Source organism: Pleuronectes platessa, chromosome 4 (assembly GCF_947347685.1).
Source record: "Pleuronectes platessa chromosome 4, fPlePla1.1, whole genome shotgun sequence".
Taxonomy (NCBI): Eukaryota; Metazoa; Chordata; class Actinopteri; order Pleuronectiformes; family Pleuronectidae; genus Pleuronectes; species Pleuronectes platessa.
This window is the reverse complement of record NC_070629.1, coordinates 24,012,530-24,134,888: the sequence shown is the minus strand read 5'-3', so window position 1 is coordinate 24,134,888 and position 122,359 is coordinate 24,012,530. Positions and strand designations below refer to the sequence as shown.

Sequence of the window (122,359 nt, the reverse complement as noted above, 5' to 3'; positions counted from 1 at the left end):
ATTTCTGATTTGGCATGGTGAGCTAAATGTATGCAATGCCAGTCTGTCTCTTCCACCGAGACGAAGAGACAAAAAAAACTTCTCTAACACGGAGGGGTGCAGCCGTAGACCACAGCAGCGTTCACACAATCAGTTAAAGAGCTGTGATACAGGTGGTGCTGCTTTTAGCTTTGTTCTCGAGTGGTTATTTGGACTCTCTTCTTAACATAGGATATAGCCATCAGTGTGTGAGTAAACAAACAGCCTGTCTCACACGCACGCACACACACACACACACACACACACACACACACACACACATGCATACACAATCAGGATTTTGAGGTGTATTGTTTCCACACTAATTGCTTCTTGCAGGAAAAGTCTGCTTGTTGTTCTCAAGGCTGCTAGAAAACAAACAATATATATATATGTCATTGTGCATGACACCCCAGTGTATTTCAAAGAATGAAAGTCACAGTGCATGTTTCCCATTAAAGAGATTCCTGCATGACTGAGCCAGAGGATGGAGGAAAAGACCCACTCATTACTGTATTTAAGCCCGGCCTCCTCCAGTGTATTCAAACCCAAATGTCCTTTTGAAGTATGTGAAAAAAGGAGCCATGGAAAACATGTTTACTCACAGAATGCTTCATTTTAAATGTCTTTAACTCATCTGCTGCCCGTCACTGATGGTTCATAAGACTACAGTTAAACTTCACGTTTCAGTCGCATCAGTCCGTTTCAAATCCGTGCATTGTTTCCAGTAAATACTAATCTCTTTAGCTTGACAGCACTTTGAAACAATGGAAGAGGAGAGACTCATTCAGGGAGTAACACCCCGAATGTGAGAGGCCGCGAGGGGTTGGAGATCACAGGGGTCAGGGATCATTAAGGGCATCTGTGGGCTGACAGCAGATACCAAGCACAACAGCAAATTAAAACGTGAGGGATGTTCTTGTTTATGATGAGTGTGGATTTTAGAGCAAGTTAAGTTTGTATGAGAGGTTTGTGAGGTTGATCATGTACTTTGCTTGTGTGTGTGTATGTGTGTGTGCGTGTGTTTGCTTCGTGTGTGTGATCATCCCTTCACAGCATGACGGGGACACAGGCAGCCGGCAGGAGCAGTCAGCTGCGGCTCTTTGTCTCTGGCTGTTCAATATAACTAATCCTGTGTGGATTCCGAGATGATTAGAGACAGAGAGGCAAGTCGGGGGAAAACAGCTGAAGAGGGAAGCCAAAAAAGAAGAGGGACATGACTGTGGAATTCAAGAGAGGATGTTGTTATTGTCACTGTGATTGTATAACAGCTTTCAAAAGCTTGAGATAAATATTCTTATAAATGTGCAGTATGTCCGTTCATGGGGAAACAACAATCACCATCTGTACGGAAAGTGGCATCAAGTGAAAAGCTGGAATCTGCAAATCCACGATTCATCCTTAGGATCGAATACGGCTGTGGCTCAGGAGGTAGAGCGAGTTGTCCACTGACCAGAGGGTCATGGTTGGATTCCTGGCTCCTCCAGTCCTAAGTGAATTTTTATACTGTGGTTAAAACTAACAAAACGTGATTTTGTGACCAAACTTTTTTGTATATTGACCAAAATTACTAGATTCGATAAATGACCTCCCTCAGAAATTCAGTGCACCGGGTTAATTTTGCCTGGCTGTTCCAATACTTTGAATTGGGTGGTTGATTATGTGAGTGAAACGTTTTTGAATTCTTCATTAAACATAGAAAAAAAAATATATTTCTTGAAGGTAATTCGTAATTATAAAGACTGCAGAACATATTAGATATGATTTTTCAAATACTGATTCAAAAACTCATGTGATACTGTTTCAGCCTCCATCTCCTCCAACACCCCTCAAAACTCCACTCAGCAGCCGCCTGTGTTGAGGCAACAGGACTTGTTTGAGTGTAAAGTTTTCAAAAATGCTGCTCTGCACATCGGCTGTATGATCCTGCCATGGGGGCATGTTTCCCCTCGGTGTGTCTGTGTGTGTGTGTGTGTGTGTACATTCCTCAGATGCAGAGCACTGGAAAGGGCAGTGGCCCCACTTCACCAGAGGTGCAAGAGGGGGGGATGGAGACCAAAGAGATTGACGGCTGAGGGGAGAAGGCCGATTGATGGGCTGAACAGGTTGATCTGTCACTGGAACAGTAGCAAACAGAGCGATGCTAACACCTGTATCCACTCACTGACCAGGTGAGTGTCAGCTGATTGAAAGCTGCAGTTGGATCCTACGTCCAACTACAAGTGTAAGTGTCGTTGTGGAAAACCTCATGTAAAGTCCCCCTCAAACATGGAGTACAGAAGTTTAGCCTTGACACAAATGTACTCCAATGTCCATTTCATAGCTGTTGCACACTCTCGATCGTCACTATCAGGATTTTGTCAAGTGATCTAATGTTCAAAAGTTCCACCTTTGAAAGATTCATCTTTTATCTCACGTTTCATGTTAAAATCTGATTTCATATACTGAAAAAACATAAACTTTCTGAGCTCAACACCCTCAGAGGTTCTGATGCCACATCTCCACTGGGTCTGGTGTGTAAATATTTTTGTCCTTTTGCTATTTTCAGACTCGTTTAATGTCTATTTCTCCTCCAGTGATTTTTCTGTTAGTCTCATGATATGTGTCAATTTTCCCCTTTTTTTTACAGTTACTATCCTTGGTTCTTGCAGACCATCAGCACCACCCGCCCCTCACCAGAAACCACATTTGACCCATAAACATTTGAAAGAGCTCTGAAAAAACTTATTTTTAAAAGCAACCATTTCATGTCGACTGGACATTTATACAATTACAATCAAAGCTCCAAAACAGTTATTCCACCGACTTTGCAATGAGAAGTAAATCATATTAAAACTTCCAAATAACACGAGGACAGAAAGAGATTAAAGGGAATAACAGAGACATTTCTTCAGCATCCAGTCGCTCTGAGCATTAACTTTGGTTTAATCAGACGTATCGTGAACTATCACTCTGCTGCAGTTTACAGAGATCTTCATCGAACTCATTTCTTCAACAAGGTGTCTTCATCTCACAGCAGCATGCACAGGAGAGACAACCGAACCAGAAGGAAGCAATTTAAAGAGGAGGAGAATTCTATCCCCTGCTGCAGCTCGATGCAGATCAGGTCACGTTTTCAACACTTTCCTGTAAAACAAAAAAGGCCCAAACAAACATCCTTCACTGTGAAAGTCATGATCTCATCCTGATCCAGGAGCGATAAGGATCTTGATTACCCCTCCGAGACCAGCTCAGGCCCCCACCCTCCACTCACCCTTTTGGACCCGGGCAGCAAATCAACACCAGGAGGCCTGGCCTACATTTTCCGATGTGGGCCAGGGTCACAGCCCTCACCTTTGTCCCACATGAGCAATCAGAGCTCATCAGGAGATGATGTTCAGTTGACTAAACCCGACTACTTTTAGTGTACCTCCCAAATACAGTAAGAGCCATTTCGTTTTCTGTTCTGAAGACCAAGTTGTGCGTCAGCAAAACAAAAGATTGGATCAGGATGAAAAGAGTAATCAGTTTGGATCACTCTCTGAGAGTGTTGCCAACAGCAAACACGCTGCCAGAGAAAGTTTCAACTTCCTTTCTCCAAACGGATTCAGTGAAGGTCTCTGTAGCCTCGCTGTGCACGTCAGGTTACAATGCTGCTGCTCCACCTGCGTCACTGGGGCTGGGAGAGATGAAGTGAAAATAAAAACTTGTGTCATTTGTTTTTTTCCAATAGAACACTTTAACTCTGTGTCTAGTGAATTTGTATGAGTACAATGCTCAATAAACTAATTTCTTTTAACAGGTGCGCTCCCCTCACATTTATCCATAGTGCTATCTATGACTGTGGTTTTCTGTCTTTGATTTTTGTGTAAAGATCCGTCCTTCAACTTTTGTGACGGCAGGCAAAGTCCTGCTTGAGTAAAACACAGCAGGGATTTTCTCATTTGAGAAATCTAAGAAGTGAAAGTACAAACAAATAACAGTTGTACATGTCTTCAAATCCCAGTATATCCAAGATCGAGTTTTACACATTACCTTGAGATCAAATCAAGCACTTTATGTCGTTTGGAAGTCAATAATGGACAGTTATGATCAACTTGTAGCGAACTATGCACTTCCTTTCTAGGAAACACTTAAGAAGTTAAAAGATAAATAAGATGAGATCCTACATTTCAAATATAAAAAAAAAATTATCAACACATTTAGGTCATTGAATATGATTTATTAAACATGTTTAAAATGTAATGTGGTGAGAATTACATGTACAGACATGAATAAAACACAGGTATATTAAAAGCAAACAAAATAAAGACTCTAACACATAAAAAGGAGACTGTACAATTTACACACAAACAGGTTAAAACCTTATAAAAACAAGACAACAGATAAAGTTCTTGTGTTGTTGACACTGTGCACGTCTGAAGTTCAGAACTTGGACTCGTACACACGGTTCCTTCGAGTGCTGACGTTGCTCATGACAGGAGGGTGATGAGTGAATCCAGGAACTTGCTTCTGTCCTCCGTCTTCAGTTCGATTACTGTTGAGACAAACACAAGGAAGAAGTGAGAACATTCAGAAGATGAGAGAACTCTCATCTCCCAGCGACAGGTTTTCATTTGGCAGATTTTCCTCAATCATCTGAAAAAAGGCAAACGTCATGTTTCTTGATATCCAGAGCTTCTCACCGCTCGCTGCCATTTGTGCAGAGCTAATGCACAAATATTATTCTACAAATGAAACATGATGAGTGTCATATCTATTTCATGAAGACTGGACCTCAATCACACACCTGACCACAAGTCTGGATGAGTCAAAGCTGGACTGTAAATGACACAAATACAAGGCTGCCCCCTAGAGTCCACAGATATGTAGTCTGCTCTGTATTTAAATAGCAGCAGTAAAGTAACAGTACAGTTTTATTGCCATTGAGACACACACACACATTCATACAGTGCATCTATGGGCAGCACTTTTTCCTATGAGGGGCAATTCAGGGTTCAGTATCTTGCCCATGGACACTTTAAGACTCATTTAATACCACATGGAATTTATTTACATTTATGTCTGTGCTCCCCTGCTGTGTATTAAACCTATTTAATAGTAAAGATAACATAACCTGGACACCTGGAAGAAATTTTTCATCGATGAACCAATTAAATAATCACTGATCAGCAGCAATGATTTTTCAGTTAATCAGTCAACAGAAAATGTCATAGTTAACTATTTTAACTTACTTGATGTGTCGAAATGGTCGTGGAGAGTTCGGGAGCTGGTGCTCTCTGCAGCTTTCTCGAATGCTCGGCCGAAGAAACTTATAGAGAGAAGAGAAAACAACGAGGAACATTAATAACATAAATTAAAGAACATTAATTTTGATTGTTCAAGTATCTTTATTAGCAAAATGGAAAATATTTAGGGGTTCTACTGTCTCAAATATAAAGGTCTTAGGTTTTTCTTTTTTCTCTGAGACAGTAAACTGAATATCTGGGTTCTGGTCAATTTGCATCAATTGTAAGGGATGTCTTTTCAAGTCTAAAATTGGATTACAAATAAAACAGAGAATGCAGAAAAAATCTTTTTATCAAAAATCTACAGAGTCAATACCAAATAAGGAATCAGATATGAAATATTTAACTCAAGAGCTCAAATATTATTTTTCTGAACTGCTTATATGTTGCTTGTTTGTGTTATGAAAGATGTTTTAACATCACAGCTCCTCAGGTTTCAGGTCTTACTTCTTTTTGTCGGACGTCTCAGACTCCGGTGGGATTCCCAGAACAATCATAGTTCCCTTCTCAACATCTTTGGGAGCCGCCATGATGAGCGGGAGCAGTTTGCAGCGTTTATTCCTCGTCTGAGCAGAGAATGAGTGAAGGAGTGAACACACAGCCATGACATCATTATTCACAGTCACAGTACAAAAGCAGTCGGGAACTCACTGAATGAACGAAAGCCTTCAGGAGGTATTTGCAGAGCAGAGTCAGAGCCGCGGGTTTAGAAAAGAGCTTCACGTCAGGAGTTCCCTAGAGATGAAAGAGCAGAAGATTAACCCGAGCTGGATGAGCTGCCTACACACAGAGTGAGAAACAGTCAGACGGACACTCGTACCTCCATGAGGTAGCAGTAGAGGAAGGGCCCCTGGGACATGATGAGGTTGGTGCAGATGCAGCTGGCGACAGTTTGCTGGACGGCTATCAGCTTCTTCTTCGCCAGGTCGATACCAGCATGGAGACGATCAATGTTACTTCTGCACAGAGAAAAACACCTGATGCATACATCTAGAAAATCACTCAGACTTTAAAACACTTAGCTTCAGTATTAGTTAAAGAACATAAATGCATTTCGATTTTAGGCAGTGACCTAAATCTAAAAACTTGTTTACTGCAAGTCACTTTGTCCAAGATGTTTCAAATAAAACATCTGTCTCGATCTGTAAGACTAAACTAAATCAAATGAAGCTCTAGACTTCAAAGAGAAAAACAAAGAGGACTTGAGGCAAATCATCCGCTTGTGTCGTTTATCTGAGCAACTTGTTTGTTTTTAAAATGTAGCTCTGCAAACACTGAACTGCCGCAGTCGCACAAATGGCTGCGTTTCTCAGTGTGATCCAGGAAAACTGTCTTTTATTGACGAACACAGATTTAACGTCTCTAATAACTTGCAAACAAGCCAGAACTTGAGTTTCTTCCACGCACCTGGAGAGGGAGTCGAGAGCAGTGATGAAGTTGTCGCTGTCGTCTTTCTCTGGGCTCTCCAGCAAGGCAGCACAGGCGTGGACCATGTCACTGGCCAGGAAACGGTTCTTAAAGCCAAAGTGGACACCAAACGTCTGGATACGGATATCTTTCATACTGAAGAAGAGGAGGAAACAACAACGAATCATTTCAGGTTTTCATTTGTGTGACACCAATAAAAGGAAACTGAATGACAGCATGCATTTCTGCAAGTCTTTCCTAGATTATTACCCATATTTATTAGACGACTCCTCAATGACTTCCCTCAGGTTCTCTTTGATTGTCATGTCCATGGAATGGAACTTCTGCCGCACTTGTTTCAGGGGCAGCCTGTCACGAGCAACATTAACAAGTTTTAGCACGTAGAAGAAGTCGACTCTCACACGGAGCACTGATTTCCTGGCACTCACCCCATGTCGGCTAAGAACTCCTGGAGTTTCTTTTGTCCATTTAACGTCCAAAGCTTGAAGCTGCACGACGTGTAACATGAATTACAAATGCTCTCATACAGAGACCAGTGCTGATAGAGGGTGAGACGCAGGCTGAGGCAGCAGGTCAAGGAGAACGCAAAGAGACAAAAGCATTGAGTATTTCTGTAGCGATAACACTGCAGGGAAAGAGATGGGTTGTAGATCCAAGAGTGATGGCATATCAAACTAATTAAGGATACTCATATTCAAAGGAAATCCTCATACAGTCAATGGACAGCGAGTTCTCTTCATCCTCATTTCGGTGGTTGTGTCGGGAGACATGTCGCTGCATCGTGGCGATGTCTGTCACGTACTTCATACTTAAAGTAACAAGACAAGATTAATTCAGTACAGGTGAAGACAAACTGATGCAAACACAGTAAATACACATTCTAAAAAATAATAAAACTAAAACATAGCAATGAATTCTCTACAGCAGAAGTCCCCTTGTCGAATTCTAAGAAAATCTATTTAAAGTTTTTGTGAATTAGGGTTTTGAAATACTGAAGAAATTCTTACTGTGTGATTTTATCATGAACCCACTGGTCTGTCAGCCCAATGATGGCCCACCTGCAGAAAGAAGAACCTACGTCTCAAAGGCTGAACATCGCGCTGTGCATCTCCAGCTTGTTCAGGGCATTAAAAAATTTACTTATTTTAATTTTTATTGGAATCTTACCAGAGCATGTCCTTGGTGTCTTTAGTCAACACCCACGCAAGCTCAAAAAACATCATTGCAGCCTGAGAAAAGACAAACATGAAAGTATTTGTGTTAAAGAATAGCAGCAAGGAAAAAGTCAACATGCAAATGTGTATAGAGACGTCTCAAATGTGTGTGTGCATATAAAAATTAGTTATTTCAAAAGTATTTGGATGATTATCAAGTAATCAAAAGGATTTTTCGTCATTTAAAAAAAGGTCTACTCACAGAGGTCCCATGATATTCATACTGCTCATAGTCAAACAATATTTCCCTCCTGAGAAATGAGTGAAACATTTATATTAGTTAAGAATTGCAATGTGATAAAGTCTCAACAGCTCCTTAAAAACACTTCACCTCCGTCCTTCCCACTCCCTCTTCGCTCGCTGCCTTTCGATCCTCCTCTCCACGGCGCCCTGCAGCCACATGATCAACAAACAACAACAACAACTTCAGTCGAGTCCTCACAGCTCTGATTCATTTCAGTCGAGGTCACTGATTCTGTTCAACACGCACCTCATCGTATCTCCTCCGTTTGCCGGACGGCTCCGAGCCTTCGTCGCTCTCATTTCCAGAGTCGCCTCCTTCTTCGTCTTCATCTCGGAAAATATCATCGTACGTGGGCACACCAAGGTCATCGTCCTGTTTGATCAGGAGCTTTATCTGTGGAGGACATGACAGGAGTTATTTTAGGGTAAATTCCAGCAGGTAAATATTCTGGTGTAGCTCATAAACTTCAAACAGGTTAAAGAAAGTAACAAAGATGCCATCTAATGAAATCCAATGGATGCAGCTGATTCAAAAGTGATGTTTTTATGCGCTGAACAAGTTTTCTTCCTTCGTTATCACTCACCTGCGAGTCGTTGTAGACGTTGACCACATCGACAGGCCGGTGAGTGTCACAGATGAAGAAGATGGAGTCGTCGTCTGGCTGCAGCATCTCAAGGAGGTCCACATTCGCTCCACAGTTGATGAGAACAAAGTATCGGAACTACGACACGACACAGTTAAACAAATTTAGCTAGAGTGGCAGTGAGGACATTTATTTACACTTCTGTCATATATTCATGTGAGAGCTGAGGTGGGATCTGACCGTACCTGCTCTTTGTGCTCAAGGAAGGCAGTGCCGAGGTCCTGCCAGCCTGTGACCGGCACCAGTGTGTACTGGACCTGGTCACAGTGGAACAGAGCCTGGTGAAGAGACAGATCATTTTTGTATTAATTCATCATTATCTCCTCAATGCCATATTAGGACACAAGAACATTGCATCTTAAGTCACTGAAGAAGCCTCTAATAAACTTATAGACAAATCAATCCCACGATAAACATTTTATCAGCCTCCATTTGTTTGATCTGAGATGTTTATTTACAAATGCTAATTTAGCATCCTTTACATCGTCCCAGTAAAATGTGTGCTGCATTAAAATACAAGCACCTGACTGTAGGATTCTTTGGGCTCTAGAATCAGATGTTGCTGATGATAAAGATAAGTCCACAATGGGAAATTACCTTTAGTTCTTAACTCAAACAACAGGAGCTCACGTTGGTTGACAGCTGAGTGTGTTATCCTACCTGAAGTATCTTACAGGCACAGAGCGCGTCGATGTCGGATGCCACCAGGAGGGCGACTCTCTGAAAGCAAAGTCGTTTTTAGTGACCTTATAAAATACACACTGTTAGACTGACACTCGCTGAGACTTGAAAATGTGCTAATCTCTTTAAGAAATGGGGATTTTAGAGTTTTTTTTAAATCGATCTAAATTACATTCAACTAGGTCTAGTTAAAAAAAGGAAATCATCCTGATCCCAGACAAACCACACACTCCCCCTTGTAGCTGATGTCAAATCCTTCACCAGATCTAGACCACATCAGACCAGGTCCAGAGACAGGAAAAGAGATCACATTATTCTGGTTTTAGCATCTTTACACTGGCTTCCAGTATCACTGAGGATTTATTTTAAGTCTCTTAATGGTACAGCACCCGTTATTCATTTTTGGTTGTTCCCTGTTCTTGCCAAACATCCCAAATATGAACTATTAAACGTTTGGGGAGCTTTCTCTTGCTAAGCACCAAAGGTTTGGAACAAACGCCCCCCCTTCATCAGAAAAGCTTCTTCTGTTGACAGTGTTAAGAAACAACTCAAGAACTATTTCTAAGATCTTGCTCTAAATTAACTTGATTTGTGTTTTAAACACCATGATAACTTATTTTTATACGTTTTGGTGGTATTATGTTTTTACCTTAAGTCTTTGCTTTATTGCTAACGTGATGATCTATCTTTGATTTTACTATAAAGCACTTTAAGATGCATTTAATCTATGAAAGTTGCTGTTACTGTTTTCATTGCATTCACAAGTAAATGCTAATTTCGTGTTGGAGACTGTTTGGGTGCAGGTGTAACAAGTCCTGGTGTTTATCTCTGATCTTGTCTTGGTGTTTTCTTCTTTAATTGATGATTTCATATAAACATAATAACTTCCTGTGTTGTTCCTGGAAGATCCAAAGCTTTAACTACGCTGTCTGCCTCATTCCCAACAGGAAGAGGAGCAGGGAGCTGAAAAGCGGCGGCTCCGGGTTGTGAGAGTAAACTTCCTGTCACTCCGTCCTGGTTCCTCTCGGGTTTAGCACTGGGAACAAACTGGGAACAAACTGGGAACAAACTCACCTGGTTGGCGACGACTTCGTAGAACTCCTTCCTGATGTCCGTGACGAACATGTTGGCAACTTTTTAAAAACGCAGCTCGAGTGTCATGAGACGATCTGCGGCGGGTTCCGGTTTGTTGTCAGGAGCGCAGCTGCAGAAATGTGGCGCCAAATCCGCAAGCGTCACATCGGACCAATGGGTGTGGAGGAAAGTGGCCTACGTCGTACGTTTAACGCGACGTCATCACGCCGCGTTACGTAGTGGCGCTACGGAAAGAGAAAGCAGCCACAATGCGATCACGTCAACACGCGAGTTCAGTTTCTACTGGTTCCTGTGCAATTAAAGTAAATTAAAGTTACAAATATGATCCCACGAACAATGCAAAGATAAATGAATGAGCTTTAATGTTACTTTGATCTACATTAGTTTTATGTTTGTGTGGAAATGATGGATTGTTTTTTTTAAATGTTCACAACATGGAGAAGTGGCCACATAGTTAATAAATCCAATTTGGTACATGTTATAAGCCAGATTGTGATAATATTTCTATAGATTCAACATTTCTGAACACCACAGCTTTTAGGTAAAGATAATGAAATTTAGGATGATAAGAAGAATGGTTTATCAATAATAAAAGAATATTATTCGTTGATCAATGACAAATTCTACAATCAGTCAATTTGGACTGTAAATTGAAAATGATTGATTCAATGAACTAGGTCCCTGGCAATGTGAAGAGGGATAAAGTTAATTAGAAAATTATAAGGGAAAGAATTGAACAGTTCTTGGTTAAAGTAGGAAAGGATTTCAGCTTTGTCACTAAAGCAATAAGAAGTACATCATAAATGTAGATTGCAGCTTTGAAATAGAAAATGCATTTGAAAACGCAGCACACTCATAATGCTGCAAACCAAACTCAGACCTTAACGATGAACATTTGTGTTAATGTAGCATTTATTGATCACTTTTCAATGTATCCTCTAAAATGCATATTCTATAAACAGGTGCCCGCTATTAACAGAAAAGAACCAGAGGACATTTTGTGGTGCAGGGTAATTTAGAAACATCATTTTGTGCCATTAAAAGATCCATTTAAAGCATCACATGTACAATCAGGATCAAAATGGTCAGAGAAGCCAAGGCAAATTATGATGGGCATGACATCAATGATGCAAACTGGCAGGTTTTCACATAATCCCTCATCCTGACAGTAGATCTGAAGACCACACCTGATCAACAACCTGATAGAGTATGTGTACTGATAATTACATAAGTTAATGGACTTAGATGTAGATGCAGAGATTTAAAAGAAAATAATGAGGAAAATGTTTATATGTGGCTGTGAAACATATAAACTGGAAAATATAATTTTATTTTTTTATTTTAAACCCGAAAGGTCCTCCAGAATCTTGTGTGCCCACAACAAATATGGTTCTTACTTACGTCATCACATTTAAGGTATAGAAACGAATATTCTAACTTCAAGTAAACTCCCACATGCCCCAAAATAAAACACAAAAAGACCTGTACATCATCTCATAAATACCTTTAAGAAAGACCCAGTAAAGTAAGAGATCATTTCTCTCAAATGTCTGTAAAAGGAAAGGTTCTTCGTCCTCTTCCATCAGTTGTAAATAGTTCACTTCTCACACAGATATCTTCACAAGTACAGTTGAATGTATGGAAATAAATTACATGTGTTATTTTCTGAGGTAAAGGGAGGCCGCAAACCACATTAAAACCTCTTAACAAGTAAATCCTAAAAACTGTAAAACAAAAAAGTAAAGATTTAAAGGAAACTATAAATAACAGAGATCAGACACTGATATATGCAGTTTACAGTTCATTCATGGACAGAGTCATAAAGCAATGCATTAAACAAAAGGCACAAATTCATGATTTTCTTTCTCTGCCAAGTTTGGTCTGAACCACTGTGATCCAGCCACTCGAAGCCGGATTCACAGCAATGAACGAAAGGTGCTGACCCTGCAACATGTTGGCTGTGTTCACAAACAAACAAGAAACATGGAGGTTTGGTCATCTCTCATGTTGCCATCTGCATAAAACATCAAAGTAAAAAATGTGCGTCGTCTATACGTGAAAGCAACAATTTTGCATAATTAAAAGATATAACGGAAAATCACAAATAAGTAAAAATCTAAATACAATTGACTGGAATGAAGTTGATGGAATTGACAGAGGAAAAAAATAAAAAAATAAAAAAATCTTCATTTGCCACTGATGGGATAGGAAACCTGACCAGCAACAGAACTGGGAGGCTAGCACCATCACCGGGAGAGGTTAGGGTCCGACCCCACTCAGGCTCATCACAATGATCAGGTTCCACTGTGATCACAAAAAACCCAACCCCTGTGCACCTTCATCTCTCTTCCTCACGTTAGCTCTGTTGGCAGAGGAGCCAGAGGAGTGTGCAGTGACAAGCAGCAGACCTAAAGTCCCCCTGAGCTCCACTGAGGCAGCAACACTTTTGTCTCACAGGAGCTTTAGGGTCACATGAACATTGATATCAGCAGATGTGATGTGCAGTTAGAACAAGTAAATGATCAAGTGTCATACAATCATTCAAATACTAAGAAGAGTTGAGTGGAACTGCTACACTGGGCTGTTTTACCAGGGATTGGGCTCATGAAGCCTTTTCCAAATGTCACATCACATCTCACTCTCTTGTGTCGTCATGTGACATTAAATGTGAAGGTTTGGTCAAGTCACGACAGGTCGTTAGTATCCATCTCTACAGGTATAAGAGGTGGACTTGGGACTGGACAGTTACAGGCTACAGGAATTAGAGGGTGCCTTTCTCTTCCTCATTCCAGTCACAGAGCTGCCCTTGAGCAAGGCATTGACTGTTCGAATGGAGCCGCTCAGAAGACAAGCCTGGCTCTCGATGAGGGCAGATGTCCATAAACACAGTTTTGGTTTCGTGCAACATCCTTCACCTTTCTCCTGCCATACCATGACTCATGGTTAATGTCAATCGATGCTGCGGCTGCTCTGGTGCTTAGAGAGAAATGATATCATCTGCTCATGACACTCTATTCTTGTTCAGTGTCTCGCGGCGCTGTTTCACATTTAGGTCACGTGATGACACCTCAGCCAGCTCCGACACCAGGAGCCGCTGTTGAAAACATGATATTTGAACTTCCATTACACTCATCCTATACTGTTGCGAGAGGTCAAGAATTAACAGCCATGCAGAGAAATAAAATGATAAAATAAATATACAGGTTTCCCTTTAACCTCAACCCTGCTTGGCTAGAAAGTTGCAAGTTTACAAAAACATCTCCAAATAGTGGCCCTGCAGGAGAGACTGTGTCCCAGCAGCTGAGCCAGAGTTTGATGGGCAGTGGACGAATAGTGCAGTGGTTGTTTCAGTGACTTGCTCAACTGTTGGGAGTATTTAAAGTCATGTCACCCATAGGCACAATATACAGGGTGTGTGCGTCCGTGTGGGTGTGTGTGTGTGTGTGGGGCTGAGCCATATGGAGAACGATGTCAAGACAACCAGAAGACCTCCAGTAAAACATCCAGAAGGTATTGACATCATTATAGGGTTCGGAAACACACACTCCAGGCTGTCCGCATAGTTCATTTTCATCACATGCGACTGTTAAAATTGTGTTGTTATTCTCCGGTACTCATGTGTCCCAGAAAACCCCCGAGAGGAATTCGTTTTTCTAAATTCAGTTTGGAAAACATACTGCGTGTCACCTTACAAAAAGAAAATTGCCACCGTACATGTACAATGATCGACGACTAACAATAAATACTGATTTACTGCCTGGCCTGAAGGGTGTAAAAACCAGAGTAAGAAAGATTACCATGTAACCTAGTATAGATTACACCTGCAAAGAGTAATTCTCCGGCTACAGCTGCTCTACATGGGCAGGATGTAGTTGGAGTTGGCCAGCTTGCGCTCCTGTGCAGCAGGAACCATCTCTCTGTGACGCAGAGGTCTGTGGCAGTCGGGGTCCTGAAGTGGAGGGTAGTGCTGCCGGTAACACAGCCAGGCGAAGACGAGACCAAGCAGAGAACCCACTAACACATCTGCATGAACGAGAGAGAAGAAAAGAGAAGAGACACGATGATGAGGAGTTTAATTGCACAGATTCTTCATTCAGAGGTGGCCGTGGTTTGGTAAAATGTGTCACATCCTTTGCAACTGATTGGTTGGGGGTGAAATCAAAAAACTGTATAAAAAGATGGAAGATGTGTCTTTACTTTCTCCGACTATCCTGTAATGAAACCAAAATATATCTGGTGCCATCTTACACCAAGCAACTTCAATGTTAGGTGGTAGTCGCAGGGTGGAATAGGCCTTTACAGCTATAAGTAGTTGGGCAGGAAAGTATTTGGTCCGGAATAAACCTTTGGAGACTGGCCCGGTCATCAAATTCGTTAGATTGTGCCGCCACAAATACTTAGGGTCCAAAAAATGTGGTCCTAAAACTTTGGTTCTGAAACTACATGCAGGAATGTCACATTGAGGAAAGCGTTCCTGCAGCCACCTGCCAGGAGGCGATACAAATGTTTTGGCTTTACTTTTTGTGTCCTTCATCTTTATATACACTGTCTGGAAATCCTGTTTGATTAACAGACGACTCAAATCAGTCGTGTTGAGCCTCTGTCACTGAAATCCCTCTAAACCAGCCTCTGTTGTGTAATGTAACTCTGACCTTGCCAGTGGTGTTTGTAGTCGCAGGTTCTGGAGAGGGCGATAACAGTCGCCACAAGCAAAGGGGTGAGGAAGGCACACAGCCGCCACGCTCTGCCTTGGCCCACCACGTTGAAGCAGCGCAGCTTTCCTGCGATGTAGAACGCTGTGAAACCCAAACCTGCGAAGGCAACTGAGAGCAGAGAGAAAATAACACACGGGTGGATGAAGAGAACAAAAACAAAAGGATAGAACTACAAAAAGAAGGAGCAGGGATTAGGAGGTGGAGAGACTTGCTTTCTCACATAACAAAATAAAAGCCTAGAGGCCGAATTACATTCATATAGACACATTTGTAACATACGATATTCTCCCTGCCCTACTTTTATTCATAATGTACCAGCTACAGAGACATAATTGCATATTGGAGCCTCTCTTACAGGAGGAATGCCCGCTGGGGAAGCTCTTCCTGCCCTCTATGACCGTATCTGGGTCACCGGTGCAGTGCAGCTCCAGGTTCATCTGACCATCTGGAAAACAGCGGTAGAAGAAATCCGGTCGCGGCCTGAGGACATAGACAGAGGGAGCATGAAGGCTTTAATCCACTGTAACATGGGTAATATCTATGCACGGCTACATTGGGTGCAGTGTTTACCTGCCAACAACCAGTTTGATGACGTTGGTGAAAACTCCATTCAGCACCAGAGTCAGAGTCACAGCTGGATGACAGGGAGAGACAGAAGTGCATCATTAAAAACAAAGACATGTCAACTTAAAAAAAAAAACACTCATTAGCATCTGTCGGTTTCGTACCCAGCGAGGCTTCTTTCAGATCTCCTCGCTCCGACTTCCTCATGAAGGTGAAAACCACGATGACAATCAGTGGGGTGAAAACTGCCACACTCTGATGCAGACAAAACACATGACTCAGCATTGCAATCCCATAATATAATGAGCTTCATCCTGGACAGTAAACAACAGAGCCAGAGATACGGTCTTTTCACTTCAGTACATTTCTTTGATTTATTTTCAACAACAAAAAAGTTTCACTCACAAACACGTAAATGTATTACTTACAAACATGAGCGAGGTGGGAACGTGGTCATTCTCCACACGATGGAATTTATACAACCACATCTCCTCGGGCTGGATCTCACGGAGGAAAGGAGGAAGCTGCTCCGTCACACTAACGGCGACATGATATGTTACATTCAGAAAACAGATCAATAAAGCAACGTTACGGATAAATGCATATATGAGGTGATTCAAACAAGGACACACTTACAGGAACACCACCAACAACGCTATTCGGATGGAAATTTCCGAAAGGAAACCACGAAGCAGCTTCTGCTTCATATTGTTTCTCGGTATGGATTTCAGTCCACAGCAGACATCCTCATTCCACCTTGTGTCCAGTTGATGGGGGCTAAAGTAGAATAGGCAGATGGGAACTTAGTTTGTTGAAGGATAAGTGCAGATGGAAAATCCTGTAACTTTAAAAATACCGATAAAAACATTTTTCTATGATTCCTAAAATGTAATTTTCAAACCCTTGTAATTGACGCTTACAATTTTGTACTAAATAGAGAAAACTAATACAACCAACTATCAACATTTTCATTAAATGGGAACATAAATGTATCTTACTGATATCTTATCTGCGTTTTTTATTCTGGAAAATAAAAGTTTTCGTATCAGCACATATCGGCAAACACTAACCCTGATACAAACACGTCTGTGAGAGAATCATATTGGCCAATTTGATCAGCTGACCGATAAATAAGTTGAGCTCTACTACTTAGTACAAATATAATAAAACTCCAACTGAGAGGCCAGGTTTCATTCTGAATGTATTCAGCCTGATGCTAAAATCTAATATATTTTTGCCTCACTTATAATCCAATAATGACTAAATTAATTTTCAAAGAGTGTAGGAAAATGATGTTGCTATGAAACTTTTTCAGCGGCCTGCTGGGCTCCTCTGTGGGGTCGTAACCACTGCACACCCTGCTCTTTAGTCATCTCTACTGCCAGGACAGGAAATGCACGCAAAACGCACTTCCTGTGTCAATATATTTGCCATTTAAATGTCTCTTCCACTTCACACGCCCTCCTTTAGCCTTACAGACCGGTTTTTCGTGTAAGTCAGAACAGACTTCACTCATTCGACTTCTTACTGGTCATGTTGGGATGGGAGTCGCCTGGATATCACTGGCCCTTTGAGGCCTGTACTAATATTAAGGCTGCCGTGCTTTTTTTTTTTTACAGTAGCACAGACTGGACAAACTAAACATCTTTTGAGTTTTTATGATCAACTGAAGGCTACTACAGGTTCTCTATCATGTTGGGAAAGGGAGGGTGAGGTGAGGGGTATTCAGCTGCAACACACAACCTCACCACTAGATGTCACTAGATTCTACACCCTGAGCCTTTAAACCTCTCTAGGGACCGGACAACAGCAGGTGGAGATGAGGGACCTCATCTTTATTGCTCTGTATTGGCTCCACTTCTTACACAGCACAGCCAGGTGATACACACCTGGAGGCTCGAAGGGGCCTCGGGGATCCGGCTGTCACCGCCTCCCCTCGGCTGTGCTCACTGACCTTTGTCCCTTAGTTTTCAAATCCCTCTTGAAAGAAGGAAAATCCACGACCAACACCAAACAAACGAAGGAGCTGCTCTTCGTACCACAACAAACCCGCACCACTGTCTCTCCGAGGCAAGACACTGTGGAGGATATTAGATATTTCCGGTTTATAAACCCTGATACAAAGGCCAACACGAAGCACCTGTGTCCTCCGCCTCCAGCTGACACAGACATTTAAAAGCTGCTCCTGAACATAAACAACATTAAATACGATTCAAACGACACGAAGAGTAAGTGTAGCAGGTTGTCATCTTCGTTCAGACACAACAAAGATAAGCGAGCTAACACCGAGTGCTGCTCAGACAGGATGATAGCTGGGCTAAGCTAGTTAGCAACATCTGTCAAATAAGACACCTGGGGCATTTCCGCCTTGACGACCACCGGGAAGCTCACGGACCTTACAGAGGCGGATGTTTCCTGGATCGTTGTCTCAACGTTAACGCGAAACAGGCCCAGACATCCTCTGGTTCAGCCGCCGGGAGGAAGTCGCACATCAGTGGGATTCAGGGAGACGAGGAGATGCCACGGAGGAGACGAGCTCTGCGCGATGCTAGCTGTTAGCATCACACCTACTTCTGGTTGAGGAGCTTCAAAATAAAGGCACGTCCTTAAACAAATATCAACTCGTAGTTTACTTACTCACTTGTTCGGGGGATTTGGACTATTTCTCTTTTTTATTACCAGTCCATTACCCTAAACAAATAATAAAATGGTTGACTTAAGACTTAACTTTCTTTCTACATATGACTATAGGCTGAGAAAAATCCAATTCTTCACATCAATATATAATAATTATATTATTAGGGGGCAAACAGAGCCTTGAACACCTTTCTTCATATGTACGAGTAATTATATTAACTATCCTGTTGTTTTCATTGTATTTTCTGATCATAGACTGTGTTTAGTATTTGTACTGTTTATGGTCAAAAACATTTTCTTGTTCTTTAAATATATAGTGTGAGATGATAACACATATTTCTAGTCCTATTTGGTCTGATTAATACATATTTATGTGAACCAGTGTTTCCTCTATTTCAATTGATGAGGATATTTGGAGTTTGAGAACATATTTTGAAGCTTTACACAACCGGAAACGGTCTCTCAGATGATTGTATCTGCCTTGACTAGTGGATGCGAGAAGCCACGTCACATTAGCGAGCGCCTTCTAGAGGTGAAAGAAAGATAAATCAATTGAATGGAGATGGATGATTCAAACTTTGTTTTCCAGATCCTCTAACTAGCCTCATATATTGTTATAGTTTGAATTACTTTATTTCTTAATCACATTTATATTTGAATAAGCTGAGACTTCACAGTATAAAGTATTTTAGTGATGTAGGACTTGTTATTTAGATGAATCCCTCACCACATCCCTTAGTTTTACTTTAAAAACTACATAATCAGGTGTAGGATTGTCCAGCCTTGGAAGAGTTGTCCACTCTATTCTGTGCAAGCTGTAAGTTCAGTTTTACTTATCTGTCACCTGTTTGGTAAAGATCTAGTAAGAAAATCATTACAAACACTAATACAAGAAGGCCAATCTGTATCTGGATCACTGTTTTCACCAAATCCTAATAAATAAATAAATAAAATGACAGTGAGTGTGTTTCACTGAGACCGAGTACAGCTTTATTTAAAGTCAAACTTCAGGCATGTCTGAACTCTTCAAACTCAACTTTAAAATGAAAAAGGACAGAATCAATATTCTCAAATAAAAAGACAGTCATGTACAAAAAGAGTGTCGTCTCAACAGTCACACACACATTTAGAAGCAGAATTGTACAAGCAAAAAGAGCACGCCACAGTAACATGATTCTATGCAAGTTCAATGCAAACTATTTACAGGTTCCTCGACAATATGCAGAAATGCAGTAACACAGGTCGAACAGTTATAAACATGGTAATTTTGTGTTCATCCACGTTTTACTTGAAGCAACACCACGAGATAGATATGACCCCAGTTAGAGTTACCGTAAGCAATTTCACTACGAGAAAAAAGAGATGAGGGCTAATGAAGGTGAATTCACTTATTTTATCTCAACACTAGTTCTCCTCTGACAGCATGTCAATTAGAAACTCATCGACTGTTGGCGACATTGCACGAAAAACTAAAAAAGACGTCACAGTCAACATAAACATACCCTTTGACATACTAAATTTAGTTTTAGATTAAAAAAAATTATAATTAGCAAATCCTGGACACTCCCCCAGACGAATGTAAGGGTCACTTAAATGAGAACAAGCATGCTGTCTTCTCACAAATCAAAATGTGGGCACGATACTGAGAGTAAACCAACAAAACACATACATCAGATAGTATTTTAAGTGAATGAAACGCTGGGGACACTTAAATTAGGCCTTCTGTAATACTGCTGCTGTTCCAGCTGAGAGGGGCAGAAGAGCACGAACTGGCACAAACTAAGATCATCATGCAACCTGCAGGTGCAAAAGAAAACAAAAACATAATAAAAAGTAAGGGCTATTCGGTTTTACAGAATCTCTGTGCAATACTGGAAAACAAAAACAAGTAAGGGACATAAACAGAACATTAGCACTAGAACTAGGCATCGTAAGAATCTCCAAATGATGAGAGAAGAGGATTAAACCAGTGTGTGGTGTTTGGAGCAGGAACTAAGGAAAGGGCTGAAAAATTAAGACCAGTTTTTGTCAACACAACTCATTTAGTCAGACTTTTTCCTCTGAAGCCACAAACACATGTCAAAGAAGTCTACGCCCTGATAATCACAGACTGTATATGAATCCTTTGTTAAAAAATACATCAATAAATTAAAAGAAAAATATATAGAAAATTCAAGTTTTGAGTATGCAAGTGAAAGAGCTCTAAATATGCACCTATCTGGTAAAGAATAATGAATCATTAATAAAAAAAAGTTTGGCAAGATTTGGAAATTGGACTTAGCTGCACAAAGGAAATCAGAAAATCATGATCACAGAGAGAAACAAGGAGAAAAGCTGCAGCAAATACAATGTGCTCAGTTTGTGCACAAATACAGACATGCAGTCATTTTCTTGTATTCTTTCTCCAAATAAATGTCAGTCTTTGTGCATCTATTTGGCAAAATGAGAACCACATTATCTCAAAAACACGTTTGGCTAATTGTCACCTAACTTCAGTGCTCGACGTTCAATGTGCAGAAACAATACACGAGCAGAGTTTGGACACTACAGGGTGTTTTCTAATTCATTTGCTGATGGATCAATTCAAAACATGAACTAGTTTTGACGTCAAATAAACACGTAACATAATTGCGATGGGTTAAGGAGAAACCACCGATGCACATACACTGAAGAGTGGACTGGATTTTCCAATGAGAGCAAAGGAGTAAATGTTTATTATTAGTTTAGTTAAAAATGTCTAATTAATTCAGCTTTTTTTATGTTCTGCTCTCACTGGCTCCACCTCTTTTTTTAAATTGAAAGGCTTCTTGCTTCATGATTAAATTTAGTAAGAAAACTGAGCTGAAACTGATGCAGTCTAATAAAACACTCCTGCAGCAAATGTTTCGTTGTTGAACTGTGTCTCTGTTATAGACACACCTGCCATTATAACACAATGCAGTCACAAACAACCTAATACCTACAAACAAGAACTGAACATTAACCTTATCAAAAGGAAGGATTCAATGCAGGACTGCTGTGATAAACTGCATTAGTTCTGTGCCTAACAAACGGACAACAAAGTGAGTCTACTTCATGCATTCTAAGAGACCGTGAATGAACTGAAATGGTTTGGAAACATTGGCACCGTTTCACCCTGTGGCTTCGGCTTTAAAACACCCACCACTGTGCGAGGCTTGAGAAGAAGAAGAAGGAAAAAAAAAGACTTCAGGGAAGGAGGAGAAACACAAAAGCAGTTGTGTAACCGAGGAGGAATCACAAGCAAAAGGCTGAGGCATGATGACAGGAACGCTTCCTCCTGTGATGATCACTTGAGTCCAGGCTAAAACTGTACAAAAAACCGGCTCTGAACACTTCACATTCCAATATTGAACTGCTTCACGATTACAGTGAGCCACGATACAGGTCGATGAGCAGCTGCTGTCACCAAATGTGGAATCATTACACCAAAGTTTCACCAAAAAAATAAACCTAACGTGTGCAAATGACTGGATACAGATATAATATGTAAAACTCCCCGTGTTTTTTTTTTTAAATAGTCTATTTCACTTACACCGGTGTGGAGAGGAGACAGGTTACTGTACTGGTGTTTGAAAAAGAAACTGGTATAAAATGTGGTGCAATAAATACAAAAGAATTGGATCTGACAGATGACTGATTAAAAACACTGTACAGGAGTTTGTATTTTGTACATCATCATACTGGACTGCTGCTATACTGACATGTCTTTATATAGAGCCCAGCCTTGAGGAGAATCTCCAGGTGGAAAGAAGCGTCTCCCCCGAGGACACTGAACTGAGGACTTCTTCGTTAGAGGCCAGAGTGGCAGTCATTTCTACTTGTGCCCCCAAAAAACAACAAAAAACTGCTTTTAGGCCACTTTCCTCAAAATGAAAAAAACAAAAATCTACGCCCAGCCCTCAACACATTTCTGAGAGAGAGCAAAAAACACAGTTTAAATCCCGACGTTACTACAAGAAGAAGAGGTATCCATTTTGAAACACTTGTCCTATGTTCTTTAAATATACATTTCTGTATATGACCTAGCTAAATTGTGTAGCGACAAGCCGTGTGAAAGTGCTTTTCAGAAAAGTTTGGCAAAACAACCAACGGAAGAAAACAAAACAAAAAAAGGAGAGAAAAAGGAAAACGAGCATTTAAAGCGGTCACAGTACACAGCGTTACTGAAATGGACTCCGTCTGGGCAGTAGTTGCTACAGCCAGAATCAAACTTAAGGCTGGTTAACAATACTTTGAGACAGCACCAGTGATCACAAGCTGGGCTCCTCCATCTACAATACAAATAACAGTAACTGCTCGGAGGAAATGTGAGAACGGAACGTTCTATCCAAAAAGGAAAATAAAAAGGATTTGTCTTGTTGTTTAAAAAAGCGTTTTTTCCTTCTTCCAGGAACAACCGAAGAGGCAAGGCTCCGTCCCTCCTGATCTTTAAGTACTTTACAATATTATGAGCCAAGTATGTACACAATGGCGAGTGAGACTGGCAATATGAAAATCACAAGTACTTCTGTAATGTGATACCATTACACTATATACCATTATATTTCACCTTAATAGGACTATTTTCACAAAGAGGTCTGCGTAATGCTTAACACCTAAACAAACAAACATAATACACCACTCACTGAGATGAAGTGAGAGAATCTGCCTGTAAACATTAACAAACATAGATATTGTATATAATTATATTCATCTATACTCATAAGTATATTAAAACCGTGTTTAAGGAAGGTTGGAATGTAGTGTGGTCCTGAAAAAATTGCACAAAATCGATCATTCCCTCCCCCCGCCCCCAAACCCCACTCCTTTTCTGCCAGTAGAAGAAGAAGAAATACGACGACAGATCACGTCAGGGAGAGATGGACAAAAGGCCGGCTTGTTTTCCGTGAGGCCATCTTGTGTTTGAGATGCCGACCACAGCGTACAGCAGGTAAACGAGGAGATGAGCAGCACGGCGGTGGAGAGGTTCCGCCTCACACCTCCCTCCACTTCACTCGATGAGTTCTTCAAAGTGACGGAAACTGACGACGTGACAACACTTAAAAATTTCATAGGTGTAAAAAAAAAAAGGGAAATGCAACGAGGTGGTGGTCTGGGCCCTCCGATGGACGCAAGCGTGCTGGGAAGAGTGTAATCGGTGGTGCTTTATGGCAAGAGAGAAGGGAAAACGGCGCACAATGATTCCTATGCCGACACTCCAGTCACTCTACAGTGTTGGTCGTGTGTCTCGACGCTGAGCAGCAGCCATCACACTGGTCAAAAAGCACTGTATTCCCTTTTGGAGTGCGTGGCTTCGGTGGACCGGAGCGCAGGAGGCCAACAAGAGGGAATGAGGTATTGAAGGAGGTGTGGCGTCACTCTGCGGACTGTGGGTCCGTCTCTGGCTCTGGTTCCTCTTTGACCCTGATGGGGCTCAAAGCAGAGTGGCGCTGATGGGTAGAGTTGGAGCTGGAGTCCAAGGGACTGAGGGGGTTGTGACTGGAGCAACAGGGGCGGCCTTCCAGGGAGGAGGCGGTGAACGCCCCTGCCTCGTGGTCCCGGCAGAATGAGCGAGGGCAGAAATCACAGAGTGACGAGGCTGACGCGCCACAAACACTGCAGTCATGCCAAGGACATTCCCAGCGTCCTGCAGACAGGAAAAGAGGTGATTATGGAGATATAAAGAGTGAGTGAGTCACTGATGTGTGTGGGAGTTTTGTAGTAACAGATCCTGACTCAGTAATAGGTCAGGACGGGCAGAAATACATTTTATAAACCTGCATCATCTCAGAAGATGAACAAAAATTGTTATCAGCAAGATTTTGATGTTGTGCATCAATAGATTTGGATGAATTTAAACACACACACACACACACACACACGCAGGCGCTCATGTGGTCATACCATATGGCGGCTTGGTGAGGTTGAGACACAGCAGGTGGTACGACTTCGGACAGTCCTTTCTGTCACACATCACCAGCTCTCCTCCTTCTCCACAACAAAAGCAGAAGTACTCGTGTGTGTGTTTTCCCTCCAGCCGCAGCTTCCGCTTCTTCGGCTTCAACTTGGCGTTCCTGGCCTTCTCCTCTTTCTCCATCACCACAGCACTCTGGAGGAAACAATACAAGAAGACGAGGTTGGTTATGAAACGCACCTCATAAAGCCTGGATAGCGCTCACGTTGGAAGTGGAACTGGACTCAGGGCGATGAGATGGAAATGTCCTCACCGTCGGCTGCACCCCCAAGAATCCAGAGCAGTTGTCTGATCCACAGTGACAGGACGTTCTCCTGTTGCCCACACAGTGCAGGTTGTAGTTGAACGTCAGCTCTGTGCCTGCAGGAACACCAGGGACAAGACTCACATCAAATGGATCATCAAGCTTTGTCTGAGCGCCTGTACATATAGAAATGTGAGTATATGTAAACATGTGCGTCGTGTTTCCACATGGACTCACCAGCGTCTACATCACAAAGCGTGAAAAGTCCGATGTGAACGTCCCCGCTCACCGTCCACTTCTGGGTTTCACAGTTCGGGCTGCAGCTGTGGTTCATAAACCGGGCCGAGTTCCCCTTTGGGCCGGCGTCGATCACACGATCCTAGGAGACGATACAGATGTTCCGACATTGAGATTTGAGACAAGCTTGGTGGAGTTCTCGCATCTGAATGTTATGCATCAGTGTCGGTGATTATACCTTGGTGAGGGTGAGCATGTAGAAGTTGCTCACGTGATTTTCATGGGCACGTTTGATTCGCTGCTGGCACTCCTCTGAGTCTATCACCTCCCCCACGTACTCTGTCACTAGGTCACCCTGCAGAACAGACATCCCATTTGTACATGGTTTCAGGCATCACACAGACACTCACATTTAATATGACTTCAGGTATTAACGTCAAGGATGGTTCAACAGGACACGTGGATGTAGGCACCACTGAAACTCTGACCAAGGTCATTTCCAAGTTAAAGTATAATCACACAGGGAGAGAGCTTAGGTAAAGTTTTGACTTTTGACATGTCTGCAAACTGCTGAAATAATGGCACCTTAAATATGTGTCACTTAATTAAAAAATATGATTAAATCTGTAATATAAGGTCTTAGTTTGGATGAACATCTTTCTCATATATATATATATTCCATGTATTTCACAAGCTTAAACCTGAAATCACAATATTAGATTTGATTTGAAAACATTTCTAACACAGAATACAAATCCAGCTTTACAGTGAGATGCTGATGTTGTATATTAAGGTTGACATGCACCTTCCTGAGAGCCTGGTTTGCCCTGAGGCCCCAGCCACGGCCGTCCGTCTTCACCACTTCTGTCTCTGCATACAGCCGCTTCGTGAAACACTGGTTCTCACAGTTGTCTCCTGCAGGACACACCTGACAACCGAAACACGAAGGCAATTGGTTAATAAGTTCAATTCTATTCAAAAGATAGGCAAAAGGAACAGTAACTGATATGCACACAAACCTGTGGGTGACACTCGTACTGCAGCATGCGGTTGAGACACTGGGAATCAAGACTGCAAGGATGCTCATCTGTTGGTCTACAGTTGCATCGTGGGATTTCTGACAGGTCAGCTACGTGCACCTGCACTTTCCCCACTGGTTTGTTGGACTGCCACAAGAAATAAGATCCACAGAGAAGGTCAAATCACCGAAGACTAACTGAATATAATGTCCCTTTTTGTCTTAAGAGAGATTCTAAAGGGACATTACCTTGATACATTTGTATGGTGGAGGTTTGCGAGAGTTGCGTTCTTGCTCTAAAGCCTCCCTGCTCTCCCTCTGTGCCTTGAGCTCCTGAAACCGCCGAGCTGCTTCCTCCAGAGCTAAAACACAACACAATATATTTACAGATATTGATCCCAACAGATTTGACTTAAAGCTCAAGGAAACTTCAAAACAAAATTACCTTTCTTGAAGGTTTTGTTGATGTTGATCTGACCAGAGACAAAGTTCTTGTCATTCTCCACGTAGGGGAAGACGCGGCCCTGGTTGATCCAGTAGTAGTCGTGGGAGCCAAAGAAGAAGACGGGGAAGTCACCAATGTCGTGGCGCAGGCTCTGAATGTTTGATGGCACCAAGCGAGGGTTGCAGATTTCTGCAGGCCACCACCTGCAGAAAGAAAGGGACGAGAGAAAAGTCAAGACATAGGAAAAGAGTATAAAAAAATACTGTAAAAAAACATGTATTGAATGTACTTGGCAAATATTTACTTTACTTTTAATTGTTTTAAATTGAATCTCTTATCTGAAGACGGTTTTAGAAAAAAATACTTAATCTATGGCCACATAATCAATCAATTAGCACATAATCCTTTTTCCTTAATGGAAGAGAAATTGTCTTTGTCTGAACAACCACGTCAGACCCACTTATTACCACCAGACTTATCCTTTAAAAGTAATGAAACCATAAACTGACAGCTGCAGTTTTTCAGCCGTCTAAGATCAGTTGTCTCTGCGTACCTGTAGTTGCCGAGCTTAACCCAGACAATTTGTTTGTAGTGAGGTTTCTTCCCTGCCCTGCAATCACTGCAGGACCACGCTCCCTCCGGCGTCTCGATCTCCAAACACTCCGGGTGGAAGGAAGCTGGGCAAGAGTCGCAGCACAGCAACTTGCCTCCTACATTTGTATAGATGTAAACATGGGGGTGTGTGTGTGTGTGTGTTTGTATATATGTGAGTGTGTGCATGCGTTTTTGGGAAATGGTAATGCAAAGAGAGGAGGAGTGTACGATTAGGTGATGCACCGTAAAACCTGGACAAACTCTGAATCTCATTTGCAGACAAGCCAAAGAAAAGCATAATCTAAACAAAAGCTGAGGAGCAAACCAGACAATACACAGGGCTCTGTGCAAGTCGTGGTTACTCAACATGAAGAGCGATATTAAAAAAAGAGATCTTGTTGGGAACTCTTCAATCTAAAACCTGGCCTGAAATGAAAGACTGAGGCCAGGAGCTTTTTGCTTGAGTGAAGGATCCTGCGACAGTAAAGCAGGAAGAGGAATGAACGCCTGCGTCTGATTCTCAGGACGGTTACTTTCACTGCAGCAGCAACAGCATGTCTGGCAATCAGATTCAGAGCACTGTACCAAGACCAGTCTAAAGGAAATACATGCGGCAGCACAGGGGGTAAAATAAGCCAGCGAGTTAACACAGAATCGGGGTTATACTCGGCTAACAAATTACTGGCAAAAAAGCAGGCATGCCAGTACAGCCAACTTTTCCCATCACACATCCTGCACAGACCAGCTTGCATGGAATCATATACTTTCAAAATGTTGAACTTTAAGGTTTTTCTCTTTCTTAAATGAAATGCAGAACCAACATCAGAACTTGAAAGAGTCATTTAACAAATCTAGTGCGGTTTGGGATAACATTCCATCCAAGGCAGGTCAAAGCTCGAGAAAAGGAGGTAAGCCAGAATTTGATTAAATCTGAAAAAATTCCCAGTCAAAAGTAAAAAAGGATGAGAAAAGAGATGAGGCTGAAGAAGGCCTTTCAAATAAAAGGAAACAAAACAAGCCCAGAGTGCTGAAGCAGAGAAGCAGTGCACCTCCAGCAGCGAGCAGCTCCACAAACCACAGACAGAACCTGAACTGATCCAGAGCATCAGGGAATCATACAGTGGTTTCAGAGCTAGAGGTTTGAGGACCAATTGTATTTTTCCCATTTTGACTGTTCATGCTCGGCACAAAACAATCTCACATTGGGCCTCGTGCAAGAACAACTCGTATGAACAGATTATAAAGTTATTTAACTTGAATATGGTTTCCTTCTAATTAGAATCTTTCTTAAAAAGCTACTCAGATTGGTTGTACAAGCGACGTACAGATAATGTCTTTATTAATAGGAAGAAGAAAACGATTGACTTTCAGAATTATAATGTGAATTAGGAATCAATTAAGTTTAAATATGCCAAAAATAAACTAAAATAATAGCTATTGATGAATAAATTATATATCTTTTTATGCCAATTTAATGAGCAGTCTGACTCTTCTTTCAGATAATCTTGGAGAATATATTGTTCAGATTAAATTATTATTATGATATTATTCAAGTTTAACTATTCCTGTCTGGAATAGTGTTTTACACTAATACTAAAACAGACACTGCTGCATGTTTTCTTCTTTTGTCTGTTGATTTCCAACAGCAGGACCTGAAGCATTTCTTGTCACTCTTGAATAAAAACTGCCCATAAAAGGAGTGGAGCAGATGGACATACACGCCGGTTTGAGGGCCTCAATTATACTAATGATGATGGAGTGAAATTCATCGGTTTGAAATGAGCAACAAGACTCAACTTTTCACGGCAGGAAAAGCCAAGGTGCTCAAGGTAAATTTCAGTCAATTGGATCCATTTTTTCTTAATGTGCATTTTCAAAAATGCAAGACAAAAAAAAACAGAGAGGAAACATTTATTCTAAACCGTCACCTCATGTAATGTCTGCCTCTAGTGATACCAGCACAGTGGACTATTTATAAGTCATGGTGTTCAGCTGAATGCAGAGGTTGGGCCCAATGTGTCCTCACTTAATGCTCCTCAGAGATCTTTTCTCGCTCCTGACTCCTCAGAGCAGAAATAAGAGCTTTGGCCTTGAAGATGAAGGACCAGAACCATTTCTTTCGAGGAGTGAGGAGCAATCATTTAATTTGATCATTTCATCTTATTGTCGCTGTAATCTATGGCAGCAGATACAAAACCAGGACCATGAAACTAAGGCAGCTTCAATGAATTTGTTTTGTTATTTACACCTGAACTTTTCCTGCTGGGAAATGTCAAAAATATTTTTGAAAAAGGACTGTTAGCCTGTTTTGCAAATCCGACTTCTCATATAACCCCAAAAAGAGAAATGTTCTTGCATGAGGCCCATTGTTTTCTGTTGATGTGTTAGGGATCTTGGCTGAGGTTACTTAGCGCCACTCTGCATTTAAATTAACTGCGGGTTTAACCAGTTAATTAACTTTGCACCTCCAGGCTTTGAAATGAAAGATGCTCACAAAAGAGGGGGGGGGGGGACTAAATCAGAACGGTAGCAGGCAGAACACAAACAAAGAGCAGTGGGACAATGGAGAAAGAGAAAAACTGTTCAGTTACCTTTCCCAACATTCTTTTTGGTAGCTGACGAAGGAGAGGGAATCATAGGTAATTTCAACTCAGCACGATTTGACTCAGTCAGAAGGTAGTGGGACTTATAGGCATATGAACTTAATATGGTGTCAGTAAGGTCTTGCACTAACAGCCCTACACGAGACACACAGGAAGAGACGGGGGTGAGCCGCAGTCAAACTCGAAATTACCCAAAATTCAGAAAGAACAAACACGCAGTCTCTCTCTCGCATACACACAAACACACATATGCACACAAACAGACGGTTATAACACAAGAAAGTAACAAGTAAAATAAAGTTTGTCCCAACACAACAAGGCCAAACAGTGCACTCAACTTTTTGTTTAACAGACAAAACATCAGATCAAAACTGTTTCAAGTCTAAATCGTGTGTCCTCCCACTCATCACCATCCAGGGCTTTGTTTAAGTGGAGTGCAGTGTGCCTGGATCGTTGGTAGTGTTAGTATTATGATGGAAAACAAATATTACATTTCACAGCACTGGGGTTCATGATCAACATAACCAAACACGAAACATGTAATATCTAAGATTAAATATCCAAACATATATAACACGTCATATATACACGTCAGTATGTGAGGTTTCAGTTTTCACTCATGAGATGTTACTTCAACTCTGAATGTATCAAAATGGTTATATAACAAAAAACTACAAGCATGGAGGATGATCAGCTCATTCTTATTGTTTAACCACAATACTCAGGTCAAAAGTCAGTTAAAGCTAAATCAGCAAAAGTGCAGGAAATTCTGAACTTCTGCATTTTTGTGCTGCGTCATTTCAGGGTCGCTGCTGGATCCCAGTCGGAGAGGAAGGCCGTGAGCGTGCACACGAGTGAGAGCTTACCTCGGGCACACAGGAAGCACCAGCCCACGTTGACAGGTGAGGTGAGGAGGCCGTTCCTCTTGGCGCTGCCGTGGCTGCTGCAGATCATGATGTGATGGGTGAGGGCGACACTACCCGCCGCCACGCAGCCGTCTCCCGTGTGATAGGCCGACGGACAGCGTATGCAACGCATCAGGCGACCTGGACGGAAAGCAGACCAGAGGGAAACGATAACAACTCAGTGTGTCACTTGACAACAGGTACGGGTTTGTAAACTGCTCATGTAGCTGTGATACAGCTCAACACACACAACAATTTTGGACTGTACCAACAAAAAACACAATCAACAGTATACATAGCACAACAAGCAGCCACAACACTACAACTGATCCTGAAGGGTTTTAAAAAATATTTGAGCCATTTCCTCTCCATCACTATTTTAAAAGGTTTTAGGTTTTACTTGCTTTCCAGCTTTTCTAAACTACTGATATGTCGAGTTTTCCAGTGTGGTCAGAATCAGGCATGAAATCAGCCTGGTGTCACCACATTTTCACCAGATACTCACACTTTGATGTAAAAGCTGCATCTCGTCTCTCGTTTCCAATGCACCATCATCTAAAGTCAACTCACTGTATCTTTCTGCAGTGTACCTTTCAGTCAAAGTGTTCCTCCTAAAGTGGCACCTTTGGGTCGGTCGTCTCCTTCTGAATCTAATTTCCACATGCTGTCTTTTTGCTTCCTCTTGCGTGTCTCTCTTACATATTCTAACAGGAGGGCATAGTCTTGACGCTTTCGCACTTTAATATTTCTGCTCTTTTCTACTGCCACTGGTCAATATAAATCAGCTAGAAGCCGAAGATATAATGAAAAAATAAACTTTTCATATATTTTCGTCACATTTTGCTGATGTAGCTCTAGCTCACTGCCCTAAAGCTTCCAATGCAGACTCAGATAGGACATGAGAGAAGCTGAAAAACAAAGCAGGCGCTCTTTTACCTTTACTAGCTCTTTGCAGGTCTCTCTCCAGGCAGCAGGTAGAGCAGCTATGCTGTGGGCAGCAGAAGCCTCCGCCCGGACTGCTGGTGGTGCCCGGGAGTTTACGGACGCAATCCTCGTGGTAGAAACACCCGCATCCCAACACAGAGCATCGCGTCACCTCCTGGCCCACGGTTTTACAGCTGAAACACGGATGATTGCCTGGAAGGAGAATGAAAGACTCTGATAGTAAAGAGCCAAACAAAGAGGATGTGATGGTGGAGATGCAGTCGACTCGTTCCGATTCACTCACCGTTCCTACATTCCAAACACGTGAATCTGCCTTCGGGAAGGGACGTCAGGCCGAGACACTCCAGGTGAAACTGTCTGCTGCAGTCACCTTCACACACCACCAAACCTTCTCCATACACCTCACAGATCTACTCGCAACACAAAAACATAAAGAGAAAACAAGGATTACAACATAATATAATTCAAAATATATACTCACTATATAATGTAGAAGAAAGAGCCTTTTAACAAAGATGAATCATGAGCAGTTCTGACCTGGCAGACAGTGTCCCTCTTGCCGGTGCTGCTGTCCTGACGAGATAACCCGGAGTCTACAGACTGAGTATCTGAGGCGTCTGCATCTGCTGCTGCCGGACTATCCAGACTCTTCCCGAATAAACCCTGTGATATAAAGAGAGTCAGTGTGTTGATGGGTTTTGTGTGAAGAACAGACACCAAATGAGTTCTCACAAGTGTGAAGATTTCCAAACTAGTACCAGGCACATGTGACAGGTGGTACAACAAATTATTATTAGCAATATATGTATGTATGTAGGTACAATTGTGTATGAGGGTATTTCAATACATGTACCTGTGGATCATTGAGACCTCTGGAGTCGGAATCAGAGGTGTCTCTGTACTGAGATGAAGCCATCTCCACATCTGTCGACGCTCTGCTTCGCTTCTTGAGGGGCTTGCAGGCATCTGAGATCTCACTGGCTCCTGGAGAACGACAAGTAAAATAATAATAATAGTAATATCAGTTTCACTTTCTTAGAAGTAAAGAGAGGTCCCATCCCAGAGGTTAACGGGAAGTATAGGAGAAGGATTGTCCTACCTTTCTGTGAACCTGTCCTAAGTGTGGTTTCAGGAGCCATCTCCGCCTGTGAGGAGGTTAAACATGAAAGTTGAGGCTGTAGTGCTGTTCATTCATTCTTATTCAGGTGATTGCAGGTTAGTTGACTACATTCAGATCAACCACATTACTGCAGATTATAATGAAGCCCCCTCACTCACTGATGGATTACACACACAGAGGGCTACAGCCAAAAAACACTCAAAATGGTCTGGTGGGGAAAAGGAGTGTAGCTGTAACTTTCCAGTGTTGTAATATATTATAATTATCTCATAATATTACAGTGTGGTGTTTTTGTATCTGTCATGTGATTTCACTTGTGTAACTAGTCTAACCAGACATCCTAGGTCATATTTTCTTATTAAGTCCTAATAAAAACGCATGTTATATTCAGGTAAATATTTGATAGAGAACCATTTAGAAAACCATCTGCCTTAAACTGTGTATAACCTGTGAGCTTCTTTTGGTCTGGACACCAGGTGACCTGCAGTGTTACCTGTTCCTTTTTGGTCTTCTTCTTGGGGACGGGATCACCGCCCCTCTCTGACTCAGACCTGCTCCTGACGGACCGGCGCTGCAGCTTCCTCTCCTGAGAACCTGAAAACACAAAAAAATGTTTAGCTGCATCTCCTAGCATATTTATGATGTCATTCTACACGTCCTTCATCGTGTCTGTGTTCTACTAACCATGTGGACTACTGTGGTGGGACCCAGGAGAGGAGGTCTGCTGCATTCCTCCCTCCTCACTCCTCCGACTGGCGGGGGATCCTCTCCTCTCATCTCCTTCTCCCTCTGCCTCTCCTTCGCCTTCACCTTCGCCTTCGCCCTCTCCCTCGCATTCTCCTTCTCCTTCTCCTTCACCCTCACCTTCGCCTTCTCCTTCTTCCTCCCCTTCATCTCCGTCTTCCTCTTCCTCTGGACTTGGCTCAGGTTTAGCTCTGCTGTCCTGCAGAAAGCATGAACATGTATCCCACACCTTACATGACAACACTGTAATTTTATTTTGTCTGAGGAGGTTACACCAACCTCAGGAGAGCAGTATCCCAGGTCAGGCTGCCGGGCCTCCCCCTCCACTCTCTCCTCCTTCTCCTCTTCGTTGTCTCTTTTTGGGGATGGAACTGCTTTTTTCTGCAAGAGAGGCCAGTCACACTTTGTGATCTCCACATTCAGCCTCTTCATGGTGATGGAAAGTGGCAGCAGCTTTCGGGCCGCTGCGGTTTTCCAGGCCCGAACTGGTGGTGGAGATTCCTGCCGTGTTTGTGCATCACCATCAGCGTTCTGTTTCGGGGAGCTGGTCTTACGCTGGTCCCCCCTCTGGTTCTTCTCTTCATTTGAGGCCTGGGAGTTTGTGTTGTCATCCGTATTTGAAACACTACACTGTCTACGCGGCAGCTGCCTTCTCGGTGGCTGCTCTCTGTCTGGTGACTTCACTCCTCCTCCTTCCTTCTTAGTGATTGAGCCGCTCGAGCGCCGATTTCGTTTCTCTGCCCTGACAGTGGGCTTTCTGCTTGACGGGCCTTCACTGGGGTCAGGGTCAACATAGATGAAGGTGTAGGTGTCAATTCGCGCCTGCCGGGTCATCAGGAAGGCATCCTCGGCGTGGCCCACACCTACCTCCCACTGAGAACGCTCCCGCTGAGCAATAGGCTTCAGAAGCTTGAGACGAAAAAACATGGAAAAGACATGAAAATAAAGAACTGGTCTCACTATCAATTAATTGTGGCTGACTCAAGTATGTCCTATGAAGAGAGCAGCTTAGAAAAGGCTTCAACTGCTCAGCTACAGAGCGGCTATTATTTATTTTAAAGAAGGCAGCAAATATTCATATTACTTTTTTGATAGCCAAAACATATGAGATTACCTTTTCTGCCAAGAAAATTGGATGCATAAATTATTTCAAAAGACATTCACTGCTCGCATTTTTACTTACTTTACTTTTCTCTACAAGGTTTGTGGTCTTGCGCAGAGTATCAGCCTGAAGTTCCTCAAACTGTTGCTTCCCTTGGTACATGACGATCCTCTTCTCATGGATCCACGCTCGCTCAGCGACACTGCCAAAGAACTGGACGTGATACTCCCTGTGACCTGCACAGCAACAGGGAGGTCAGCGAAACAAGCTGTGGTGTTTATGCTGTATTTCAAAAATTTGTAAAACAAAACACGCAGAGTAAGAGTTTATTAAGATTTTTTTGTTTGGACGTACGTGTTCCCTTACCCCTGGTGTTGATGCGAGTGTGGACCTTCATCTGTGGGTCAGATGAGATCATGCAGGGCCACCAGGGGTAGGTGCCCACTTTGGACCACACCAGATCTCCTATCATAAACTCCTTGCAGAAGCCCGTCTCTTGGATTACTGATGGATGATGGACCTTCGGAACCTATACATAAAAATGAACAGTCACTGATCTGCTTTCACACTCCAAGATAAGTATGTTTAGTGCTACTACTCAAACTGATCTGAAAAGTGAACGGTCGGTTTCTTGCCTTCGGGGTCTTTGGTTCAGTTTTGATAACCGTCTTCTGAGGCTTCTTTGTCAGGGCTGGGGGGGTTTCTCTCGGCGGGGTTTGGACGTGGATGTCCTCTGTCTGGTCCGTGGTACCTGCCTGTGTTTGTCTCTCCTCCAGGCTCTGTTCCTGGACCTGCAGCTGCAGCCTTGCACTCTTTTTCCGCTTCTCCTTCTTCCTCTCATGTCTGCGTTGCATCGGAGTAGAATCGTTCCTCTGAGACTCGCTCTGAAAATTAGAAAAATGTTTATATATAAAAAAAGAGCTGAGAGCAAATCTTCCTCAAATATCAATTTCTTAGGAGCTGTTACGAAGATGATTAAAAGTAAACTACAGTGTAACAATTCTATATGAATGTTAATAGGACTGATTAGACCTAATTTAGTGTGAACTAAACATTTCCTGTAGATCAGTATACACTGCGTGATCATTTTATGTAAGGTATGAAATTGTATCTAGCCTGGAAAAGGGGGAGATTTCTGGCTTTTAAAAAGTTTTAACTAACAGCAAACCAAATTCATAAAAATTTGGGATAAAAACCATTCTTTGGACAAAGCAATCATATACGCATGTATTACCTGCAGCTCTTGCAGTAGGTCTCCACACAGCGCAGATTCAAACAGCTCTTTTCCATTCTGATACGTCTTTATGATCTTTAGCTTGATCTCTGGAGAGCTGGTTTTCATCAGCACCCCACCAGGGGTGTTGGACGGGGTGTGGATGGGCTGAGATGAGGGGGTACTGTCCACAAGTGAGGGGGGAGGACTGGAGGAAGGCAGGTGTAATGGAGGGGGAGGGGGGAGAGTGTGGGTCATGATGTGAGGCGTCTGGGACAGGTGGTGCTGTAAGGGCAGTGGCGGGGGCGGGGGACTCTGTCGGTGCGGGAGTGTTTGTATATGAGGTGGGTTCGAGTGGAATGGGTGCGCGTGGTGGTGATGATGGGGGAGATGATGGTGGTGGTGGAGGTGCGGGTGATGTGTGGGCAGCGGCGGAGACACAGGAGACAAAGGCCTCTCCTGGAGACCCGGGCCTCTCAGGACAGTCCCCTCCCCGGGCAGGAGGCCGTGGTCTCCATAGCTCCGTATGGCCCCGTAGCCATTCGCCGAGCCGTTGGGGAACTGCGAGTACATGGAAAACTTGGCCTGCGGCTCGTATATGCCCAGGCCAGGCGGGAAGCCATTAGAGACCTGCTGCATGTCCTCCGAGGCTGACGGCGGGTAGGAGAACTCTGCATCCAGGGCAGCATCATAGGAGGGACCACCATCCTCGCCCGGGTCACTGCCGGTGTCGCAGGTGCCTTCCTGTCTGATGTTGGCTGAGTCAATGAGCTGAGGGGGTTGCTGAATTGTATTTCCCATGATCCCTTGCATGAAAGAGAAGGAGAAATCCATTGTTGGGCTCCTGCATCCTTAACTGTCTTTTTCTTTGACTGGACCTGTCAGCAGAGACATAATCAAATGAGGGACTCGGAAGCTGAGTTTTCACAACCAAGACGGAGAAATCCCTGCAATGCTCAGCTCAAGATCCTCTCTTATATCCTTAACTTTAAAATTAAAGGACCAGGTGGATATTGTGAGATACATTTCCTTTTTCTCTTTGGGGTAGGCGTGACTTAGAATTTTTTTCACGCACACTTCTTCTAAATGAATTACACAATTCGAAAGTAAACCGATGCTTGTTTGATTTCATTTTGAGATGTTGTTCAGGAGCAAGTTCTGGGTCAGAGTTCATTTCTGGATTATGAGTGAAGAACCAAATCAGAGAACATGGTTTCACATATATGAACCCCCAGTTCTTACCACTCTCTACGCATGGTCTATACATTTTATTTGGGTTGTAGTATCCACAGGTGTAGTACACACTAAAGACTACACATGGCGGCTCCATTATACTTTGCCAACAGGCCCAGAATCCTACCGGTGCAACTTCTCTTGTAGAAGGTCATGCCTCTGCTTTTTCAGTGAGTCAGTTGATTTGTGGTTGTGCTATCAAACATACTGTATTTAGTAATATTCAACTTGTAGGAACAACACAATCTAAAAATGTGTATTGACTCCAGCCAGGTACCTTCGCTGCACCACAGGTCTGCATCTACACTGCTGGTGCGTTTGTATGTGTGGCAAACAAACGGACTGCGGGGGATCCAGAGCAGCATGAAGCTTTGTCCCCAAGCTTCATCAGAAGATGTTTTGTGATATGCTGTAGCACCATCCTGATAATACATCATGAGTCTAATCTAACGTCAGCTTCCAATAAACCCAAGAGCTAAATCAATCTGTAGTTTGATTGAAATATCACGTCATCAGTCATCGTCACCTCAGGAATATGACAAATAAAAGGGATCCAAAAATAATCCCTGGATTCCGCCTTACCTGGATGGACAAATCTAGAAATGTTATTATTTCATCCAAACACAAAAGTCAAACGAGTTGAAGCTTGTTCAATCATTTAAAAAGGGGTTGATTTCTCAGTGTGTGGTTTACTTAAATGTTCAAACTTTAACAAACCCTCAGTCAACATCTCCACCACTTCTCTTGAGCTCTCTCTGAAAACACTGCAGAAGTTCAGCTGGCCCCTGTCCCCAAGTTACAGATGTTTTTTAATTCCATTAACTCCCAACACATGGTGCGATGAGCGATCCCAGGCAAAACAAAGAGCAGCTACCGGTGGCTGCTGTGTCCTCCTCCACCTGACACGTTTTAATAGACTGGGATGAAGAGGAATTCATCAGGTTAAAGGTGTTTGGAGCTCGCAGAGGGGGGGGGGGGGGGGTCACGGTGGACACACTGATCCAGAGGTTGTGCTTTAATTTGCGGACAGTCAGGGTGGCTAGCACCGGGGGGGGGGGTAGGTTGGAAAACGGGAGATGTAAACATCCATTAAGTGTCAGCTAACGGTCACCAGCCTGCGATAGTGAGTCGTGGTGTTTTTGGTGGGATCATATCTGGTGTCTTGTGTTTTCACGGCTACCTCAAATCGGAGGAGTTGCGCTCAGCTCAACGAGTGCGCAGACAAAACACTGTTTCATGAATGATCTTATAGCTCCCTGCGATGTTAGCATAAAGCTACCTGACATCACAGAGGCTGAGACATTGTTCCCCCCCTTCTTCCACCGTCAGACAACAGAACACGAAGCGGAGACGCCGCCATTCGTCTTCCTGCCTCGCGCGAATAAACGCTCCCGGTTGTCGCTTGTCCATTTTAGGAGCCTCGCGCGTGCAGGGGAGAGATGAAAGGGGGAGAGCTAACGTCGGGCTAAGCTAACGCTCACTCGCCAACATGGCTGCCTGTGCCCCTTTAAATCAAATTGTCTGGCCGTGATTATAGCTCCATCACCGGGGGGTTCGAGGGGAGAAGAATGTGCCCGAGAATAAGCGGCCGAAAATGGGGTGTGTGGAGGGAAAAAGGGAAGGGGAGGACGGACGCGGGCATCGACCGCGGCGGCTAAAGGCAAACACGCTTATCGCTAGAAAAGAGGAGAGAGAGAGGGAGAAGGGGCAGCGCGGATATTGATGCCGAGAGATGCAGGGAAATTACACAGGAAAGAAAAATGTCAGTACCTTCAGCGTGTCCCATTCTAAACACATACACCAGCCAGCGACGTCTCCTCGTTTAATCTGGGGGGGCAAAGAAAAGGAGGGAAATTAAAAAATATAATCCTGTGATAGTGGGTAAAGCGCAGGCCTTTCCTTTTCTGCTTTAACGCAATTCTCCACACGCAGGAGGAGGAGGAGGGGGGTGTTACGCTATCTGCTCGCTGCCCAATCCCGAAGCCCGGCTCTTCCTCAATGTGGGGACTGAGGCATGGAGAGAGAACCCTGCCACAGGCACCGCGTCCGGAACAATGATCCTCCGAATAAGAATCAGGATTAAATCATTATGGATCCTGGTTTTCCTCTGGGTTTCACAGAGGCATCGTGGTTTATAGTCCCAATCCCAGAGATCCAGACTGAATGGAGGAGGTCACCAGGAAGTGTAGTGTATGTGTGTGTAGCATTGTGTCAGATGTAACAATAATCAGAATAACAAATCATAATATATCCTAGTTTCCCTCTTGTTTAACAGATGTATCATGGTTTCTAGTCCCAATCCCAAAGATCCAGACTGAATGGAGGAGGTCACCGGGAAGTGTTGTGTATGTGTGTGTAGTATTGTGTCAAATGTAACAATAATCATAATAATCATAATAATGAATCATTATGTATCCTGGTTTTCCTCTGGTTTAACAGAGGCATCGTGGTTTCTAGTCCTAATCCCAGAGATCCAGGCTGAACGGAAGAGGTCATTAGGAAGTGTAGTGTACGTGTGTGTAGTATTGTTTCAAATGTAATAATGATCATAATAATAATGTATCCTAATTTTCCTCTGGGATAACAGAAGTATCATGGTATCTAGTCAATGCCTAATCCCACAAATCCAGACTGAACTGAGGAGGTCAACAGAAACACTCCAGCATGAGTATTCAAAGTGTATTATTGTGTCAAATATAATGACAAAAATGATAAAATAATAATAATAATAAACTGTGTTTTAATGGCGTCTTTCAAAACCAGCATTACAAGAAGATTCACTGTGTAAAATATAAGTGCAAAGTCAGCAAATCATACCAAAGTCAACATTTGATTCTCTGACGAATAGAAACTAAGAAGTTCAGCTTGCACTTGTGTGGTTGGTTCTCAACATATTAGACGTATTGCTGCTGTGTTCAACTATAGACTGACTAAACTGGTGCTTCATTGAAGCAGGTGAAACCATTATTTCTGATTTGGTTCTTCACGGATAATCCATCAATTAACTCTGACCCAGAACTTGCTCCTGCGCAACATCAAAGCCCAAAAACTGAAGACATTTCAAAATGAAATCAAACAAGCGTCATCGGTTTAGTTTCGCATTGTGTAATTCATTTAGAAGAAGTGTGCGGGAAATACAATTCTAAGTCACGCCTACTCCAAAGAGAAAAAGGAAATGTATGTGATGGAGGGGGATACCAAGAAAAGGGCCAAAAGTGGATTTTTAGAGTCATCGTGGATAAAGGCTGTGAGCAGTATTGAATAACTGTGTTGACTTTTCTTCCCACTCTGATGCAGAAGTTTTTGGCACCAGAGTCTCTGGCTGAATTTTCTACGCCTCCTTGCCTGATCTGAAGCCAAGAGGAGGGCAAATATTAAAAACAAAACTCTCACTGTGTCTCTCTTCCCTCGGACCACAAATATTGCAGGCAGCCAACAGCAGGGGTGGACAAATATCCGCCTGGGGACCATATCTATTCATCCTACAACAAAATTCAGTCCCATGAAGAAAGATTCATTAATCAAACACTTCTCTAAAACAATTATGACAAAAAGAGAGCATTATAGCCTTCAAGAAGGAAGCTGTAGCTCTGTTAGCCCTCATTCAATAGTGGAGAAATTGCATCTGGATTCAAATACAACCCGAAAACAAACTGAAACACAATAACATACTAAAAAATAAAACATTTCGACATCCACAACATCCACAACACCCACGGTGAATGTGAAGGGCCACTGGTTTGGTTTTCCCAAGTCAGAAGTCCTGACTTGGAATCATATCTGTTTTCCATATCAATTAATTTTTTTGAGTACAGAAATACAGGACTCTTTTTTTTTTTTTTAAATGGCTAAAGGTCTTCCACCCCTCTTATGTCAAATTAAATGTTTACATTCTGTGTCTTTGGGGTTGTTTGGATGTATTTATGGCTGTGTTTGGTCTCTTTATAATTGTTTAGTGTTTCTTTGTGTCATTTTCAATGTCACTATGATAGCTTTATCTTCTTTTAGGGAATGTTTTGTGCTTATCTGGTCACTTTCTGTCTCTCTATAGTGGTGTTGTGTCATTGTGTAGTCATTTTGTGTTGCTTTATAATCACTTTGTGTCTCCTTGTGGTTATTTTAATCGTTGTTTTCATTTTGCATCCGTAGTTACTCTCCGTTTCTTTGTAGCTTTCTTTCTTCTGTATGTTTCCCTGTAGTGCGACTAACAAAAGATCATCTTATCTATGTCATATTGTGTGTCTGGGCTTGTTTTGCATGCCTGGTCTAAGTAAACACAGGGTCAACAGTACAGTGAAAGGTGATGGACAAGAAAAAACAGGTCAGCTCAGCAGTGCAATAACACAATTTAAATAAAACCAAAGTAGAAAGAGCTTACTATAAAACAAATTCAAATACTATGCTAAAACGTTACACATTCAAAGGTGTAGTGGGACATTCGTTCCAAATGGAGAACAACTTTAACTGTATGGAGTGTGTGTGTGAATATATTGCACATGTTTATATGTAGGATAAATCTCTTAACTGTGCAATATTCATTCTGTCTTTGCAACACAATGGTTGATGTTAAATCCAGTCACTGAACAAAGTCTTCCATTAACATATTTTTCTTGTTTTTTTATATATAAGTATTATTATCCTTACACTTTAGTATATTACAAAATACTTGTCATTACTTACTAATGCCTATTTTTGCTGTAATATTAAAAGTGTCCCCATTGTGGGACTAATAATGGATTATCTTATCTTAAATTCGGTGCACCTTTTGTGTATCAGTTGTTGTACATTTCAGCATTTAATGCAGGTAAATGTCATTATAATTGTTTAATTGTGTTATTATTCCCATTGGAATAGTTTTCCATCACACTGTGAGTATGTTAGTGGTCATTTTGTGTCGTTGCAAGTGTTTTTTCTTTTTCACGGTTGTGTTTCTGTGGCTCTCGGTGTGTTTCGTTATGCACATGTGATCATTTAACTGGACTCTGTGTGTCTCTCATTTGCAATCGCTCCCATGTCAAAGACGCTCCAGGCAGAACTCACAGCAGGAAACGGTCTGAAACGAGGTGCACGCCCACTTGTACGAGAAGTAGGTGGAGTTTCTTTTTTTCTTTTTTTTTCTAAACCCCCATGTGACTGCTCTGTGATCGGATGATCTCTGATGGCTCTGCGCAGCTCCCCCGCGCATGTGCAGAGGAACCTGACCTTCCAGTGCAGCTGCCTCCGGAGGCTGCGCACACCGAGCGGACTCCAACACGACAGGTTTCAGGATCCGCGCTGGACATCATGAACCCTCCGTAAATGGGTTTATCGTCACGTCGGTCGCTTCTCTCGTCGCTCCCGTTTCCCTCGGCCGGTTGTTGTGGATGGATCGCGGTGTTCACGCCGCACCGAGAAGCCTCACTACGCCCAGTCAGCAGCAGCAGCAGCAGCCATAGCTGGGTCGTCGACGCTGGAGGTGCGTGAGCTGCCATTTTCCCTGGTTAGCTTTAGCCTACACCAGGCTAAGCTAACGGGCTAAGCTAGGCTAGTAGTGCAGCTGATAGCGTGATGCTAATTTAGCACCAGTGACATTCAATGTGTTTCGTGTGCTGTGTTTTATTTGTGGGTGAAATATCTACTGCCCCCCCCCCTCCTGGTTTGAGATCGCTTGGACCGTTTGGATTTAGCAGCTACACGGCTAGCTTACGTCAGTGGAAAAACCCCGAAACGCTGCCGGATTCCCTCCCCGAGTTTCGGGGTCTAGTTGCCTCTAGTTTAAAAGTCTTCCGTGTTATCGTTTGCTGAACCTAAGCATGGAGGCTTGTGTAATGTTTGTGTTTGTGTGCAAGGCAGCCGATGAACGGAGCTGATGAGTAATTCACGTGTCATGCGTGTAGTCAATGTGTTGTTACGTAATGGTAACTTGTACCGATCATATTGTTAACTGCTAGCGTGACAGGATTCTGGATTTAGTGGTTTTTGAAGCTGGTTTATAAACGATCTTAAACTGTCCAAGACACAAATCGTTAAATCTAGTGAATAGTAGCTTGTTGATATTTAGCTTGAATCATTAAGACGTAGGCTAATGTTGTCATTCACAAACTAATTTCCAGATACAAATATATTATATCCACTCATTTCAGATTGATCAGACTTCACACAGGCTAAGATTTGAAGAACAGGGCCTTGTCGTGCACATGCTTGTGTTTTGTGTTATTGTGTTTCTCACGCTGAGAACTTGCGGATCCTGAACTCAGCGTTGCAGCTTCTGTATTTTTCCAGTTCGCGTGTAGCAGACCCCTGTGAATGAAGTGTAATTTGACACCTGTCTGCTCTCTCTCCCTCCCTGACTCCTTCTTCATGTCCTTTTTAACAGAATCCTGTAATCTTGCCCCACAATGGCGGTCTTCAGTCACCAGGTGATCTCAGCAGTCACTAGATCAAGGTTAGTAAGCAACGCATGCCTGCCCACACACCTGTCTGCGTGTAAGAAGATCTCTGGCCACGCAGAGCAGGCAGGAGCACTTTGACAAAATGTACAAATAGTTCTCTGCATAAAGTTCAGTGACGGCAATTACAGGGGAGGGGAATCAAAAGCACAGCATGTCTCTTTCTACATTGTGGTCGTTGCTGTGAGACCTTTTGACCCCAGTGACACACAAAGGATCCGAGATTGGGCCACTGGAGTCGAAACTACCCAAAAGCTCAGTTTGTTTTAGTAGCAGCTGTTTCTCTTCTCTGACCTCACCAGTACGTTCAGATAGCAGTTTATTTATATTCTGAACTTTGTGTTTTAGGTAAACTTTTCTTAGATTGTGTTTGAATATCCTGCTGTCCTGTATTATAGTGTTAGGATGGAGGTGGACACAATACGTGGTTAATATCAGTGAACAAAACTTACTTGTTGTTAGAGCCCAAGTGATTTATCAGTCTGCAGATCGGCTGATAAGAGCTTTTTTCACAGACGTGAGTATCAGCGCTTGTTTGCTGATATGAAACTTGTATTTCACAGAATAATGCAATCCAGAATGGATTGACATTTTTCATAAAAAAGTGTTTATCTTGTTAGTTCAAGTTCTTACTCTTTGTGTTTGTTTTCTTTTTAATTATAGTTATTTACAATAAAGGTTTTGGGTAAACTGTAAAATATATAGTCTTAATTACATTTCTTTGTCGTACGGTTTTGGTGATGATTTTTTAAATACATTTATCTGATATATATTGGTATTGAAAATAATATTGGTAATAGCATCACCCCCCAAAGCTCCATATCTGTCTGTTTCTACTTCTCTTAGATATATAGACATTTTTGAGTTTTTTTATGTCCAATATATACTAATTGTTGACCGCACGAAGGTCTATAGAGATGGTTGGAAACATGGAAAGTTATGAACAAAATATTTAACCTTTTCTGTCAACTTAGCATTAATTATCAAAACTGTCACTGTGCATTTGTGATCAACCTGTCAGGTAATTAGATACATATGGGAGTATGTATGTGCATGTTTTCTGGTGTTTTTTTGCAGAATATGAAGTAATATTTAACCAGTTTTTCTTGCCTTTGTCAACAGGGGATCATATTTGTTATCCAAGAGGAACAGCTGCTCCTCTCTGTCTTCCAAAGCTTATCTCCACGTAGACCCTCCTCGCCACCTCTTGTCCTCATTCCCACTCAGGCATTCCCGCCATGGTTACCCCAACTGTTACCGAGGCCACGCCCTCGGACGCGGCCACAGCTCCGCCCTGCTCGCCCGCTCGCTACACAGCTCATGTTTTTGGCTTCAGGATATAAAACAAGAGGACACTAAGGCCCCATTAGCTGCTGACCAGGATGCTTCTTCTGGGACGAAAAAGGACCCTGTGTCCACTGCTCCCCAGACCCAGCCTCCGTCAGCTCCCACTCCAGCATCCACCACCGCCAGCAGCACCACCACTACCACCACAGCGGCCACTGCTCCTCCTGTGCAGGAGAAGGCAGTCGCGAAAAAGTCTCTGTATCAGAGGATTGTGGATGAGGCGAAGCATTACTACAATGGCTTCCGGCTACTTGGCATTGACATTAACATTGCAGGGACGATGGTGTGGAGTCTGTTACATGGACAACTGCTCTCACGCAGGGAGAGGAGAAGGGTAAGAGAAGTTCAGTGTTTATTATGGGGTGTGATTATTCCGTTTATTCTTATTTTACAGGGTTTGTTTTCTCTTTAGCGGTGAACTGCAGTGCTGTGTGATATGACCAAAATCTCATATCCTGATAAACAGTGGGTCATTTAATTTCCAGACTGCTCCATGTGGCATTTGCTTTGTAAATTTGATAAATAAACGGTTTATATACAAACTGGCACCAACCCATTAAAATCAGGGTCATGAACTTTGAAGAAGTAAGTTACGACAGCAGCTGTTCTCTCCATCCATCTTCATGATTTGTTGCCATATGATGAGCCAGAGGCAAAACCCTGTTGCAACATCTGAGTCGAGGTTTTGTTTTGAGCTCTCCACTTTTGTGGCCCTCATCTGTCGACTCCCTCTGGGGTGTTTGACATGATTCCTGCATGGATGTTAAAGTAGGTTAGTGGGGTTTGAGTTTGTTATGGGGATTGATCTGCAACACTTTTTCATGACAAGGTCTGGGAGTTGTTTATTCAACCATTATGTTTATTGTGGAGGTTAGTGTTGTACTGCAGTGTTTCACGTGAACTATCCTAGAGACTGTGGTGGCCAACCATTGTCAAATCGATCCTCCCACAGATGCACGACCAATTTTTTTAAAACTCCACACAGTAATTCAAAGGATCTCTAAGTTGGTGTTTTGTGCTGATACTTCCTGTTGGAGCTGTGTAAAGGGCTGATGCACTGCTGTTACACTCACCCTCTTGTTTTCACACAAACACATTTACCCATCTGTTATAGTCAGACTGGCCATTGGCAGCGTCAGCGGCCCATGCAGCACTACTCATCCCATCACTGGTAGTTTCCACAGTAGCTGTGTGCATGCCATGATTGGCAACTAGTTCTCAACCGACATGCAGACTGTAGCTAAACACCCCCTTATTATATATACACATGCATTATATAGAAATGTGTTTCCAATTCTTTTTGCACTCAGGTATGTAAAAGGGGTGTGAAAATTACACAAGTGTTCCTTGTGAATGTTTCACACCCTTTACTCTCAATAAGGAATGTACACATTATGTCTCAGAGCTCATAAAAATGTGAGTAAGAGCTGGTAACTAGTTGTGTCTGGAATTGTTTGAATAGACCTTTCTGTAAATTATTATTCAGGATTAAGCCATTTCAGTGTGTTCCATCAGCAGACTGGTTTTCTGTTCTCTGAACAAAGCCACAGATCTGGGATTTAAGAGGCGCACACTTTAGATTCCCTGTTTGATCTGCCTGGGTGTTTTTAAATGGTGGAAGCTGATATGGGCTGGTTTAATTCTTAATGATCGCCGCTATACATTTTCAAACTGGGAAGTAAGTTTTTTTTAATGTTGTGGGGAAAGATCACCCACTTCTAAATGAAATATACATAAAATGTTATAGTTATTAGATCCCAACAGATTCTGGGACACCAATATAACATTCTTTAAACATGTTTTATAGATATTTCAAATGTGCTGAGTGTCAAACATCTCCTGGTGGTTCAACTGTAGCTTCTATTTATTTATTTTAATTCAGACAATTTATCCCTGTACTGTTGAGTACAGAGCAGTTCCACTGTAAGTGATTGTAAACTGGTCAAAAGCTAAGACAGTGGTAGCTCATTGAAAAAGGTCAAACTCTTACAGTACGTGTCACTGACTGACTGATTGATGTTTTAGTGCATGCAGGCAGGCTCAGGGATTCAAGCTGTGCACATGCCATGGTAAAATTATATTTGGGCTATTTTAGATGAGGACTGGCAGAGCGTCAGGGCTTGTGTAATGGATCTTACAGACTTGGGCAGTGGCAGCACTGCCCCGGTGTGAATACTGACTCACGTGCATTGTTATTGTTTTTGTGTTTACAGCTGATGAGGACCTGTGCTGACCTGTTCCGTCTGGTGCCATTCATTTTGTTTATCATCGTTCCTTTCATGGAGTTTCTTCTGCCCGTGTTCCTTAAACTGTTCCCAGAGATGTTGCCCTCCACCTTTGAGACGGAATCCAAAAAGGCATGTGGATATGTACACACACTAACACACACACACACACAGACACACACCCTGGCTCCTGAATGACAGGGTTCATGATTATGGAACTCGTCTGGAAAGCCTGTGGCTGCCTAACTAAGAACCTTTGGCCGTGCAAGCAGCTGACTTTGTCTTATCATGGCAATTGACTTACAGATCTGTGACATGAATAACCCCTGCAAAAATGCTTAACAAAGCTTTATAAACACTGGATCTAATCCTTTTAAAAACATATTGATTGGGCGGTTGTATCTGTAATTATAATAACTTCATGATCATATAGTAATAATGCGTATTTTAAATGTTACATTTACTGAAGGGGAGAAACAGCAGGTTTCTGTACTTGGTCTAGTCGGCCTATCAGATGTGATGTTCCCTGGCCGGGCTGCAGCACGGCTGAGTGATTCACAGATATGCTTTCATGCTCCTGGTCAACACAGAGGTGTCCAGCCCCTGTGCATCTGAAGCTTAAAATAGCAGCCTGATGTGATACTGTTCATAATACATTGGTAAAAACAAAGCAGAAAATACCAGAGTGAAATGTCCCGGTTATATATTGTAATTTAGTGTTTGTTTTAATATCTATTAGTAAATGTATGTGGTCCTCTTTCGTGAGTGGTTGTTACCTGGCATCTAGCTATATTCTTAATATATAACTTAAATATGAATATTTTAGTTATATTTTTTATAATAGTTAGGGTTAAAAAAAATCCTATAAAAACAACTATATGTATGTCTGTGCTTAAAAGCTAAACACGAAGGAAAACCAACAATAGTCCTGACAACCTGCAATTCAAACAAATGTAATGATATTTCTACTTAAATATTTTAATATCTGCAGTTGCCCACAGGTTTTGGTACATGACTGCTCAGCCAGTGATTTTCATAATGCCAAATTTAAAACGTGAAATGTGTAACATTGAACCATAGAGACTATTTAATAAACACAATGTATTGAGGTTGTGAAGCCAGTGAGTACATCGCACTGTTGCTGTATGTGAACTACTGTATATTGTTCAAGCTAACCTGCATCTCCTCTCCCCTCTTCCTGCAGGAGGAGAAGCAGAAGAAGGGTCTGGCTGCGAAGTTGGAACTGGCCAAGTTTCTGCAAGAGACCATCGCTGAGATGGCCCGAAGAAACAAGGCTAAAGCTCAGACCGATGATGAAACCCAGCGCTTCTCCACATACGTTCAAAAGGTAAAATACAGCCAGGGACAGTCAAAAACAAATAGCAAGTAGTTCTGTGTTTTCTTGAAAATAATGACTTAAACAATTAATAAGCTCTAAAATTGTAACCAGTTGGTTAACCATGGCTACAGAATCAGGGTGGTTTCATTGCTTCAAGTCAGTGACATCTGTGCGTCCCCGTCAGGTCCGAGGCACAGGCGAGCAGCCCACCACGAAGGACATTGTCCGGTTTTCGAAGCTGTTTGAGGACGAACTGACGCTGGAGCACCTGGAGCGCCCCCAGCTGGTGGCTCTGTGCAAACTGCTGGAGTTGCAGCCCATCGGCACCAACAACTTGTTGCGTTTTCAGCTGATGATGCAGCTCAGGACCATCAAAGCAGACGATGAGGTGAGACAAAGGACAACAAGGTTTATTTTCTTTACAGTGGCTATCTATTGTCACAAGTGTACCAGTTTTAAGAATTGTGTTTATGTTCCAGGCAAACATGCTTTAGAAAGTCCATTAATGCGAATATGTTGTAACACTGTCTATGCTGTCGACTACTTCACCACTTTAAAGAAAGAACAGTGGTTTCCCTCTGCTCCTATGTCCTCTTAGTTAATTTATTTCAGATAAAGAGTCATTGCAGTCCCTCCTGTTGTGAAGCTTTTGTCACACTTGTGCCACGTTTATTTAACTTCCCTCTCCTCATGTCCTCACAGATGATTGCAGCAGAAGGCGTGCCAGCTATGAGTGTGTCAGAACTACAGGCAGCGTGTCGTAGTCGTGGGATGAGGTCTCTGGGTCTCACCACCGATCAGCTACGTCTGCAGATTCAGCAGGTGAGCAACTGAATTATATAATTTATTTTTTAAGTGAGCCAAAACATAACAATGTTTTGGCTCACTTTTTGGCTCACTTATTTATCTTTTGTGTCTTAACAAAAGATAAATAAGATTAATACAAAATCTTTACATGCAAAATATGCCAAGTTAAAGAGGCCAACCTCTTATGTCTTGTTGATGATCTCCTTAAGTAAATGTTCTTCTCATCCATCAGTGGCTGGACCTGCACCTGAAGGAGAACGTTCCTCCATCACTGCTGCTGCTCTCCAGGGCCATGTACCTGACTGACCTCAAACCTAAACCTCCCGTCATCCCACCTGTTCCTAAACTAGAGGTTTGAACTTTACAATATACCTCAGATCTTACAAACATCTGCACATTCCCTCATGTACAGATTAGAGAAGCTTGTAACCAGATTAACATTCCAGCTCTGAAGTTACTGGTACACCTCTTACTGTTGGATGCTCTGTGTTTGCTTGCCTTACCTAACGCTGTTTCATAACTACGTTGTTTCTTGACCCGTCACATAATTAGTAATGACTATTTTCATTCGTTTATTATTGGTTTAGTCTTCTTATCAGATGTTTTGTTGTTATTTTTGCAGAAAGCTACTCCTGCTCCTGTGGAGATCCCAGGAACAAGCTCAGCCTCAGTCAGTGCGGACATGTTGGCCGACCCTGCTCTCATCATCAAAGACCGATCGGTCAGTGCCCTCCTAAAACACAACAGTAGATGTACTTTTCATATGAGAGCAAGTGAGCAGCTGTTTCTAATCACAGTGGAGACCTGAGGTATTTTCATATGGCCAGACTCATACCAGATTTATTAAATTCATGAAACACGGATGTATACAAAACATTTTCTCAGTCACTGATCTGAACTGTTCTTTGTTTACTTTGGAAAACTCGGTTTAGGAAATTCTCCAGATTCTTCCAGGGACTTACATTTATTTGCCTTCTTTATTGCCAATTTTTCTAGTTGTTTTACAAAAGCTAAGATAACAGGTTTTCTTCCAGTAGCTCCCTATAGAGTGTCAAACTTTCTATTTCCCAACAAAGAAAATACATCAAAACTAAGAATTGACGATTAATCATCTGGAGATTTTATAGCTAGAGTCTAAACATTTTTCTTCAGTAAAAAAGTATTTATTTATTATCAACTGGATTTTTTTAAATTAAAAGACTAATCAATATATAATTTGGATTCTATTCATCCATTATTTATTTACACACAAGAAAGTCTTGAGGGGGAGTTTGTATAGAAGAACCATAAAACCCTGCAGGAGTCTTCCATGTTGATAACTTGTGAATCTTTGCAGGTGGAGGAGCTGAGGGACATGGCTCCTGTGATCTCGGACAAACCACTGACAGCTGCTGAAGTCCTTCAGGTGAGCACCCACTGTTGTTCAACTGTTACCCACAGAAACCAGTGAGGGATTTACCGATTCAGAATCCAGTTAGTTCTTCCTGGCTGTGATCTTCCTAATGTGCTAATCTCTCACAGAAGCTATTCCTGGGGACATTAAGCACATGCACACAATGGGTTATGTACAGAGACCGGTTGGGAACCTGTTTAGTAACCTATCCATAGATAGAATCCTTTAATAGTCCCACAGTGGGGAAATTTGAGAATGCAGAATAAATATGTAAGAAATGTGTCTTGACAGTCACACTCACAAATGCAGAAAGCTTTGGCCAGGAACTGATCATCAGCAAGTTACTGTGTGAGGATTTAAAAATAGCTGTTAAATATAGACCTGTCAGTGAATCTCTTTTTTTATATAAACCAACCATCATCTTCTTTTAAAGAGATACTGCATGACATCAAATATCATTTAAAGTCTGTTGCCATGGTTTTTATTCACTCTTCCTCACTCAGTTGTTTATCTGACTCACACTTTTATGTCTTTGTCATTTCTCTTAAATGTCCATTCCTCATATTAGGGTGTGTTTCTTTCTCAGATATAAAGACTGGAGACAAAGACTTAAATTGGTCAAATACATTTAAAATACTCAAAAATGTCTGTCATCGCATCCCAATTCTGTCCTGAGAGACATGATAGTTTATGTACTGTCCCTCTTTGCAGTATGCTTCACCTGAAATGAATCCACCCCTGACTCTTTTTCCCAAGTGAAATTCTACATATTGTGGTTAAACTAAACCACGTGATGTCTCTTACAGGCTAAAGCAGCGACAGAGGTTTCCCAGAAGAGCAAGATGAGTGCCAACGGTGTGTAAGGAGGAGAGGGAGCTTCTGGACTGAAGGAGAGATGGACTTGCTCGGACCGGTGTCCTCAGGGAGGGGGAGAGATGGTGCCATTAGCAGTTTATATTTCAGCAGACTTCAATTAATTTAAAGCTCCTCTGTAAAACACCTCTCATTCAAGAGTCTCTGACAAACAGCAGATGAAACAACTCATCCAGGAGTCGCATTGGCTTCTCATCACTCTCACTTTTATCACCAGGAAAGGTCTGCTTCACGTCAGCAGCGGCTTCTTCATAACCTCAACCATCTATTTTCACGTTGTGCACTCCGTTCTCCTTCACTGTCCATTAGAGACTGACCAGCCGGAAATTTCACTGGACTCAGCCCACTGATGTTATGAGTTTGTTTGACCTAATGTCCAAGGAGGGACGTTCAAACTGCCAATGGCTGATCCTGATCAGCTGTCTTGTTTGATTGTGTCTCCTTAGAATCTAGTGGGTCTCTTCTTCCTCCTCTTCTTCCGCCCCTTTTTCCTCCCCCTCCTGTATATTTGTAAATATCTTGTATATTTCCCCCGTCTTACATCGCAGCAGCTGCAGCTTTGTACAGTTTGCTAAGAAAAGGCCTAATGTCTCCAGAATGTTTGGACAGTTTTTCTTTAAGCAGTTTTATTTTATTTTTATTTGAACTTTAACTCCTGCTCAGGACAAAAGAGAAGTTACCCGGGTTCTGCTGAACATTTCGGTTAAGTAGCTGTGTCCGAAGTTCATGCTGAGGTAGACGCTAAAAGACGGCACATTCTGAACCGGCAACTGTTCAGGCAGAATGTCATAATCTCATATAGTCAGCAGGTGGAGCAGCTGATGCAGACTGGCCCTGCATCTGAACATAGTGTAGTTTCTTGCTGCTTTAATTAGCAAATGAAGACAGGGATGTTATAAATAGAGGTGTCACTCCTTGAGCTCAGAGGTGACTGGTAAACTGAAGTCTTCTCCCATGGATAAACCACTGAATGGACAGTCGGTCAAAAAAATTCTAAACAATGACGCGTTTTATTTGCATATATGGATTGTGTTTTTAATGTTATGCTAAGATTTCTGTAATCTAAAAAGAGTAAATGCTTGATGTTTTACATAAAGATAAACTACTAACGTGGGGGAGAAGCTCAAACCCTGAAGCCACACATGAGATTGTTATTTTTGTTATTGTGGGACTAAAAGAGTTCAATGTGTAGCATTATGACTGATACACCCGACTGTCCTCCTTCATTAAGCTAGTAACAATACACTATATGACCCAAAGGATTTATTGGAAGGTTTACTGCATAGATGTGTACTGTACAGAAACAGTTATGTGTGTTTGTAACCCACTCATTCCCCTTCATACATCTGACATCGGAGAAACTCATTTCGTCGAAGCTCGAAAGTTTGTATCCGCCATTTTTGCTTATAGATATTTATCCAAAGGCCCCTCCCACAGGTGGAGGCCATAAATAAAAGGATCCTTCTTAAGCACACTGATGGCTAAAGAAGATTTAAATTATTGGTTTTACATATGTGCCTAAGGTTAAAGGGCGATTGGGCTTGTGTTTTTGCATTTTTCATCAAAGAACCGATTCTCTCTTATTTTGTCAGTTTGCACTTTGATCATTCGACCTCAGTGAGTTTGAAAGCGCCCTGTTGCACATTTTTTGAGTGGAATGTCTCCTTTCCCCATTTGATCCAATTTTCAATCGAAATTCAAATTATATCCTTATAATCGCATGTGTTGATGCTGACGGAAAAACATTTTCAGTCAGATCTTCACTCGTGGTGTGAAGGAGATCAAGAAAATAAATTAAAAAAAGACAAGTTGCTTTACCTTTTGTGGTTTTCTGGATTCTGATTACTCCCGAGGATTCTAGTGGATGTGAACTGATTCATGCAGCTTTTATGGCAGTTTTCTTTAGAAACAAAATGTGCTTTTTGAAGGGTGACTTAACACCAGGCTGAAAAGCAGGTTTTTCCCCCTAAACTTCCTCTGGTTGCAAATTTCAGCTCAGTTTAACTTCTGACCACAGCCATCAGCATTCAGTGCATTTTAATCCATCTGGTTTTTAATTGTGGTCATAAAAACAAACCTGTAAGTAAACCAGTTAAGTCCCTGTGATCTAAAGGTGAGGAAAAACTTTTCAGCAGGTGTTGAGTTATTCTGAAACTGCACATGTCACCGACCGGTCGAGAAAGACGTCTCATGTTGTTGATCTGGAAGTTTTCCTGATTTGTTTGATGGCTGCAGTACTGTGTACTGCCTGATTAAAATATTGTGCTGCAAGGAAGCAAACAACAATGACTCTGTTTCATATTTTTGCTTTGACACCTATTCTGAAAACTTCTTAGAGCAGTTATTGGACAGGATGTAACTCATACAATTCTACAGAACATCAAACGTCTGTTACTCTGTCGCCTAATGGACCAGTGTTGTTTCCTTTTCGTTCAGCAGCATCATATTGTTTGATGTAAACTGTTACTTGCTGGTGTCACAGATGTCACTGATTTTGATTCCACTGTGTGAATGTGATTTTAAGTATATATGCATGTGTGTGTGTAAATATACATATCGAGCTAGACCTGTGACAGTTTTAAGATGGTATACAGATTAAATTATTAATTTACACATTTATAAAATATACTTCGATTAAAAGGCACCACCTTGATCAACTCCATTTAAAAATCCAGTTACAAAGCTTTGATAACAACACCAATTGGGCATTTTAAATGCTCGTCATAACCTTTCAATACTTCTCTTCTTGTAATAGAGTATTTTTACTCCATGTTGCTGTTACTTTAATTTAAATAAATCTTGCAGATACCTGACCCTCGGAAGAGGCAGGAGGGGGAGTGGGGGCAGTTAAATAGTTATTCAACCTACGGGATCTAAAGAAAGAAACAGCAGTGTTGGCGACGCACCGACGGCACAAGGTCAGTGTGTAACCATGTGTTTATGAGTATTCACTGTTCGGATCATTTGTCATGTACACAGCTTTTATCAGGGGAACTTTTTTCTGCAAATGTTTTATCAGTGGGTCATTAAAACCCTCATTTTTAAGAATGTTACTTTCCCTCAGGGATCTACCCTCAGCCGTAATGACGTCAGGTATAAACACTACTTACTGTGTTTCTTTAGGTAGTCAGAGGCGCTTAAAGCACGAAGCCTTGAAAACAACATGGATCACAAACATTTCCCTGCCGGCACTGAGCTCAGTCTGAAGAGTCTGTGCTATTTTAAACCCATCAGCTATTTCAGACCCGTGGCTTCATGTTGAACCCATTGGCTAAACAGGTGCTGCATGATGTAGTTCGATGTGTCAGACCTTTAACAAATTGTCATTTATTGTTTTTGTTTTTTTTATTTATATAGCGCTTTTTTGCCTTGATCACTCAAAGCTCTTTACAGTACAGTTTTACATTCACCCATTCACACACAGTCATACAGTGCATCTATTAGCAGCACTTTGTTGGTCTATAGGGGGCAGCATCTTACCCAAGGACACTTCTGCATGCAGATGGGGAAGACTGGGGATCGAAGTGCAGACCTTCAGGTTGGAGGACGACCACTCTACCCCTCAGCCACAGCCGCCTAATGGTTAAACTATATGATTAGTTGATAGAAGAAAACACATTTTATTAACAAAATAACTATTTTCATATGTGATGGTTTAATCGGGCCATGGGAAGTCTGCACTGGTGTTTGTCACTGCTTGTTCGTAGGCCAAATGAATAATCCAGAAAATTCAGAATTTCTTGAATTCAATAGAGCTGCTATAATGCGTTCTATTTAAATTTTTTTTACTATAATAACGGTGTTTGTCAACAGTTCAGTATAAATGTGCAGATACATTAGCTCTTTAGAACATTTCTTCTCTTCATATTTTCACTGTTCTCTTCACGTCTATTTCCCTCCTCCACAGTGCAAACATGAAACTGACTGTGATCGCTGCATTATGCCTGGTTCTTCTTTTCCACATTCATCTTTCCATGGCCAAGAAAAGACTAGGGCTTAATCTGTTTAAAAAGACTCCAAAAACAAAAACCAACGTGGACACCAAGTCCAAGGGTAAACAACAGTTCAACCAAGGAAGTTACCCCCAGCAGCCAGACAGACCTGGAGGCAATCCTTACCAAGGAGGTTACCCCCATCAGCCGGGAAACCCAGCAGGAAGCTATCCAGCTGCTGGTTACCCTGCACAGGGCTACCCATATGGAGGAGGCTATGGAGGGTATGCTGGTCATGGCGGGTATCCAGGTGGACACATGAACTACAACCCAAACAACAAAATCCCAAGCCCTCACTATGGAGGTAGCTTTGGATACGGGGCCCACGGCGTGAGGGGAGGCTCTCCCTTTTCCCACTCAGTTCAGGGGATGGGCGTTTATCCCCAAGATAGATCCAGAGGGTTTGGGCGCAGTGCAGCGATGGCAGCAGCTGGAGGCGCCATGGCAGGAATGGCCCTGGGCTACGGGCTGGGGAGGTTCCCTCGTCCTCACTTCCCCTTCCACAACCCCCAGGAGGAGTACTACTACAACCACTACATGTACAGGAGATATGGTGTCAGGTCTACTGATACCAATGACTATGGCAGAGACTACAGGTACAGCCAACCCCCTCAGACCTACAACAGCTTCATGGACTCGTGCATGAAGAGAAGAGACCTTCTGCCGGTGGAGAATCAAAAGCCAAAACTCAACCAAGCTGCCGTAACCACCACCACAATTACTTCCACATCCACCACAACAGCTGCTGCACCACATACTGGCGGCAGCAACACAACAGAGAGCAACAGCAGCACAGCAGGGAACACCTCGACCTCTTCACCTTCAACTCAAAGGCCTCTCGATGAATCTGAAGCCAAACCTGTGCCTCCAGTTCCACAGGCTCTCAGAAAAGCGGCTTCGGATGAGGACGATGATGAAGATACAGTCAGCATTGTGGAGATCGGCTACCCAGCACTGATCGGACAGATGAAGGCAAGGAGGTGTGTGGAGCTCTACATGGTTTACTCTGAAAAGTACTTGAAGAAAACGACAGAGCCTGGCGTCAAAGATGGGGTGCAGGGACTGGAGATGTGCTTGCAAGGGTTTTTAGCTCTTGTCACCAGTACCATAGTGATGCTACTGAACAGCAATGTGCTAACAATGCTGCACTTTTGAATTTTTTTAAGTACTTTTCCCTTCAGTTTTTGTGTTATTTTTCTCTCTGTTGAGCTATAATTGTAAAAAAAATGCTGAATTCAATTCAAAAGAAGCCACTATAACCCATTGATAGGTTCACAGAATGATTGAAAGATCCATCACAAAGAATATTCAAAGGTGTACTTGGCCAATGACCAGCAGGGGGAATCATCGGAGCTCTATGAGCAGCTGGAAGCTTTCCAGATTGACTGGAATGGATAATGGATATAATGTTGTCTCCTTCCTCCTTCTACCATTGACATTAAAAATGAATGAAAGTTTCATTTTTTTAAGAGAGTAGCCAAGCATCCTTTAAGCAAACGGCTTGAAAGTCGGTTAAGGATTTTCTGAGTTTTGTTTAATTTTAATAATGTATAAACATCCCGCCTCAGTTGTGTATTGGAAGACGCAGCTGCACCCCAAGGTGACCAAGTAAGATTCAAGATTCTACTTTAAAGTAAAAAAAAACAATATGAAGTCTGGTTAAATGTAAATGTGCTTTATTCTATTAAGTGGTGGAATTAAAGCAACGCGTCTGACACATCATATTGTGTTTCAGCCTCCGTGTTTATTTAAAATGATCATTGCTATTTTGCAAGGGGGACAACTTTCTGTCCCTCTGACTCTCCACCCCTGTTGGTATGTACAGTAATTGATCGAAGTACGACTTTGAATGTCTCTCCTGCAACTTTGACTGTCACAACACGGGATAATACTTTACAACAACTTTTGTACACAGCTACAGAAGAAAATACTCTACAGAAACCCTCTTGCTACACTGCAGCACCTGTTAATTGACATGGAGAGGATCAACAGTTCAGGAGATGTATATTTTATTCATTAATATCTTAAAAAAAAGAAAACACACATTCTCCAGAGCAGCAATATCCTTTTATTAGATTTAATTATATTATTTTGAAAGACACTGACAGACAATGTATCTACTCGACTGAGGTATGTTTACTTTGTTTTTACTTTAAAGTGGATCAAAGGTGTGTGCTGTAGAATGAAACAGATCAAAGCCAATCAGCTCACCTATTTAAGTGGAACCACAAAGGACGACTGCGAGCCAACGTCTGACACACGAGAAACACTCTCTAGTAACCTTAGACCGTCACAACAAAAGCGAATAAGCTGATGGCTGAAAACGCCAGACTGAAGGAGCCGGAGAGTGAAAACGCCATCATGGAGGAGCTAGAGGAGGAAATAGTCCACCTGAATGAGCGTGAGGCTGGTAACCCCCTGGAGAAACTGAGGGCTGAGAACGCTGCTCTCAAAATGGAGATCACCCTCAGAAATATTTCCTGGGGAAAAGAGAGGAAGAAGATGGTAGAGATGTTGGAGTCTTCTACCTCAGTTCTATTGAAGTCCAAAGACGAAGTGACCAGCTTGATTCAGCTCGTGGAGTCTGAAAATACCAAAGTTAAGAAGCTGGAGAAGGAGCTCAGAATAATGAAAATGAGCTTTAAACTAAAAGAGGAAGAGGTCGTCACCCTTAATGCAGACCTGAAGCTCCAGGAGGAGAAGCTGCGGATCTACATCCACAAAAATGAGGGCAGGCCCAAGGGAATTAAGGAAGAACATGGGGAGGATGTAAACTCCCGTCTGAAGGAGCCAGAGAGTGAAAACGCCATCATGGAGGAGCTAGAGGAGGAAATAGTCCACCTGAATGAGCGTGAGGCTGGTAACCCCCTGGAGAAGCTGAGGGCTGAGAACGCTGCTCTCAAAATGGAGATCACCCTCAGAAATATTTCCTGGGGAGAAGAGAGGAAGAAGATGGTAGAGATGTTGGAGTCTTCTACCTCAGTTCTATTGAAGTCCAAAGACGAAGTGACCAGCTTGATTCAGCTCGTGGAGTCGGAAAATACCAAAGTTAAGAAGCTGGAGAAGGAGCTCAGAATAATGAAAATGAGCTTTAAACTAAAAGAGGAAGAGGTCGTCACCCTTAATGCAGACCTGAAGCTCCAGGAGGAGAAGCTGCGGATCTACATCCACAAAAATGAGGGCAGGCCCAAGGGAATTAAGGAAGAACATGGGGAGGATGTAAACTCCTGTCTGAAGGAGCCAGAGGGTGAACACGCTCTCTTGGAGGAGCTAGAGGAGGAAATAGTCCACCTGAATGAGCAGGAGCCTGATAACCCCCTGGAGAAGCTGAGGGCTGAGAACGCTGCTCTCAAAATGGAGATCACCCTCAGAAATATTTCCTGGGGAAAAGAGAGGAAGAAGATGGTAGAGATGTTGGAGTCTTCTACCTCAGTTCTATTGAAGTCCAAAGACGAAGTGACCAGCTTGATTCAGCTCGTGGAGTCTGAAAATACCAAAGTTAAGAAGCTGGAGAAGGAGCTCAGAATAATGAAAATGAGCTTTAAACTAAAAGAGGAAGAGGTCGTCACCCTTAATGCAGACCTGAAGCTCCAGGAGGAGAAGCTGCGGATCTACATCCACAAAAATGAGGGCAGGCCCAAGGGAATTAAGGAAGAACATGGGGAGGATGTAAACTCCCGTCTGAAGGAGCCAGAGGGTGAAAACGCTCTCTTGGAGGAGCTAGAGGAGGAAATAGTCCACCTGAATGAGCAGGAGCCTGATAACCCCCTGGAGAAGCTGAGGGCTGAGAATGCTGCTCTCAAAATGGAGATCACCCTCAGAAATATTTCCTGGGGAGAAGAGAGGAAGAAGATGGTAGAGATGTTGGAGTCTTCTACCTCAGTTCTATTGAAGTCCAAAGACGAAGTGACCAGCTTGATTCAGCTCGTGGAGTCTGAAAATACCAAAGTTAAGAAGCTGGAGAAGGAGCTCAGAAAAATGAAGATGAGCTTTAAAGTGAAAGAGGAAGAGGTCGTCTCCCTGAATGCAGACCTGAAGCTCCAGGAGGACAAGCTGCAGCACTACATCCTCGAAAATGAGGGCAGGCCCGAAAAAATAGAGGAGGAACATGAGGAGGATGTAAACTGCCTTCTGAAGGAGACAGAGGGTGAAAACACTCACATGGAGGAGCTAGAGGAGGAAATAGTCCACCTGAATGAGCAGGAGCCTGATAACCCCCTGGAGAAGCTGAGGGCTGAAAACGCTGCTCTCAAAAAGCAGATCACCATCAAAAAATTTTCCTCGGGAGAAGAGAGGAAGAAGATAGTCAAGATGTTGGAGTCTTCTACCTCAGTTCTATTGAAGTCCAAAGACGAACTGACCAGCTTGATTCGGCTCGTGGAGTCTGAAACAGCCAAAGTTAAGAAGCTGGAGAAGGAGCTCAGAATAATGAAGATGAGCTTTAAAGTGAAAGAGGAAGAGGTCGTCTCCCTGAGTGCAGACCTGAAGCTCCAGGAGGACAAGCTGCAGCACTACATCCTCGAAAATGAGGGCAGGCCCGAAGAAATAGAGGAGGAACATGAGGAGGATGTAAACTGCCTTCTGAAGGAGACAGAGGGTGAAAACGCCCACATGGAGGAGCTAGAGGCAGAAATCGTCCAACTGAAGGAGCTTGAAGCTGATGACCCCCTGGAGAAGCTGAGGGCTGAAAACGCTGCTCTCAAAAAGCAGATCACCATCAAAAAATTTTCCTCGGGAGAAGAGAGGAAGAAGATAGTCAAGATGTTGGAGTCTTCTACCTCAGTTCTATTGAAGTCCAAAGACGAACTGACCAGCTTGATTCAGCTCGTGGAGTCTGAAAATACCAAAGTTAAGAAGCTGGAGAAGGAGCTCAGAATAATGAAAATGAGCTTTAAAGTGAAAGAGGAAGAGGTCGTCTCCCTGAGTGCAGACCTGAAGCTCCAGGAGGACAAGCTGCAGCACTACATCCTCGAAAATGAGGGCAGGCCCGAAGAAATAGAGGAGGAACATGAGGAGGATGTAAACTGCCTTCTGAAGGAGACAGAGGGTGAAAACACCCACATGGAGGAGCTAGAGGAGGAAATAGTCCAACTGAAGGAGCTTGAAGCTGATGACCCCCTGGAGAAGCTGAGGGCTGAAAACGCTGCTCTCAAAAAGCAGATCACCATCAAAAAATGTTCCTCGGGAGAAGAGAGGAAGAAGATAGTCAAGAGGTTGGAGTCTTCTACCTCAGTTCTATTGAAGTCCAAAGACGATCTGACCAGCTTGATTCGGCTCGTGGAGTCTGAAAAAGCCAAAGTTAAGAAGCTTGAGAAGGAGCTCAGAATAATGAAAATGAGCTTTAAAGTGAAAGAGGAAGAGGTCGTCTCCCTTAATGGAGACCTGAAGCTCCAGGAGGACAAGCTGCGGCTCTACATCCTCGAAAATGAGGGCAGGCCCGAAGAAATAGAGGAGCTGCAAAAAAACATTAGATACTTAGATGAAAGGTGGTCCATCGAGCTCGAAGAGTCCCCAGAAAAGGAAATCAAGCTGGAGGACGACATAAAACTCCCGATCCAGCAGAACATTGTGCTTCACGTAGGTCACACCTACTCATTCTGATTTGAATAATATTGGATTGTTGATTTGTTTCTGAAACAGTCTTTGAAAAAGAAAAGAGTGAAATTTATGTTGTCTCTGTCTTTTCTGGAACAGGCCTTGAAGACCGACAGCTTCTCGGAGAGGGTCAAGAAGGAGAAAGAGAAGAAGAAAGAAAGGAAGAAGAGCGGGAAGGAGGAGAAGACGGAGAAGAGAGAGAAGGAGGAGATTGAGGGGAGGAAGAGGCTCCCCTGTTTTCTCTTCAACTTTAAAAATCACCTAATCTCCTCTCCCATACCTCGTCTTCCTCTGCCCTCTCAATCATCCCCTCATCCGAACTCCCCCCACCCCTTACACCTTTAAAAATAAAAATCACAAATTTTTTGCCTCAAGTAGTTCATTTCTGGATACTTGAAAGTACTGTAAAAACACTTTGTTCTATAAGTTCAGAGTGAGACTGATATGCCTGTGTTCAGGACCTCTCTGACTACCTACATACTGAATATCAAACATTTTTACAGAATAGATTCGGAGATTTTTCAAATTAAATTCCAACATTTTCACTTTGGAATAGATCGTTTCAGGATACTTCAAAGTACTGTAAAAACACTTTGCTCAATATGTTCAGACAGAGACTGATATGCCTGTGTTCAGGACCTCTCTAAATACTTACATACTGAATATCAAACATATTTACTGTATAGATTAAGATATTTTTCAAAGTAAAGTCCAACATGTGTACAATCAAATCAGTTCATTTGGAGATATTTCAAAGTTCTATAAAAACACTTCGTTCTATAAGTTCAAAGAGAGAGTGATATGCCTGTGTTCAGGACCTCTCTGACTACCTACATACTGAATATTAAACATGTTTAGGTAGTCAGAGAGGTCCTGAACACAGGCATATCACTCTCTCTTTGAACTTATTGAGCAAACTGTTTTAACAGTACTTTGAATTATGCATTTTGTATATGCTCCATGTCAACAGTTTATTTTGAAAAAACGCTTTTGATGCGTTTACCATAAATATCAGTAAATGCGCGCAGTAGAAAATCTGTGTCGGCTGATTTGACCACAGAGACGAGAGTGTCGGCTAGCTTGACCGCAGTTATACAGGAACAGGTTCTGTTTGTACACCTGCCTCTACACATGTTCAGGTAAAGAACATGGTTCCATCTGCAGTACATGGTTTATAAAAAACATAATTCAATCTATGCTACCTATTAAACATGATTAAATCCATGTACATATAAAACATGATTAATTTCATGTGTTATTATAAACAGCCTCTCGTGCTGATCCAGCCTCACGGTCCTCGCGCTGATGTCGATTGGCTCCTGGACACGTGCAGCTCTCTTGTGATTGGATAGTGAGCAGTGGGGCGGGGCTTCCATCGCGCTAACATCGAACAAACAGCACACGAGTCAGATTCAGTCATGGAGTCAAATCTCGGGTTTAACTTAACGTGCCGCCTTAGCTCAGGTTAACCACCGAGTCACTGAATCTTACCCGGGTTAGCACTGCTCCGCGCGCATCGTTCCACTGACCCAGAAGCCCTCGCGCGGCGCTACGTCACCTGGACCTGGAGGTGGAATCGTCTCCGTCGCTTTCGTGACGGTGAGTTGGGATGTGAGTGAAGAAGAGGAGCAGCCATCAGTGTTTCTGTGAAGGAACCGCACGGCTCACTGCTGTCGGTGAACGTCAGACCTGAACACCGTCTGTGGTTACGTACAGACTGTCTGTGATTCAGGTCAGATGTTGTTGTTGTTGTTGTTTGGGCAATGACTCATCTGTTGTGTTTATGTTCAGGTTTGTGCATGGGGAGAAAAAACAACCAACCAGATTTATTGGTGCTAACAGATTCGAGCTAAAAATAAATACACTGACCTGTGATCTCCTCTCAGATGTTTCATCACATCCTTGTCTCGTGAGGACGAGATGGGGATGTTATAATAATAATAATAATATGATTTAATAACAGGCTGTTTCAGGCTTTAATCAATGTCTTACTTTCTCGTAGCATCGTATTATCTCTCCTCTTTATTTATGTATGCGTGTATTCATTTATTTAGGACATTGGCAGGATTTACAGGTCATGACAGATGGAAACACAAGTTGTAATTCAGACTGGGAATACGCAAACAGAATGGATGGACCGTAAATAATCTACTGTTCAAACACAGAGCCCAGTTTTTATTGTTGACAATTAGGCCTTAAACAGGTTGTAAACTGACTCCAGACTTTTATACAACTGAAAAGGTTCCTCTCTCAAAATTAAAAACAAGAGCTTCAACAGGGGTTTGCTCTCACAACCACACTAACAAAATATATCTGCAGAAAAGCTGAATCTTAAGGAGTTTCGAAGGAATATTTAGGGAATAATATACACCGTGTTATGTCTTTTATCAGAGATGAGTTTATAGCTTCACATCAGATTTGATTTCAATCCTATAGCTACAAAATAATCCATATCACCATTATCAATACGGATATTGGTACCTTTTATTTATAATAAAAACTGAATAGATTGTGTGTACATGTATGAACAGGCTTCACAGAATATTTAAAAAATTTAAGTATTTTTAGTTTTTGGATTGATGGTCTGATCAAACTGGAGATGCAACTTTATGCTCTGGGAGTTTATTAAAACAATACTCTAATTGCATAGAAATATTTTCAACATAATACTAAAATAAAGTACTTTACATATATAAATCATTAATTGAATTAAAAAAGGCCCCCAAACTCCCAATCTAGGACATATATCTATCATGTAAAACACTCTGCGATGGTCGCACCACATGATCTTTTTCTAGTTCAGTCAAAAATTACAGCAACAGAATAGGCTAAATAAAACAAACTAGGTCAGCACAAAAGGACACTATGAAAAATCTAAATATATATTTTTTAGAAATAACTTAGAATTCATAGTTTTTTTGAGGTCATACCACATGTTTTCAAAATGTGGCAACTACATACCAGCTGTGAAAAAGGTTATTTTTTTCCAAATTTGAGAGAGAGTTACAAACCTGTTGCTGCTTCCATGGGTCCTTGGCAAAACGGTTTATGATGCAACTTCCTGTCTTTGAATGGATTTCAACAACAAGGTCCCAAATTGGTCCTTTTGTTGATGGTCGCACCACATGATAAAGTTTGTTTGTATAGTATGATGGGAATATAAATGCAAATGCTTTGCGATTTTATAGGATTACAAAAGACTTTGGTAATCATGCCAAATATGGCAGAAAATTTATTTGAATAGATTTTGAATAATTTCAAAGAGGTTTTCACAACAGCAGTCATGGCCGGACGGTTGCACCACATGATATTTTGACACTTTAAAAAACAGAAACATTTGAATAACTAATGTTTTTTGGAAATTGAAAGTGTACATATACAGGTACAACATATATATGGTATTTCTTTATGTATTTTAAAAAAAATGTAACAGAACAAAATGCAGTCGGACAGAAAATATAGGCGTCAAGTCAATGACCCTTATATTATTTGTAATTACAACGATTAAAATAGTTCCTCATCACTTCAAAAATTGTATGAATATGATGCTATTGTATATAGTTTCCATATATATTATAAGCTTTGTAAAATGATAACAATTTAAGTATTATGACATATTTTCCTCACCCTTTCTCGCCCTTTCTCCAATTTTCCTTTTCTCTCCCTGACTCTTCCTGCAGGGCGAAGATGAAGCTTAATCCGTTATCTGTGCTGGGTCTGTTGCTTATTTTGTTTCACACCCATTCTTCACTGGCTAAGAGAGGAGGCGGCAGCTTTGGGAAAGGCTTCAGCGCCAAGAAGCTCCCATCATGGAATCGAGGCAACACTAATACAGGCAGCAAGAATAATCCGGGCTCCAACTCCAGGGGTGGATACCCCAAACAGCCGGGACAAACCAATCAAGGGGGCAGACCTGCGTATCCGGGCAGTTACCCTCGGCAGCAGGGTGGAGTGGGGTATCCAGCACATGGCTCCCCGTATGGAAGAGGTTATGGAGGTCAAGGAGGGTATCCAGGTGGATATATCAACCAAAACCCAAACAACAAAATCCTGAGCCCTCACTATGGAGGCAGCTTTGGATACGGGGGCCACGGCGGTAGGGGAGGCTCTCCCTTTTCCCACTCAGTTCGAGGAATGGGCGTTTACCCCCAAGATAGATCCAGAGGGTTTGGGCGCAGTGCAGCGATGGCAGCAGCTGGAGGCGCCATGGCAGGAATGGCCCTGGGCTACGGGCTGGGGAGGTTCCCTCGCCCTCACTTCCCCTTCCACAACCCCCAGGAGGAGTACTACTACAACCACTACATGTACAGGAGATATGGTGTCAGGTCTACTGATACCAATGACTATGGCAGAGACTACAGGTACAGCCAACCCCCTCAGACCTACGACAGCTACATGGTCTCGTGCATGAACAGATCAGACATTCTGCTGGGGAAGAATCGAAAGCCAGAACTCAACCCAGCTGCCACCACCACAGCTGCTGTCGTCTCTTCAGCACCAGACACTGTCACAGATAACAAGACGTCAGACACCAACAGCACCGCCGAGGAGAACTACTCAACCCCCTCACCTTCCACTCCTCACCCTCCTAATCAGCCTGAAGCCCGGCCCGGGCCTCCAGCTTCACCGGCCGTCAGTGACGATGAGGAGGAGGAGGACGACACAGTCAGCATCATGGAGATCGGGTACCCGGCGCTGATCCAGCAGCTGAAGGCCCGCAGGTGTTTGGAGCTGTACATGGTTTACTCTGAAAGGTACATGAAGAGAGAGACCGGAGGGGCGGAGGGACTGGAGATGGGATACCGAGGGTCTTTAGCACTGGTCACCAGTGCTTTACTGATGCTACTGAACAGCAACCTGCTGACGCTGCTGCACTGAAGCCTTCATTAAAAATGATTACAATTTCAAGTTCCATATTTAAATTTCCAAAGTGAATGTAAGAGGCGAGATCAGAGAGCCACAGTTTATTTTTCATTTCGCAAATTTTGTCACAATATCTAGAAAAAGAGTTTAAATATCAAGAAATAAGTTCAAATGTCCAACCTAATGAGTTAAAAAAATAAAGTGCATATGCAGATTAAGGTTGGAATGTAGATAATAAACATATTCGTTTTTTCGAGATTAAAGCGGAACTTTTGAGAATATATCAAACTACTAACGTCAGCACATACGCCCCAAACAAGGGTTTCTTTCTCTTGTAGCTCATCAACACTGATGAGCTACATCAGTGATCGGTGTAAAAAAATGTCTACTGCTGATTAAGATCCACTTATTTTCAGAATTTCAAATTTACTCTTGAAATGTCAAAGGAGGAAACAATATTCCTCCTCATTTCTTTCTTACAGTGCTTTTTAACATTATTCAAATATTAACTGAGGGGCCTCGGCCTCAGAGAAGCACAGATCTTTGTCTTAATATTTATGAATATTTCCAACTTTTTCCAATTTTTTCTAGAGCCACTTCCTTCCCTCCTTCTTGTCCTCTTCTAATCTACCCATAACGTTTGCCTTTCTTTAGTGTCGTCTCACATTTGTTGAATGTATTGTCACCAAGCCTGGATATCGAAATATGCACAGTAACTTTTCTAATCATGTAAAATGATTAAAGAACTATTTATATGTATCGTTTGAAGTACTAATCAGAAGCAGTTCATAGTAGAATTTTCTAATTTTCTAAAACAAGCAGGTATCACAGAAATTTAAAAAAACTTTTCTTAATAAGCATTATTCAAGATTTGAACATGGACGATTTCTAAGAACCTTCAGTACAAAAACAAATAAGTTTTTACTGTGATCTGTGGTCCAATAAAAACCATGTCAATCGTGTTGGAATAAAACCTGTTGTCACATGGAACTTGTGAGTTTCACATGACACAGAGAAAAGATGAGGCTGAAGGGAACATCCACATTTTGCTTATGAGAAGATTTCTCCTCCATTTTAGATTGTTAAGCCGAGTAGAGGCAGCACGAGCCTTAGATTTTAGTACAAAAATAAAATCTCACGTCCCTAACTCATCATCCTCTGGTAATTCATAACTATAATAACAATGTACACATTTTAGTTTAAACAGACAAACAGTGGACGGGGACGAGTGGTGAAAAACTCCAGTGTAGCTTTAATGTGTTGATAAATGTGTGTTATCTTGTGTCTGGATGTAAAATCGCACATGTATCACGTGTAACGACGTGAATGTCTTCTCCTGTGCGATGCACTTATCTTTACTCACTTGAGGTTTGACATATGACAACAAGCATGATAATGAAAAGCGCTGGATGAGATGCATTTGATGACTTTGAACTCCTGTGAAACCAAAAGTGAAATTGAGATAATCTGATTTGTTTTTTAAACGACTCAAGCTCAAAGTGTTTCACACCTGTTTCATAGAAAGACATTTGGTGTTTAATTAATTTATCTGGATTTGATTGCCACGGGAAACTGAAGAGAGAAATAATATCAGTTTTTACTTAATTAGTGGGTCTTCTCTTACTTAACTGTGTGTTTTTACCCATCAGTTGTGTCCCTGGTGCAGTTTATGTTTCGTGTGATTTTGTTTGGAAGTAATCAAACATGTTTATTGATGGGAAGGTTGATTCGGTCGTTTTTAATCTGGTGTGAGCCCTAAAAAATGGGGACGTGAATAATTCAAAATAAAAACTTTTAAAGAAATTTGGCTCCAATTTGAACCAGTGTTTATTTTCATTGTAAAACACATGTTTTTATCTTTTATCCTGTACTATTGTATTGTAAGGTGACCTTGGGTGACTTGAAAGGCGTCTCCAAATAAAATGTATTATTATTATTATTATTATTAGGTAGGGATGCAAAGTGTAGCAGACATGTACTCTATACTTAGTACTATAAGAATTGTTCTTATCTAATTTCCACCTCTGCAACCTGCAGTTTACTCATGTTTTCAGGAAACTTATAGTCCGTTTCAGATTTTGCCAAAAGTAGAGTCTCATCTTCATCTGACACAGACGACAGCTCTGGGTTGAGTGTGAACTATCACGGATTCATAGGTCGAGTCTGTTGTGGCAACATCTCAGAATGAAGAGCAACATGAGGGCTGTGTCCAAACCCCTCGACATCAGAGATGATTACCACTGTGCTTCAGAGGCGTGACAAGGAAGAAACTGAGCACATGATGTGAAGTCTGCAGTCTGTTAAAATTAGACTGTTAATGGCTGAGTCACGCAGCCAACGCCCTCACCCTTAAAAACAAACTAACTAGAAGGGCATATACCTATTAGTCCCATTGAATTAAATCAAGTGGCTCCAAATTTCACAGATTCAAAGGTATTAGTTCCCTAATTATCCTTGATCCCTGAGAGCCATAAATGATTCTATTGAAAATACGTGAAACGGTAAAATTAGTAAAAGAAAAAAAAAAAATCTCTACCCAATCTGTTACGTAGTTTTTACATAATCCTGCTGAAAATCAAACAAACAAGGGGACAGGAGTGAAAACAATCTCATCTGTGGAGGTAAACCATGTGGATCTAAATGTGTGTCCCCAGTGGATCATTCATATTAACACATGTTCTTGTCTCATCACAATAGAACCACAAAAACAATCAACAGAAATGTTTGTTCTAGGTTATTTTTTACTTTTACAACAGTTAAACATGGGACATTTTGCCTTTTTACATAATAATCTACAAAATGGCAGAAAACATGTATTTAATTAGGTCCAATATACTTTAAATATACAAATAATGAGCAGAAAATGTAACATATGCAGAGTAGACTGTGAATCAGGAGGAAACAATTATTCTGTTATTATGGAATAGACTGGGAGATGGTGGTTATCAAATGAAGTTTACAGCTGCTCTTAAACTCTGTTCCCTGAGGTAGATTTAATCAGATTACACAACTAATCTATTCATGTTTCACAGTTTGTGTGTGGACAATGTGTTTGCTACAATACACAGAGTCATCACCATCACTAAAGTCCTCCTCATCATCACTGCAATCATGAAAAATTTGTATAAAAAAAAACACTGAACACATTAAAAGGAGAAACAAGAGTGTGGGATATAATGCAGATAGTTATTCATTGAGTTAAATTACCTCACGACTCTGACAAATATCTACAGGAAGTGGTTTGGGAGTTCACCAGTGGCGCTGCAGATGGGAGCTTGGTGTCCCAGTGACACGTTGCTGAGGTGAAATGAGTCAAACTCCTCTACTGGTCTGTGTGGGTGGGTCACCGACGACTCAATAAAACCAACTGTCCACAGATTCTCGTAAATCAAGGGTCATATTTAATTTGAAACCAGGAACAGTCGTCTTCACTCTCAGGTCATGGGGTATCTTTGGTTAGGGTTCTTTGTCTGTTTTGTGAAACCTGCTGTCTCCATCTCTACATGACTGCCACCCAGTGGCCAATCAGCAGAGACATCAGGGAGCCAATCACAACGATGATGCTGTTGTAGATGGGGCCACTGGATGCTCCAACGTAGTACTCCATATCTCCAGAGCCCTCAGGGTCATAGCCAGGCCTACGGCCATAGCCACCACCTCCGTATCGTGGGTATCCTCCATACCCTCCACCATACCCTCCTCCATACCCTCCACCATATCCTCCACCATATCCTCCTCCATACCCAGGGCGGCTCAAAGCAGATCCTAACATTGATCCTCCAATGGCGCCTACTGCAGCCGCCCCCGCTATTTTCCCTGCACTGGGACCACTGCTCTGCACTGGTCTGTAGGCCTGGCCACCACCACCGCCCCAGCCCCGGCTGGAGCCTCCTCTACCTCGGCCAAATCCGCCAAATCCGCCGCCTCCACGCCGGGCCTCAGAGCTGGGTAGAAGTGTGGCAAGGAGCATCAGGCACAGGGCCGCTGTGAGGGGCATCTTCTGAAGGACCAACATCACGGCTCTCTGTCAAAATAAGACAAAGGGGACATCATTGGCAGGTGAATATGTCAGAGGGACTAATTGTCCTCTCTGGTGTTGGGTTAGGTTGGTTGCATGTTTTGAAATGATCAGCTGACTCTGGACAGTGATGGAAGACGTAGGTTTGAGCAGTTTAATGTATAAAGTCTATCATATTCTTAAGTTTATGAATGAAGTATTAACCACAGCTGTCAGCTCAGTGAAGGACTACGACAATCTATCTCAGTCAAACGTAGAATTAAATGGACGCACTCAAGTGCAGCAGAAGTGCTCCAGTTAAGAGCTCCAGGGAAAGCACTTAATAATATTCCACCCCTGGTTCCCGGGCCACGCGGCGCTCGACACGTTAACTCTCTGAGGAGATGTCCTCATTGCAGCTTTTGTACTTTTACTTCTCTGATAAATTTAGAACAGAACAGATCACGGCTCCTAATCCAGCTTTGACAAACACATCTTACACAAGCGTCATCACTGCAGCTGACCTGGGATCAGATAGCTTTCATAATCTCTAATGCCCTTTAATTGGGATCTGCTGGATTCAGAACTGCTGCTTGAGGTAAACAGTTGTTTGCACTGAATAAATGTTTCAAAGAACTACTTGTATGAAGTGAATATAATAAAATATGGAACCGAGGAAGTTAGAGCCGTGACATGAAAGATACAAACGTAATATTACATCTTAGACATTAAGAATAATATTTGTGCAATGCCATCAGCCATAATGTATGTGCCATTTACATTTGTATGCATATTAATAAATTAGTAATATAAATATCAGATATTACACTATATGGTGTGACATATACATGTACCAAATATGTAGAATATACAATGTACACACCGTACAATAATACATATAAACTATTAAATGTAATATAAGGACAAATGTGTTATAATATAACATTTGGAAATAATTTCGTTAAAAATAACAAATATTACAAATATGTGACATTTGGGAAAATATTTAGCTCTGATTTAGCTTTTAGGGGACAGAACTTTTAAATTATTTAGGTATTGATTCATTTAATTAAGTGCAATTTAAAAACAAAGGTTTACTTCTGCTTGTTCTTCTAGATTCTTCCAGAAGAAATAATGAACTTTATACCCCCCTAGATTTATTTAACAGCATTAGTCACTAATCACCTTTCAGATTAAAGTTGTACATTTTGTAAATGATGATTCATTATTATAGATTAAAGTACACAATAGTTTATGAAGCAGTTAAACTGACTGCAAAGTACAAAATACACATTAACAGTGAAATGTCATATATGTAAATAATCATGGGTTCGGTTTGTATTCTATTAGATTTTAAATACTTCTGTAGTTACATGGTCAAAACTTAAATGCAGGACTTTTAATTTGAATACCTTTACTTTAATAAAAAATGTATATATTCCCCCCCACAGACCTCAGTTTATTCCCAGTAAGCAGCATGACATCATTTTCTCTGCCGTCAACAAACTGTACTCTCTAATCTGCGTCCTCTTAAAAGATGAGTTAAGCTATAATTACACTGGGTCAGGTAGTTTGACAATAATCCAGTGACTCACGTCCAGCTACAGTAACTCAGAGAAAACCAAACTTTCCATTGTGAGTTTGATTCACCTTGATTCACTCGGATCCGTTTCCCAGTAAAAACTGTGCTTTTCAAGAGGTGGGGCCTAATTTGTGCCGGAGAGGCTTTTGAAATAACATCACATCTAAAATAAGGACAAATCCACCGACACAAACAATAGAGGAATATAAGACACACATTTTAAACCAGCTGGAAATCTTCAGCGAAATAAGAAAAAAATGTGAAGATAGAGTATATTAGAATGAGCGATCTCACCTGTTGAAGCAGAAGTGAAGCAGATGAGTCTCTTTCACAAAGTGTGTGTGTGTGTGTGTGTCTGCAGCTCAGACTCCTGGGACCGTCTGTGGGGGGGGGTTGTTCCAGGGACGGCCTGTTATCCTCCAGACAATCTCCATCAGGTGGAGTGGATCACTTAGACCCGGCCCTGCTCATTGGCTGAGTGCACAGTAAGCTGCTGCTGCAACAGCAACATCACATTTAAATACCTGTATGTGTGTTTGTGTGTTTCTAATTTTGTCTTGTTTTATATAACCCCCCCCCCCCCGCTGGGCACGACGTAACACAAAGCTTCGACTATGACGAATGTTTCATCTCCTCTGTCGGGAGAAATCGTTTCATTCCATCATTTTAAATTCAAACCAGATTTGAACATCATTATGTAACAAGCCTTTCACCCACTGACCTGAGCAAGAAGATCACAGACGTACAAGTGCATCTTTTCTCAAGATAACTTTTTAAAGTTTTTTTATTAAATAACAATCGTACAAAAAAAACACTACATTGTCTACATAGTGGCTTGACCTCGGAACATTTGAAAGGCGGACGTTTCTTCATTCATTTGTAAAAGTCACAATACAAAAGCAGGCAAGTCTTGAGAGTCACTAAAAATATAACATGCACACTCTCAGAAGCGCGCACACACACACACACACCCTGTTTGATGACATGGTCCACTGTTTGCCGTAAGACGGGATTTGATGTTGGAAACACTAAACCAACGAACAGAGAAAAGCAGACTCATGCAAAGCCCAGTCACACGTACATTTAAAAACATTTCTCTATTTTAAGATCGTCACTATAATTCACAGTCTTGTGTGATTTCACTCTTGCTTTGTGCTTTTTGTGTCGTTCTCATGAAGCAGATTGATGAAACCACCTGTGAATATTATTACATGTTTCTTTTTACAACCGGGCTCCTGTTTCAACACCTCTGAGGACTCACTGTTTAAGAATTTTATTTTACTGTGCTTGAAATGTCATCATTTATTAATTTAAGGCAATAAAGTTCGGGAAGGAAAAACCCGACCAGCCAGAAAACACAGAGACTCAAAAGTGTTACAGAGTTATTTCAAGATTATTTGTCCTTTTAGAATCAGTTTGACTTTTTGCACATTTGATTTCTTGTAGCGAGTTGGATTAAATGACTGGTAGCACTCTTGTGTCTGTATAGTTCATGTGAAGCTACATATCCAGGATTTAACTTTGTTAGCTTGGTTTAGAAAAAAGGTAAACTAATCCACCGACCAGCACTTTTAAAAGGTCTCTGATCCTGACATGATATTGTATTTGTTTAATCAACACAAGAATCAAGGTGTAAAAAAAGATGCTTCTCCATGTTAAAGCCGGTAACATCCTTTCATACACTTTGGTTTTTGTACAGAAGTTCTGGCAGAAGTTTAAAAAACTGATATGTCGGGGGCTATAAACCATAAACTACAGCGGTGATGGAACATGCTTGTTTGGTGCAGATCACATCTTCATCTTTATTTCATTTTATCAACTGAAGTTAGTACCAGTACTTTCAGATATGTGTAAACAAAAAAAACGAATGGCTGTTTTTCCCAGAAAGCCGAACGATTCCTTTAACGTTAACAATAAAACAGCGTAAACACTCCTGCCTACACATAATAATGGTACTGGTGTTACCATCAGACTAATGTTTACAACATATATCGGCTCACATGGTCTTTAATCGTCCCTGCAGTGAAACTATCAGCTGCAGGGAAATGGAATGGGTCTAGAAATCCCTTCAATCACAATAGTGAACACGTTCTCAAACAGCAAGGAGCATGAGGGCACAGGGTCCGATGTGGGACTGGACGCTGCTTTGAGGACATGAACTTGTGCTCGTGGTCACATCAGTTTCACATCAACTGAATCTGAATGTTCTGGCTGCAGCTCGGCCTCGATCGAACCCCCAGTGATTCCCTTCCGTCTTGCACATCACACTAACTTGATCATATCTTTATCAAACTGTGTCTTTGTGCTTGGAGAAAACCTTTAAAACAGGCACTTTGCTAAGACCGCATAATGGGAGGTTTGTGCTTTGAATTGATTTCGGGGGGAGATCAGCTTTCAGACTGCGGTCACATCCTGCAAAGTACTTTTACTCAGAGGAAGAGGAGTGTGACGGCCGAGAGGAAGGAAAGCAGAGAAATAAAACTGGTCGGATCGGAATCAAGAGACTCTACAAGGCTGCGTGAGTCCTCATGACTCTCAGGACTGTTGCTGAGTTGGTCACAGTTAACATGCGCACAACACGGCATGTCGTGGTGTTGTCAGCGAGCTGAATGACTCCATGCAGGAGGCAGGAAGTCTGAGGAGCTGGACCATCGCTCAGAGTCGTACATTGATTTCTTGTCACGTGATTCGTGGTCACAGCTGAGCGGAGGATACTGAACTCTGGGAAATGTTTGTGACAGTTTGATGTGCGGGGGGGGGGGGGGGGGGGGGGGGGGGGGTCGTCACCGCGAGGCCGATCACATGCACGTCGCCCCCTCTGGAGGACAACGGAGCTGCTTCTCTAGTACACAACGCAGGTAGTTATATCTGCAAGTGGAAGCAGAGGACAAACAGGCAGAGAAAGAAAAGTCAGCGTCAGTGAAGTTACACTCAAGGATATTTACAAAACACTGTCGACTCGTGTGTCACATTGAGCTCATAACAGATGTTGGACAGGATGACGTTTGTGGTCATTATGGACAGGACAAAACAACAAGACACAAGACGATGTGGTGTGGTTGGATATTTAGGTTCCTGTACCTTCTCCTGAGTTTCTGCACCTCTCGATCCTCCTCCTCCTTCAGCTTGGTGATGAAACTCTTCAGGACTGGCATCTCAAACTTTATATACTGCGCCACCTGGTGGACAAGAAGAGAATGTCATGACAAAAGAGACAAAACTGAGTAAAGAGGTGTTGGAGACACAGAGGCAACATCTGGATCTGTGTTGGTCCCCTTTAAGGTAGAAGTGACAGTGTGGTGATTTACATCATACGTGACTTCTTCCCCCAGGTCTGCTTCCATGAGGAAGACTTTGCAGACCTGCTCGCATGGACCCTGCATCACCCTCAGCACCAGAGGATAGTCACTGCGCTTCAGCTTCATGCGCTCTGAAAGAAATCAAAGAAATCCGGTATGAAGGACCACTGCATCGTAAGATCACCAATAATAAACCAAGTGAATGAGTCCTGCTCACCTCCACTCGTGTGGACAAGGTAGAGCGCGAAGTCATCGGGGCTGTTTTCAATTTTAAACTTGTTGAGGAGGACTCGCAGCACCTGAGGCGTCCTCATGCAGCTGTTGATGCGAACATTAGTCACTGAGCCAAAAGCAGGAGTAAACACTGCTGTCTGAGGAGAGGGGAAAAAACAATACAATTAATGATTTATGAGCATTTATTTATGTACAGATACAGACGTGTATGAGTCATTGTGTATTAAGCCAAATCAATTAGTGCTTCACTTGTTATTTGGTAATTATACCCTCATTTAACAGCTGTAAGCCGCACTTTAACAATTCAATAAATTACGACACACTATAATGTATTTCTGTTTATAAATCACCACAACTCCTCGTGTGGACACTCTAAAGTGGAGACTGGTGTATAATCAGATAATGATACTTTACATTATGTTTAAACAGGAGAAGATAGAATCACTGGTGAATACTGTGCATTAACAGCTTGTTAATAACAATTTATGAATTTATGTTTATATATTCTGCTTATGTCTGCTCCACTGGGGCAAACCATCACCTTGTGGTTGTAGAAGTGTCCGTTGATGGAGAAGCGATGGCGTCGTATTTTCCTCTGGTCGCTCGGTGAGCGTCGCTGGCCTCGTCTCAGGACTCCGGCATCGCTCTTTGTTCGAAGGAGCTGGGCGGAGCTCTCGTTCTCCTCTGTCCAATCAACAATCAGGACTTTAGATCATCAGTTATTATTCAGTGTCCCCCTGAAGGTGTGGACTTTAAATTAATGACGTCACAGTGACGATGTTGGATATCTATACACTGAATTAAACCATATTTGTATTTCTAAAGCTGTGATCAGGATAGAATGATGGTAATTTAGTCTTAACGTAGGTTTTATGTATTTATCCAAATTAATAGAACTTAATAGTGAAAAAAAAACTCCTCTAGAGGCTTGAAAACGAACTCTGATGAAACTAAAAATAAGGTTTAATTCTTCGCTCCCCAGAAGTTTCCATGATGATCAGTCACGGTGTTGATCTCATTGAACTTAATCCAACGTTTCTTTTTTTGTCGTAACAACTGATGAGACAACATAAAGTGACACCCCCCCGATTAGTAATTCAGTTGTTTCATCCGTGCATACTAAGAACTGAGGTGTGATGTTGTTACAGACATTGGGGTACGATATAAGATGTTTACTGTATTTACTTCATACCGTCAGTTAAGCCACTCACCGTCTGTCTCCTGTTCCATCTCCCCGTTGTCCTCTGGCTCGTTGTCGGGTGGCGTCACCTCCAGTGTGGGCGGGTCCTGCTCTAACAACTGTTCACCATCTGTGCTGTTGGTGGAACTTTAATTAGAAAAACAAGAGAGAGCAGAGAATTGAGAGACGTGCTGTAAAAGAAAAAGAGCCAAACTGTGAAGATGCAGCTGAAAATATTGTTTTTAGAATGTTGTTAAAGTTAATAATAATTTGCCCCACATGAAACCAAAGTGAGGGAGTTACAGTTACTGACTGTTGAGGAAACCCTACATTTGTTGATGATAAATCCTGCTAATGAAATTTTGGTGCGGAGTAAAACAAATTTAATCTGGATCTCGTGTATTTGAATTTCTTTAGGGGACTGTTGGGCCATGGCGGAGGTTTGCATTATACTGAGAGTCACTCTAGTTTTGTCTGTTTTAGAATAAAAAAGGACAGATATTAAGAATCATTTACCCATTCCATAAAATATTTAAATGGTATTTTTTGGTATTCATTTACATGCAGGCCTTTATACTGAGAAGATAAATGCTTCATTTAATGACTGGGATTAAACAGCTGAAAAAGGAGCTTTGGGGTTGGGAGGCTTTTGGTTAATAATGATCTTTTCTATATGGATCTTTGCAAATTGGTGCTGTATTAAGTGATTTATCAAACTTTGTAATTTCAGGATTAAATCTGTAAGAATAACTCATGTCAATAAACTATATGACACAAATTTAAGATACATAAATTGTAAAAAAAGATTGTTTCCAATAAAAAAAACTAGACATAATCTATATCTGCCCTCATTGACCTTCAGCATCTCACTCTTTCCGGTCACTGAGGTGTAACTGGATCTGTCCAGGCCTCTTACCCTTGACTGTCCAGATTACACCCAGAATGCCAGGATGTGGAGGAGGGGGGCGGTCGGATCCGCTCGTGGTCATCCTGCATCTGAAGCCTGATTGGTCGACGCAGGCCCCAAAAGATATTCAGCAGGCCCTCGACAATCAGCTCCTCCTCTTCCTGATGTGAAAGGGGATAGATGCCGTGATCAATACAAACATAAACAGACACCCCCCCCACACACACACATATATACCCACCTCTCTGTGTCGGAGCTGTAGATTTTGTCCATCATAGTAGAGATTGTACGTCTTCAGATGGGAGAGGACGGTTGCCCTGTAGACAGAGAGACTGAATCACTGAGGGGTAAATGCTGTTGGAAGGAACTTGCTGCTCAGTTTGATCAGATGTCCTTAACAGGGATCATTTATGTACAGAAGCAGATGAATTGTGGTCGTAGCAATTCTTCTTTTTCAGGAAAAAATTGAAAATCCCTTCAAAACAAACGACCAAATTCATTTTAGTCATAAAATATAATATAATTTGATCATCCATCCCTATTTGTCTGACTTTCAAACAACCTTGTGTTTTGGTAGCCAACTCATGAATGTTGGATACTGGTGCAAACTGGTACTGGTTGTTTTATATTGGCTTGCAAGCCTGTAGTTCTCAGGGGTGTAAAACAAAAAAACTTGGCCCCGGTTGTTTAGGCACCCTTAGTGGCCCCCCTAATGGAGTTTCCTTCTAATCTTTATTCAAGAGTGAGTTCTTCTACTCTTTATTTCACTTAAAGCCATCTCCCTCAAACAGCACCTCTTCTCCTGTTCAATACTGTTGGTCTGCACTCAGATGTACCGTCTCAGATCTTTAAATAAGTCTGTCCTCCACCTGCTTGTGTACACACATGAAACGTCGGCTCTCAGATTCCTGCTCTCGTTCTTTACAATGTTTTGTGAATTAACCTCGATGTCAAGTTGCAGGATTTGTGGGGGCTCTACCTCATGCTGGTAAATTAGTTCCGGTGACTTAAACCCCTGCAAGTATTAACATAGTATAACTACTACAGTCTATGAATCAGTTAATCAATGAATTCATGTTTGCTTGGACATAAATACAAACGTTTTAAAACAAGTGAGATGATTTTAAATGACTTTATACAGTTTTTTTAGACGTGTATACAGGTGTTACATGTGTTCATACGACAATCAGCCTGGTTCTTGATCCTTACTTGCTGATGAACTTGTTCTCTCCAATCTGAACCCCGTCCTGTGTGTCATTCATTTTCAGCGAGCATGAGAGGAGCTGAGAGACAAAGACGCGACACAGAGAGTTAATCACTTTCATCCGTCTGATTCAGTCTCATGACTCCTCATGACCAGCACAGACGCAGAGAGAGCAACAGGGAGAGGAGCAAAGGGCCTGCAGGAAGAGGAGGAGGAAGAGGAGGAGGAAGAGGAGGAGGAGGTAAAGCTCCAGAAAGCAAAACACAAACAGCAGCAGATCATATCTACTTTCCTGTCAACAATTTCCTTCAAGATACAGACAGCTGATATTAAACTACCACTATGTTTATTTTGTGATGGACTCAGACGGCTGCTGTCCTCAATTTACTTAATATTGTAGTCTTAACTCTTTTATTTATGTCTTCCTCTCTCGTTCACACAAAAAAACTAGGAAACACAAAACACACACACATGCAGCTGTTATTAATGGCATGCTGCCAACCTCCCCCTTTGCCAAGTGTGTGTGTGTGTGTGTGTGTTTGTGTGTGTGTAGGGCAGAAGCCTCCTGAAAGAGATGCGCAGTTGTAGGACACATGGGCCACCTGCTGCACCAAATCATTTCTGCTTCTACCCCACCTTTCCCCCCCGATGTCAGCTTAGATTGGCTCCACCCCCCCCCCACTATGAATCGTTGATCCTAATAAGTCTGATGATCCTCTGCCAACATGATGCTCATATTTGTGAAATGTCTGAAGCTTGCAACTAAAAGTTTCTTGCCATTATAGACTCATTCTTCCCTTATGGAGACAAAATCAAGCGGCAGACTTCTCCAGGCTGTGCAATCCATCATCTATCAATAATCGTTAAGTAATTCCCACGCAGAAGTTGAATTGCCTCCTCACAGTAAGTAACTCTGAGCTCAACATCAGTGCATTCTTTATGCTCCTTGTGTTCGATCAGACACCTCATTCATAATGTATGGAAATAGATTGAGGAGGAAATCAATGGCTGCTACGAACAGTGAACAAGACATGAACGTTTTCTAAGAAGCAGAAAGGTTTTGGTTTGTGGTTGTGGCCTAAAAACAACCACTGGTGCTGACCTGTACATTTTGACTCCATATTATTCTGTGATAACACAGTCAGCAACTCTACAACCACTAACAACACATCGGGGACTGTCTGCAGCAGGAGGAGCAGGGATCTTACCGTGGTGAGGACGGAGGTACGTTGAGTCACCAGAGAGATGGAGCTGGAGATGTGGAGAGAGAGAAAGAAATCAGACGATCAGACAGTGTCCCCGGCAGTTGTCCCCCTGGTGTGGATTTCAGGCGTCCACCAGGCCCCCTTTCTTGTGAGTGTGACGGCGAGCAGACAAGGAAGCGGTGGGGGCGTTTAAAGGAAGTGCTCCCCTTCCGTTAAATCGCTTCCTCATTTGCTCAGTCAGTCACACAGGAAACTGACACTCGCCCTCACACGGCACAAAACTTCCTCAATTCAAGCAGCGCAGATGAGTTATCATGCGCACGCACAGAGTGGACATATTGTACATGTGCATGCGTGGAGAATCTGCTAAGACCCATACACACCTCACAGCCGAGTGTTTACAAAGATGCTGATAAATAAGCGAAGGCTGTCAATCTCTGAAACAAAGTGAGCTCAGTTGTTGTGAAACTAATTAAATATTAAACACCAATCAGCCCAGCCCCCTGCAGGCTCTATTAATATTTCAGCAACTATTTTATGCCTGTAAAGCTCTGAACAGTCACCGCTGACCTACACAAAGGAAATCATTAGCCTTTAATAATGTGGTCGTGGTCAAGGACAGTCAAGTTCACAGTCTCATTAACAGGGGAGGCCAGCGCTGGTGTGACACTGACATTTCGGCCGCCTGTTCTCTGACAAGGCAACCAAGTGATCCGACTGATCCAACTACAATGGAGCCTTCGGAAACGAAGATGGATTCAAACTCTCAACCTCTAAAGCTGTTGCTCGACTGTCAGTCCCCATAGAATAAAACTGACATATTCAGGGTTTGGAACGATTGTATTTATGACTTTATCCACAGGGGATTTTAATGGTTTTATTTACATCAAGTTTTCAAACCACAGCAAGCCACTGGGTGACCTTTCTGATGATGTGATATGACACTGGATGTTATCTGGGGGTTTGTGTTTATTGTAACGCTGTGACAAAGCCTCGTCTTTCCCAGACTGTGACGGCTACGTGACATTTAGGTTGGACCAGAATTACCTTTTTAAATACTGTTTCTTAAAGTATGTGTATCAAAATATGTGAGCAAGGTTTAAGAAATGCAGTAAAAAAACATAATTACACACACTCACAGATCAGTCCCCTAAATCAGCCTGATTTTATTCATCAAACCCATGAATTATTCCCTGTGAAATTATTGAAAACACCAAAGCTGCTCTACTCACAATGGTTAAGAAAACAAAAAGCAGGAACTGTCTCACTGACGTATTAGCAACAATATAAGGAATCAAATGAAGCCAAGCGTTGATACTCTTAAGCTAAAACTTAATTTACAGATTTCTTTATGAATCTCATAAACCTGTGATGGAAGGCCAAATAACGCGTATATATATGTACCTTGATATTCTGAAACCAGTGAGAACTGCCCTCTATTGCAGCCACGTGTACTGGTCTCTGTGGGAATGATCTTTACGACATGAAGCCGTCTTGGATTTTAGTTTAGCAGCCGTCAGCAGAATCTAAAGGAAGCCAGACGGATCCACAGACTCCCCCGTGCCTCGTTACAAGATCAGCCAATCACTCGCCTCCATCTTGCCCTATATCTCTGCATCTTTATATTCCCCTTCATCTGCTCCGTTGTTTCCTCACCACGGTGGCTCGGTGAATTCTTTCCTCTTTGCCCGATCTTCAGCTTTCTCCTCTGTCTCCTTCACTCGCCCTTGTGAGGCCATCCACCAACATGCTATTAAAACTCATGACCACAACTTCCTGACTTTACTCCACCACCCCTCCCTTCCACTCTCTCTCTCTCTCTCTCGCGCTCTCTCTCTCTTTCAGTGACACACATGAAAGCTTGTGTTCTGCCCCCCCGCCCCGTTTGCCTGTGAACCCTCCTCTGTTATTGTCTTTGCCGGAGACAGATGATGAATAGCTCCTCTCCTCCTCCTGTTCAGAATTCAAACCCTCCACCAGCAACTCCATCTCCTCGTCTTTAGCCTCCGCTCTACCACCGCCGTCGCTCTATTGTCAGCATAGCCATAGCAACCCCAAAAACATCTGAGGATCAGCAACTATCCTGCAACACTGAGCCAAAAATAGTTCATGTGTGTTTGTCTCTCCTGCTCATACTCAGGTTGTCGAACATGTCGCCAGGCTGCATCTAGATCTAAATATGGCTTCCACGTTCTCCAGATCCAGATGAAGCTGCTGCTGCCTCTTATCTGTGGACTTGTTTACATAACCATTGAATCGCTCTAGCAAAACTGTCAAAAAATCCAATGACTGCAGCTTTTTAAATAGATATTTGGTTTTCTTAACTGAATATCTTAAGGTTTATGACTGTGCATGTGACAATGGGCTCTATTTCGGCTACCTGACCAAACCATCAACTGAGAACATGATTAGTTTATTAATCGATTTGGAGAAAAACTAGAATGGCATTAAAAGAGTAAAAAACAGTCCCCTTGTGAAACCACATGTTAAAATCACTAAATGCAGGTTTTTTATTTGGATCTGCACCAAATTCTCAAAGGAAAACGGTGTAAATGTTGAAAAATCTCACATTGTTAAAGAAAGTGGAAAAACTAAAAACCTGGATTCGCCCCTTGACCTGGATCCACTCCGTTATTTAATGGTTTCCTCCCTGACCCATATCGCATCCAAGCTACGTGATAATCCATCTGGTTGTTTGTTTGCGTAACAAACAAACAAACAAACCTCCTCAGCAGTTAGTTAAGTTAGTAGTCGGCCTAGTTGACTAGCATCATCAGTGAGAAGTTAAAGCTAGTTCACTGGGTTCACGCACGTTAAACCAATGCAGTCCGGTACAACAGCTGTGGAACAAATCAAAATGGGTAAAAGAGGAGCTCATTAAATTTGACACGGACCTGAACAAAGGGGCGAATGAAGGGTTTTTTAAATTCTCTTTCTTTAACATTCCCGAGATAGGCTGGTTTCTATCATACATGTTCACCTATTGGCCAATAATTCATAGATCTTGATGAACAGAATCTGGCCATTGGTTGTGGCTTGGTTGAGTTTAAGGAGAATGTTGGGCCCTGAGAGGAGAGGAGGTTTTCATTGACATTGGTTTGTTTATTTGTTAGCGATTCAATTCACTTGCTGAATGAAATCAGACATATTTAGGGAATTGGTGTGTTCAGTTTGGATTGACTCTAAGGTGCAGGAAACATTACACCCTCCACGAACACGGGATTTACAGAACTACAGTACTTCCAGCTGAGTGGATCGAGTTACAGGCCAAAACATTGGGTATTGACTTTATAGTCATAGGGTCTGTCCTCCCTCTGACTGTGAACAGATGTACTGCTCGTTATGTAACGTGTTCCACTAAAACACAGCCACAGACCGTCAGTCACTCACTAAATGATGCGATCATATCTCATGTTGTGCTCATGGATCCTCACATGAAGTGACGTGGAGCGTGTCTACTACATGTATGTCAACCACACATGCATGTGTCATATCGAACATGGAGCCCAGTTTGTTTTTTTGGTGTCAGGAGGTTTTAGTATTTTTCGGTTTCAACAGTCAGGACATCAAACTACACCCAGTCCACATCATCACGATCCCACTCACTTAGCTACAGCGACGCTCCGCTCGGATTCCTGCCGACTTTCGGGGCTCCTCTGCGGGGCTTCACCCAACCCAGGGACGCGGGCTCTGCGGTTCTCCTCCTCGGTGTCTCTCCTCTTCCTACCCGGTTCTTCGCATCAAGTCCTCCGTTCACATTAACTCCTTTTCTCCGCTGGAAACCATCGGCCGGGCGCGTGTTCGTCTCCTCGCGAGCTGAGAATCCGGGAGGAGAGCGCGAGACGAACATCTGTTGTCGCGCGTGAGCTCGACGCACGGCGGCGTCGCGGAAGGGTGGGGGGGCGGAGGAGAGACTGGGGACTGAGAGGGGAGGGGGGGGGGGGGGTGGATGGCCGAGAGCCAATCAGATAGCGACCCCGACGCCCCTTTGTTCACACTGAATGAAAACATGACAATAGAAGAGCCGGAGAATACTACGACTCTAGTACTTATACACAATGACCCTAGTACTTATACACAATGACCCTAGTACTAATAATTTGACTGCATTACTTATACACAGACTAACACACTGACTCGTCCTAATGCACACTAACACATTGTGACTCTAGTGCTAATACACTGACTTAATACTAGTACACTACACATACTTATACTATGACTCTAGTACAAATACTATGATTCTACTACTAATATACTATGACTCTAGTACCAATACACATACTTATGCAGTACGACTCCATCACTAATACACAGTAATACACTGACTCTAGTACGAATACACACACTAATTGAGTGTCTCTAGGACTAGTACACACTCACATTATGACTATCACTAATACACTGACTAATACTAGTACGCATACTAATACACTGATTCATATTAATACTCATACTTACACAATTAATCTAATATTAATACATAATGACTCTAATACTAACACTATAACTAACACATATTAACCCACATTGACTCTTGTACTAAGACATAATAGATGCTATAGATGTTCTCAGATCTGACCTAAAGCGTCTGAGTGAATATTCCTCATCTTATTAGGAACTTTCTAGGAAATGCTGATGGAAACTGACGCCTGTTTATGTAAACTACGATTTCTCCATTTGTCATAAATAGTACGAAACTGCGTTGACCTCAGAATATAAATACATTTCAGTCGAGGAAACTTGTTTTAGACAGAGACTTTTCCTTTTCCCTTCATTCACCTTGGGTTAAAAACAACTTTCATTAACAGGGGCAGTAAAAAATAAAGACAGTAGACTGCATTCATTCTGTAACATCATATTAAATAGTTTTAGGAACAGGATAAGGATAAAACATTTTCTTGCTACAAGTAGTTTACACAATTTAGTTTAGCAAACTTTACTCCATTAAATATACATTTCTTTTTGTTGTTGTTTTTACATCTATTTAAAGTTTGTCAGCTCAGTTTATAATATATACTGGTAATGTGTTAACATGGACAAAGCAATGTTAGAGTAAAAAAATACAATATGAAAAGGTCCTAAAAACAAACTAGACGATTCCCCCGAGCCACACATTTGAAAAGAAGATCAAAACAAATTTACTCTTTAAATAAACAGAACAACAAAATGGTGCGCTGTACAGCATGATTCAAGATTAAAAGTTATGATTTGTTTCTTACAAATATTCACCTGTAAAAACATAAAAATGATGTATAAAAAGAACAGAAACATTGAAAAAGAGAAAACACTTGACACAATAGTATATTCTTCATGTAGCATCCCCTTCAAAATAAGAGGTACTGATGTCTTTGTGTTACACACCTGATGACCACCTTCTCAAGAGCCGTCTGTTGGGTAAACCCACATCTCTGTAACTAAAGCATCAAGTAGTCGTGTCTAGCCACATGAAATCCAAGGTATTTGTAAAGTAACTGAGCAATTTCTGTAATGACTGAGAGAAACACATATGCTTGTGTATAATATTTGAAAAAGAAGACAGAATGTAACATGACCGGAGGGTTAAATCAAGAGGAAGTTGTGTTGAGGCACAAAATCATCCAATGATCATCTTGGTATAGAGAAATAAGGCAGGTTCACACAGCTGCCAATGACCAACAGGCTCTCAATAAGACGGCCAGCCGGTGTCTTCTCCTACATCCAGAACCGACAGTAAGAACTCCCAGGGACAAACCAGGTACACTGAACATGAGGTCACCAATATATTTTCACTTCAGGATTAGAGTGTGTGTGTATGTGTGTGTGTGTGTGATGTTGGTGAGAGAAATAAGTGCTGGTTACACAAACATGATATGACAAGGAAACAAAGTCACGTGATGTCCATGTGCTAACGTGTGCACATCATTTACAGGAGAATTGATAACAGGGCAGTCCAACCACCGGCCATCTACTCCCTCACAGAAAGAGGAGGTGCAGTCGGCTCTCCGACCTCTATGTGATCCTCGTCGCCCCTGGAACAAGGTTAAACAGCGCGGGCAAGGATTTCAAATACAGCTGCTGCTGTGGTAACGTTTTACCACGTCTCATCTACAGCTGTCCGGCTGCCATTTACACGATGAGGTTTCAGATTTACAGGTTCCACACACATCGATGGTCAGGAACTAGCCAAGCCTCATTTAAGACCTCATCATCATTTAGGTTTCTCCAGGATTTGGTAACATCACTGACGTCGGTCTACCCAGAATGAGAACACGTGTGGTGATACAGACATTAAAACCAGTTCCTATTTTAATCTGTGACCTTAATAGGACTTAGTTGCAGTCCACTGTAAACACTTTATCTGACTTCACTGGAACTGCATTCTGATAAGGAAAACTGAAAATTGTGCTCACAATAATATTTAGTCAGGGTTGTCATTGTAAATTGTATCATTCCAGGTAGACACTAGACATTAGTGACATCACACAAAATGGTCAAATCCTGAGTGTAACAGATAGAGAGATGGGGTCTTAAATGTGGCTAAAGCTAACAATGCTATCAGAGACTAAGGCCCTAAATGTTTTTGAACAAAACAGTTAAGTTCTCAGGTAACCACACACCAAAGGTTCACACTGATGATGAAGGTGTATAAGGACGTAAGAGGGTTTGAGGTCAGTGGGAATGGGTCACTCTGACCCCGATCATCTTGGCACCATTATATGTGCAAACAGTACGTGTAGTAAAAAGGCCCTGACTCTGAAAATTGAATAAACAATCCAGTTTGCAAGTGTTGCGTCTGTCTTTATATCAACAAGGTGATATAAATGGAATGAAATGGGAGCAGCGTACTTTTTTAAAATTTTACAGTAGAGACTGACTTTATGAGAGGTGGTTTCTCAAAGCACCGACCTCAGCCGAGGTGTCTTGAGGAGCAGTACGTCAAACATACTTTTTTAAATTTTTTCTCTTTTAAACAGGGCATTAACAAGTGAAATAATAAATATATTTTCAACATTGTACAAGAGGAAAATAAACCTGCTTCAAGCAATCGTTAAAAACATCCACTTTTTTTCTCATAAATAAATAAATAGCTTTGACGGACGAGATGAAAAGCTGAGAAATTTGGGAAGAGATTTTAAGCAACATTTGTTCTCAAAAATGAGTAAATTTGGTATATTGTTTAAGAACAATAAGTGGTATTAAAGAGTTTTAACAATTTGGTTTAGTAAAGATCGCAATTAGACTAAGCTACTAATATTTAGTAGTAGATTTTCAGTTTTTTTATTCCTGCATGAAGATCAGTAGTGAGCTAACTAAAGCGAGATGAGTGGGAGGGGTACGGAGCCCGAGGGGAGGAGGAATGTACACTATTGAAAAAATTTATATATATATATATTATTAATGACATCAGTAACAGTCATGATTGGGCTGCTTCAAATACACACAAGAACAAAATAAATGAACTCTGCAAAACTTCTGTTACTACATTTAAATACTCAAAATCACCACCCTAACTTCTGAGTAAGATTATGTAAGGGCTCACTGAATGCAATGATGGAAAAACCAAATTAGTGTGGTGGTTTTGTAAACCCTACCTTAACACACATTACTGTTAAACATAGGACACGTGCCTGAAGTGAAAATATTAATATTTTGAGGCCACCTGTCTGTTACTGTGGCTTTATAAAAAGCTTGTTTCAAAATTTGCGTGCAGAGATTTGAAAAAAGCTAATTCAGGGTTATGAGATACAAATAATTTGTTTCTTCCAAACTGAAGTATAGAAAAACTCCAAATTGAGAGTCCGTTCATTTGCAGTGTGTTCAGGTAAACCAAGTGTTTTTGTATCGTTAATAAATTATGCATAATACTGATGCAGTAAACTTGAAGGTTTGGGGATTTTTTGCCCGGTCACATGGGAGATCATGTGAATATCTGCACTAATATCTTTTTAATAAGTGAGTTTCTTGGGCATGAGATGAGACGAGCTGGTCAATGGGTCTGAGGAGTTTTACTGAAGAAACGGGGGAGCGAGCTGTGGAGTGACATTCTACATTTGAACTCAGGAGGCAGATAGTGCAACAAAAGAATAAAGTCACAATCACTTTGCGTGAGTAAGGGCACCTGACTAAAAACTTCACTCGGTCTGCATGATCCCCCCCCCCCGACGTGCATTGCTGCACTTGGTTTTTGGTGAGGCTGTTGGTGTATGTGCATGCCTGTGTCTCTAATGCTGTTGCATAATGAGTCTTGAGGCAAATGATTTGTAACAGTAATTTGCATAATCCTCAATTGACATAATCAAATCTACCGTGGGCGCTCAGTAGAACAACGTGTCAGAATCTGACATGGCCAGTAGTAGTTAGCAGTAATAACGAGTCAGTGAATCCACGAACATTTAGCTTTGATTGTTTGAAAGTCATCGCTCTCGTTCTGGATTAAAGTGCCGCCATCTCTTGCTGCATATTGTGGACATATGCACACACACCAAGTCATCTCCGTGTGGTGACGACATCCTGTAACATGCTTTGATTTGCTGTAGCGAGCTTTAGAAACTGCGTGGTGGGAGGCAGAAAAAGACAGACACAAGATAAAGAAAACACATAATGACGAAGGGGTTGGTGCGTCACATTTTCTTCCACCAAATCCTGCACGGCTTCTGTCCTCCACTCTCCCATCTGTTTATCCCAGTGTACCATCCTTTGGTTCCCATTGCCCATAAGCCCGTTGGCTATACCCGACTCTCTCCTGTTGCCGCGCCTCCCTCCCCTCCCTTTCCTCCTCCCTTCACCGCATCTCCATGTCCCATTCGGTTCCTGCAGGATTCCTGTAGCCTCCCCCACTGGTAGCCTGTGAATGTGGGGCTGATGGGGAGGTACTTGAAGACGGGGTGTCTGCGAATGAAGTCCATTCCAAATGGCAGGTCATAAGATCTCAATCCTTCCAGTTCTGCTGTGCTGAGACCAGAGCCGAGCTTCAGCTTCTTGACGCCTCGTTCTTCAAGGGTACCTGACGAGACAAAAAGAGGAGTGAATAATCAAAACCATGAGTTACAATCTTTTTAAAAAAATGTTTAAAGACACAAAGATACAAAAAGTCATAGATCCACTGTAAGGGATTATCTATCCATGTGTCTGCCCATCCGTCCTCCAGGTTAAAGCTTGAGCCTGGCTTTAACTACCATTATATCTTTAAATAACTCAATGAAGCAGTGAATTTACAGCACAATTCAAATATTTTTTTAATGTTTTTAAATCATAATTTTGACAAACGAGAAAGACAGCATTAAACACCTTACCAGGGATAGTGTTGTCCAAAACGAAGGCAACGGAGCCTCCAACAAACATGGCTGTTGTGAGGAGCACGTTCAGCACTTGGTCAACCTCAACAATGCCTGAGGAAAACAATGAAAAGAGGATAATTCACGATGTGTACATTACTTGTGTGGGTTTAATCATAACAGAGAAGGTTGGGTCAGTATTGTTCCTCCTTGTGTTCATCGTTTTACAGATAACTACAAGTCTTCAGTCTAACTTTAACAAGACGTGTAACATGTGTGTTATTCACAACTAATATGTATTAACAACTGAATATATTAAACAAAGGTTACCCACAGAAATTGCACAAATATGACTGAGAGTTTACTGCTCACTACAAACAATTAAAAATTAAAATTCATTGAAAGGGTGGAGAGCATTGTGCACAAGCTAACTTTCCATTAACTCTTATTGATGTAAATGTAACGATGAATCTTCATGTTGATGTTGACCCTTGCTTGTCAGGACCCCCCCCGCTCACCTGTGACCAGCGGGTTCTTTTTAAGGTAGCTCGGCAGCATCAGACCGAAGAAAATGGAGAAGCCCAGGACAAAGAGGTTCCTGGAGGAGTTGAGGTCCACAAACTGCAGGTTGGAGAGTCCCACTGCAGTGATCATACCGAACAAGGTGCAGAACAGAGCTCCCAGGACAGGGTCAGGCAGAGAGGCGAACAGGGCGCTGAATTTACCCACCATGCCCAGCAGCAGCATCATGGCAGCTCCGTACTGGATCACACGTCTGCTGCCCACCTGGACGGGGGGAAGACAGTCTTTTAGAGCCAAATGCTGCATTTACACATTAAACTGGAGGGGTTTGAATATTAGGAGCTGAGATCAAACCATCTATTTAAGAGTGTATGAGAATTGTTTTGGGGATCAATAAAGATGCTTATTGTTTCAGATCTAAATGAGTTTGAGCACAGGAGAATGCAAAGAGAGGCAGAAACATCATACAAGTAAAAAAAAAAATGAAAGAAAGGATAAAGAAAAAACATTGAGTGCAGGCGCCTGATACCTTTGTGATTCCCAGGACACCTATATTTGGACTGGAGGAGGTGGAACCATTTCCGGTGCCAAAAAGCCCATCGAGCACACAGGAAACACCCTCCATGAATATCCCCCTACAGAGACAGAGGAAAACAGACCAATTACAGTATCTGATACAGTAAATTACTCGTTCTTTGCTTCCTGAGTAATGGAACGAATAAGGAAGAGTATAAGAAACAGAGGAGTTACCTGTTGATGGCATGGACGGGAGGTGGAGGAGCGCAGGAGAGTCGAGCGCAGGCATAGTAATCTCCAATCGACTCGATGATGCTGGCCACCACAGCGCTCATCATACCGATCACCCCTGCCACGGTTACAGTTGGAAAACCCCACTGGACTGTTGAGGTGAGAGCAGAGAGAAACATTTAAAACAGAAACTCTTTAAAATGATTTTGCCTCATGGTTTGTGGCTGGACTTTAGCTGCGGTCCATGTTTGTAATGTTAATACAGTTGAAACACATACAATCAAAGAGCTTATAGAAACTATGCCCTGCTCATTCCGTCAATATAGAATATGCATGTTGCAGACCAAAGCAAACCAAAACCTCACACACTTACAGGGATATGGGATCTTAAACCACGGAGCGGCCTGGATGATTCCTTGTCGTGCATCTGTGCGGGCGTAGAAACCGTACTTGTCCTTCTCCGGCGGGAAAACGTCAGTCACGGTGAAAATGAAGCACAACAGCCATGACACCAGAATGGCCATGATGATCTGAGGATAAAGACAAATGGGAATTTGTTTAAATTTTGCCAGTTCTAATCCTGCTTTCCTGCGTCACTGGTTCAGAAATGTCTAGCAATTAAACTATTTGCATCTTTTTATTAAATAAATCTATTTCGAGCCTTTGAGTGGGTCTATTTTTGCCAAACCCCAACCTGGGATCCATACTGTACTGACATATACCATATCTGCATAATTCATCGAGACTAGGTAGCCTTCATTTCATTAAGACTATAATTTTTTTATTCTTACTAATCTTTCAGCACATTTTATTTTCCAGAGAAGTGAAGTTTAAAAGTCACAGGAAGCCCTTTGAGGAGACCTATACAAGTCAGAGTTGTTTGCAGCTTTGATATGAATTGATGAGTTTTTATCATTTTATTAATCAACCAGCAGAGGGCGGGAGAAGACTGATTTACACTGTACATGGAGGATCGCAGAGTGAAAACCTCTTCACCTCCGACAGAGGAAAGATTAGATTCTGCTGATATGTTACGTGACGGAGGCTTGGAAAGAAAAAAAGGTGAATTAATTAAGAGATGAGAATGAGTGGAGCCCAGATAGACTTGGTACAAAAGGCAACAATCTGAGATACATTTACCTTCATGTTTGGAGTCGTGTACTTACAGGAAACATTTTGAAGACTTGAAGTTTATAGGTCGTCCAGCCTTTCTTGGCTTTGTAGACTGGGAGAGGGAACTGAACGTTTCTGGCATATTGAGAGAAGAGCAGCACCAAGAAGATAGTCCTGCAAAGAGAAACGCTCTTGAGTTTGGTGGATCACAGCCTCCGGAGTCACTAGCGGACTCTCATATTTTACATTCTGCCTCCACCTGCTGCAACACCCCTCGCTTGAATCCCTCAAGGCTGTGAATGTTCTAAACATATATTATATGTGGTCCCCTTCCATTTTCGTCTCACTATGGCCCACAGAGGCAATCAATTATCCTAACTGCCTGAGAAGGAGCGAATCAGTGACAATTACAGGCTCATATCCTCTGTCCATGTCACAATAGTCCCTGCAGCTACAGTGTAAACAACCGTGACACAGCATGTCACGACACCTGAATGTCACCGCGCTGATGTAGATCTTTGTTTATCACGTAATCCTCTTTATCTTTATATTCAAGGTAATACATTATTTTCTTGGTTAGGATAGGCTTCCTTTCTATCTCACACTAAATTTCCAAGATATTCTGTGTAAAATTAAGATCTAGAGTGATAATTTTGCTGATGAAGTCACGATAAATGAGTAACGTGAAAGAGCTCCACGCTACTTTGGAAAAACTCTTCGTACAAAAGCTTTACACTGTATATACCAGTTAAATAACATTCATATTATTCGATATTTCTATATTTTTTCTTAATATTCCTCACATGCAAGTATTACATTTGACTTATTACTTGCTGATGTCTTTTTGACTCTTGCTGCTGTAATAATGCAAAATTCCCTGTTGTAGGAATAATAAAGTTGTATTTATCTTGAGGTGAAACTACCCCCAAAAGAACAGAGAACAACGGTGTGGCAGTGTGAATTCAATCAGTCTCAGGGTTCCGTGGTTCTTTCACCCTTAATAGAGCTAAATGCACTGCTGCATTGTCGAAACACGAATGTACATTTCTTCTCACGAGAGTCTGCACTTACAGCATAGCTACTCCCCAGTGTTTCCCAGCCCTCTCGCCTGCGGCCTGGAAACCAGACAGGCCGATGAGGGTCACAGTGGGGGTGATGGTCAGGGGCCCGATGTACTTCAGCAGGAGCCCGGGAAGACCCAGTGCTCCAATACACACTTCGATCAGGGAGGACACGATGATGGCCCCCTGGATCTGACAGAGTGAAGAAAAGACAATGATAGTTTTAGGAACTATAAGAAAGAAAAAACATTGAGGAACTACCCACTTAAATACCGGAGGAGTTTAAAAATGTTTTTTAATCTTTACGATTACAATCAGTGCAGGCTGAGGGGGACTCTGACAGAAGCAACTGCAGCTAGATTGTAACTGAACACTTACATTAAATTGGAATGATTATAATGCTGGACTTCATAGAAAAAGAGGTTAGCACTAAATCACGCAACAACGTACACGAAAGACGCGATTATTCGGACCATCCACTCAACAGATCATGAGACTAGATGTGTTAGCACTGATCAATCACATTGTGGTTTAGCTTTGCAGAAATGACTCAGCACAAAAACCTCTTTCATTATCCAAGTAATAAGTGGAACAAAACGTCTACATTTTCAAATTAAGATAAGACATTTATAGTTCTCATGGTTGGAAGAGAGAGTTAAAGAATCACCAGATATCCACTTGTCATTTGATGCTTCTTAGTGTTAATCCCATTTGTCCTGCCTTATTTCCGTCTCCCTGTTCTCTTCCATCACTTTTATCACCTGCACGTTCCTGCTGCCGGCAGCTCATCGATGTTCCATTCAACAATTTGATTCGGTCTGATTGAATTTAGTCTTGTTCACATGTCGCACAAAGAACAGTTACTCTACCGGCTGACGCAAACAGAAAAGGTTAATAGAAATGAACAGCTCTTGTCACACAAACAAAAGCCTGCAGCCATATACGGAACAGTGACGTTTAAATGTTATCTTGAAAAGGATCTTTTCGACCACGGTTTGTGTATATATAGAATGCAACAGCTTATTAAAGGGCATATTTGTTTTATGCCAAATCTACTTCTTATATGGCATTTCTCACAAAGAGTATTATACAATACTAACTTTGCATGGCTGAGTTAATTTTCCTTTGTTGCCTCACCTCTCGTATCCTGGGGTGCCAGATCTCCTCTGTGTTGAGGAGCTCTGTGCTGTTAAACATGGGAACATCTAGGAGGTAGAAAAGGCGAGAGGTTAGAAAATAAGAATGACCTGTAAATCATAACTCCTCCCATCCCTGCGATATAATCTTTGATACCATGCTTTTGGAGAAGGGAATACAAAAATGAAGCAATCCCCAGTTTCCATCACTTTGTTATAACAGATATGGATGACTGTGAGAGAGTGAATTAAAGAGAAGTCACCTGTACTGTTACACTTCCACTTGTCCAGCGATAGGATGGCTCTGGCTGGTGCGAGGAAGGCAAAAGCGCTGGCTTGGAACAAAGGCAACCTAAACACAAGGAAAGCAAAGTTAGAAAAGCCTCAATAATCAAGGAGGGAGTAAGAATTCAGCAGCAATAAAAAAGGGATTTTCTGTGTAGGACCACCAGGGGTCAGCACAGTTTTCTTACTAGAAAATGTTCCCATCTATTCTAATATCATAGTGGGAAGTGCAGAGTCCTGCAGGTCTTGTCAGTTAAATACAGGTCAAGGATTTCCCTGCTTCTCCCATTTTCTTCTTTTCACTTCAAACCAGCGAATACCACCATTTTATGATCACTCATTAATAACATATCTGATACATTAGGTAACGGTCAGCTACGCTCTACAGTGAGGCTGATCTGCAAATTACAACTGGGACAAGGAGTAATGATAAGAAATATGATAAGATCTGATCATAGCTTAAACTGAATAAATTGACTGTAATGACGTCAGATTAGAGGAAATGGAATGGATTCGTAATCAGCTTTTAAAAAAGGGAGGGGTTCTGTGGTTATGAGAGTGTGTGCATTCATTAGTCACTTAAATACTATGTGTTATTACCTTTGCTTATAAATCTGCTTTATAAAGTTAAAAATGTACAGAACAGATACTCTAGGAATGAGTGGTTCTCTCATAAGTGGTTTAAATTCTTGTACACATAAAATAATCTAATCAGGAAACATCAAACGTATTCCTCTGTTATATCACCGTCATAAAACACTTCTGCTGAGATACAATAAAAAAAAGCTGAAAGTTAAGCCCAGGTAGAGCCGGGCACTTTTACACAGCAACTTCAGTTGTTTGAAAAGTTTTGGCACCTTAGATTATTATCCATCACGCTACCGAAAATAGAAGGTGTGACCAGAGGACTGATCTGAACATCATGTCAGTCTGGGATCACGTGAAGAGAGGGAAGACACTGAAATGGACGGAAACCAAAGAGGAACTGAGGCAAGTTGTCCGTGACGGCTGGAACCACCGACCTGCCTCGTACTCTGAAAAACTGAGAGTGTAATGACAACTGGTCTTTTTTTTACTAACTCTCGATGAATACTGATTTTAGTTAGGTGTTAATGCACCTTGTATTAAGTTAATAAATAAAAACTTTTTATATCATGGTTTTTGAAAGAATCCTTTTATGTTTTGCTGCCTGACACTTGTGCAGTGTATTGAAATTTCAATAAAACCTTGGACTAAAAAATAAAAATAAAGTAATTGTAAAAAAGACTCATGATCAGTCAACTTTACTTTCTTAGTTGCGTTTGTTATGTCAACTTTAGGTTTCGACTGCAGGTAGCAGCTGCACAAACAAACAGGAAATAACTTATGGACGATTTCATGAACACTCAACTTTTTCATGGAAAAAACGCTGACTCCCGAAACTCCTCAATGTTTATCCCACCATCTCTCCACTACTGTTGGTTCCTGTATATGATCCTCATTACATTTCACCACTACCTCAACATAGTTCAAAGTTTATTTCCAAATTAATCAGTGTCTTGCATCCTGGTGTCACATGTGAGTGTTGGAGTTTCTCAAGACATTAGAATCACCACTAGTGACCTGATTTGTATTGCCCTGCTGAAGATACAATATCTTTACCTGCACAACATTAAAAAAAAAGGATTGTGTCTTCTTGTTAATCACCAGGCAAAACTAGTCTTAGAACAAGGATCAGCTGTCTGTACGAAAACACAATTATACATTTTTCTTCCTGCTGCAGCTGTTCTTCCTGTTCATACCGGCCATTAAACATTTCCTTCCTGATAAACTTCCTCAAAAGGACTAAGTCGTTCACGGTCATGGTTTCATTGAGAAATATTCAGAGGTTGATCTGAAGTTAATATGAGACTTAAAACATCAAAATTTGTTAAATAAGGATGATCTGTCAAGATTAAACCATTTTCATTTAAAAATGTCCATCTTTTACTACCACGTCTTCATTAAAGCACAGATGAAAAATAAAGTTTATCTAATGAGTTCTCTGCAAATATTGTGGATTTCTTCCCCATTATAACTTTCACTGAAGTCAGTTAAAGGAGAAATAAATGCAGCTCATCCTGCCGACATCTTTCTTTTTCTGGTTAATGTGTTGGGATTGAAGGACACAGTGTTTTTACCAGGCTAATGACAGATATGGCTGAGCTACATTATGACTATAAGTGATGACATCTTGGCTGTTCTTGCAACACTTCACATTTTATCCCAATAATCTCCCACAAGTTCCCCTTTTTTATGGAAAACTCCCAACACCATTTTTAAACCAGCCGTGATGACCAGCACTGAACCCAGTTTTCCTTGAGGCATGAGTCAAGAGCGCTGTGTCGTAAAGAACAGCAGGGGATTATGTGATTCTGGGTTTGTCCCGATGAGGCGATTTGGCTGCTGTAGCAAAATGGGAACAATAAGGAGACAGTGAGAGAGCTCGATGGAAAGATTAGGTTTATTTTCTAAAATGGAGTTTGTTGAACTGCTCCTCTTAAAATCGAACATATATCTAAATAATAACCCATGACAACATGATCTGGGATTCATCAAAACATAGTTACGATAGTTTGGATAATATTTATGACAACAGGTAATGTTTCCGGTCAGTTGTTGTTTAATGATGGGGGGGTAAAACTGATAAAGCAGGTGAAACACTGATTATGAATCACACACACAATATATTCAACCAATAAAATCAAAAGGCTTAAGGAAAGTGAGTAAGACTGCACAGCTCGAGAAGGAGTGAGGACAGGTGGGGAGGGGGGGGACCACGAGGAGGAGGGGGGGGTGAGTTTGAGCAGCAGCAGGGTGACATGAGGTGAATACACAGATTTTAGATTGACAGAATGTAATAAGTGTTTGAGAAACGAGGTCAGATGAGGTACTGCTGACTTATCTGACAGATCTGTGATTGATTAATCAATTATAGCATCAACTTATACATACTGCTTGCCAAGAAATGATGCAATAGTTGGACCAGTAGAAGCTCACACTGAAGGCATGCACTGGAGGGAAGCCCCGTCAGAAACTATCTACTATTGAATTTTGTGTTCTAATAAATGCAACAAGAAAGTTTCAGCTACACAAGAACGATGCAGCCATGAACAAAACCACTTTTTATTTTCAACTCATGATCTTATAGAAAACATACAGACAACTGCTATTGAGGAAAAAACTCAAAAACTCAGGGATATTATATAAACTGGCTTCTTTTAACGGTTAGCTACTTAAAAAACATATTTATGTTAAATTGTTAAATGCTGCGATGATGATATGACCTGCGATAAACAAATGCGGGGACAACGGACAGCTCCACCAAGCGCCATCAAGCCCGAGGCAGACGACCAGGGAGTCCTGCACAGCTCCACTAATCCACTTGGGCTGTATTCATACATGTTCATACATGCTGCTCTCTGTGTCTCTATCATTCGCGATGCAAACTGCCAACTGAATCGAGCCAAACCGAGCTCGCACAACCATCTCCTCCGGCGGGAGATTGTTTTGGTGCTTGTGTGTCAGCGTGAGTAAAAGAGCTAGCCGATTAATGCAGGTGAGCTTTGAAGGAGGATTTAACTACTTTGAGAAAAGCATCGATAGTTATGTGGTGATCAGTGTGGAAATTCTGGCGTCATTTAAAAATAATCAACGTTTTTACTGAAGCGAGTCAGAGACATCAGGTTAGAGAGTGAGAAAAATGAGATGCGCAGTGAGTGTTTGCACGCAGTGTGTGTCCCAACACACACACCTATACATCTTTATAGGTGCACCTTTACTGCATTACATTGCAATCTGACACTGTTCACTGTCTTGCATCTTGCATTTCACTTTTTATATATTTTATCTATTATATACATTTGTACTTTGTATAAATATTAGAAAAAGGGAGTAAATAAGTAAATAGTGAGTAAATATATATCGTTTCTTTTTATTGCTTTTCTTATGCATGTTGTATTTATTGGGTTTTTATGTTTTAATGTTTCTATGTTCATTGTATGCACCAATAACCAGAGCAAATTCCTTGTAGGTGTAAACCTACTTGGCAATAAATAATTTCTGATTCTGATCTACATGCCCACAAACCCCTCTCCAGAATGACAAGCAGAGCAATGTTCACAGGTAAAATATAGGCTGTTTTTAATGCTACATAGAATAAAATTCGATGTCTTTTTCACAGTCAATACTCATTACTCATAAGTATTCTTGTGTGTGTTTGTATGTGTGTGTGTACCTGCAGCCCAGTGTGGTCTGTAGCAGGGTGGTGATCCCCACACAGAAGAAGATGGTCCCTATGAGCTGACTGGTGGCCCACTGATCGAATCCAACGCACATCGCCTCAGCAAGGAGGAACGGCACCGCGATCGTCCCACTGAAACACGTCAAGTAGTGCTGCAGGGATAACAAGTCAGAGTGGGTGTCTATTGTTCGACTTAGACTGTAAAATCTGCAGAGCAAAATCCATAACAACATTTTAAGATGTTACATCACCGTACAATTTTGCAGGGTAGGATAAGAGCTTAAGAAATCATGAGAACACTACTGCGCACAAGCAAAATGAATAAAGGCCTGGAAAACTACATTCTTGTTTCCACTTGTTTAATTCTTGTGAACTTTTGACCAGAGTCTTCCCCTGAGTAAACCACTTGTGGTTACTTGAATAATTAATTACCTACGCCAAGGAGGTTATGTTTCCTTTGCCATTTGTCTGTCTGTTAATCTGTCTCAGTCAGTCAGTGAGTCGTCTGCAGGATTACTTAAAATCGACTAAACCAATTTCCAGGAAGTTTTGAGCAGGTGTGGTGTGGATCCATTAGGTTGATTGGTATTCCCATGTTATTTTCAGGATAATGGCATTAAAACAATATTCTACAATATGTCCAGATGTGCAATGACATTTCTGAAGATACCTTTTTTCCCCGTAATATTATAATAAAAGTTAAAAACACTTCACTATACTTCAAATACCTCTTTTAGTCCCGGAGACAAAAATATATTGATGACGGATAATATACACAATAAATCCGTCTGAAGATTTACCTGCATGCCCAGGAACACACAGAGGTACCAGGGTGGGGTGTCCTCAATGGTGTAGATCATATCCATCCTCCTTGCATCAATACTGTCTGTGCTGTCCAGCGTCTCAGACATCGAGCTCTACACATACACAGAAAAATATTTCATATCTTTCCTGACATGTTTTTGTTTTCCTGTGTACTTTACTTTATGGAAAGGGCCAAAATGTATCTTGGAAGATTTTACTTCAACGCCGAACCATTATCAAAGGTGAGAACAGTCTGTCCTGAGCGGATAAGAGGAAGGCTAAATTTGCTGATTGAGCACAGTTATAAAAAAAAACAAGGCAGTGAAAGAGAGAAGGAAGTGTGAAGTGAAGCACATGACATGATTTCATTCTCTCAACAAAGAAAAACGCACAGTCACGGTGAAAGTGAGGAAATTTCACAATAAAAGGGAAGACATCAAGATTGTTGAGTGAGGAATAACTTGACAATTTTAATCTGCCCTATGACACCATTTATAAAACACTAGTCTGACATGACTGACATTTGAATGTGCAGGTGAGGCGAGTTTTCCTTCAGGCTTGTGAAGAGGTTTTACAACATACAAAATGAACTTTACATATCTGGCAAGATGTAACATTTTAACCCCTCAAACTCTTCCAAGACAAAATCAAGACAAGCTTAGAGAAAGTCTCTTTCTAAGGAGACATGAACAGAAGTTACTCATTTGACAAAAAAATGTTTGCTCATTGTGCCCAAATGTTTTCTGTTGTAATGTTCATATCAATCTGAGATGAATCTATTTCACCTTAAACACGTGAAGAGGGCTGGCTGTTTCACAGTAAGGGACACACATGCGCTACTTCCACTCAGACAGACCATCAGAACAAAGAGACAAGTTTGGACCACAACACAGTCCAACAAAGAGGGAGGGGGTGCGTCTTTGTGGCGTAAGGGAAGAAATGTCAAGTCATTCAGACGGTGATGCCGACTGTGGATGAACTAAATTACAGGGTGCAGCACAGAGCCTGTTACTGTGTGAGTAAGCATGTTGAGTCATGTGACCATTTGTCAGTCTGCTTAAACTGAGACTTAACAGTTAACAGTCACTTTGGATGATTAGTATTATTATTATTACAAGGATTATGATTCATCTCTGCACGTTTTCTCTCGTCTTACCTTTTCAGCGGCCTGATTATCTTTACTGTATATCGCCATCAGCTCTGTATTCTCAGTGTCCTGGTCTCCACATGCACCACCAACTCCGTTGACCACCACCTAAACACACAATCACATGCAATTTAGACTTTTAATAGGCCTACACATAAATATATATTTACAAGAGAACATCAGTTTGCAGAGAAAAAAGAAACCCTGATATCTACGGTTAAAAAAATGAGTATATGCAAACTTGCTGAATTACAAGTGTCTGAGTATGTATGGGAGTCTCACATGTACACGTCATGTATAGGCAATCAACGAAGGTAAGTTCATAAAAACATTATAATGAATAGACTAAAGTGGTTAAAAAGGGATTTTTACAGCCCACTTTTTACTGCAGAGTCCTGTGATTCCATCTGATAAAAACCTTAGGTAGAGGACAGATGTGTTTACATGCAAGGAAAAACAGGTCAGCTAAATAGTTTTATTCTACATGCATCTATAAAAATACTGAGCAGCAGGCTGTACATATGTAAATGAATGCTGGGGGTGAAGGTCTGTTGTTGAACGATCTGTTCACAATGCGTCGATGGGACATAATAAAAAGGCAAAGGAAGTTATAGCTAATGTCATATTTTCTGCCCTTTGTGTTCCTCTTAACAGCTTCTGAAAACGACATTGTTTTAACAGAATGAATCGGGATTATCTTAGTTTACAAAAGGAGCCTGACAGCCTTCAAGGTCAATGTCATAGCTCTGTAGGAAGTTGAATCTTAGTTAAATGCCCCTGTGGAAGTAGTGTTCAGTTACTGATGATGGATCCTAACTGGCGGCAGTGGACAATGACTGTGGACTATAGTGCATCCGATCTTGATGATGGATCATGATCTTGCTGGCTGCTGACCATAGACTAAGATTGCAGCAGGACTACTTGATATATAGTATTGAAGTTATCCTTCAAAATGTTTACCCTCATCAATGCTGCTAAAAACTTTAATCTTGATGTTTTCCTACACTTGACATCTATTGCACTTCTGTCTGTCCTGGGAGAGGGATCCCTCACATGTGGCTCTCTCCGAGGTTTCTACGTATTTTTACCCTGTTAAAAAGGGTTTTTTAGTAGTTTTTTTTATTACTCTTGCTGAGGGTTAATGACAGAGGATGTCTCACCAATGTTAAAGCCCTATGAGACAAATTGTGATTTGTGAATATGGGCTATACGAATAAAATTTGATTGATTGACTTTACTCAAACTTGAATTAACAGACATTTTGGGTACAATCTGTTAATAAATCCCCAACATGACCAACATATAAAGCAGATATACTATAGTGAATGTTGCAGCAGTGGTTTGTTAGCACATGGAACAGATATGATACCAGTAGCATTTACTTGGAGCCATGTTTATGGACAGCTGATGCTTTTGAGTTCCGTTTTGATCTCCACTAACTTCTAACTATTAAACAGTGGGTTCATTAAAGGGCCGTGTTGAAAACTGCAGTTTGCCTACGACACTGTTGAGAGCAGCGACACTAAAACACTGCCCAGCTGGGGGAAAAAAAGACAGTTGGGTGTTTTACAATACAATGTAAATACTCATCAAAAAAATTGAAAATTCATATATCTATTTTTGTCTGGGACTTGCAGAGGCATCAGGCCAAAGGCAGATTTATGGTCTCCCAGAAACAAGCTTTCAAGATGTGCCGTCTCAAATCAAGTGTCAGTAGCTGTTCTAAAACTGCCACGTTGGAGGATGGAGTGAAAAGGGGGAGGTGTGACATTGTTTTAATATGAATCATCAGACAGCCTCTCCATTGAGACGCTCAAAGTGTTGTCGGTTCTTGAATGAAAAGCGCCACAAATAATTCTTTGAAATGTCAAATAGAAAGCTGGATACAGAAGCCCAATCCTTGGCTCCTCTCCCACCTTCACACGGCTGACCAGACAGTGGGATACGGGTGTCTGTCAAATTGTCAGTTTGACATTCACCCTCATCTTCACTGTTATCGGTTTTGATCACTACCAACAATCCATGACCGCAGGTGAGGATTGGAATGCTGAAGGGGTTCAGGACATTCTACCTATCGAATATCCACCACCGGATTTATGAGAAAACTGTTTTAATAAAGCAGCATTGTGTCTGTGTGTGATTTATAAATGGGCTCATGAACAAATAGTCATTGTGGTCATTTTGCCTTGGACCTACAAACAAAGGGAATGGATGGACAGAGCCGCAGCAGCCCATGAAGAAGACTTGTGTGTAGCAACTCTGCGTGTGTGGGTCAAAGAAAGAGAGACTGGAGGAGGTGAAGGAACAGAACAGTAATTATATGTTTTCATGCACATTTACCTAACACTGTATTTGTCATTTGTTCATTATGAGCATTGGGCACGTTCATGATGAGTCTTTGGAAAAAACGCTTTACAACAATGAAAAAGGCCAATTAACAGTCGTGTACCGGAATAGGGTAGAAATCAGCTCCATGTTTTCCCTCCTCTTCATATTTCCCTCCCTCGCTGCTGCCGTCCATCGTCTTGGAGGTGGTGTTTTTCCCCACGCCCATCCTTGTGTATTCAATGTCGTCCTCGTCCTCCTCCTCTATCTTTGTCCCGCCTGGATCTCGCTCTGGTGTGAACAATGCAGATGAAGTCTTCAGTCCGATTACATCGTCCAGGACTGCGTCATCTGCTTCGAGACATAGGAAAGATAAACAGAGAGATCAATATCTCCATTTATGACGCTAAAAGGTTCTAATATCCTGGCTTCACTATGACGAGCTCATCTCATCAGGCCTGAGGCTGCCAGGCCGGACTTCTTATTGATGAGAAACTTCTCAGGTCCATCGTCTGTCTTGTGTTTTTTCTCCACTATTCTAGACCATAAGAATTGTTAACTGACATTTATCATTTATCAAGCAAATAGAGTTAGTTAGCCGGTTACACATTTACAAACGCAAAGATTGTTTCATATCAAAAAGGTTTCAGTTCTTTTTTTGCCCGCTGTAGGTAAAGAAGGCAATTTTAAAGACACCTGGTTTGTCTCTGGAAACGTGACTAGGGGATTATCTAAATAATAATCATCGAAGCCAGTTTTTAAGAACAAATACAAAAATTTGACTGGTTCTTCCCCTTAGTTGAAATTTGTTTATTTTCTTAGTAAACTCTACATCTTTGGGTTTTGAGACAACTATGAATCTGAAGTCATTGCATTGTTTTTATTATAATAATTTATTTTCTTCCAACATTTACTGACATTTGACAGACCAAAATAACTGATAATAGCAGACCTACACTAAAATAATGATGTAATAATCATTTTAATTCAGAAATAAAGCTCAACGAAAAACAACGTGATTTTTGAAAGAGGAACAAATGATCAGAGTGACAAGATGAGGAGAGAAGCAGACCAAAGATCTCAAATCGGACTCGGTCCTTGTGTTTTTGTGAAATGAGGAATTTGCACCATGTTGCTCCACTCCTGACTTTAAGCTGACACTGGAAAAACCTACTGGAACATCGGTGCACTTTATTCACTTCATGATTAGAAGTCACTCACAAAATGTACTAGAAATATATAATAAAAAGAGAAATGGAATAGTTGCCAAGATCTCAACTGGCATCGGGGTCCCTGCAGAGTTCAACAGATACACAACAAGCTGTGAGCAGATTAAGTGTCTCTGCATTTCTCTCAACTGAAAGTGCTGTGAAAAATGTTCCTTCATAAAAGCTATACTAAAATATATATATATAGTTAGGTATTGAGTAGTAAAAAAAAGTTCTTCACAGAGCATGAGCAATATAATATATAACTGCACTCAGCAAAGTCAATTTTAAGAGCGACTCTCAAGTGATCACACACATGTTTAGGAGTCTGTCGGAGATATAAGCTATTCTGCAAGAACGTGTACATTTATGTTCTGTTATTTATAGTTGTTTTTAGAGTTTGTTTCATTTGTGTGATATCTCCTTGAATACATGGCATAGGAAATTAACAACAATCTATTAGTTCATGATGTGAAAAATAGAAATGGGGAATGTGAGGCCACGAGGCTTTATAAAAACCCACGAGAAAGTTTGATCCGGGGAACAAGGCCAAGAAATACAAAACAAATGTTTTTCTGTGATAAAAAAAATGGACGCGTCCTTCACTGTGGTCCACAGGCTGCATGCCTGTCAAGTCACAGTCAGGCTGAGTGAAACACCCAAGAACCAGTTATGGGTCATTGCTGAAAAGCATCATGGCGACTATCGCGAAAAAAAAGAGAGAAATGGACCAATGAATTTGTTTTTGTATTGGGTAAAAGACAAGTCAGTTTGCCTCGTTAGTGTGGTCACACTAATAGTGAGGGAAAAGGCAGATAATGAGCGTTTTCACTCATTACAGCTGGAAAGGATTAGCAAGGACTCCGCGCTTGCGGTGTAAAATGTGAATGGGATAGCTGTAATACCTAGTTGACACATCCCATCACTCTTGTCAAGCTGGGCGGCTGGGAGCATCTGTGTGGAAGGGGCAAGAGAGAGGGAAAGGAGGATGTAGAAGAAGAAGTAGAAAGAGAGGAAGAGATGGGGAGGAGTGAGGTAGAAGGGTAAAGGAGGAGGAGGGAGGTGAGACATAAGTTAATTTGACAGACAGCATTTTATCACAGGCAAACGTTATTAGTGTGACCTATAGAGGGTCTATGTAGCAACTAAAAAAAAGCTGGTCACTGGTGATGACCACGTTTAACACAGTTTGTAAGAAAGCTTTTAATAAGTATATTTGAAGTGTGTTGGTTGGAGGAACTTGATGCAAATAATCCCAATCAGTTTCTGAATTGTGACTTTCTTCACAATCTTTAATGAATTGCATGTTAAATGTGGAGTTGTTTACAACCTGTGAATCGGCTGAATATTTAAATCTCTTTTATTACCAAAAATGTTTCCAAACGATTAAAATGATGGCAGATACAAGGTTTCATCGATATGATCAAACTAAACAAATAAGACTAAAATCATTAGGGCAACCAACTGATTATTGTCATAAAACCATTTGCACAGACCAAATATTTGATTTGATGATCATTAAATAAATCCCTCGTTCCCAGATTCCTTGTGGACAACTTCAAATGTCTGAGTTAATGTGAACTGTGGTCCAAAGCTCAAAGATATTAAGTCCACCATGATATATAAAAACTGTAAATCTTTATAGACTTGAAAGGTTGTTACCAGTGACTTATCATCTTTATATTGTACTGTAAAATACCTAATGTTGCGGCTCTACACATAATAAAACTAGAATCATCCTGAAAGAAAATGCCACATGTCTAGCTGGTGGATGATGCTGCAGTGAATCATTGACCTGAACATTGTCCAGCCTGTGGTGCCCTCGGTGCTGTGAGTCAGTTGTGAGATGGATTGTGACAGAGTGTATCCCAGCAGCCTCTGGGTGACTTAAGGTCTGATGAGGCATGTGCTAACACTAGCAGAGCCATGCTTCTGCGGGATGACATCCTTGAATGCAATTTTCCACTGTTGCCAGAGAGACAGAAACACTCATCCCTTCCCCTGTTTTTACTGTGAGTTGGGGTTGACTGGGAAACTGTCAACACATGTACGTACACAGGGGATCATAGGGAACTGGAACAGAAGACAAGAGAACTGACACTTAGTTCATGTAAGAGAATATCTGAAGTCTCAATGACAATAAATAGACCAAAAAAACAAGAGTGGGTAGAAACAAAGACAAATGCGATCTTAATTTGAACTAGTCCCAGAATAAACAGTCTGGTGTCCAGAGTTAACCATTATAACATGATGTGTGGATCCTGTGCAGGCTGGTTGTGCTGTGGCTCAGCATCAGATGTTTGTGTTGGCGGTTTCCTCTCGAATGCTAAATTTGTGTGCGTGCATCCCCTCCACATGTTAGTCAGCAGTTTATTGTCACTATCAATAAACATGTTAAGTAAATTCCTTATTACTCGTTTATGAAAAATGTAAAAAAAACTGCCCTTGAATACAAGTTTGCTTTGAGCCATTTCTTCAACCATTATCTATGATTGTATTAAATACAAAACAAAGGGACTTCTTGGTTCCTGCTGCTAAAAATCAGTTCATTTCTGTGGAAGGACGGCATCATCAATTCACTTTTAATAATTTAGTTCAACCCATCAACCATACAGTAATTTCATAACTGCCGTTAAACTATGTAAAATAAGAAATAAATCAGAGTAAAGATGCTGATGTGATGTAAATACAAACCTCAGCGGCTCTGCTCTTGTCCGACAGCAGGCGACACTTTGCATTACAGAGCTCACGTGAGGGGTTCAGATTTCACCATGAGGCGAGTGAGGGGGAGATTGTACAACACTTGCAAGGCCATGTTTACATTGGTCAACTTCCTGTCAGTGTCAGAGCAGAAGTGAATGACGATAACAGAATCAGTCACAGGCTCTCGCAGTGCAAATATGAAGCAGAGCTGCAACAGAAATGAAATTAAAATGTATCTAAAATAATTTGGATAATTGAATAACTCGCTTTTGTAATTTTTTAGCTGGTACCAGCTTCTTAAATGTGCTTAGTCATATGATGATATACTGAATATCTTTGGATTTTGGATTGAAGGTTGGGAAAGTTGGGACAGTTAAGCACTCGTGCTTTTTAAATTATAAATTTTTGTAAACAAGGCTTTTAATTGTTTACCACCTTTATGCAGTAACTTTTAAACATCCGCCTTTGGTCATCATCACACATCACCGCACTTGAACAACAATTTATCTGAAGTTAAGGGTTGGGTTTATCATCAAACCCTTGGAGACAGATTTACTTAAAAGTTCCTTGATTTGTTGCATTTCATTTTGTTGTTTGAATGTGATTTGTATAATTTCAAACAATCGAAAAGGTGTCTATTTTCTGAGAAATGTTTGTGAAGCACTTTAAGGTCAATCTTCAGTCTGGTGAAGGAGAAGTTAAATTGTTTATTGCTATCGTTACTTTTTAAATCAAAGATTTATGATTGATCTGCACTGTCAGTGAGTGAGAACAGTAAGTTCCTAAGAGATATTTAGGCCATCTCTGAATCTGCTCATTGGCTCAGTAGGAACTACACTGTACCGGCTGACCTTTTTTTTTTTAAATAAAACATTTGTACAATGGTGACATGTAAAATTTGCCAATGTTGTATATTTCTTAGGTAAAATCATCAACAGAGGACCATCTTTTCTGCATTGATCGTTCTGTAGTATATGCAAGTTTTTAAATCAGTGAATATCAGCAACCAAAAATCCTGATGCTGAAGACTGATATGTCAGTGAAAGGCTCACTGACTGATATCATCAGCCAATATGATAAACTGGGTAAGCTCTACTACAGAGAACTGATTTTGGCTTCTCAGTCTGAACACAGGTCATGTCCTCTATCTTGGCTTCAGCATCTGTGATTTGCACACCGACTTTTGAAGGGACTTTCAGAAGCAGAGTTTGGGTTTAGCCCATCTGAGCACCTTCACACTGAAAAGAGGAACCATGTAACCAAAACACCTGGTGAGGTGCGTGGCTGGAAAAGAAATGTGAAGACACTACAGGGCCGTCACGTTTCTCCTACAACAAGCAGAAACTTCAGGGAGAGGCACACAACAGTTTGTGGTAAAGCACCAGATCTCTTAGGCAGCGGTCAGTGCTAATAACACTCAATCAAACCGGTGGAATGGTTCCAACACCAGACTGAAACTCAACACTGGTTCATATGCAGCTCCGACCATGGCAGTTGCAAATTAAATCTTTCTGCTTGAGTCATAGGCAGGCCACATATTAAAATATTTAATTATTGGTCACAAGAATAGTCCTAGGATCCAGCTACCCCAGTTCCCAAAGATAGTTGGCATGACAACAAAGGCCATACATATCATGGAGAGAGAATCGAGTCCAGTCATAACCCAGGACCTGTCCACACTGGAGATTTGTGATGCAGCTCGACCTATGAGTAATGCTTCTAGGGACCCAAGAATCCTAACCCATGTATCGATGTTTTATTTAAATACTCCCTACAAGCAGGACCAACCCATCAACTGGATGGCATTAATACACTGCATCAACTTGTATTGCACATCCATCTTCTCCTCAATGCACTGAGTAGAAAAAAAGCTCCGCTTAAGACATCTGGGTCTCTTCCGTCACAGGAAGGACTCCAGTAGTTATTGTATCTAAACTTTATTTTCACCCATAAATTACATATAGTTTTGTTGCAGCAGGTACCATAAATATGCCTGATTTTTTTGTCAAGATACATGAATTATTTTACGACAAAATTAAAATGTTTCAAATCTCGCAAAGACAGAACTGAGCCCCGGATCGTCCCGCTTATCCAAAACACACATGACTATTGAGTGTCAATATACTTTGGGTACTGTCCTTCATGATAAAAATTAGCTTGCATTGAGCAGTTGCCTTATTTAATACAAATATTTTTGTACTTTTCTGTTCAGCAGCAGGACGACTTCCAAGCTGTGCTATATAAACACATTTCTCAGTTAAAGAAACAAAAGCAGCAGGAAACAGATTAACATTTAGAGCAGGGGAACTGTATTTCTATCCCTTTCTCAAAGCAACACCTACTCACACAGCATATCAACCAAGGTACATGACGGGGCATTAAAGGTGATATACAATACAAAAGTAATATGCTTTTGTTATAGGTTGTTTCCCCACCCACAGACTTTATTTTATTATTTTTTCATCAAGTCAAGCAGAGACAAAGTGAAGTTATTCAATGGTGCTTAAAGCTGATGAAATCCTTTAAGCCTGCCTGAGGCACATTCCTGCTGTTGCTCGCAGTGGGGCAACCAATTTCACTTGCTTGTACAGCAACTGTGGAGACAGATTACCTTCCCTTAGTCCCCTATCAGTTTCGTAATAAACAGTTAAACATATGTAATCTGACTCAAAGTGTTTTTACAGCAAACAAAGTTCCTCAGTTACATTTAAAGTGAGTCATCACAGAGAAATTGTTGTGATGGCACTATTATAACACTTTAAACAGGTTGGAGCTGTGCAATATGCAAAGTCTAAAAAAAATAAAGAATTGCCTAAACGTTATCACTTTCAATTTCCCAACAATGAATGTGGACCTAAAATGTTTGCATGACAGAAAGAACTTGTCCCGTTTATAATTTTGATCCCTGAAAAGAACACGTGAATATTCAAAAGTCATTCTTAAAATTGTACTGTCACTGCCCGCAGGTCCTGGGTACATCTCGGTTGTGTCTTCATTCGACGACTTCTTACTCACAGACACAATGACCCTGATCTGATGTTAAAGACTCACGCACAAACTTTCCAAGCTAAAGGGGCTGACGCGAGTGTGAATGCTTGCGAGTCGATAACATCTAACTTTTTTGGGGAACAGACTAATCAAGTTTATAACTGTAAAAATGAAGTTTCTTTGGAAAAGAAGACTCCCCACAAAGAAGGGAATTCTTATTTTGTCCGACAGTTCAAAACCACCAAAGCAGTTTTCACACATTAACACAAGGTAGCAGGGGAATCCCCATTCAGACCCGTTCACGACAACACAGAAATCGCAGGAGCGTTCAGGTGAGTGGTGCTGCAGCCGGCAGAGGCAGACAAGAAAGCATCAAATCGGCTGCGGACATGACATGTTGTTTACAGCACATCAACCAATAGCTGTCTTGACATCATGTGTCTTCTATGTATGGTAGTGCTTTTTCCAAAGTGACACACACACACTTTCTTTTTTTTTAAAGTGACTGAAACAATTTAATAGTTGCATACTGTGAACTGCTAATTCTCAGCATTACATCACACTTTAAAAAACACGTTCAACTCTGCAACATAATCACTCCCACCACCCAAACACATTCACACCATACAGGATCATTTGCGTTTGACTCGTGTGTGTTCGTATAACAGGGGACAGGACAGACAAAATAAAGGAGGTCTCAGAGAGATAAGGAGACACTGCTGAGGAGCGATATGAAGGCTCCTCACAGACTCCGCTAATACGAGAGAAAGGAGAAGGTGGAAACCAACAACCGAGACCCTGAACAAGGTTTCCAACGTGCAACAAGGTCACATTGTAGATGTTAAACAATTCATTACATCGGAGGTGGAAAGCAGCTAAGCCAGTTTTAACAGAACAATAGACTTTAGTGTGTGAGCAGCACACACAGAACATCAGTCAATTTACAGTGTTTCCAGAGTCTCACAGGAAATAGGATTCATGCCTGTGGACGTGGTGGTAGGAAAACCTGGTCATTTCTACAACTGTAACGATTACTTGATTTAGAGAAAATGAACCATTTAGTTTTAATTGATCTGCATCTTTTATAAACAGTCCTTCTGCTGTTTCAACAAGGTTTTGTTTTAATAGGATCTTTTGTGTTATCTCAGGACTAGAAGGTAATAAGATCAATAAATAATAGACATGGAAAAGTGGCAAGAAGTGTGCGGCCCAATGTAAAAGAGTAGAAGTAATTTTTTTTCCCCCCTTAATGTAACTGAGTAAAAAGTCTTCTGCAAAACAACTAATCTCAGAAGTAAAATTTACTAAAAGAACCATTTAAATACATCTAACAGAGTAAATCTAACAGAGTAAATCTAACCCTTCTACCACCACCAACTACAACTCACCTCTTAAAATGTCCGATAGAAATGTTCCTTAAAGGATCGTTGTTAAAAGCCTGTCTTTGAAAATGATGTTCAGACCAATATGCCAATTTTGAGTTGTAGCTTCTGTTTCGTCGAGTGAGCCGTCTTCCTCCCTGTGGGATGCACAATTACATCACTTCACAAATTGTGGAGCTGAACATGTGCCTCTGGGCTCAAGTTATGAAACGGTTAAGTAACACGTGCTACGATCATCATTATTAAACACGGTTACAAAAACCGACAAGAGGAAACAATCTCACTCACACAAGTTGGGTAAGCATGCAGAAGCTTTTCTTCTTCTTTTTTTTTTACAAGACAAACACTTGAATGTGCACCAAAATTCTTGCAACAAATACATCAATAAGTGGTTTCAAAGGTCACACACACAGAGGCAGATAGAGAGAACATCTTTGAAATCTAAAAGATCTATTGAATGCTCATTTATCCAGTAACTTATAACACCAGGCCAGATGTGACCCATTGCAAGCACATAGGCGGTCATCGAGTAAAGCAATAATAGCAGCCACACACACGCAGGGGACATACCTGTGTGATTGATGTTCATTTTGACACTGGATAGATTCTGAACAAACTAATGTCTTCCTAGGAAACCTGGGGCCAGTTCTGTGAAACGAGTTCAACATACCCAGGATATCTATCTGATTTCCGGGTGAACTCAACCCAACAATCGCAATCAGGCTAAGCGGCCACACGAAGCTGGTCAGTTACAATAGGTGTTTGGTCTCATAGAGGTCGTCACGTGGCCCTTGGGCGAGAGCATAGAGGCTCAAGCTTGTGTCCGCAAACTTGAACGCGGCTTTGGGCTGATGATTTGAATGTCTGGGCTTACAGGCAGTTTTTTAAACATTTGACGACATGGTCACTTTGAATGTATTGTATTTGGCTGCAACACTGTTTACCCCTGATATTCCAAAAGTGTTTTGTGGATTCAAACATTTCACCAACCCCAACATCGTCATACTGCGGAGTAATGAGTGAATTTTTTTTTTTTTGGTGAACTATCCCTTTAAGCTGCTCCGGAGCAGTTGGACCTTTCAACTTAAGTTAACATGGTGATTTAACCCGATACGAAGTGAACAAGCTTCGTAGAACTGAAAACCCTGAAATTACACCGATAGCCACAAATCCTGCTTCGTAGTGCAGGCCTCTGATCTGACAGCACACAAACGTTAAAGCCAAGTAAACTGAAAAATAACCAGAAGTCAATGCTACTTAAGGACATACTAATCACTTGCTAAACTCCAACAGTTTACCACCCACCATGCAACCACACACACACCTTTACACAGTACACTGGATAGGCAAAGCCTGACCCAGCAGTACAGTGATATCTTAATCACATGCTGCCTTCGGCTAACAGGGCCAAGAATCCATTTCTGGGACCCAGTTTGTCTCAACGAGACAGTTTCTGGTCCAACATCCTGTGAGGTGATCTCTGTATCCCTTTACTGCCCTTAAGTCAGAGCGAGGAATAACTGGTAAGGATTTCTGTCGCCTGAGCTGTCACTCTCTAAATTACTTCTTGAATTTTACCTTTTTTTTTAAAAGCTATTCCTAATGTCATTACATTATTACTTCTAGTTAAAATGACTAAAATCTGTCACCAAGACTTCTGTGGACACAAAGCTTTTGATCCAACCATTACAGTATCATCCACTTCCTTACAGAATATGCTAATAGTTACTGATATATTTGGATTACTGCGACAAATAAAAATCCCAAACCCTCTAAACAGATTTAGCTCTGTTGTGTTTGGTTCAATTTTTATGACACATATTTTACTTTCTCAGTTTTGTACCTACTTAGTTATAGTTTGTTTTGAATTTGTGTTGGTTTTGACCGTAGAATACAGCATAAAGAGGGACAAAATGACGGCTACCAAAAGTGAAGCCAAAGTGTCTCGATTGCCACCAGATGGCTGGCTTCCACATAGACTAACACATATCAGCAGATGCGACATGGGCCAAAATAAAAAGTCCTGGTACAGATCAAATAACTGCTGCTCTTTGAGAATCTTCCCTCATGTTATCATATCAGGGGAATCATCAAGATTAACAGCAGAGACTAACTTGCCATGGTTGAGCGCACGTATCGGCAACACCTCGACACCGCAGCTCCATCCAGGGAGTGCTGCCTCACAGACCCACAGTGCATAGCATTGTGATGTGGGTAACAATGGAAACACAACAATAAACAAACCACTTTAAATATAAAAAGTTTTTCATGCAAGTATAACCACAGTCACCACTAGGTTGGTTCACAGCCACAATTTGGGTGGTTACTTATCCTATTCATATAAAAAGACTGTCCACTTTGTGAGAATAGCCCAGAACATGATAAGAATCAATCGGTCGCTCATGTTCCTTCGCCACAATGAAGGTTAACATAAAATAAAAAAGGTCCACTCTTGTAACACTTAGCGCAGTAACAGAGTATGTAGCAACATGCTGTTCCATTCCTGTTTACATTTTGAGCCCTTACTGCCTCTTACACAATGTATGGTGAGTTTGTGAGGGTTCATGCCACGAGTCCCCAAGAGGAAATCGGGATCCAGACTGACAGTGCCGATGGATACATTTATGGATTCCAGTCCACTTTATGGCAGTTAAGCACCTGTGAGCTGGTTTTCTTAACAAACACTAAATACAAAGCAGCAGCAGGAAGCTGCTTCAAACAACGAAAATGTTCACAAAAAACAAGTTCAAGCTCCTAAATCAAACCACCAAAACCAGAGGGTTATGAAGATAAGAACTGGTGGCTAGGGACGGGTACCAGTTTTGATCGTGCTCTCACACACCAGTCTGCCAATCAAATTTAACAACACAGAGTCCAGCGCCTGGTGTATGGACAAGGTGCATGTCGAAATACTCAGCATGCAAAACCAGCACTGGCTGCACACAGACTGTACAAACACAACTAGCACAACACAGTCAACAACACTGTGTGGCCTAGGGGGAGTGGTGGTCCTCCAACAATAAGGTTGGCGGTTCAATCCTCACTCTTCCACATCTGCATGCCGAAGTGTCCTTGGGCAAGATACTGAACCCCTAAATGGCCCCTCATAGATGTTGAATGCACCAATTGTGGGTCGCTTTGGATAAAAGCAGCAGCCAAATGAAATGTAATGTAATGTAACTCATCTTACCATTTATTATCATTTCACACTCTGCACTAGTCTGTTGATATGTTGAACAAAGCAAAGGATGTTTGTAAAATATAACCCTTACACCGGAATTCATAGGCTCATAGTCCAAGTATAATACATGAGAAAAGTCAGTTGTAATCCTAGTGGATAGACAAACAGTCAGGTTCCCGACATGCCTTGAGGGTAGAAGGTGTGGTCAAACTCGTTTCCCAAGTACAATATTCCATAAAAATCATCCTGAATAAGCAAAGACAATGAGGTTGTTTGTGCTCACTCAGATAAATGGCTGAATATTCAAAAGAAGAGCATCATCTAAACGCTATGATCAACCATCTTGACAAAACTTCCTCAATTAAACATCTTTCAATCCCAGTTTAACTGCTGCAAATGTCAGAATTTCAGCTGGATAAACAGAGTCAAGAGTCCTTTATCTGAGGCCGAATGGTTCGATGACCCTGAGGGTGAAGGCCGTAAGTTTAAACACACAGTGAAGTTACTCTTCATACTAAAAGTGCAGCTGTAGTATTTTAACTCCTCAGACTAGTTTTCATTCTTAAATCAATCCAGGAAGATGGGTCAAGTTCAGCTAGGAATCTCAACACTGAGTAAACTGAGGATAGAAGAGTCAAACAAATTGATTAGACAGAGTTCACAAGAGCCGGGAGCTGAAATGCTTCTACGTCAAGTATCATGTCTGATCAACCTGTGGTGGGCCTGCCTTAGAAGAGGGCGTCTTGGGATAAAAAAGGTCCAAACACCTGAAGATGCCAAGGAACACAACTGAAGATATGTCCCCAACATTCACTGGTGGCCACTAACATCTGAGAACATCAACTCCCAGTCGGTATAAATAGGTGCGGCAGAACCTACAAGGGATATTCTCCATCTTGTCCTATGATCAAAAACGGCAAAGCATCTGATCTACTGAGCGGGCCACATGGCTTTCATAGTCCAGCCTTACAAGCCAGTTGTCAGTCAGATTTACCTTATGCATAATACCTTTTGGGTACCCTCAAGTTCGGCCTGTATCATTGATTACAAGGCAAAACCACTCGATGAGGCCAGGGTGCTAAGGAAAGTTACGTCCCCATCATCTGCTGGTGGCCTTGAACACCTGCTAACATCTGGTGGTAGTTGGTTACCTAAATTGTGCGGAAGACATTCAACCATACAAGGGAAATTCCACATCTTGTCCTATATTCATAACAGGTATCGAAATAAAGCCTCATCATTCCATAACTCAAGGGATAAATATCATCAGCATCAGTGAGCCAATAGGCATGTAGCATGGTTGTACCAAGATCTAACCATGCTTGCGATTCACCATCTAACAAAGCATTACACATTACAGAAGAAGATTGTGCTTAGAGACTGGGTGCGTTATGAAAGGTAACTAAATACTGACTTCTAGTAACCAAACTTATGCCTGCCCAACTTTTTCAGATTACTTTCTAAATGTACAATATGCCACTTCAGCCGATGGGAGTCTCTCAATCCCCCCCCCCCCCCAAAAAGGATATAGTTCGATGATATCGTGAAGCAGCGAGGGATCATGAGCGTTGTTATCTTCACCGACATTGCCAATGAAAACCCACTGGTTGAGATTCAGGTGCCAACAATGTTCACGTGGGAAAGTAACGTTTTATTCATGTTACGCAGAAAACAAAAATATCTAATCTTGTCCCATTAAGAGCGAGAGTATCTTGAATAAAATTGGGCTGAAAACATTTTGGATCAAGTAAACGTGTCGGCACAAATTATATAAAGTATGTCTAGTTGTTTCTAGACATTTTAAATGAAGAATTGTTACATAGTGCATCTCACATTGTATGTATTAAATTAGCAGTCCCTTACATTTTTAAGAATGCCGTTTTAAATATTTAAACCCGGGCTGCCCACACTTCTGCATGGGATGAGGGGAATGGATGTATTACAGCTCATAAAGAGTCAAAGGGAGGCAGCATCTCTGCCCAACAACATCTGGCTGTTGCTTCCATACCCTGCTTATGGAACGTAACCTTTTTGAAGTGTGGTTGCCTCTGACAAATGCCAAGCTCATCACACAAACACACCGCTGCCCAGAAAGATACACCATGTTCCCAGGACATCCTCCATCCCCATCATAAGGACCCAATAAATCCCATACAGCCAAATAGGCTCTGGTGGGTCTGTAGTGCTGCCTGGTGTCTGTAGCTTCTCCCCGGCTGCACCTTGTGATGTCTCGTTGGTGTGAATGACACAGGACATTGTGATCCAGAGATGCACGCTGAGCCTGTCCAACTCTATAGAGTCACGATGGAGCCCCCTCACGAGATAGCGCCTGTGTGAAATGTCTGTTTCCACGCTGCCTTGTCGCGCTAATTAGGAAACAGCAGAGCCTCCAGAGCGGAGGAGGACCGAGGCGGGTGTGTGCGGGTGTTCCGCGGCCGCTGTTGGACATCAGCAGCCACGCTGCGGGGCCCGCAGAGTCCCGATCCAGCTACCAGAGGAGCTACCTCTACATCCCTGAGCCGGTCACCGGCGGACAGCCGCGGCTGCTACGGCGGGGAGAGGAGGAGGAGGAGGCCACCCGGAACACGGCTCTCTCTCTCTACACGACCTACTTTCCTGTATCAGCATGTAAGTGCGTGTCTCACTGGGATTAGGACAAATACAAAAGAACGGCACGTTTCTCGCTCACCTGCGCGATGAGAGGGAGCGCGGAGCCCACTTCCCTACTCAGCTAACCGTTGGCTCGTCCCCCCGTGGTCCGTGTTGTCGGAGCGCAGCGACGGCCGGAGAGGAGGCGCCCACACAACCTCTACTCGAAGCCGGAGGGTGGTGTCCGCACACAGGGGAGCAGAGAGCGGGCAGCACGGACAGGTTGCTTCTCACCGGGTGGACCGACAGCTGCTTCTCGGAGGCAGAGACGCGCCGCTCATGGACGGATCCTATGTTTCATAAAGGCACGGGGGTCGACCTTCGTCATCACGCAGCGTTCACGTTGAGCCGTGACGTCGGGAGCCCGCCCCCTCGCATGCAGCCCCGGCCAATCAAGAGCGGCCCCCTGGCGCGGACGTCAAAAGACACAGCAGAGTGAATTAGCGTGTCTCTGGTTTTGACCTGTTTTATTTAAAGTCTAGTGGTTTTGATATAATCTGGATCGTGACTGGTTCAGGATATTGACTGGAGGGAAGGAAGGGAGGAAAGAAAAGAGCTTGTCATGGAATCTATGGTGTCCCGTTCTCTCTCTGCTCAATTAGAGGTTAGACATGTAAGAGTTAGGTGAAAGGGATCTATTGGCAGATATTGGATATAAAATAAACCTTTTGATGTTTTCAATTTGTGTCTAGTCTCAATTGTATGAATTGTTTTTTTCTTTAACCTAGAAAAAGCTTTTTATTTCATTACGTTATATGTACGTCAAGAGTCGGCCCTCTTGGTGACTCTGTCTCTGTATTGACCCCTTGCCTCTACAAACTGTAAAATGGTGGCGCTGTCAGGGAACTAAATAAATTGTTTTTAAATTAAAGGATAATCTTAGTAATATTAGGAAAACATTTTAAGAAAGGAAAAGACAAGATTGTGTCCTTTATATGCATTATTGTCCAGCATCATATGTTTAACTTTCCTGAGATTTATTACAAATTGTAAAGCTTCGACTTATCACCAGAACTCTCTGTTTCAGATGTCCATACAGAAATGAATCAAAAGGGCTTTTACTAATTCTGCAACTGTGACTTGATATTTAGTGCAACAGGACTTAAAGCTGCAGCGTATTAATCTCACAAAACGCCTTTGAAACCAGAATAAAAGAATGGAGAAAGGAAGGTTTTTATATGTCAATAGAAAAATCACAGGTCAAATGCTTCTCTAAACGCCATAAATCAGTACATATTCCCTCATATGGAGATACTGGTGTTCATGTATAGATACAGTAAAAAAAAATGCAAAAAGATTCATAATATATTACTGTAATGTAGGTTTTCAGGAAACTGGTGAAAGGAGAAGCATCAAGGAGACCAGAAGGTTAAACAATATACAAACGTCAATTGTCACCCCCAAGTCCGAAGATGTCTCCCACAGGATCCCAGTGTATCTCCCTCTATTTGCATCACTCTCTATGTAACATGTAGGTGTTTGCATCCTATTGGACAGTTAAGCCTAAAGCATGCATTCCTAAATCACATAGTGTGCTTATGTCTTGCCACTGGTGTAATACGCAAAAGAGTTAAGGTTGGTGAGATTTAAAGTTGGTGACTTTCTGTCTGGTGCATCTGAGTTAGATATGAAAGTCCCTCAACGTAGACACTACAATGTACTGTTGGTTTGCCCCTTATCTATAACCTGACCTTGGGTACTGCTGAGAGAGAGAAGGGGGTATCTGTGGAATTAGACAGGAACTACTCTCCTGTACAGATATAGTATCAAATATAATATCCATAATATATAGTGGAATATACAGTAATGTGTGAGGATGGTCAAAAATTCCTCAACAATTATGAAGTATGTCAGGGCGAGATTGGGGAGCTAGCAAAAAAGCATTACATTTACAATATTTATCTTATGAGAGCAGCTCCAGATTGTGGGTGCATAGTTAACATGTCTGCTGCCGAAACCAATAAAAAAAAATACAGACACCATTAAGCTAAGCAGAGATCCAAACGATCATTAACGAATACAGTCATAAAACACAGAAAGAATTCTGGGATTTAAATGACACAGGAAAACCTTTTTACAGATTAAAAAAAAAACATGAAGGAACTGGTCAGAGGAGAAGAGGAGAGAAAATCATTACCCATCTGAAAATTGGTCATATAGGATTAAATGATAAACTTAATGATAAAATAGGCAAGCACCCAGCTGGACTCTGCAAAAAATGCAAAATGAAAAAAGAAGGGAATTAATATCAGGAATTAAAAAAAAATGCAAAATGGCCCATCCATAAATTTGAGAGGAAAGACATCAAGGAATATACATCATCTTACAATTTATTTCCTAAGAGAAACAGGCCGAAAGAAAAAAATTGTTTTGTTAATTTAGTCTGCTGCCAATCTGCTGCTCCACACTCCAGCTCAGAAGGTGGCGGTAATGCGCATATAAACTGGTTTGCCAACTGCCAATAAACACCAGAAGAAGAAGACCTGCAGCGTCTTTCTCATTGACTTTCTGTCTATAGGATCAGATATTCCACAACACTGCCATCTGCTGTGTGTTCAGCTGCACTGCCTTTATCTGACTGCTTGAACGAATGGCTGCACCAAACATTGATCCTGGTGTAACCTGGCTGGCGGTACCAGTAAATGTGTGAAATTAAGTTAAGTTAAACCTTAAATTTGGTAATGAAAAGTGTAAAAAATCCTGTTATATATAAAAAAATTTAAGAAACATACACTTGCATACACAGCAAAAAATTGAACTGCATTTGGTAATGAACCCAAGTAAAGTGTTATGAGTTTATCATCATAGACAACTTATTCACAGTTGCAGCTGATCCACGTGCAGCTGGTTTAAACTGTACAGTCTGGTATTTTAATTTAGTGATTCCCAGCCTGGAGGTCGGGTCCCTCCAAAGATTCACAAGATAAAAAAATAAAAAGCTCTGCTCCACGTTTTTCTCTTCAAATCTTTGCTTTGTGTGAAATATGAGATAACCTGACCTCTTTGGGCCTCACTCAAAAGACATCATCTAACAGGGGAGAGATGTCTCTTTGGTGGAACTCACCACTCAGACGAGTCCTGATTAGGGTAATGTCACCTGAAAGTTTGAGTATGAATGAAATCTTCTTTATGACACCTTCACACTTATAAAAACCAACTAATTGTTGGTGTTTTTAGTTGTTGGTTGTGCTGTTGTCCTCTTGTTGGATCACTTACTCTTTGTCCAGCCACATTTATGCTGCTTTCTCATGCGAGTGCCGGAGGGAAGTAGAGAAGGGACACATGAAAAAGGAGAGGTTGCAGCTTTCGACAGCATCTTTAATGAACTGACATCACAAAGGGTCTTACTGTACTGTACATAATACTGTGGCACTTAAAGTCAGCATGCTCGTAGATACCCAGGAACCAAGATAAAGCCTTAATTCAGCAGGAAAGATCACACTCTAACAGTTGCCCTGTGTCTTTACTGTATCGCACAGACTCACTTTACTTCATCGGACCAGCTAAAAATAATCGGACAAAATACAAAAAAATAGTAAATCTTTGAATAACGCATTTTAAATTCTGTGAAGAACTGCCACTAAACACAATGTTAAACTGATTAACACAGAGATTTGCAGTTCTGGTCCTATTCAATCAGCGTCTGCAGTACAGAGGAGACCAATACAATGTAGGATATATAACTATTCACTATACATATATACATACACACTGGTTTCCATCAGTGGTATATCAGGTGCAGGTATTTACAGTGCCCTTCATTTCAGGCACATATAATACATAGTCATTCAACTGTAGTGCAAGCTTACTCCACATCACATATTTGAGGACAAACATGCTTTTAATTCATTCCTCTTTTTTCTGTCTGCTGTGTCCCCCCCCCCCCCCCCCCCCCGTGCTTTTCTATGTTCACTTCATCTAGTGTGAAAACTCAAGCTGATCTATGTGAGTGTGTATGACAGAGAAACAATGTGTGTGTGAGTGTCTTTCAGAGAGAAAGACAAGGTGTGGAGGTGTTAAAGCTTGTGTCCTGGTGTGTATCTCTCCTCCTGGCTGGTTGTTGACCTTTTTTGTCTGACGATAAAAACACAAGAAGCTCAAAAAACCCACTGAATGGATGGGAATTTGACCCAGGAAGCTCTTCTTCAGTCTCTAACAGTTCTTTTTTTATCCAGATGCCGGTGGAAGAAACAGCTAAAAGATGAGAAAAAGAGAACACTTTACAGCACCTACACCGTGCGCCAGGATGTCATGCGTTCGTGTGGAGTTTTGATGGGCATGGGTGTGCTGTGTTTGTGGGTCGGTGGTGCACGAGGGCGGAGGGAGAAAAAAATAAAACAAAAACATCTTGATTCCTTATATCACATTCTCAAAGAGCTGCATGGAGTTCATGATGTTCTCATCCTGAAAAAAAGAAAGATACAAACATTTGTCAGGTAAATAATGATGACTCACTAGACTTCTACACTGTACCAATTACTTCTAAATGCTAAGGTAGCCTCGTGCTACCTGGAGACTTAAGTCAGCAATAAGTGAGCTGAGGCTGTAAAAATGTCAAATGTGTCTAAAAAGTAACATTCAGTGCAACGTAATGAGGAATTAAGTTTCTAAAATGATTTTTTTTTTACTCTGGATCAAATTAAGCACGCTGTTTAACGGAAGCGCCTCTGGAACTTCATAATAAACTTAACACAACTAAGTGAATCAATCTGATTATCAGTGTCCATCTTTGTAATAAGGCAATAGTGTGCAACACAAAAAAACATCCAGTCTGTAAATTCTGATAATTCATGTGCCAGCCAACTTGAGGACATTCAATTGCAAAAGTAGGACTGTGTGTGGATGGAGCAGCCACGACCAAGACAGACACAAGGAGATCATGCAAACTTCGTTAGCCAGTCACCTTCTGACAGGTCTCAATGAACTCTTCAATGGTCACGACACCATCTCTATTTTTGTCCATTTTCTGTAGGGAAAAAGAAAGAAACCCACAAAGACAGAAAGAACAGACTCGTTAGTGAGAGTGTTTTCAGATACTTCACAATGTTCCTCTGATGAAAGACTAAGCAGGGGCCAGGTAGCACTGTGCACACGAACCTGGAAGAACTTGTCCACGTGTTCGGACGGCGCTTCATCTCGCACACACGGGTAGGTGTATCTCCCCATCATGTCATAGATTGATTGCATAATCGCCAGCATCTCCTGAAGAGAAGACGACAGAAGCAAAGTGAAGTGAGCTATTTATCACTGTTCACGCTATGTGATAAGATTTATGTGAGTGAAACTCCCTTTACAAGCATGGACAAAACAAGGTTAAACGTGGAATCACCCATGAATGCATGATGCAGTCAGATGGAGATTAAATTAGGATTTGTTTTGAACTGAAACAGGAGCGCTTCACATGATGTTACCCAGAATGCTATGTAGAAAAAGAGAGAGGAGTCCGGAGAGGCCTAATGGAGCTCGTGCAGCAGTGATTTTTTACCAATGAAAGAGAGCCAGCCAGCCATTATGTGACGGTCAGCATTGATATTGTGGTGGAGGCCACAAACTAACAAATCAGTTTAATCCCTTCATTCAACTCTTCTTTGGCTTCAAGACTTTTTGGTGGATTAAAGCTAGCACGGGAAATTATCTTCAATCTTTTATAGGATAAAGGTAAACCTGTAGAATTTGCCTGCAAGTCCTCTTTTAACTTCTGTGATGGACATTTGACCTGGTGAGTCTTCAGAAATATAGAGATTAGACAATAATAGTCTTTTAGGTATACTTTCTTCCTTGCAAGGAAGTCAGACAATCATACAGCGTGAGAAGAGCATTCTGCAGAAGGAATGACAAAGAAACAGTTGCATGTGTGTTCTTTTTATGCAGATGCAGTGATGAGATGTGTGTGACGAGTTGAACTGCGTTTGTGCGTGTGTGTGTGCGCGTGTGTGTGTATGTGAACTATGTGTGTGAACTAAGTGAATAGTAAAATCCCAGGTGATAAGATACAAGCTGAAGGCCTCCTGGCCAGGCCAGGACCCAGACACAGGCTGAAAGCCTCTTCAAGGTCTTGGCGGTGGGAGACCAGCACAGTCTCTGATTTGTGGCCCTGATGTCATCTTGGCAGTTAGACAAGCAGAAATATTATGCATAAGCAGAGATAATATATAGTGTGTTATAATGGTAACATTTTCCATTACACTTCTCATTGTCAAAAAGCCGCACATCCCAATATCACACTCTCAGTACCTC

The 122,359-nt window shown here is 41.6% G+C and overlaps 10 protein-coding genes across 27 annotated transcripts in view; 3 read left to right on the top strand and 7 right to left on the bottom strand.

Annotated features, from left to right (window-relative positions):
- Positions 1–4,198: 4,198 nt before the first annotated feature.
- cdc45 (CDC45 cell division cycle 45 homolog (S. cerevisiae)) lies at positions 4,199–10,701 on the bottom strand. Its single transcript, XM_053420927.1, has 18 exons — positions 10,570–10,701; positions 9,475–9,534; positions 9,000–9,092; positions 8,755–8,892; positions 8,418–8,564; positions 8,259–8,317; positions 8,130–8,178; positions 7,881–7,942; positions 7,721–7,771; positions 7,402–7,521; positions 7,142–7,273; positions 6,963–7,061; positions 6,693–6,848; positions 6,106–6,244; positions 5,937–6,020; positions 5,733–5,851; positions 5,232–5,308; positions 4,199–4,534 (listed from the first exon to the last, which is right to left on the bottom strand). Exons 1-18 carry the CDS (start codon positions 10,618–10,620, stop codon positions 4,470–4,472), a joined length of 1,701 nt encoding a protein of 566 aa, XP_053276902.1. The 5' UTR covers positions 10,621–10,701; the 3' UTR covers positions 4,199–4,469.
- A 783-nt stretch (positions 10,702–11,484) lies between these two features.
- plpp5 (phospholipid phosphatase 5) lies at positions 11,485–18,439 on the bottom strand. 6 transcript variants are annotated; one of them, XM_053421819.1, is made up of 9 exons: positions 18,222–18,408; positions 17,824–17,947; positions 16,506–16,646; positions 16,298–16,406; positions 16,034–16,124; positions 15,876–15,939; positions 15,661–15,785; positions 15,243–15,413; positions 11,485–14,613 (listed from the first exon to the last, which is right to left on the bottom strand). In XM_053421819.1, exons 3-9 carry the CDS (start codon positions 16,574–16,576, stop codon positions 14,444–14,446), a joined length of 801 nt encoding a protein of 266 aa, XP_053277794.1. In that variant the 5' UTR covers positions 16,577–16,646; positions 17,824–17,947; positions 18,222–18,408; the 3' UTR covers positions 11,485–14,443. The 6 variants fall into 6 exon arrangements, with proteins under 6 accessions (XP_053277794.1, XP_053277793.1, XP_053277795.1 ...); XM_053421818.1 differs by having other exon boundaries at positions 18,265–18,408; XM_053421820.1 differs by having other exon boundaries at positions 18,270–18,407.
- A 1,034-nt stretch (positions 18,440–19,473) lies between these two features.
- Positions 19,474–38,848, bottom strand: nsd3 (nuclear receptor binding SET domain protein 3). The gene is made up of 25 exons (XM_053421815.1): positions 38,654–38,848; positions 35,672–36,528; positions 35,073–35,321; positions 34,804–34,966; positions 34,519–34,673; positions 33,615–34,244; positions 33,276–33,534; positions 33,085–33,185; positions 32,571–32,616; positions 32,325–32,455; positions 32,009–32,134; positions 31,755–31,881; positions 31,463–31,663; positions 30,488–30,667; positions 29,610–29,756; positions 26,978–27,134; positions 26,425–26,627; positions 26,229–26,341; positions 25,981–26,127; positions 25,767–25,889; positions 25,200–25,316; positions 24,962–25,103; positions 24,734–24,840; positions 24,411–24,615; positions 19,474–24,153 (listed from the first exon to the last, which is right to left on the bottom strand). The coding sequence occupies exons 2-25, from the start codon at positions 36,482–36,484 to the stop codon at positions 23,882–23,884; spliced, it is 4,914 nt and encodes a 1,637-aa protein (XP_053277790.1). The 5' UTR covers positions 36,485–36,528; positions 38,654–38,848; the 3' UTR covers positions 19,474–23,881.
- Positions 38,849–42,080: 3,232 nt separating this feature from the next.
- letm2 (leucine zipper-EF-hand containing transmembrane protein 2) lies at positions 42,081–53,581 on the top strand. The gene is made up of 11 exons (XM_053420684.1): positions 42,081–42,338; positions 43,239–43,307; positions 44,434–44,992; positions 46,872–47,015; positions 48,088–48,231; positions 48,407–48,610; positions 48,925–49,044; positions 49,262–49,381; positions 49,652–49,750; positions 50,366–50,434; positions 51,229–53,581. Exons 2-11 carry the CDS (start codon positions 43,261–43,263, stop codon positions 51,283–51,285), a joined length of 1,563 nt encoding a protein of 520 aa, XP_053276659.1. The 5' UTR covers positions 42,081–42,338; positions 43,239–43,260; the 3' UTR covers positions 51,286–53,581.
- A 277-nt stretch (positions 53,582–53,858) lies between these two features.
- On the top strand, positions 53,859–56,760 carry LOC128438848 (uncharacterized). Of its 3 annotated transcripts, XM_053421583.1 has the most exons (4): positions 54,167–54,213; positions 54,419–54,574; positions 54,761–54,833; positions 55,203–56,760. In XM_053421583.1, exon 4 carries the CDS (start codon positions 55,210–55,212, stop codon positions 56,440–56,442), a length of 1,233 nt encoding a protein of 410 aa, XP_053277558.1. In that variant the 5' UTR covers positions 54,167–54,213; positions 54,419–54,574; positions 54,761–54,833; positions 55,203–55,209; the 3' UTR covers positions 56,443–56,760. The 3 variants fall into 3 exon arrangements, with proteins under 3 accessions (XP_053277559.1, XP_053277558.1, XP_053277560.1); XM_053421584.1 differs by lacking the exon at positions 54,419–54,574 and having other exon boundaries at positions 53,859–54,213; XM_053421585.1 differs by lacking the exons at positions 54,167–54,213; positions 54,419–54,574 and having other exon boundaries at positions 54,833–54,877.
- Positions 56,761–62,276: 5,516 nt separating this feature from the next.
- On the top strand, positions 62,277–67,548 carry LOC128438234 (uncharacterized). 2 transcript variants are annotated; one of them, XM_053420724.1, is made up of 2 exons: positions 62,277–62,481; positions 64,563–67,548. In XM_053420724.1, the coding sequence occupies exon 2, from the start codon at positions 64,570–64,572 to the stop codon at positions 65,758–65,760; it is 1,191 nt and encodes a 396-aa protein (XP_053276699.1). In that variant the 5' UTR covers positions 62,277–62,481; positions 64,563–64,569; the 3' UTR covers positions 65,761–67,548. The 2 variants fall into 2 exon arrangements, with proteins under 2 accessions (XP_053276699.1, XP_053276698.1); XM_053420723.1 differs by having other exon boundaries at positions 62,277–62,614.
- Positions 67,549–68,515: 967 nt separating this feature from the next.
- Positions 68,516–70,523, bottom strand: sprn2 (shadow of prion protein 2). The gene has a single exon (XM_053421490.1). It carries the CDS (start codon positions 69,758–69,760, stop codon positions 69,245–69,247), a length of 516 nt encoding a protein of 171 aa, XP_053277465.1. The 5' UTR covers positions 69,761–70,523; the 3' UTR covers positions 68,516–69,244.
- A 3,568-nt stretch (positions 70,524–74,091) lies between these two features.
- Positions 74,092–83,231, bottom strand: rassf2b (Ras association domain family member 2b). 4 transcript variants are annotated; one of them, XM_053421041.1, is made up of 11 exons: positions 82,960–83,231; positions 79,357–79,399; positions 78,154–78,227; positions 77,186–77,261; positions 76,954–77,105; positions 76,069–76,184; positions 75,399–75,541; positions 74,841–74,994; positions 74,633–74,754; positions 74,406–74,503; positions 74,092–74,192 (listed from the first exon to the last, which is right to left on the bottom strand). In XM_053421041.1, exons 3-11 carry the CDS (start codon positions 78,204–78,206, stop codon positions 74,123–74,125), a joined length of 984 nt encoding a protein of 327 aa, XP_053277016.1. In that variant the 5' UTR covers positions 78,207–78,227; positions 79,357–79,399; positions 82,960–83,231; the 3' UTR covers positions 74,092–74,122. The 4 variants fall into 4 exon arrangements, with proteins under 4 accessions (XP_053277016.1, XP_053277014.1, XP_053277013.1 ...); XM_053421039.1 differs by lacking the exon at positions 82,960–83,231 and adding an exon at positions 81,010–81,187 and having other exon boundaries at positions 76,069–76,172; XM_053421038.1 differs by lacking the exon at positions 82,960–83,231 and adding an exon at positions 81,010–81,186.
- A 2,451-nt stretch (positions 83,232–85,682) lies between these two features.
- slc23a2 (solute carrier family 23 member 2) lies at positions 85,683–116,365 on the bottom strand. 7 transcript variants are annotated; one of them, XM_053420617.1, is made up of 17 exons: positions 116,163–116,365; positions 110,299–110,429; positions 104,125–104,173; positions 102,136–102,365; positions 99,696–99,794; positions 98,536–98,652; positions 97,730–97,887; positions 93,453–93,541; positions 93,191–93,258; positions 92,064–92,245; positions 91,046–91,166; positions 90,253–90,409; positions 89,883–90,030; positions 89,662–89,767; positions 89,129–89,396; positions 88,629–88,724; positions 85,683–88,339 (listed from the first exon to the last, which is right to left on the bottom strand). In XM_053420617.1, the coding sequence occupies exons 3-17, from the start codon at positions 104,171–104,173 to the stop codon at positions 88,062–88,064; spliced, it is 2,166 nt and encodes a 721-aa protein (XP_053276592.1). In that variant the 5' UTR covers positions 110,299–110,429; positions 116,163–116,365; the 3' UTR covers positions 85,683–88,061. The 7 variants fall into 7 exon arrangements, with proteins under 7 accessions (XP_053276592.1, XP_053276594.1, XP_053276591.1 ...); XM_053420619.1 differs by having other exon boundaries at positions 102,136–102,362; XM_053420616.1 differs by lacking the exon at positions 110,299–110,429.
- Positions 116,366–120,031: 3,666 nt separating this feature from the next.
- The window catches only part of LOC128438984 (calsenilin), a 5,832-nt gene continuing 3,504 nt past the window's right edge, over positions 120,032–122,359 (bottom strand). The window contains exons 4-7 of the mRNA XM_053421776.1: positions 122,357–122,359; positions 121,220–121,324; positions 121,026–121,088; positions 120,032–120,526 (exon numbers count right to left, since the gene is read on the bottom strand). The exon at positions 122,357–122,359 is cut by the window's right edge and continues 176 nt beyond it. Coding sequence (XP_053277751.1) covers positions 120,479–120,526; positions 121,026–121,088; positions 121,220–121,324; positions 122,357–122,359 — 219 coding nt within the window. The 3' untranslated portion in view covers positions 120,032–120,478. The remainder of the gene's footprint in view (positions 120,527–121,025; positions 121,089–121,219; positions 121,325–122,356) is intronic.

What these genes read in the sequence shown, in the direction of transcription:
- nsd3 (XM_053421815.1), bottom strand. Translation starts at nt 36,484, where the DNA reads ATGGATTTCTCCTTCTCTTTCATGCAAGGGATCATGGGAAATACAATT. An exon ending in GAGGTCTCAATGATCCACAG is followed by an intron (nt 32,135 to 32,324) that starts GTACATGTATTG and finishes TTTATATCACAG; the next exon opens with GGTTTATTCGGGAAGAGTCT. An exon ending in GCTTTGTGATGTAGACGCTG is followed by an intron (nt 24,841 to 24,961) that starts GTGAGTCCATGT and finishes GTGTTCCTGCAG; the next exon opens with GCACAGAGCTGACGTTCAAC.
- cdc45 (XM_053420927.1), bottom strand. Translation starts at nt 10,620, where the DNA reads ATGTTCGTCACGGACATCAGGAAGGAGTTCTACGAAGTCGTCGCCAAC. An exon ending in GTGCCTGTAAGATACTTCAG is followed by an intron (nt 9,093 to 9,474) that starts GTAGGATAACAC and finishes TCTCTTCACCAG; the next exon opens with GCTCTGTTCCACTGTGACCA. An exon ending in GCTCTCGACTCCCTCTCCAG is followed by an intron (nt 6,245 to 6,692) that starts GTGCGTGGAAGA and finishes TTCTCTGTGCAG; the next exon opens with AAGTAACATTGATCGTCTCC.
- LOC128438848 (XM_053421584.1), top strand. Translation starts at nt 55,210, where the DNA reads ATGAAACTGACTGTGATCGCTGCATTATGCCTGGTTCTTCTTTTCCAC.
- rassf2b (XM_053421038.1), bottom strand. Translation starts at nt 81,092, where the DNA reads ATGGCCTCACAAGGGCGAGTGAAGGAGACAGAGGAGAAAGCTGAAGAT. An exon ending in TACAGCTCCGACACAGAGAG is followed by an intron (nt 77,106 to 77,185) that starts GTGGGTATATAT and finishes CTTTCACATCAG; the next exon opens with GAAGAGGAGGAGCTGATTGT. An exon ending in GACACTTCTACAACCACAAG is followed by an intron (nt 74,995 to 75,398) that starts GTGATGGTTTGC and finishes CCCTCTCCTCAG; the next exon opens with ACAGCAGTGTTTACTCCTGC.
- plpp5 (XM_053421816.1), bottom strand. Translation starts at nt 18,361, where the DNA reads ATGTGCGACTTCCTCCCGGCGGCTGAACCAGAGGATGTCTGGGCCTGT. An exon ending in CCCCAGCGGGCATTCCTCCT is followed by an intron (nt 15,414 to 15,660) that starts GTAAGAGAGGCT and finishes CTCTGCTCTCAG; the next exon opens with TTGCCTTCGCAGGTTTGGGT. An exon ending in CTACAAACACCACTGGCAAG is followed by an intron (nt 14,614 to 15,242) that starts GTCAGAGTTACA and finishes TCGTTCATGCAG; the next exon opens with ATGTGTTAGTGGGTTCTCTG.
- LOC128438234 (XM_053420724.1), top strand. Translation starts at nt 64,570, where the DNA reads ATGAAGCTTAATCCGTTATCTGTGCTGGGTCTGTTGCTTATTTTGTTT.
- letm2 (XM_053420684.1), top strand. Translation starts at nt 43,261, where the DNA reads ATGGCGGTCTTCAGTCACCAGGTGATCTCAGCAGTCACTAGATCAAG. An exon ending in CACGCAGGGAGAGGAGAAGG is followed by an intron (nt 44,993 to 46,871) that starts GTAAGAGAAGTT and finishes TTGTGTTTACAG; the next exon opens with CTGATGAGGACCTGTGCTGA. An exon ending in TACGTCTGCAGATTCAGCAG is followed by an intron (nt 49,045 to 49,261) that starts GTGAGCAACTGA and finishes CTCATCCATCAG; the next exon opens with TGGCTGGACCTGCACCTGAA.
- slc23a2 (XM_053420617.1), bottom strand. Translation starts at nt 104,173, where the DNA reads ATGCTCCCAGCCGCCCAGCTTGACAAGAGTGATGGGATGTGTCAACTA. An exon ending in GGCACCCCAGGATACGAGAG is followed by an intron (nt 92,246 to 93,190) that starts GTGAGGCAACAA and finishes TCACTCTGTCAG; the next exon opens with ATCCAGGGGGCCATCATCGT. An exon ending in AAAGAACCCGCTGGTCACAG is followed by an intron (nt 88,725 to 89,128) that starts GTGAGCGGGGGG and finishes TGTTTTCCTCAG; the next exon opens with GCATTGTTGAGGTTGACCAA.
- sprn2 (XM_053421490.1), bottom strand. Translation starts at nt 69,760, where the DNA reads ATGTTGGTCCTTCAGAAGATGCCCCTCACAGCGGCCCTGTGCCTGATG.